Source organism: Betta splendens, chromosome 9 (assembly GCF_900634795.4).
Source record: "Betta splendens chromosome 9, fBetSpl5.4, whole genome shotgun sequence".
NCBI lineage: Eukaryota > Metazoa > Chordata > Actinopteri > Anabantiformes > Osphronemidae > Betta > Betta splendens.
In genome coordinates, this window is record NC_040889.2 from 25,955,554 (window position 1) to 26,077,449 (window position 121,896).

Below are 121,896 nucleotides of genomic sequence, written 5' to 3' on the forward strand. Positions count from 1 at the left end.
TCTCCTGCTGTCCAGAGTACGTTTATTAATAGGTCCTATCTGTTAGACTCAGTACATCTTTGTGGTTGCGGTGCTTTCCTTATAATGATGGCTCACGTGACCTCTCCAGCGTGTGGAGGACCTATGGACATTGTGATTGTGCTGGATGGCTCCAACAGCATTTACCCTTGGGCTCCAATGACGCTCTTCCTGCAGAAGCTAATATCCAAACTCGACATTGGGCCTGACAGCACACAGGTGATGCTGGGTCTCGTCAGCCGTAACAGGAAACCTGATCAAACATTAAACTCGCGCTTCACCTGTTAACGACACAGGTGAGCGTCATCCAGTACGGTATCGACCAGAGGGTGGAATTCCAGCTGAACACGTTTAAAACCCAAGCTCAGATGATCGCTGCTGCGTCCAGCATCACACAGATGTACGGGACACTGACCAACACCTTCCACGCCATCCAGGCGGCCAGGTACAGCGCGCCCCCAGCGTTATTAATGTCTTGTTGATGATGAGCATTACTGCCAGCTTAGCCGAACGCCTCGCGTCTGCTCTCTCCAGTCAGACAGCGTTCAGTAAAAAGAACGGTGGGCGTGCAGGCGCCGCCAAGGTGATGGTGGTGGTCACGGATGGGGAGTCCCATGACGACAGCATGAGGGATGCGGTGATTGCAGAGTGTGACAAACAAGGCATCACCCGCTTTGGTATCGCTGTGAGTACAGAGCAACCCGCCTCCTTCCTACCTCACTCACGCTTTTTGTCCTGATCTCGTTTGCATCGACCCAATCTCTGTTTTCCTCCCAGGTCTTGGGTTATTACATCAGAACCAACAAAGACACGAAAAATCTGATTGCTGAAATTAAATCCATCGCCAGTTTGCCCACGGACAAGTTCTTCTTCAACGTGTCTGAGGAGGCAGCTCTGTCCAACATCGCCGGGACGCTGGGAGACCGCATCTTCAGCATAGAAGGTGAGCTGTTCCTCCCCTCCCCCACTGTTAAGGCTGTCATTTACCCGATAGAGCATGTTACGTACACTGTGCTTTTAAATTTACTGTACACAACGCTGTGTTCCCAAAAGGCACCGGAAAAGGCGGTGACAGCTTCAAGATGGAGATGTCCCAGGTCGGGTTCAGCGCTCACTACTCCAGTCAACAGGTACCTTCACTTGTCCGCTGCTGTTGTGGTTTGATCTAATCCACGGTCAAGAATCATTCATCAAGTGTCTTGTGCGCTTGTTACACATATAAACATGCTGTACCAGTCAAACCACCAAAATATGGGCTGTGACAATGCACTCATGCAATCGTTTTTAATAGCAGCTGCTCTACAGTAGAACCACATGTGATGTCTCTCTGGTAACGTTATGCAGTATGAACCACATCCACTTTAGCCTTTGCACAGAACGGAAACAGGAAGTTTCATTTGTTTGACCTTGAATTTGCAGCGCCTTTTCCCATGGCTTACTTCACAGGGAAATGTGTTAGCGTCTGCCCATTGACCTTTGACCTGTGCTCTTCAAGGATGTGCTGATGCTGGGGGCGGTGGGAGCCTACGCATGGAGCGGCACTGTTGTCCATCAGACTGGGCCGAAGGTTGACATCTTCCCCTTTTCAGCTTTTGAGGGAACCCTGCAAGACAGAAACCACAGCTCGCTACTGGGTAGGCTGGTATTGTGTAGGCTGGAACTGGGCAGGCTTTGAACTGGGTAGGCTGGTATGATTTTATATCAATACAGCAATGTGTTGTGTGCGGAGAATATTAAAGGGCCAACACACCCATAATCCTAAAAGGCAGATGTTCAGGATGTTGCCTAATTAGACCTGTTCACTGTGTGGACATGTACTAACTGCTCTCCATAAACATTTCCCTCATCCTTTTTTTGATTTCCTTGCGCCTGCCGAGACACGACAGCTTACCCTGTTATCATTCTGGGTCTTTCCAGGTTACTCTGTCACCACAATGAGCGATGAGTCTACTCTGTACTTTGTGGCCGGTGCGCCTCGCTCCAACCACTCCGGTCAAGTCATCGTCTACACCCTGAATGCCCAGAAGCAACTAACCATCATAGATTCAGCAAGAGGCAAACAGGTAGCGACGTAAGATGATTTGCTGGCGTTGCCTAGGAACCAACTAGGAATTCCTTGTTGTTCCAGATTGGGTCGTATTTTGGAAGTGTCCTGTGCTCGCTGGACGTGGATAAAGACGGAGTGACGGACCTTCTCCTAGTCGGCGCCCCAATGTTCATGAATGAGCAGAGGAGGGAGGAGGGCAAGGTCTACCTGTTCTCTGTGACCAAGGTGAAAGTCAGCGCAGTCTCTAGGTCTCATCAAACACCCTGCTTTTACAAACTAAACGTTTCCCACTTCGCTCACCAAAGGGGATCCTGAACGAGCAGGGATTCCTCTCGGGTCCAGCCCAGAACGAGAACGCACGGTTCGGGATGGCCATTTCTGCCGTCCCGGACCTGGACCTGGACGGCTACGGGGATGTAGTCGTAGGAGCGCCACTCGAAGACCAGGAAGTGGGCGTCATTTACGTCTACAACGGCGAGAGGAAAACGTTAAGGAAGGATTTCTCCCAGGTATGTGGAAGGAACTCCTCCTGACCGGTGAACTAACAACGGGATGAGTAATGACTGTCCTGTTTTTCTAGAGAATCCTTGGCTCCAAGCTGGATCCCAAACTGCAGTATTTTGGACGATCCCTCGATGGCTACAAGGATCTGAATGACGACACGATCCCTGACATATCAGTGGGAGCCTACGGCAAAGTGGTGCAGCTCTGGTGGGTAAATGCGTCTCAGATCGTGACCCATGAAACGCAGCCTGTGTTGCTTCATCGTTCTCTGAACGTGCTGCTGTTTTCAGGTCCCGGGGTGTCGCGTCCGTCTCCACCAAAGTCTCCTTCACACCTGACAAGATCAACATTTTCAACAAAGACTGCGACGTCGCTGGACGCAAGCTGACGTGCTTCAGCACCCACCTCTGCTTCAGCGCTGCGTTCAGGCCCAAGAACCCCGTCGGACCCATCGGTAAATACGACACACGACGCTGTAAGAAAAGGAAAACATGAGCTCAGACTAAAACTGAATTCCTTGCAGACATTTCGTACACGCTGACTCTGGACGCTAACTTGAGGGATTCACGAGTCACATCAAGAGGAATGTTCACCAAAAACAACGAGCGCTCCCTCACGGAGAAGGCAAAAATCGCTTCCACTCTCCTGTGTCAGGACTACCAGGTCTACGTTCAGGTAAAGGGGGAGACGTGGGATCTTATATCACTGAGTGTTTCAACACATTCATCCCTGATTTGGTTTTTAACAGGAGACGCCGGACTTTGTGAATTCCCTGAGTCTGAAGGTAGAAATCGAGCAGCAGAATGCAGACGTGAATCCTGTCCTCGACGTGTTTTCTCCAAACGCCTCAGAGTTCTTTGTAAGTGGTTGACGTGGTGCGACAGTCTGTGCTGTTTTTAGACCTACAGGAAATAAGTGAGATGTGTTCAAACTGTTTGATGCAAACAGTGAAGCAGCCTCTGTCATTGTTGCAGATTCCGTTCACCAAAGACTGCGGCTCCGACGACGTCTGCCTCAGTGATCTAGTGTTGACTGTGGCGACAGCCTCGAAGGGATCCGGGTGAGAGTTACACGTACAGACAAAGATGGGATGGCGTTCACAGGACAAAGACCTTTATTTGTTTGTCACCGGCTCCTGTCTAAACTGTGGAGGTTGTATTTTATCGATGCGTTGCCAGATTGGACTGATGTTACAGTCCCGTCCCCTGAAGTCCTTCTAGAATGGACCTTTCCTAAGTCGACATTGCTCCTGGTGCCTTCATATAAATTAGTTTTCTATTTTCTGTAGTTTCTAGTTTTATGAGTCTGCCTGGGTTGTTAATAGCTGCACCAATTAAAGTTTGCCCGTTTATGCAGCAACTTCACAGCCAATAAAACAGTTGTGTCAGACTTCGGACAAACACTCGCTGAGATGAAGGGATGCAGAAGACTTGTATGGAAATAAACAGGCAGACATTAGGTACTGTCCCATGCTCATACAGAGTAGCTTGTGGTTTAGCAGCTACTGATTGAAATTTTTGTAGCATGTTTACATAGACTTTTATTTTGAACTTATTTTATTTTTTTATTAGGCCTCTGTTAAAAATAGTTTTAGATGATTTGTCTTTTTCATTTGAATCTGTGCTGCAGCTCCGCTCCCGTTCTGGTCAGCGCTAATAACCGGGAGCTGTCCTTCGACGTCGTTGTGAGGAACAAAAAGGAGAACGCGTACAACACTCGGGTGTTGGCCACCTACTCCAGCAACCTCTACTACTCCTCCATCTCTGTCTCTGTGAGTGAAAGCATTTCTGCGACTGCGTCTCTGTCTGGTGATGTGTTAATGTGTTACACCACGTGTGCAGACAGATGAGGTCAAATGCACATCAGCTCAAGCGCAGACCATCGCCTGCCAGGTGGGATACCCAGTTCTGAGGACGGATAAGGAGGTAAGCGCGGTCAAACGCTTTCAGGTCAAACCCTATCAGTCGCCGGTTGTCAAACATTGTGTCGTTTCATTGCAGATTAGGTTTCGGATGCATTTTGACTACAGTCTGAATCAGTTGCAAAACCGAGCTGAGGTGAAGTTTGAGGCCCAGAGGTACACGGAACACGGAATCCATCAGAAATTCCAAATTCTAGGTCCTTTAAAACGACCGACACGTCATATTTTCCTTGTGTTTTCCTTTGCAGCGATAGTGATGAAGAAAGTCTTGCAGACAACAAGGTGGACGTTTCCTTCCCTGTTCAGTACGATGCAGGGATTGTTTTATCCAGGTGATTGTACGGCATTTTGACTAATGCACAGTCTATTATTGCAGTATTAATATTTCTCTGTCTGCTCTCATTGCTGCAGACAGTCAAATATTGAGTTCTACGTGGCAGATGTCATCAGTCCAATAGTAACAACGGTGAAAACTCTGGACGACATCGGCCCAGAGTTTAACTTTACAGTGAAGGTACTGTACGATCAAACATCACATCATCATAAACATCATCGTGTTTATTTAAAAATGGATTTATTGGAAAACTTGTGTTTAAAGGTTTCGACAGGTATCTTCCCCGTCAGCCTCCTGTATCTGACCATCGCTCTGCCAGTGGCCACTAAAGGTGGGAACCAGATGCTGTACGTTACCAGCGTGGAAACAAATGCCGTGAGTAGCTCCACTACGCAGACGTGCTTTGAGCCCGAGCCATGAAATACAGGAAGTACAGTGAGGCCTGTTCCCTGCAGGGAGCTTCCGTCAGCTGTGACTCCGGCAGCATCGTCGACCCGCTGAAGATCGCTATGAAGGAGCGCAAGGTGTCGTTCTCCGAGGAGAGTCTCCGACGAATGGACAAGCTGGTCAGGATCTCTGTTTGTCGGCCTCTCTCTGCTGCTTTCATGTGTTTTCATTTGTATAATGGACAAATCTGCATAATGTGATCAACTTGTATGTATTTGTATTGCTTTTACATTTTGTGTAGTATTTTGTTTTTCTGTCACATCCTACAATTTTAAATCATGTTTTACAATTTTTTATGATTATTAGACATAGATGCAATAGAAGTTATGTTAAGTGTTCACTTCCTTTTGCTATTGTTTTTTACTTACAGGACTGCAGCAATGCAAAATGCGAGCACGTGAAATGCATCCTCAAAGATACGGATGTTAAGAGCGACTACTTTGTGAAAGTTAAATCGAGGATCTGGAGGGGCACGTTCGCTTTGGTACACAGATTCCATGATGAGCTTTGTTCTGTATTAGTGCTTGATAGATGCTCATAGCACGGCTGGTCTTCTTGTGTTCTGCCACCACAGGCTACGTATCAGAGCATCGAGCTGACCTCCAATGTGGAAGTGGAAACCTCCAACCCAGACCTGCTGGTTATTGGCCTCAAACGGCTTCCAGTAAGAAGCTCCAGCCTTGGATTCATTAGGCATTTTGAATTGTTCACTCTCTTCACACAGGCTTTGTATTGACCTGCCCTGTCTTTGCCGTCCAGGTGGTGGTGACCATCAGTAAACCTGGGGAGACGGCCGACGTTCCCATAGGTGTGATCGTTGGCAGCGTCTTCGCCGGGCTGCTGCTCTTGGCGCTGGCCGTCGGGCTGCTGTACAAGGTGGGAGTGTCTCCAGGCTTCTGTGGCTTGAATTCCTGTGTTGTGGTGGTTGCAATATCTCCATTCTAACGTGTAGCTTCACTGTTTACTTTGCAGTTTGGGTTTTTCAAAAGAAAGTACCACCAGCTTCAGATGGAGGCGGAGGAAGACGGACAGAGCCACGCACACAAGGATGAAGTGCTCTGAACCAGTAATAAACCAGAGCCACCCAGTGCGGATACTGGTGCTTCTCACTGGTACTTATCAAGTGCAAATGGAGCGAGTCACTGGCATCCAATGGGAGCAGGTGACTTTGGATGACTCACCTGTCGGAGGAAGCCGTCTGTCAGCCTTTCTCTTTGCCTCCACGCGGCGACTGCTGTTATGCAATGACTTTGAATGTTTGTCCCAGTCCCCCCACCATCCACCACACAACCGCCTTTGTTTTAAAGTTTTTTGGGCAACTTGATCAAATAATAACAGTTTTATATAGAATTTTGTACAGCAATTACTGTAGCTCGTTGTCAAGACGATGACATTGAGTCTGTAGCTACAGTAAAGCTGCCTTCAGATCCTTTGTCACCTCTGCTCTTCTTGCACTAAGACTGTTAATGTAAATTAGTTTAAAAGTGAAAAGGAAAAATTGTCCATGGACGAATGGAGGATATCACCTCTTTCACTGTATTTCTACTGTATATACTGTAAGATACAATTGTGGTTTTACATGTGACTGTAGAGGTCCATGAGGGGTCAGGTATGAATATCTCACTAACATGCTCTTTGCATGTTATTTAATGATTACAGTAAAAATGCGTGTTTTCTTTACTTACTTATTTTTATTTTTTACTTCTGTATTTGCGAGACTCTTCTTTAAAAATACCACAAACTGACTACTGTAATTGCTTAGTTGAATCTTTAATATATTCCCTGAGGCACAGTCCTCTACATCTTGTAAACAAAGCACATGCAAATACTGTTTCTGGCAAAGAGAAGTTCCGGATTTATTCATCATGAGATGTTCACTGGCCTTTTTTTCCTCTATATCTTTGTTGGTGACGCGTTTCACTAAACTTCAGATACAGGCATGTAGTTACCGAGCGTTGCCACAAGGTGGCAGCACAGGATGACATGTGACCTGGAGCTCAGTGCTCTGTTAATGACTTGAACCCATCTACACCATCATTACAGCTCATCGTAATCTCGGACTGGTTCTGGCGAGATCGCGGTTCAGAACCTTCGGACCTCCTGGCTCCTTCAGCATCAGCACCGCTGATGTTTCAACTAGATTCATTTCTGCCTGTCATGTTCTCGCTCACTTGCTGTGTCCCTCGACTGTTTTGCAATGTGTTTCTGAACGTTTCCCTTCTGATCGGGCCAACTCCAGCACCCAGCAGGGCCTTTAGCGCTCATTCCTTTGGAGCAGCGGAGGTGGAAGCCTTGGCTTGGCTGTATAGAATATGATGAATGTCTGAACTGCTTCATTTCCCAATTTACTCGCAGCGTTGTGAAACTGGCTTTGGATTCTACGTCGAGTTGTACTGGGAGCAATGTTGAAACAGTCGATGAAATAAGATACAGTGAAGATTGTTGAGCATCCCCTCAGGGGCTCCCTGCAGATGATTGGCAGCTACAGCCAAACAAGTGAGCCGTGCCACGGTGGGACGATCGCTCACAAATTGCTGCAATGTTCTTGTGAATCAAGGATGATGTCATTGCAAATGATTAAATGACTCGGGCTCTAGTTGTAGTTTTATAGCAACTACCTTTAAGACTTGCAGCGTTGCATCTATTCCTGACACTGATTTCATCCAGGGCTGGTGCTTCGTCACACGGGTGCGTTTGGATCGCTCACAGGCCACTGGACGCCCCAGTCTTATACTGATAGTGGCTTCAGGACAACCTCCAGCGCGTCACAGCTCAAAGCCTGCAGCCGGACACATCAGGAAGTCCCCTCAGAGCTTTTGACACTAAATGATCAGCTAAACACAACTGACCTGCTTCATACTGTAATAATCCCTGATAGTTTACACAGAGTGATTAAGGCTGATACATTTCAGATGGCTCGTGTGAGATTAGTCAGACTTCATTCATTGTGAAGGAGCATTAGTGCATTTTAACAGCTGAAAGGTTAAAAATAAGCCATGTGGTAATAAATTGATCTCAGACAGATGTTTTCATTTTATTAATTACACAGTGATGGGTGTCTGTTATCAACAGTAGCTGATACATAGTGCACACTGTTCGATTTTACCGACTGGAGGCTTGTGGGGCGACTTCTGTTGATGTAATTCGCTTGCCTGCTTTACTTTGAGTCTCCCAAGCTGTTTCTGTTTCTGATTATAATTTAAAGCATATAATATGTGACCTGTTAGTTTAGATTTCAAAAGCCAGTCTGGAGCATTGAGGAGCAACAGATCTCCTGTCTCTTCTTGTGTTTCGCTTTTTTGATGTATGCACTGTAGCATGAACTCGAATCAAAGGATCACAGAAAGGACACGCCATAAATAAGAGTGCGAGGACTGCAAACCTTCTCGACCACTTAATGTCTATGATCCATCTTCTGTGAGTAAAAGATGGTCTCAAAGAGAAACGTGTAACTGGAGAATATGATTGCAACTGTGGCTGCGTGATGACCTTGACGCACTGGATTCAATTTGTTCTGTTGTAAAATGTGTCACAGTGATAATTTGTTGGTAAATGATTAATAACATGACCTTAAAGTGATCGCTCCGTGTTTTAGCTGGACCTACAAACCCAAGCACCTAGAAAACGTGCGGAGCGACCTAAACGCGCCGCAGCCCGCGGCCGGATAATTAACTCTGTGGCGTCTGATTCACAGCTGACACTTTCTCTCTGCTCTGAAGAGCTGTAACCAGAGTTCCGCTGAAGAGGTCGCGCAAGGACTTCTGATGGAGTTCAGCCATCCTGTGCGCCAGTGTGTGTGTGTGTGTGTGTGTGTGTGTGTGTGTGTGTGTGTGTGTGTGTGTGTGTGTGTGTGTGCGCGCGCGCGCGTGTGTGTGTGCGTGCGTGTGTGCGTTTCATTCAATGAAACGCAACATCCCGCTTCTCTGTCTGAAGCCTCTTCGGAAACAGGTTTGATTATATTTAAAAGCTTGACCCGGGAGAGAAACCCAAACAACTGTCTGTCCTAATATTAGCATGCGGCTGCGGACTACTATGAATTCTATTATTGTCTGGACTCGGCTGTATTTCAGAACACAAGTCTCATCAAAAGATTTACACTTTTGTCTGCAGTTGGTGGAAAAAATATCAGTTACCAGCAAGTAGCACACTTAATTTGAAGAACTGTTGGTATGTCCGGATGGAAATGCTGGCTATGTAGTAGGGAACTTACATACAATATGCAGATATAATAATAATGATAATAATAATAATAATAATAATAATAATAATAATAATAATAATAATAATAATAATAATAATAATAATAATAATAATAATAATAATAATAATAATAATAATAATAATATCGTAATTCCCGCACAAGTCATGAGTAAAACCGAGATGTTCTCTTTGATGATAAAACTACATCAATTAATAGACTCAATCTATGTAATAGAATAGTATAATAGTATAATGAATTCATATCAAGTGCAACATATTGTTGAAGCTCTTCTGTTTGTTTAGTTTGACTCAAAGCTGCATCTCTCCGAACCTCGGCGTGTTCTAACAAACGCTGACATTTTTTCATATGCTTTAATTATTGTCGTTGGCGAAAGTTGCTCGTTACGATGTCACCTGATTGGGATTGAAAGAACTTGGGTAAGAAAAAAAATCTCCCCACCCCCACACAAGAGGAGACCGCCCACCAGAGACAGTCAACCCGAGACCCCTTATAGATTTAAAAAGAGAGGCTGCATTCTCAGGCTGACACTTATTCAACACTGCCACCTTAAGCAGATTACTTTTGCGCTGCCTGTGTCAAATACGTGCTTCACTTTGCTCCTCCATCATGTTTAGGATGCTGAAACACCACCTTCACCCGCGCATTTTTCTCATGTCCATATGGCTTTGTCACCTCATGGAACATCAAAAAGTTCAAGGTAAGCGCTCTTCATAAATGCCCTTTTATTCTTTGCGCTTTGTGAGAAACTTCTGCTGCTGTCAGCCGCGAAACGCGCGCGAGCGCTGGATACTTGCTGGGATCGGGAAACTTTTCAGAGTGCGCGTCATTCCATCCAGAGAGCGCTGCGTCCGTCGGACAATGAGTGCGCACGGCGCCCATAAAACAGGTGCCATATGGGACACTTCAGAGGGAGACTGGACGGCAAGTTTTGCAGCCCGCACCAGACGCGCACGTTTCGGCCGCCGCGCCGGCGCTGCCCGCTGCGCCATCTCTCCAAATTACCTGAGCGCATTCAAATACTTTTGTACGAACGTTGTCGACAAACCTGTGACAAACTTCTCAGTCTCCACCGTGGGCTTAAAACTGAGCTCTTAATTAAGTGGATTTCTCCGAGCAAGCGCGTTCAGCAATTGGTGCAAAAAAAAATCCCTGTTTTTTGGAAATTCACTAATTTATTGTTTATTAATGTGTATTTTTTTGTTCGCGAGCTTTGCATCCAAATTTATTTGTCTTCATCTCATTACACACGCCGGTTCATGAACACTTGATGTCATGTATCTGCATTCTGCCGTTATCTGGATCAAAGGATTTTGAAATTTGCTTACAATTGTTTTTTTAAATATTCTAAAGCGAACTTTCCTCTGGCTGTTGAATCCAAGTCATTGTCTGCTGCCGGCGTGTCTGGGACATTGTTCTGAGGCGTGTGCTGAGCCCTGTTACCTACAGACCGTGGTTTTCTAAAGGAGATTGGCCGCTATTTAACGCTGTCTAGACGCTCCACTTTCTGTCCAGTGATACCAGGCGCGTCTGGATATAAAGCACTGCCCCCTGCACAGAACCTTCCTAGTTTTTTGGTTTGTGGTTGCATTGTGAGCGCTGACAGTCACAGATGGTATAGGCAAGTGTTAACAGTCTCGCAAAAAAAAAAACAGACAAAATATTGCCGGGAGGGCTAAAAGGGGAGGGAGCGTCTGTGATAATACGGGCTGCGTGTGTGTCTAGTGCGTCCGGGTCAGCGCTTTCCGACGCTGAACATGCGACATTTTGATGTTTTCTGTGTGTTTACAGCTGGGAACTGCTGGTTGCAGCAGGGCAAGAACGGGAGGTGCCAGGTGCTCTACATGCCCGGGATGAGCAGAGAGGAGTGCTGTCGGAGCGGGAGACTGGGGACGTCCTGGACCGAGGAGGACGTCCCCAACAGCACGCTGTTTAGGTGGATGATCTTCAATGGTGGAGCCCCCAATTGCATACCTTGCAAAGGTGGAGGTGCACTCATTTCCCTTTGTTTTTCTCACACACCCTCATTTGCTTTAGACCCCATAGTAACGTGCGCACTGTTTGTGTACTTTTTGCGCCAGCGTAATTTTGCGCAAAAAGGCCAAAAGCCCCTGCAACGCCATGTAACGCAGACTCTCTAATTTTAGAAACCTGCGATAATGTCGACTGTGGTCCCGGAAAGAGGTGCAAGATGAACAGGAGGAGTAAGCCGCGCTGCGTGTGCGCGCCAGACTGCTCCAACATCACTTGGAAAGGACCCGTCTGCGGCTCAGATGGAAAGACCTACAAAGACGAATGCGCACTGCTGAAGGCTAAATGCAAAGGCCACCCAGACCTGGACGTGCAATACCAGGGAAAGTGCAAAAGTAAGTCAAGCTGCATTATTTAATTCTAAGAATTAATTTCTGAAGGTTTAGGTCCTCGTGGACATGCGCGTAAGGAAACCAGTGATCTCGTGTCATTTCCACGCAACTGTCTTTGTCTCGACAGAAACGTGCCGTGACGTCTTGTGCCCCGGAAGCTCCACGTGCGTCGTGGACCAGACAAATAACGCATATTGTGTGACGTGTAATCGGATTTGCCCCGAGGTGACGTCACCGGAGCAGTACCTGTGTGGAAACGACGGGATCATCTACGCCAGCGCGTGCCACCTGAGACGAGCGACCTGTCTCCTGGGCAGGTCCATCGGAGTGGCGTACGAGGGGAAATGCATAAGTAAGTGTGCAGCCAGACACGTGAGACCTTTCTGTGAGATCACCTCTGAATATTATTTGAGCGCATTTTCTTCCTGGCCAGCGCCACAATTATTCACTGTTCATTTTTGCCAACATTCCACCGAAGAGGGGGTCTAAGAGCGTGTGTGTTTGCTATTTGCTTGTGTTTGCTCAAGAAATGATAGACATCTTATTATTTCCTGATGTTGGCAGCGCTATCCCATTTGGGAGAGGAGGGGGGGGGGGGGGGGTGGGAGGGGGAACAGAGGAAAACTAGGCAGTGTTAGGGGCAGGCAAACATGCTTCAACTTAATAATGGAGTCAGATTTATTCTTAGCTAGAGAGCAGCCAATGCAAGTGGCGTAATCTTAATAATGTAAATGAAAACATGACTTTTTGTTCTATTTCACAAAATCTGATCCAGTAAAACTTCATCTAATACCGATTCTTGGCTTAGTTCTCCAGTTATTTGATCCCTCCTGAATCGAATCCATGATAATCCATAAAATCCGCGATTTCCCCCGGTGCTAATGTCTTCCTCTCTCCTTCCCCCCAGAGGCCAAGTCCTGCGAGGACATCCAGTGCAGCGCGGGGAAAAAGTGTCTGTGGGACGCTCGCATGAGCCGGGGCCGCTGCTCGCTGTGCGACGAGGCCTGTCCGGAGAGCAGGACGGACGAGGCGGTGTGCGCCAGCGACAACACCACGTATCCCAGCGAGTGCGCCATGAAGCAGGCCGCCTGTGCTCTGGGGGCGCTGCTGGAGGTCAAGCACTCGGGATCTTGCAACTGTAAGTAAATATCAGCAGCAAAACAGGGAAAAAGAAAAAAAAATCAAACAAAACACCCACTCCCTCTCCAAGCAAAAGACGATATTCCGTGTTGCTTTCCCGACAAAACCTCCCCTGAATGTGCCCCCCACCCCGGTGTCCCCCGAAGTCCCACCCCAGCCAGCCACCACCAAGCACAGCTTAGGCCGGCAGAGCGGACGTGGGAGCGGAAGAACTTGCATGACGTTGTCTTTGTTGCTGGCTCTTGTTCTTGTGAGTGTTTTTTTTTTTTGAATTTTTTTTTTCATTTTACTTTTTTTTTTAAAACGAAATTCTGCTGCAGAACAAAGCAACAGCAGATCTTATCAGCAGACCCGATCTGAGGGTCTAGTAAAAGCTAACTCCATCAAACTAACACAAACAAACGACAGAAGGCAGATTGTGTTTGCAGTGGAACAATCCTGATATTTAAGACTGACAGTCATGCTAGTGACCTGCAGGAGCACGTTTCTTAGATCCCATGTAGTTTTTAATCAGCAGTGGTTCATTTTTACGGTAGTGGTCATGTCTTTACAGCTTGTAAATTCCATGGTGATAATTTCATGATGATGGTGTATTTGTGTTTTTGTATTCTTTTCTTTTTGTTACTTTTGGCTGTAATCAATCATTTCTAAAAGCACTGCCTCTTGTGACACGCGCCGCAGAAATCCGAAATCGTCTCCTATGAGGTGCATAAGGTGATTGTAACATTGGTACCGTGTTACTGATGCTGATGATAGACTTTAACACAGATTTATATGTAGCCCTCTCCATCCATCGCTCACAAATCTAGACACGCGATAAATTGACCCATAGTTTCAAGGAAATCTCATATTTACATTCCAAGTTGCTAGAAGATGGTTTCTTTGCTAGTTTCTTTCTTCTGAGTACCTTAATGCAACACGCCTGAGGTATGAGGGACCAACTTTATAATCACCTCATGAGCTAAACATAAATGTGATACTTTACAGTGTGCAGGGTGGGAAAGAAGCCTGTAGAAGCGTAGTCTCGTGCGTCTCGTCTCGTCATTAGGTCCAACGGTCTCATTTACCAGCTCCCGGTGGATGTGCCGTCTCCCACACTATGTATCAGAACTCTCCCATCCATTTGGACTGACGAGGGAATGTCTGTTTGTTCATTTGTGCTGTCACTCCTGCTCTAAGCTTGTGTCCTTTCTTTTTTTTACGTGTTCGTTGTAAATCACTTCTGTAAAAAGAAAAGAAAATACCTCAGAACTGTGTTGCTGATCTCTCGCCTGCTTGCGAAGGCCAGGCTGCGACGCAGAGTCCTCCCTCTTGGTTTGAACCACAGACTCATTGTCCCAGAGAAGAACGTAGGCAGTCGGACGACGCAGGAACACCATTCTGTTGTTGCGTGTACCTGCGCCACTGGAACCATCAGTGCCCTCATACCCACCCCCCAGCAACCCCCCCCCAGCCCACCTTGTAACGCTGCCACCCCCCGACTCCCCCCCTCCCATCAATCCCTCTTTCTCATCATCCCACTTTTTCCTCGTGCTGCAGCCCTGACTTTCTAGATTATGTAAATGGAAGTTGCATAATTGGGGGATGTCAGAGTAATTGTTGATGCAAAGACAGACGACCCCCCCTCTCTCTCTTTCTATCTCTCTCACTTACATACACTCACACACACACACACACACACACACCAATAAATTCATGGACGGCTATGTGCCAGTGGCTTTGCTGTAAACCTTTTTTGGGAACATTCAGTGATATTCTGCGCTGTTGTGGTCCATATTCATACAACAGCTACCATATATTCTCCCATATAGCTATTACGGAAGACCAGGAGGAGGATGAGGAAGATGAGGACTCAGACTACATGGCCTATGTCCATTTATCTTCTGTACTGGATGGATAGGCTCCCATCACTAAGGGAACAGTCCTAGGGCGAGGAATCAAGCCCATACTGTACATTATGTGTATGCTTATTTATTTTTTAAAGAAAAGGAAGTATACATATAGTTCAGTCTGCTAGATGTTTATTTATACTTTTTGTGTTTTATAATTTATGCATTTACATTGTCAGGCTTACTATCTCCCATGATATATTGTGTTATCACTCATTTTCCCCTTTTTGTTGTTGTCCCTTTTGCTTTCTTTTTATCATGAAGAAATATATTTGTCCAAAGAGAAGCAGTGTTATTTATTTGTCATGTTACCATGTAAGTATAAGTCCTCAACAAGCTGTAAATTGCATTCCCCGAGCTGTACAAATCTGCTTGTTTCTGTCAAATCTCTATCACAGATGTTTATGTCACACATACGTAAATGCATGTTTAGGCTGTGTGTTTATTTATTGGAAATATATCAGTCATTTTATGTACAGAAAGTGTTTCTGGTTTGTTTACAGTTCATATTAATTGACCAAAGGGATTTTCTCAATGGTTTTGCAAAAGAGCATTCTGAAAGGTGCAACACAGCAGTTGAAATGGTAGAGGAAAAAAAAGAGCCATTTATTTTTCTTCTCTTTTTATTTGGTTATTCTTCAGTTTTAGTCTTTTATGGTTGTTTCCACATGGAGAGGGCAACTTTAGATATTATTCAGTAGTTTTTATTTTATCTCACCACATTAGAGCAGATGTACGTTTTGGACAATACTTGATTATTTTGGAAACAATGTGCCATTAACGTTTGTCTGCTGTCTTCTTGCCAATGTGCTCCATATTGCTCTTGCAGAGCTACAATAGGACTAACATACTGCAGTAACACAATATCAGACTTAATCACTTTGTTTCTTTTTGTTTCGTTTGGGTTTTTTTTTTTTCAAAATGCATTTTATTTTCAAACATCACAAGAGAAATACAAAATTCTGTTATGAATATATAGTTTTGTATTTTTTATGTAAATGTCATATGTACATACAAAGTTTGATGGTATTTGTACAGATATGAAGAGTGAAACAATAAAAGTTTTTTTCCTTATACTTGATCTGACTCCGCTGTATTAAATGATGTGTAAATAACACATACGTCTAGTTAAAATCAATCATCAACACGAGCATTAATAAAAATGCAGACAATGTGCCCACATATATTTTTTCATTATATAAACATATCAATATATTAATACTGCCATTATCTACCTTGCCCACGTCCGATAGTGTCATGCTTGGCTGCAGAGCTCTGCTCCTCTCTTCCAGTCCTCTCGTGCTTTACGGACCTTCCCGGTTGCCGTACGTGGATGTTAAACAACAAACATGGCGTCTTCAATGTCACTGCTCGGCTTGGGGCGTTTATCTTTGAGAAATGCGGCTTCTAAAATGCCAATTAATCCTATCAGGTAATTCAGTAATAATTGTTTATTACCTATATGTACTATTGTGTTACTGTGAGTCATTCTGTGCGAAATATTTTACTCCGAGCAAAATAGGACAAACCAAAGGCCAGATGCTAGGAATGTCACAGGCTAGTAAGCTAACCAGCAAATGCAGCTTTAATTAACCGATGTTAAAGGTGTTCGTGTTTATTTTAGAACAATATGCCGATGTACTAACCAGTCTAAGATTTGGGTTGCATTTTCATTTGAAGTGCCAAAGTTATTACCCACTTTACACGTTGTTCTAGGTTCTCACGGCTAGCTTGCTAATTAGCTAACTAATGTTTGGTCCAGCTAGTTTGTACAAATCAGTTTAAGAGCTAACGCAATAAAACGTTGCTCAGTGCTTCACAAAACATGTGCTGCATTCCGCTACTAATAGTCGGCGAGACTGAGAACTTTATTAAATAACGGAGTTCATTTCAAAGGCCAGTATATGTGTTTGATACATGATGTTGATGATGGGATGCTACGATGCTACGAGCGTGCATTGTTCCACCAAGTCATGCACTTATGCATCATGATAATTAGTTTTATAGGAAATGCTGTGCATTGTTTATTTTCGATGAAATTTCTGCTAGTCTTAAAGTTGTTAAACACGCCATCAATGAAATGTTCTTGTCCTTTTCAAGGGCAGCAGAAATTATTTTTACTTGATATTTTTGCCAGTGATTTCAATGTGAATCACTTGGCTGATGACATGTAAAACATAGCATTGTTCCTATACATAAATAATTACAAAACTTTTAATTACAACCAATTGACCAACCAAATATTAACACACAATGATATCTCATTTGATGTTTTAATTACCCAGTATTCTTTTAGATGCAGTTTTTATGTACTAAATGTATCTACAGGCATTCATACATTGATAACACTTTCTACATCAATATCTACAACAATTCACTTGTAGTAATTAGGGTGTGACTTGCTGAAGATATTTGCTTGGAGGAGGTCTGTGTATTGTCTGAGGGTTTGTGTAAATCTCAGTGTTCTCTTATGACATCCTATGAAAAGACAGTAGATACGGTCCATTGATAATAGCAGTGCTGTGTTTTCTAGTGACAATTAACTGACAACCTGAGGAAGATAATCAGTTATTACCTACTTATCCATCCATATACGATGTCATATAAGTATGTGAAGTCATTTTTTGGATTTTATAAAACAAGGTTTTTATGCAAAATGTATACATTTAACATCAATGTAAAACTGTGTGAATATGTGGAATGTCATCTTCCCTGACTAAACCCTGATGACACTTTGCTGTTTTATGACGACTGCACATTCACAAAGAGCTACACAGTCCTCGCCTGACAGTTGACCACAGCCAACATTAAGCACGTCCTGTCATTAGGGTGAGAGCAAGAGTCTGCCAGAAATTCACCAGACAGAACTAATTGGTGGTGGGGGTATTCCCTTCTTTCTTTCTTTTCACTGTAACTTCAAACCACCACTTATCCAGGATAATTAGTATTTTTACCTTTTCAAGCTATTTTGTTATTCAATTATTTGCTGCTTGTCTGCATTTCATAGTTTGAGGTGTTTGTGTAATGCCTGTCTGACACTTTACAGGTCTACAAGCACATCAGTATTGAGGTTGGCAGAGAAACCAGGACAAGACACGCAACTTATCACAGTTGATGAGAAGCTGGTAAGAATCCCGCCCTGTTCAATTTACGCACAGATTGGCGAGCCGTAATCAGTTTTATCAGACTGTTTGCAGTTTTAGAAAAGCTTATTACCCTACTGCTAGATCACATTTCTTATTCACTATAGTCAATAGGTGTGTGTAACACTTAAACGTTATATTCTGTCACCTTCACGTTTCCTTATTGACTATTTGCTGATAATTTAGCCTTGAACTCAAACACATTTTAGAAGATGGTGTTTAAACTTGTCTTTGATCTTGTTTTTGTTAATAAAATAATTTATCATGGTGGAACTGATTGAGGTTCCAACTCTACTGTGTGAGTGTGAGCAGACAACAAAGTGATGCTTACACAGAGGAAAATATTCTACTACCCTGATTACAGAAACCAGATTTCTCAGTTTTTTGTATACAGTGTTTAGGGAAGTACCAGCAGAACGTCAACCCTAACAAAACTGCTTTAGGGCATGTAGATGCACTGACTGATAAACAACATCTCTGGCTTTCTTTCGGGGTTGTGAACAAGCACTGCACTTGGTGTGGTTTAGGAACGCTGCATAGCTCCAAAAGTACAGTGCATGTTTCGGTTCACAATCGCAGTCAATTTCCAGGTTAGTGAGTGACTTCAAAGCCACTGTTTAGCTCTGAGTTTCCAGTGACATATGTGGTAGGGCTGAATGCAGCTTTATAGCAGAAATGGCCTTGGATGTTGGATGTGTTTTTTCATTAAGTGCTGAGGCACAGTCTAAACAGTGATAAACATGCTTTTCAAATGGCCAAGATTAGCAATGTACCCGCTGTAGAAAACAAAGAGGATCTTTGAAGTGAATGCTTTGTCAGTAGACGGGTGAGATGGAAGATAACGGGGTAAGAGGAGTTTTGGGAGAATGTGCGAGCCTGTTGTGAACTTGTTTTGTGTGTGTGTGTGTGTGTGTGTGTGTGTGCGGGGGGGGGGGTTGCTGTGTGTGGGCAGTGTCAGTGTGCTTTTGTCCCAGACCCAAGCTGACCATACTGGCAGACAAACCTTTGGCTGGGCGGAGTGTCTGTCTCTGTCCTCTCAGTAGGGGCCACTGAGAGGAACAGCAGAGGAGAGGAAAAAAGGGCCTCTAAAAACAGGGAGGGGGTGAAAGAAAAGAAGCTTGCATGGAAAAAAGTTTGTGAGACACCCTGAGACTCACGAAAAAGACAGTGGCCACTTCAGTGTTGTTGGCCACAGAGGTTTCTTTGTGACACGCTGTTGCTAGCGACGGCGGGAAGTTCTCTGATGCAGACAGGCCAAAGAGGGAGGCTCTCAGCTGTTTACAGTGCTCTCCATCTCACATGGATGAGGTCAATGTGAGCAATATCCCTTTTGGGCATTTAGCGTATGTCAGCACGCAAGTCATGCATCAGTCTGTCAATAACTGAATTGCTTTTTGGTTAGACCAATCAAATGAAGGTCTCGATCCGCTGAGAGGTCATGCTGGGTTCGCACGCTGCCTGTGTGGAGCAGGAGCACGTGGTGCTGGTTGTGTAGCAAATGTTTCTAAAAAATATTAACATAATATTTGGATGAGTTTGCACTTTAGTCACGGTGAATGGTCCGTTCAGTTCATTTCAAAAACTATTTGTGCGACTCATTACCTTGTCCTTTGGTCTCATCTGTCCAAAAAATGCACACGAGCATCTCTTCAGTTGTTTGGCTGTCTCTATTACAGACGAATTTAGGCAACGAAGGACAGAAATCTCCGGTAGGTCAAACCTGAACTAATCCATTTCATATTGATATCTGGGAACAATTTAGCTGCAGACTGCAGACAGAAAAATAAGACAATGGTCTTAATGAATGTTTGATTGTTAAAAACAGCAGATCAGATGACAGATGTCATTGTCAGGGCAAACCCACCTGACTCTGCATCCGTGTGCTTTGTAACATCTTTCAACTTATTGGTTTCTAACCTTAAACTTTACTGTTCTCACTGCTCTGATGACTGTTTTCTGTGGTGACAGGCAGCTGTTTAAAATCTTCTGTGTAACACCACACATTAAATTAGGGGATTTGGTGTAATGCATTTTCCATTCAGGCATAAAGGAGCAAAAAAGAACTATAACAGGAGTAAATAGAATAAATAAACTGATTAGTTGGACAGAAGCGTATGTGTTTGCAGTTCAAATCATTCAGCTATCTGTATAAATGATTTCTGCTTCTAAACTTTGTTATTACTAAATTAATTAAATGTTTATTGACCAATTTGTTAGTTATCAGCATTGTGCTCTGCACATTTATCACTATTTCTTTCTGCTTAACCGGCCTCAAAATTAAGATCCTGCATAAGTGGCACTAATTGAATTGTAGAAATGATGCCAAATCAAAAGACCTGCGTGATAGAGCTCCACTGTCCAAAGCTGTTCCCCAGAGCGCCCATGCTGAACTGCTTTTGTTTATAATTACTGTTTGATTAAGCATGCTGGGCAGCTCTCAGGGTCCGGCTGTCTGGCCACTGATACATAGCTTTACACATAATGTCTGCAACCTCGCTCGATTAGAGCCTGACCTTTGATTTACTCCCTGGCCCCTTGCAGAAACAACTGTGGTTATAACCTTAACAGCTGCCTGAATATGTGTTAATACAATATCTCCCATTTGTGCCTGAGCGTCTACTCCTGCTTCAGCCATGGCCAAGTGTGCTCCCTCTCTCCACATAAAGACAACTCCATAATCTTAAAGCGCTTGTGAAGCCTTGTTATAGAGTCCTCTAAAGGCACTAAGGTTTTACGAGGCTGCGAAGGACAGTTATTCGAATGTGGGGAGCTGAGCAGGAAGGAGGGAGGAAAACAGGAAAGAGGATTAAATTGGTAGGTCCATTTAACGTTTGCCCTCTTGACTGGGCCAATCTGAAATCTTTCGCTTGTGCAGATTTAGAACCAGCACTTGGCAAGTAACAAGGCATCTGGACAAAAGATGTGGAGTTTGATTGCGACAATGTAGTTGGGTCTAAAGGCAGTTTGCTGGTTGTTTTTATAAACCCCAAATTAAAATCACATTGGATGATCTTGAGTCTGTCAGTGAGGATTTATCATGCAAAGATAGAAGAAAATCCCCCGATGCAGAGGTCAGTGAGAGGAGGCCGTTTGGGACGAGATGATTTCAGTGCAGCATCAGGGCTGGTCACTTGGACACCATGTTGTCTCCTGTCACTGGAGAGCTCGCTTTCCTCACATTTAAACGAGTCGTGAGAGTATCATTTTGCAGCCACTGCAGCTTAATGTGCTTAAATGGAAATTACAAATATAACATGATGCAAATGTGTTTAGGTTAGTGCAGACATGGAATTAGAAGAGGCGGCGGCTGGAGTCTGCTGCAGGGCTGTATATTCATTAAGCCTGTGCAGCTCCCAGACGCAGAGTGACCTACGGTGGAGCAGGCCATTCACCACCCCGCCCTCCACCCTCCTCTCCCTCTCATCTTCCTCTCCCTCTCCCTTCCTCCCTCCTTTGCACATAGACAACTCAAGTGTCTGTTTTGTCTGGGTGCCCTCTCATACGGCGAGCTTACGCCAAAAAAAAAATCTCTTGGCTCAAGTTTGGAGTAGTGGGTCAGAGGATGTTGGTCTTTGAAGAGTGCCAGACAAGAGGCTTTATTATGTATCATCCACTAAATAGTATTTCATTCATTAACACTCTCTTCCATGGAGACTAAGCCTCTTAAGTGGACTCCTCAGCCCCGTCGCTGCTGCTGGGTAGTTTTAGGAAGTGTCTCGCTGCTAAGTGTTGTTTGCAGAGTGGATAAAAAGCGTTTGCCTCCACTTCATCGTTTGTTGTAAACTAGCTCCTCCTCCGCCTTAAAAGTGTATTGACCAGTTTTGGTGTTTTTCAGAAATCCTGTTGGCTTTAACCTTAGCTCATGTTTTCCAATTTGCTGATGTTAAATAAATAAATAATTGATAATATTAATACAATAATGATAATGTACAAATTGTGACGAATACCCGCCATGTTTTTAGAGTTTCTGTCTTAACAATCTAACACGTAAAGATATTCAAAATATGGCAAAAACCTGAGTCTGTTTGTTCACTAAATTATCATAGTTTGAATCACATACCTGTCAGAAGTCATTCACATTTGAGTGACGCACAAACAAACATCATATCAAACAACATATTCATCACCCATCCCTGTTGGTTCCGTCTTTTCCCCGTCCTCGCTGGTATGTGTAATGTGAGATTTGAGATGACCCTCACGCCAGCTGCTGCTCGCTCTCCACTGTTGAACCACTCCCACACCAGCGAGCAACATAATATTTGTTTCTATTAGAGACGTCCCCTATGTCCAATCAGTAATTGGAATGTTTTTTTCCACTTCAAAGACGTCTGAAGGTGGGAACCGGCCGAGGCCGATGAGTGAGGCTATTGGTCTGGGTGTGGGCTGGACAGTAGGGGGTTAAGGGTGATGTGTTTGGGCTTTCACCACATGCTGACTCAACATGATTCAGCTTTACTGACCCTGTGACCTCTCCTGGCTGTCGTGCAGCACTTTTGGCATATGGGTGTTTGTGCCATGATAAACTGGACCATACTAGTGTCACGGCTGTGTCCAGCATTACCAGTAACAGTGTGGTAGTGTTGCGTGAGGTCTTTTGTCCAAGTGAGTCATGCAAAAACATCTTTTGTTTATTTGTTTGTTCGGTTAATGCACTAACAGGAAAATACACCCTGGACCTCAGTTTAGATTCAAAACCCCAACAGGTTTGGATTGAAGGATTGTCAGTATCAACGTGCGTGTTTAGATAGTGTGATGTTGAATCTAGGCTCTATGTGAAGCAATGAAAATCATTAGTTACAATGTTTAGTACAGGTCTAATTATGGATGGTTAATGGCTAAACCGTTCATCTTCCTCATGTCTCATAATTGAGATGTGCTGCTCAATTGAAGGAACAGATGTGATATTTCATTTTTATGGTTTATTTTAGGTTTAAAATAAACCTCTTCCCTAAATAGGCACGAAGGGAATATCAAATGATTGAGTGAGAAAGACAGCGCCGTTCAATCCACTAAGTGAAGGAACAGTAATGTGTTCAGAAGACAAGGTCATTATACGCGCCACTTTTCAAGTCCTCGTCTGCATTTCTCCAAACTCTCTGACCCTCCAACTTTCTCAGAATAAACTGGGAATAAAGCTCTGCTTGTTTTTAGGGAATATTTCTTATTGTCAGAGCACATTTTAGAGCACATTACATCTAGTCTCTCGGCACAGATCCTGTAAGATCCTTTACAGAAATCCATGACATACTTACAAATCCGCAAACTTCTCTTCTTTTTCATTTGGACCCGATCTGTGAATGATCTTAAAAGAATGTGGAGACCATATTTTATAACACTGAGCAGGCAAAGATGGATTTAATATTACCGTGAATAAACTGTGGGAAATGAGGAGCAGGAAATGTGGATACTCACCTGCGAATCATCTGAGAATGACGAGATGTGCTGAACCGCATGGGGACATCCATGTCTGGAGGACAGAGTTAGTCCAGTACAGATGCTTGGTCTTAGCCTGCTTCACTTCAAATGGATCAAGTGTAGTTAAACTGATGGTTGTTACAGAAAAACAGAGTAGCCTAATCATCCAAAGAAGATAAGGACCAAACGTCCTGCGATAGAGACGTAAACCAGCGTGAACACAGGTGTGAGGACGTACGCAGCATCGCTCCCTACAGAACAAGGACGTTTTATTTGAATGTTAATCAGTGGTCGCAGTGTAAAGTCAATAATAGCTTTCAGTATAACTGAAATCCTGCCTTGTTGTTATCGGGTCTCTTGCTTTGAATGGACCAGAAGTGTATTTTATTGTCTACGTGACCTCACCAGTGTAGTCTCTTGGAATTTGTTGACACCGGGTTCATTTCAGTGTGAACTCTGACAAGTGCGAGCTATGCTGATCTTGCCCTCTGGCCTCTGTGGAGCAGCTGAAAATCACATTAGGCCAGTGTACAAATGATCTTTTATTGATTTAATGCTTTTGTAAATAAAAAAAGTTGCAGTCATTGATGGGAAAAGCTCTTTTTTTTTTTACACATGATTTTTCCATTTTCATTTTGAAAACGTGTTTTCTTCAGATTGTTCCCTACTTAAGCAGTGCAATTTTTTTCTTGTTTACACAGAAACCCTCCGTCCCAGGTCTCTGTTGGAGCATTAGGGGTACCAGCTTTCAGCATTCTGGTGCACCCAGTGGCTCCACAGCGACAAGCCCCAATGCTCTTTATTTGGCACGTAGCCTGGAGGTGTCAGAAATATCGACACGCTTTCACGTGACGGAGACTTTGCCAGCCTTTTCCCCTCGTTCATAATCCCAGCATTTGGGGGCCAGGTATTGTAGGGCCCCGTGAAGGCCCTGTGAATAGTGTCAAACTTGATAGTTCTCATTTTACTTCCTGTACGTGGCAGAAGAAAAAGTGCCCACCGTGTGGGTTTTCCTTTTGTGACGGCCCTCTCTAGTCTTCCTGGGAACACACCACATTCCAGCTACAGTCATTCCCTTTGTGAATCCGGGTATTGTGGGCGAGTCTGTTGTGCCGATAACCCTCCTAGCTTTCAGTGTAATGCATGCAAGCGTCATAGAAGTCTAGACTTGTATTTTTGCAGCCAATGTCAGATAATGAGCAGTATGTTTTGAGTTGTTTGGCAGAGCTTTTGTTTTGACACATCCTCGTTCATGGAGCGGCGTTTGTGCTACATCTGGACCAATTATGGCACCGGTTTACCATACATGTGCCTCATGTGTCAGTTATGCTTTATATAACGTACATACATGTAAGCACAGTCAGGCCCGCTAATCCCCAGGGTATAATTTCTAATGCGTCTCGGAGAAGGAATTTCATGCATCTATCCCCAGACCAGACCCCAGAACCGCTAAATGTTTCTGACTGCAAATTTGATTCACCTCAACTCAGAAGGTACTTTTTTGTACATGATTTTCCCCCAGTTCACGACTCTTAATGTGTTCTGGTTCACCGTCTAGAAAGTATTTTAATGGTTCTTGTTCTTTTTCCAAAACACTCAGGAAGTTTTTCTTACATCTTGCTCGAGTACAGATCTTTGAATGTCGTCCACTGAAAATAAAAACTAACATGCTGCAGAAAGTGGCGTTTTAAAAATGCTTTTATTACCTGTTTTGTCTTGTGAGTTATTGTGATGAACTGTCCACCATTTGCCTGCTTGCTTGAATAGACCACGTTTTCCTCCTCTCTGCGACTAGCAGGGATTGTTAAGGTTAAGTAGACAGGGCAGCCGGAAATAATTACTGGGCACTTGTGAAGTTTTTTTTTACTCTTTTGTTCATCTTTTTCTTCTATTTTAACAATATTTTCCAAGTGCAGATCTTGTTTATGATTAAACTTAGTCTGCTGCTGCCTCCTAACATCTCAGACCATGTTTCACTGAAACCAGCAGTAGTTCCGCAGTTGGGGCTGTAATTTACTGAGCTCAAATGCCATTGGAAGCTCCTTTTCCAAAGGGAAGGCGGGCTTTTGTGTGGAGTTCATGCAAAACGACCCCCTTTCTACAAATCAACTGGCAGATGACAGACAATGATGAAAATTTGATTCTTTGAAGTTGTAATGGCCATTGAAATGTGTAAAATTCTTGTATTGAAAGGAGAGCACCCTGGAAAGCCCCCAGTCTTGGGTGGCTGCTGCCTGCGTGCTGGGAGGTTCGTCTGTGTTTTGTCGCAGACTTCCCATTGCTTGTTTGCTAATTCCCTGAAGAATTGCACCAGATCCTTGATAGGAGCTTGAAGGGGCTCCAATTGCCCAGGAATATGCGTTTGTACACCCAAAAGCCGCCGCCGCCGCCGCCTCCTCCTCCTCCTCCTCCTCCTCGCCACGCTGGCCTACTTTCTGATGGTCTGGAATAAATCACCTTAAGTATTAGGCATTAATTTCATCAACCTCAATTCAAAGACATATATATAATGACATAAAGATGGCTATTATGCTGTTTTTGCTTTTTGTCCTTTAAGTTCTGTAGTTTTTTTTTTTGAACATGTGTAAGACATAAGTTCTCCACAAAAGTTGCGGCCGGTTAAAACGCAGGAAAGGTTTCATATGTAGCTGTGAGACGTATGCTGGCAGAGAAAATGCCCTGAGAGAGAACATGACACAAATGATAGAAGCACCATCCAAACTTTTAGTTTATTTTATAGCGCCTATAAAATGTCTTCACTGCTTTTATTTTTCATATTTTTTTGGTTTTCTGCCATGGAAGATGTATTTGAGCCTGTTTTGAACCTAATGTTTAAAAGTGGAAATAAACTTCTATAACTTGATGTGACGTACAGAAATAACCAATGTATCGTATGAAGCCGAGTGGGTTTTTCCGAACCTATTTTATTGTTTTAAGATTATGTAATCTGGATTTTTTTAAGTTTTTAACACCTGCAAACTGACATCCAGACAAACCTTTGGCGCGCTTGCATATATTTATATTTATATTTATATTTATATTTATATTTATATTTATATTTATATTTATATTTATATTTATATTTATATTTATATTTATATTTATATTTATATAACTCCTACGGTCCACAGTTCAATATACTGTAAATTAGTAGGTTTTGGTTGTAAAATGCAATTTATTTGTTTGTCCTTCAGGACATCACCACTGTGACGGGGGTCCCAGAGGAGCACATCAAAACCCGCAAGGTCCACATCTTTGTGCCCGCCAAAACAGCCATGCAGTCAGGCATCAACAGCACCAAGAAGTGGAAGATGGACTTTGACACTAGAGAACGCTGGGAGAACCCACTGATGGGCTGGGCCTCAACGTAAGAACCTCCTACGTCTACCTGACCTGTTCCTTAGCACATAAGCGTGATTTGATTTATTTTTTCACTTTTTACATGGCTCAAAACACAACTCTTTGTTAAGCACAACATGCAACATCATGTGTAATGAAGTGAGGCCGTCTCACTCTGCCTTTCAGGGCTGATCCTCTGTCCAACATGCTGCTCACCTTCTCCTCCAAGGAAGATGCCATTGCTTTTGCTGAGAAAAATGGTAAGAAGCACATTCTAAAACTTTAGATGAAAGATTAATCTGAACATTTTATATTTGAATATATTTGTTAAAATGTCACTTTTTGTTGGGGTCGGTTTCCCAAACCTAGAACCACATTTGAAATGGAAAGAATGATACACACAGAGAAAAATAACTTGGATTCTGCTTCACGGAACTGATGTGTAAAACTTCTAAATCTGTCTATCGGCCTCTGAGCTGGTGTGTCATAGACCATCAGTACAGACGTCTTCAGTGCAGGAACAGCTGCTACTGTGGCAGTAACGGTAAAGATGAGACCAGACTAAACTATGTACAGAGCTCCACAGCATGTTCGAGGCGCTGCATCCTCTCTCAGCTGTTGTTCTGGGAACATCAGGAAGGGTAGAAAAAAAAAAGGTGTTGCCAGTCTACTGCTGCGTTTAATGTCCACTTAAGTTAGAATAAGAAATAATCCTTTAAGTTGAGAAGGTTTTCTTTTTATAGTCGTCTTTTTTTTTTTTTAAATTGAAATCGATGCAATTTAAATGATACCCGACCCCACGCAGTGTTGTGATGCTCGCTGAAACATAGGAGCACATAGGATTTTAAATTTGATAGCATTTAAGTAAATGTTGACATATTTGTTAGTTGTAGTCCAGGATCAGGACGAGGGTTCGTGTGTTAGCAGGACTGTGGTGCTTCTATTGTAGATAATGTGATATATACAGATGAACCAAACACTTCATTATTAATGTTGTAGTTGGCAGCATGCACCTACACAGCCCCACACAGGCAGCAGCTGCGATGACTGTGTTCTGACATCTGCTGAGCATTAAATGTTTCCCATGCTGACCTCTGTCCAACACATCATCAAAATATGCCGGAGTGTGGTTGACAGCTTGCTGCACTGACTACAGAGAAACTAGTCTTAATCTGGAACAGCGTGCACTTTGACCCAGCATAAAATTGTTATTACCATTTTACAAAGTGGCGCATTTGTGATTTTGTAACTATTGATCTGTGGTATTGTTTCGATAGAAGATATGTTTGTGTTGTATGTTGCATAATGATGGACATATTGGAGGTTTGGACACATTTATGTAAAGCTGGATAACACGTTTCTCTACCATCTAAAATCACCTGACGACAACATGAAGAAAATACTTTTGATGGGTTTGGATCCCCTCTCTTGGTTCAGTTAAACGTGGCTCATGTGCTTTTCCATCTAGCACCACTCAACAGGACGCTCGCGTTGATTCAGAACTAAACCATCTGGGAAGGTTTGTTGAAACTAAGCAAAGGAAACCGGCTTACTGTGTTTATTGCAGCATGAAAGCGATTAGTGCGGTCCTGACTACACGCAGCCTGTTGATGTCTACACAACACCTCATTGTAGCTGGACTCCATCCAAAGTGAATATACGCAAGGATGGTGCTCCCATCACTTACTCTGATGTTGTTTTTCCTTCAGGTTGGAGCTATGACGTCACAGAGAAGAGGACCTCCAAGCCCCGGGTGAAATCCTACGGAGCCAACTTCTCCTGGGACAAAAGGACCAGGAGGTCTGCAAAGTAAACTGAAGACATACATCTGTTGGTTGGCTTGACCTCTGCCTGTCCCATCGCAGACCTGTATCATTCTTGTCAATAAATACATAATTATATATGTGAAAACCAAACATTTGGGTCATTATCGCTTTAATTCTTCAAACATTCACCTCATTACTGACTACCTAGCGCGGCGTATTGGATTAATGAAGTGTTTGTTGTTTGAGTCACAATGCGTACCGAGGAAAAACAAGAGAGGAACATATTATTACAATTAGAACTTGTTTAAACATGAGGGCAAATAAAATTTTTAGCCAAAACCAGCGACATTTTTTCCAATGAGTGTTTGTTTCCATCCGGTTACCTGAATAGTTTCAGCGTTTGGAACACGGAAAAGCCCTTTTATCACAGCATCTGCATTTGATGTGGTATTAGTTTAGATTTGAAACCATTCTGGGGAATTCTGTTAATATTTGTTTGGTTCATTATCAAAATAATGACATTTAGAATTCTTTTCCTTCCTTCGCTTTCTTTAACAAGCATGTGGCTCCGTCCTGCTCCGTGTCGGGAGGGAGGGACGTGGAGCAGCCATGAAAGGCCCAAGCATTCACACTTGGCCGTGCACTTGTTGCCAGTGCTTGTTTACGCTCTTTGTGTTCAGTAAACAGTGGTGTTACTCTGCGCCGAGGCCCAAACTGCGTGACTGCACTGATATTCACACACCAATCATGGGCGCCTAATTGGTATAGCCCTTCGTTAATTAACGCACTGCATTGCAAATCTTTCACAGCCTTGTGCTCGCTATTAATTTTTTTCTGTTGCTGGGGACATGAAAGGCGCCGACCTGATATGAGCGTAATGGTCCATCTGAACGGCAGGACATGAATGACAGCATGTGTTGCTCTCCCCTTTGAAATCCCCGTGGAGAGAGGCAGTGGGGCAGAACACTCTTGGCACAACTTTGGATCATAAAAGTTGAAAGCATTCTGCCCGTCTTGGCCTAGAAGCACAACAACCTATGTGAGATGGGAATGGCTGTGCACCGGCATTGTTCACGAGCATCATTACGTCAGTCAGCACGTAAACGTCGGGCTGAAGTAAAGAAGCATGTGCTGCAGTCACAGGTCATTGGTCAGTGACAAACGGCTTTTTTAATAAGGAGTTATGTCTCATCTGTATTATTTATTATTCATTTCACTACATATCTGGTGACATTTAACACCAGTTGTATCCTGTTCATGTCAGTAGAAAAATATTTCCTTAATAGTTCATATGGTTCTAATATAACAGATTAAACACATTAAGTTCAATTATTTGCAGGTTTAAGCCTTTTTTCACAGATCATCAGATAATGACTTCCTCCTACCTTCACGTGTCACTATGGCTCATCCTCCCAATTACAGGCCTGGCTCTCAGCAGCACTGAAGTCCCCCCTGCTACTTGAGTGTAAACAGGATTAAAGGAGACGATTAATTTGTGTAATTAATCTCTACTGTACACAACATGTCTGAGGTATTTACACAGCAAACGGGCTGAATATGTGTTGAGTGGATGGAGAGCGAGCAGGATTTGCTCTGAGTGATATGTGCAACACGCGGAGCAGCACCTGTGCATTATTACAGGCTTTATAGTGTTTTCAGTCACTAACACTGTCATAATGTTTTATTGTGTTACGGGTTAAGTAATAATTGGCCTCAACAGCTGGAAGATACAATAAAAAAACTGCAGCGGGTGAAGCTAAAACAAACCACAATCTGTCTTACACCCGAGTCAATCATCCATTCAAATTATATGGTGCTGACAGAGACGTGGCTCCCAGGCACATGGTGTTTGTAGTTTGGTGAACATTCTGCTGTGTGCCAGGATGAGACAAGAAACGCCTCTTTCAAATGGTCTTTCCACTGGGGAACAATTGGCTTTTATTTTGTGATATGAGGATTCTGCCTCCTGAAGCTGGGAATCGTCCTCCTCCACAGCAGCTGGACGCTCGGCCTAATGAAAGTTTGGATTTCAACACTTGCCGAGACGTTATTTGTTAATGGAGCTTCTCTAAATAATCCACACACACCTTCCCTCACGCTGGTGCCCCACAGCTCGTGATGACCTCGTCCGGTGAACTGACCAACCCTGCCATGTGGCACGCGGTCAGTTCAGTTCAACTAAATTATTCTATAGGAATATATTTGTATGTATGTGGTCGTGCCAGGAGGGAGCAAATAGAATTCTTCATTTTACAGCATCACAAAGGATACTATTATTAGCAATATTAGCTTCCTAAGAGGGAAGTAGGTGGTCCTACTGGAATTTCTAATAAAGTATGATGGGATTTATCCCAAAATCACCTATATTTGTATGAATATTACAAATATAGATGAAGCTTTCAGCAGTGTGCTCACCCCCGAAAGTATTTGAGGCATGCTGCTTGATTTCAGTGTTGCTCTCTTCAAAGGAGCGACATCCCCCTTCGCTTCTCAGGTCTCGGGCAGAAGAAAGGTTGGGGTTAGGAAGCCTCTCTCCTGGGACCGAAGGCATCCGCGGCATAACACACTCATGTTCCACTATTATCCGCTATTTATCCGCTGCTGTATTCATCTTTTTCTGTTTTACCATTCACACCGCTATCAGGTTGGACGTGGCACAACCCCCTGAGAAGGTCAGGACACACACACACACACACACACACACACACACACACACACACACACACACACACACACACACACACACACACACACACACACACACACACACACACACACACACACTCTGTCCTCTTGAAAGAGATCAAAGATGCTATTGGTGAGCGGAGAAGACAAAAGGGTTCGCTCAGTTAGCGTGCTGATCCCTCAATGTCTGTTTTAACAACCCTCTGACATTTAAGATAAATTCCACTGCTGGATGTTAACATCTTATTATTGGGTGGAACAGGCCAAAGCAAAAGAGCATCTGTCTGAGGAGATGTTACCGCGCCAGTGCGATGCTGTGTTCTCAGCCATAAATCACCTTAAAGAACATTTAGTCTAATGTTTAAAAGCAGGTTCATTACAAATTGAACTAATATCCCCACAAATCTCCTTGTTGCCAAATTAAAGGAGTATTTTTTTTTAATGTCTGGAAAAGTAATTAATTTTGCCTCTGTTTGAAGTTGTCTGGCACATGGCGGGTGACAATGAATTGTCCCCCAAAGAGTTAATTGATGGAGAGGAGAAAACCTTCGGGGAGGGAAAGTTCAGCTTTCTACCTCCGTGTCCCGTTTGAAGGAGATGTGAGTTGGCAGCGCAGGAGAGGCTTGAAGATTAATGTCGCAAAAGGGGGCTCTGACAGCCTTTCCGCTGGTTGTGGTTCTCCTGGGTGGCCCGATTGGTCTTGGATGTCACTTTTGCTACTTAATCTTGTGTATGTGAACCAGGCTGATACACATGGGCTGAGGGGTGGGGGGAGGGGGGGTCTGTCCGCAGAGCAGCACCAGGGGGGACAGACTGAGGAGAGCTCAGGAATATCAGTCCTCAATCAGCTCCTTTGCTGTTTACTTTGTCCAGGTGTTGTTCTGCTTGATGCACAGTGAAACATGGATCAGTCACTTTAAGAGGGGTTAAGATTCACGGCGCAATCAGATGAATAAGGTGCAAGAACCTGGTATCAATTAGTGATGGAGGTAATCGTCTTGCATCCATAATTAAGGGTAAAATCATCATCAGCATCTTCTTCTTGAAGGAGCACAAAACGGCCCAAAACCAAACAGTAGCTGATGAAAACAGAGGCGCAGCTTTTCCACAGGAGACGAAGAGTGAAAGCTGCACTTTGCTGCTCTGGGTTTGACGTTGCTCCCAGTGTGTTAATAGAAGAAGCTGCGTCCACTACAAATCAACTGATTCCCTCCTCCGCTGATTCAGTTACGGCTCCACAGCTGGTGACGCCTCCTGGCAGGTAGCGCTCGGCCGGGTTCTGGGGTTCTCGTACTGGTTAATCCCATAAGAGGATGTTTAGGCTAAACCCTGGGAACAACAGTAAACAAAGGGGAAGTGCTGCCATGCGATCCCTAAACACTGGGCGGAAGACAAACAGTCATTCTCAAAATTGCAGAAAAACAGCTGAGCGCCGGCTTCATGTGGTGCCTTTGAAACAGGTCCCTGGGTTTATTTAGTCACGTTGGTCCTAATTTACATCTGCACAAAGAAAACAGCGCTGTTTATAAGTAACACAGGGTTTTACAGGTCTGTGATTAACTAAGAGCTTCGCTATACGACTTCAAATAAGACGTCAGGTCCTACGTCTCTGTAGCTGCTACTGAAACAGCCTCACCACAGAAACATGTAGTTCTTGTGGACATCATGTTATTAAATGCTTCTGTTCCTCCATCGAGCTGAGCTCCGTCAGCACATCTCCACCCTTCGCTTGCTTGACCTTTGACATTTAACCCTAATCCCCACCACCTTAAACACTATTACTGGCCGCAGCTTATTCCCAGTGTCCGAGCGTTCGCGGCCGAATCCTGGCGGCGCCTTCTCCCGTCTCCTCCGTCCTCTCACGTCCTAGTTGTGACTGACTTTGCAGTTTCCTGCGTGCGTTGGATTCGCTCTGGACCAAATATGGTCCCGGCAGTGAGTAACGCACTCGCGCGCTGCCAGAGCTCTGGTAGAAACACAGGTGTTCTCCCTCTGCGCTGCGACCGTGTTTACTAGATTGTTCCCGTGAAACACTCACTTTTTTCTCCTCTCTGGCTCCGGCGCAGAACGTTTGTATTTTGAGAGCTGCAAGCTGCCCACATAGGTTCGTCACCGGAGCTGCTTTCCCCGTAAACTGTTTGGATTCAGTGAGCTAATCCACCTACAGGCTCTGGCCCGGTGCCACGCTGCACACCGACCAGGCCGTAATGTAGAAAAAGGATCATTTATGGGCAACAGCCACATATTGACTGGGAATCGATGACATATTCATCTGCGGCAGCTTCTGACCCAACATTCCCACTGATCTGCAGGGGAAGCAGCTCCAGCAGGAGGCACCTGCGCCGATGGGCCGGGAGCTGCTCGCTGCGAACTGATACCCAGCACACGGCCTCGTGTGTGAGCATCTAAACTGGGCCGCGAGGAGCAAGGCCTGCAACGTGACAGAGGTGTCGTCACCTGCTGTGGAAATGGATCTATAACCAGCTCGGAGATCTTGGAAACAGTCGCCGTGTTCCCACTCAAACATGCCACAGACCCTGAAGTGGCCACCACTAAAAGTGACCCCTCGGAGGAATGCGCCGCCCATTCCCTGACTGACATTTGCTTTTAGCGGCTCCTCCGGGACGGGACGGGACGGGACGGGCGGTGGGGCTGGTGCAAGGCGATAGCGGGGGAGATCCTCTGGAGATAAACCGCCGTGCCCCCTGTCCCTCACACAACAAAGAAAGTGAGTGATGTTTGTCTTAAAACCAAGAGCCACGATCCCCCCCCCCCCCTTGTTTTGATGTGTGGGCCACCTGGGATGCGGGTCTCCATCAGCACTCGGGCCGAGCAGAGAGGAAGGGAAACTGGACTCACACAGCTCCCGTCCCCAGGACAAACAATGTGAGTGACAAGCCGGTTGGAGTCCCGCAGAAGTCACCCAACAGACGAGGCATTCAAACGCACAGAGAAAACAAGGGGCGTTTAGGTGGCCACAAAGGGCCCGAGCACAAATGCACAGCATGGCTTCCTCCAGACCCAGAGGACAAAGGTTCGGAGTGTTTAAGGCCTGTAATGTACAAACATATGAACCGGGTGGATCATTACATCCACTCGTCTCCAACTCGCAAACACACCGAAGATGTCAAAGGTCAAAAATCAAATCAAAAATCCAGTTAGAGGGTACTTCAAAATCCAGCTAGCAGCTTGAGATGCTGACGGGTTCCACTAAAACAAGAGGAAGGAGGAAAGTGAAAGGAAATGGGAGGCTGAAGATTCACCCGCTGAGTCGGATGCAGAATCTCAGACCTGCACAATCAGCTCCATGAATCCATGGTCAATACTCTCAATTCACTTAAATAAATTTGAACTGAAGGAACTCAACATTCTTGACTATCATGATTTTTATGAAATAAAAGTTGTGCTCACTAAAAACTATTAAACCTTCTCTAATGTAGATGCCGTTCTTTGCTTTTACGGCAGGATTCCTCACACTCAGCTCTGGGATCTGAGAACACGCAGCAGATGAACGCATGTTAGCTACTGTATGTGAGGCCCAGGCTTCATGAGACAAACCTTGAGCTACGTCCTTTTGGCCGTGTTGTTTCCACTCTGCTTTACAGCTTCGTTTGTGTTTGTTTGTCAATCGTCTGTGTGTGAGACAAAGCTCTGACTCACACACACACACACACACAAGCGTAACAACACTAAAAGCAGCACCCAGGTTCGGTTCCTGCGCTGAGTCACTGAGTTCGGGTCCTGGGGCCGTTGCCGAACTCTCCGGCTCCGAGGTCCGGGAACGGGGGTATCCTCCGTGGAGCATCGGCAGTGGGAGACAGAGCAGGAGAACGGGGCCCAGATGGATGTCAAGGCAACATCTGTTGCACCTCCTGGCTCGGTCTTATCAACAGAACTGCTGCCACACACGCCGGACGGAGAAGACGGAGAGGAGAAGGCATTCTTTGCCGGGTTTAAGAAAACACGCCTGCTTTTGTTTGTCTTGTAAACAGAGGTTAGGTTCCCTGTCGGGTCACGCATTTGCATTTCACAAAGCTCATAGGGGTCATTTTGGTGTTTGATCACATTTGTTTTCACTTCTGGTGGGTTGTTATAGTGTATGTGCCACATGTTTGCTCATTTAATGAGATATTAAACTGTACAAGCAAAGTCAGGACAAATCCAATGAGATGTTTCCTTCAGATTCGCATGCAGGATCTGGAAGTATATTTATTTGAATACTATCGATACCTTTTGCTTCACTTTCGAGATTCTTCACTAGAGAGCGTCAGCAAATACTGCAGAAAATGTCTAATTAATCTGATTCCTAGTGTTAGTGTTTACTTAAATTACCTTAAAAAGGACAAAGTATAAATCTCCTCTTTTCTGTGTTAAAGTCAACGCGGTCCATATTTGAATCCGGCCCAGTTAGAGATGTGTGTAAAACAACAACACACAAACAAACACTGTAACCAAGTGCCCCTAACACGCGATGACGTGAATGAAGCACCGGTGACGTCAGAGAATTCAAGCCAAACCATTAAACGCGGCCGCGAGGCTGCAGGCTCCATAATGTGTGCTGCGACTCGGGTGATGTGCAGCGTCTTGCTCACTCATTTTCTGCAGCATTCTTGCAGGTTTTCCCCCTTTGTTTCAAATCACACCTACACCTAATGTCACTGCCAACAATTAGGCTGCGTGGATTTTTTTTCCATCCCTTCCAGGTGTCATTAATTATCTGTGATTTCAGAGCGTTGGGAAAAGCAACCTGCACAGACATGAAAGTTTCCATCGCACTAAACGTTCAGCGTGATGCTGTTCCTTTGGTGAATCAACGCTGAGCGCTGAAGAAGCCTGGACTGTGTAACTGCACAGCATAAATAACACAACTTTGCGGCTTCCTATCAGTAAGTCACACCGAGGGCCCGCCGCCAACAAGAACAAGTGGAAAAAGATTTTCTGAGGACTGCAGCCAGACACCGGCAATTAAACAGGTAGAGAAGGTAAAGGCTCAGTGTGGGAGGAGAGAACTGGCTGCTCCTTTGTCAGGAGAATAACACAACGGCACAGACGGAAGAGAGGAAGAGAAGTCGCCTGTCTCCTTGTCTCCTCGTCTCCTCGTCTCCTCGTCTCCTCCTAGGAGGGCTGCTTTGCTGAGGTCCCGGCCTCTTCCCTTCCCCTGGGCATCCTGGATGCCCATGCCGAGGGAGGGCTGCACTGGCGTGACCAAAGGGAAGCAGAGCGAGTAAGAGACAGGAAGATGGAGAGAACACCAGGAAAAAAAGAGAGAGAGAGACAGAGAGAACTCAAAAACAGAGAGAAAGTGAGAGCGACAGGAAGAAAAAAGGGGGAGTGAGACGAGCGCAGCGGCCCATGGTTTGTCTCAGGGCTGCAGCAGCTTCCAGAGCTGGTGTGCAGCAGACTGAAGAGAAGCACGTCTGCCCCAGAGGCAGAGACTGGAAAACAGGATCAAAGAGTCGCCAGGGCAACCTGCATGACACACATTGTATTAAAGCCACACGGTTAATTTTAAAGCGAGGGAAGAAGGGCAAAAGGAGAGGAAAGGGGGAGGAAGGTAGCACGGAGTAGCGCGCATTCATCAGCAGCCACTGTCTCACTCAGTTGACTTTGCACTCAAAGTTCTGCAGCTTCCCCACTTTGACTTTGAGCACTTCAAAACAGGGAAGCTGAGGAAGGAAGGCAGACAAAGACGCGCCGGCTCCGCGGCCGCGTTTCGCCGATTATCTGCAGCGTCTCCGATTTCTGCAGGTCATCTTAAATCACAAGTCCGACAACGTGAGGCAACGGTCACCAGACAGATCCAGCTCATCACGGTTCAAACAAACCAGTCTATGAGAACATGTACAGTAGACGGTGACGCTTCATCACCACAAACTATGACACCTTTCACCACAAACGAGAAGGTCCGTTTTTTCACTACATGCGTCAGAGTTCAGCTGTGACCCTTTTTACCTTCATGTGACACTAATCACATGTTTTGCCAGTTCATCCTCAGTGCTGGTACAATAGGTCAGTGATGCCACAGTCGCTCAGCACTGACCGATAAATACTAGAGTTAATGTGCTTGTCTGTCCCCCATCTCTACCTGATAAACACAAAACGAAGGTGTAGCTTTAATAATCAACACAAAGCTGAGACAGTGGTTTAATGTTTAAAATTTTAATAGGCATTTTAGACAAAATACATAATTGAAAAAACAAAAACAAACAGCACGAGTGTTTCAAAACCTGTGAGAAGATATGCAAAGTCCAACATTGTTATCATTTCTAGTCATTTCTATTGCATTAATGGGAATGAATGCACTGATCCATTCTAATAGTAAAAAAAAAAAAAAAAAACTACCTGGCAAATCTGGTGCCGGGTTAATCGATCTCTATAAACCCAGCAATGCTGAAGTAAGGACAAGCACAAACAGAGTTCGCAGGGACTTGTGTGAACATCATACGTGTCTGATCACAACACACCTGTGCTACAACGAACACGGCATTTCAGAGGTGAGGCGTCCACCGAGCGCAGCCAGGCTGAAATGTGGCATGTGCAGTAATGGGGACAGTGGGGGGGAGGGGGGCAGCAGACAGGGTGGGGTCTCAGACAGTTGGAAGGCATTAGGGTGTCGGACAGGGACTTGTCACATGCAGCTGTTGCTGTGGCTGATTGATAGTTTGTATTCCGCCCTGATGCGACTGGAGTCGCTAGACAGTTTTCAGAGGGTTCATGTCAAAAAACAAAAAAAAAGTACATGTGCAAAATGAAATGAAACTAAATGCGTCTCATTGCCACACTCGGCCCAGTTGATCACTGCTTCATTTTTTGGTCTCTGATTCAAAAGAAGACATGAGTGCAGGGCAATATATAAAAGAATCGGACAGGAGCTCTGAGGGTTACATACAGAGCTAGAAAATATATCCTAGGCTGCACATTTATAAAAGCATTCGTCCTGTTTCCAGCGTCTCGCGCCCATTTGACTAGTAGTACTTGTATGGCTGCACAGGAATGTACACAGCAATATACTCGTCTGCATGTACGTAATATTCCATGAGATACTCAGACTACACTATTCGAATAGCTACGCACACACTGATATGTAACTACCATACATAACGCGAAGCTTTGGATACCGCACGCCGGTGCTCGTTGGGGGGGTGGGGGGGGCTCCACTGGTGCTCGTGGGGGGGTGGTCATCGCGGTAGTACTCGTTGGGGGAGCTCCACCGGTGCTCGTGGGGGGGGGGGGGGGGCTCCACCCCCCCAAACATCCTGCGAAGCAGTGGCGGCGTGGAACGTGTCTACAAACAACCCGGGCTCCTTCCGTGTGCGGCAGCATGTGTGTGGGTGTGCGTTCGTGTCAGTGTCAGTGTCGGTAATGACCATACGTCCCAAATGCCACTGCTTTAATCACAGCGGCGCAGACAAAACAAGGCTCTACTCCCGTCAAAGTTCAGCGGGTTCTGCTGACGAACTGCTCTACATCACTAACGGCGCTCCCTGTCTAGTGTTGCTCGTGTGTTAGTGTGTGTGTGTGTGTGTGTGTGTGTGTGCGTGTGTGCAGGGCACTGGTGGGACTGTGGCTGCTAACGTCTCTTAGCATCATATCCTGGCAGGCTCCGTCTCCTTGTCCTCCAGCAGGTTAATGAACTGAGCGAAGCTCTCCTTCACAGCCTCCATGTTGTCGGTGGTGCTGCCCTCCAGGATCCAGCGTTTCCCTCGGGCCAGCGGCTCCAGCTCAAAGTACTTCTTGATCTGCGGAGGAGAGCAGGTTCAGGGTCAGTGTCCCTCCACAACCGTCACATTACGTTTGGCTGTAGGTAAAAGAACAAGAGCTTCTCTCGTCATTACTATTACACCTAACAAATCATTATCCCATCAACTACAAGTGGAGACGTTTGTAAATGCGAAGCCACAGCACGTCTCATGCACCAGCAGGTGATTTCAGCGACTGCGTCACCTGCACTAATGAGACCTTTTAGTAACAAGGACTAAAACCCAGTGTTTTCATCTCCTGCAGCTACATGTTGTTGATGGATGCTACGTCTTCAGCAACAGCGTTGTCTTCACGCGCACCGACATGAATTTGTCCAAGCGCAGCGTTGAACCAGAAAGCAACAGAATTAAAGGAATATCATAGAAGTAGATGAAAGCCTCCTCTTATTGGACAAATATGTGGCTCAGTGAATTGGCACTGTTCTTTGTAACAGTTGATTATGAAGTTCATATGCTGGGATTCTGGCAGCTCATGACAATGGGGGAGAGCGGGGGAGGTCGAGGGGAGAACCAGAACCAGCTGTTACGTAAAAACTAATCCCAGAGGGAAACGACGTCTTAGGCCTCTACTGAAGGCACCGCTGGTTGTTAGGGACCCTGACATCTTCAAGCTGAGAGTAATGGAAGCAATTTGGTTTGCCCCACGTGAACCAAGTTCAGCCATCTCCTCCCGTTTGTCTCATAGCCAGTGAAAAACGTACAAAGATAAATGTGTACTGTCAGCAGCTGTGAGACAGAAACCACGCTCCACATCACTGCGTTTCCCATCATGTGTGTGTGTTTGATGCTCAGCCCGACAGCTTGCTTTTAGCCAAGCTTTACGGCAAGTAATGATGAAAAGTATCAGATGAAGTACAGTATATGTCATAGCAGCTGCATCAGTAGTCATTCACTCCTTCATTCTAAAGAGGTGTTTCCTCACTTAACCCGAACAGCCCGACAATAAATTCCCCAAATAATTGCTTTCCTTCTTTTCGTTGTCCATATTTCTACAACTACAATATTAGACATGTTTTCAACACAAAGCAGATGACACAGTATTCACCACTGGTCTTTTCTAATATAGGAAGACCAATAGATTTGTGCACGCTGTAAACGCCATTTAATCCACACGGGCGCCCGTCACACAGTCAAATGACTTTTCAACTTCAAGTGAAATTGCTTTTGTCTAGACTGTGCTGTGCTGTCTAGCTGTGCCATGGTGTGTGGCATGAGGAGGGTGGGAGGGGGAGAGGGGGGCTTTCTTTGTGTCTGCTCAAATCCAGCCAGCCATGCCAGAGAGTGGGAGAGCGAGTGTTGTCTCCGTCCCCCTGAGCTGAGTCTGTGTCCGGGTGTAATGTGAGTTTAATGACAGATTAAGTCACCTCAGCCGCGTTTGGCTCAGAGGCCTGGCTAGAAAGCCGAGCGGACCCAAACAGTGTTAACAAATCTGTCTGGGTAACTTGAGCCGACCTAGTCCGGGCTGTAGCCCCAGACCTATGGAGCAGATGATGCGTCTGTCTGACTAGTTGTCTGTCTGTCTAGTTATCTGTCTGTCTGTCTAAATCTCTATCTGTCTGTTTGTCTAGTTGTCTGTCTGTAGTTATCTGTCTGTCTGTCTGTCTGTCTGTCTGTCTGTCTGTCTGTCTGTCTGTCTGTCTGTCTGGCTGTCTGGCTGTCTGTCTAGTTATCTATCTGTCTGTCTGTCTGGTTATCTGTCTAGGTATCCGTCTGATTGTCTAGTTGTCTGTCGGTAGTTATCTGTCTATCTGTCTAGTTATCTATCTATCTATCTATCTGTCTGTCTGTCTGTCTGTCTGTCTAGTTGTCTATGTGGTTATCTATCTGTCTGTCTGTCTAGTTATCTATCTGTCTGTCTAGTTGTGTATGTGGTTATTTATCTGTCTGTCTGTCTGTCTGTCTGGTTATCTATCTGTCTGTCTAGTTGTGTATGTGGTTATTTATCTGTCTGTCTGTCTGTCTGTCTGTCTGTCTGTCTGTCTGTCTGGTTATCTATCTGTCTAGTTGTCTAGTTATCTGTCTGTCTGTCTGTCTAGTTATCTGTCTGTCTGTCTGTCTAGTTATCTATCTATCTGTCTGTCTGTCTGTCTATCGAGTTAGCTATCTGTCTGCCTCTCTGTCTGTCTGTCCATTACCAGGGCCCTCTTCTGGAACACTGTGGCCCCTACACTGGCCAGCACTGACCTCTGTGCAAGTACAGACACGCTCAAGCTTCTCTCACTTCCCCTTCTTGCCTCTCAGGCCAAGTGAACACACCCAGAAGCATCTCACAGTGCAGCAAATGCCTTCGTCAGAACTATGCAACAGACAACTGATCTTACCGACCGCACCAGATGACTTATTAGGTTTTCAGTGTAGCTTTACAGTTGTGCGCTCACGATAACACGAGAAGTCTGAGATACTAAAGAATCCCCCATCTGCTTAGTATCTAGCTGGTACGGACACCTTCATACGGGCCACATTTCACTGACTGGGCACATCCAATGCAGAGATTTTAATCACACAACAGGCGGACAGGGTACGCCGCCAAAAAACTGTCTCAGTGTTACATGACCGAAAGAACCCCATGACCCAAAAGTCAGGAGCATCCACGCTGGCACTCAGCGCTGTGGCACAAACCAGTTTTTCTGAGATTAAGTCCTCCTAAGCGCACTTATGCTTGCTTAAGGAATTGCGTGAGGCACTGGGAAGGGTAAGCCACACAAGACGTGGATCGCCAGATGGCTCCTAGGATGACCACTGGGTCACCCAGTCTAGCTCCTTCTAGGTCATAAAGTCCAGGGTCCTGGTGCATGGGAGAAAACTGCCTGTAGCCTCAAGTGTAAGGGTGGTGAAAAAATCTCTAATCACCCGTGTCTGTGACAAGTCTGTTCCCAGGAACCAGCCGTGTCGGCCATGAGCGCAGACTTAGTTTGACCTGGGCCAACGTCTTTGGTTCTAGACTAGAATGTCTTGACTTGAAGAAAATTTGTTTTAAGGACACGCCTCGTGTGAAGACAGGATTTAAAAACAAAAAAAACATGAAATCAGATGGTGAATTTGCTGACCATGGAAGATTTTAAGATATTGCTTATATTTAAGTTGATTTAATGATGATGAATGAATGAATGATGAATGATATGACAAAGTAGACGGTCTGTTGGTAATACTGGATACAAAACGCTCAACAGTAAGTTTTTCTAGATATAATAAATAAAAATGTCACATATTGTTTAGACATTTTGAAGTAAACTTATACAAATGTAACTTGCTTGTATTTTAGGTCTGACAGTCTGTGACCCACTGTCTTCAGGGAGTGGCTGCACAATCAGCTAAGCATAAGCTGCAGCCTGGCAGGTCTGCCTCCGCTCTCTAAGACTGGATGGGCACGCATGGCACATGCACCCAGCTGCTCCTGACCTGCGCCTAATTACTACATGTGACAGTCACTGTTGGCGTCGCGTCAAGTCAAGAATACCCTGGTAATATAAAAAGAGCTGCGGCTTTGGGAGCTCTGGCCTCCTGACCAACTAAACGCACCAACGAGGAAGGCGGACAGAGAGACGGGCGCCTGAGGCAGAGTTGGAGCTGAGGAGGTGCATCATGTCGGCTGCTGCGAAAACCCGACAAACCTGCATCCTGTAAAAGTGTACATTCAGTGCTGCTCAGCTGAAAATAAACCAGACGAGGTGAAAATCAGATGTTTGCCTTTGTCAGACGTACTGTAAAAGACAATCTGCACACCGTGTTCCTCCCCTCTCTGCTTCCTCGGACTTGCTTACTTCCTTCTTTCTCACATCTGCAGCTTGCACTGTGCAGGTTGTCTCCAGTTTCATAGCGATAGCACACAGACAAACACTAAACAAGCTCACTCATGTCCACATTCACAGCGCCTGTATTTTTCAAATCAGATGACTTTACACATCTTTGCCAAGAAGCCCATGGTTCCTGCTTTACAATTATAATTGATTACAATCAAATGTAAATGAAGATTTCAATACTTGACTCTCACAACTCAGGGATCGAGAGGAAACCACAGCCTAAGAACCACATTTGTTGCAATGCCGACTTACTTGCTTCAAAGTCAAGCGATTATTTCCCAGCATTATCATTACATTATCTGTAAACTGAGGTCCCCTGTAATATTCTTGCAGTCGAGTCGACAGAATAATTCAGGTTAAGTGCCTTACTCGAGTGAGGGGCAACAAAGTAAACTCACTTAACATGTTACAATCGTGATCTTTCAGATAAGAAGACTTGCCGTGGTTCAGTGGTCTCTCGCTATGTACATGTTCTTGGCAGCTCTAGTCAGTTGTAGCGTTCTTGCAGAAAATAACAGCAAACCCAGATGCAGATTTGTTGGACGCAGATCTGTATCGTATAAGAAAGTGACCTGCGTTGTCAGCTCAGTTTTTTATCTAGGGCATGTTCTTTTTTGTTCTGTTGAGTTTGGCTCGTGTAGTTGCGTGAGGTTCAAAAGCTCAGAAAACAGTATCAAAATTAAACGCTTTTATATCAAATAAGGCTAATAATCGCTTCCTGTTTAAGAAACACAATCATAAAAGTAAAAACAGGAAATGTTCACTTGAGAAGATGTTGCCCTTAAGCCATATGTTTAAAAAATAAACTAATAATGAAACACAAATAAAGGCAATGTGAAAAAAAACAGTTTATCCTTTTGGCAACCAATTTCCCAACGTCCACTGTGGAGCCAGAAGAGCTTTAAAGCAAAAGTCTAATCAGTCACGGAGGAGCAGCAATTTCAGCAATGAGTGTTTTTATTTGGGTAAGTACAGTAAGTTCTCAACGTGATAGGTGGACTGAAGAGGCCGAGATCACATATGTCTGCAAGCATTTGATACTTTTTAATTGTTCCCCATAAAGCGGCCAGCGAGGCCTCCAACACTCTGCCCAAATACGTACTGTGACAACATGTCTATCATGCTCCACTGTCATAACCTCACCACACGGGTAAGCTATAAACCTGGAGAAGGAAGCATTAGGGGGTCTGTGAACTAGAGAAAGTGGCATACTCAAATATCCAAGACAATCAATTACACCATCCCTTGACATGTTGCCCCCTGTGAAGATATCAGTCACTTGGAAATGGGCCCACACTGGTGACCGCATTGAAATGGGAGCGTAATGTGAGATCCACTTACTATATGATAGATATGCCTTTGTTTGCTTTTCCGGCTTACCTAAAGAGCCTTAAAGACACAAGAGAGCCCAGAGGTCCCAGACAGAGGGACACTTGGGAAGCCTCTAAAAAAACAAACATTGCATCACAAACTGTGGGAAGTGTCAAATGAAACAACCCGCTGGCCACCAACTAAAGCCTAAAGCCTATTTAAGCATGGCTGTGACACCTTGAGCGATGGACCCAAGGTTTTGCACCTGAAGGGATTACTGTCGCCAAGCGTTACCCAAAGCAGGTAATGAGCTGCTCATCTGTTAAGTGAAAGTATCAGCTGTGGTTGAGGCACACGACACTCCCACCTTTGGTTCCAAATTGCATTCAGTGACGAGTTCAGCACCCCCTTCGTGTTATTCTGGGACAGCACACAAGGAAGGCTCCTCCTTCATTCATGTATAGGATCATAGTTGTGCATAAAGTGATGCTGTGGCTGTTGTGGGCACATCTACAGTCAGCACTGGAAGGTTGCTATCAAAGGCAAAAAAGATCTCAGCTACATGCGCTATAGGCAACAAGTACATCGTCTGCAAGACTAAAGAAGAAAACACATGCCGAACTATGTGGCAGGGCTTTAAGCTTCGACCAGAAGAAAAGTGCATCAGTAGAACATAAAAAAGTGACAAAAATGTATTTTATTGATTCTAAAACAATCCCAAAAAAGGAGAAAGACAAGGCCTTTGAGTTTGCTGTTGAAACATTCCAGGACAAGCTGAGCAGTACAAGGGCTGAGGCCACCTTGGAAGGAAGCCACGGTTGTAGAGGAGCTGGAGCGAGGGATTCAGCAGGCAACAGGCTCAGCCTCAAGTCCCCATGTCACAGTGCAAATGGAGCTGCTTTTAGATTTACTGTCCTGCTCCACTCAGGTGGGACCACGGGTCTCTCTCGGGCTCGGCGCAGTGCAGGTTCAAAGTGATTCACTTGCAGTACACTTCTCTTCAAAGCCAACTGACAGATCACAGTCGTCCTCAGAGGAGCTGTAAATCAGAGCAAGGCTGCACAGGAGACATTCTTGTCGACTCTGTCAATGTGCTCCTTGGAACAATGCTATTGCACTTAACAGTCAACACAGTGATAATGTGCTTTCCATATAGGCAGGCATTCTGAAAATTTATCTAAAAGATGTTCCCGGGAAGATTCCCATTTGGACGATGTGCAGGTTGCTCTCTTTTTGCTTTGTTTTTACAAGCACAGAGGTATTTATTTTTATTTTTCTTGCAGCAGATCAGATGACTTCCAAAAACACTGGCTGCTGTTACTTGAGTAAATGACCCATGTCTCAAGTCTGCTAGTGGCAACAGCAGATGCAGAGTGTGTTTGCAGAACAAATAGTCAAACATCCCTAAACACTGGGGATTAGGGCTGGGTGATAATTCAATAATGTTTATCCACTTTTAATAAATTCCAACCAGTTACTGTACTGGAAAAACAGCAAAGCATGCTTTAGTCGTTGAGAATATAGAAACGGAATTTTCTTTAATGTGAAGTACACTTTTTTCGGTGAGTTAAAGGTCAGAAACCTGGTGAGGTTACGGTCTGGACTATGTGTTGGGGGGGGGGTACATCCCTCATACATGTAGGGTTAAAAGATAATTGGCAGGTTCAGTAGCTGGGACACGGCCCCTTCACCAGCGACTGACCTGTGAGACACTATTCCCAGCGTCCTACCGGTCTGTAGGGGCAGAATATCCGGTGTGTGGGGCGCTAGTGTTTGCTTTGCTTATCACAGATTTACAGTAACTTAATTTAATAAAAGGCCAAGGGCTCCATGACAGGAACATCTGATCTATGCGCCTTGACGGGGTGAGCTGGCATCCTGCCCGTGCCCCCTGCTGCCAGCACCTTCCCTGGAGTCTGCCCTCCCTCTCTCCTGCGTGTGAAGGGGGCCCCCTTTTGCTGTAGGAGCCCACACAGAGGGCTCTCAAAAAACCAGGAGGTCCATCACAAGCCCTCCTCCTCCAGGACCCCCCTGGTGGGACCCTCCATCTCTTTCACTCGGAGGCTTTCACGCTTCAGTCCTGACAGTTGACCAGGCTGAAAGCAGCAGCACACTACCGCTTTAGCACACAGCACGCGGCATTACAATCAAAGTCTTCCCCTTCTGCAAAAGATTTAAACCATGCGTCAAGCTGCAGTCTATACACACACTGACCTTCCCTCACACAGAGGTAACGACTTAGACACACATATGCCATGGGACCTTTTTCTACCTTTTCTCCCCCCTCTACTTCCTTCTATTCATAATTATGACCACATGCGCACGTAAGTAATTCTATTATATTTATTAGCTTTTATTCACTCAAATGTATTTAAATAGTTCTCAAAACAAGCAAAAAAAAGCCTTTTTGCAGATATTCAGGTAAGATTTCCTCCCAGGCCTTCTACAGCAATCCCCAAAGATCTGCTGCGCTGGTCAGGCAGTGATCTCAGTTCTCGGTTCCAGTTCCCCCCACACCGTCTTGATGAGGTTCAGATCTGGTGATTGAGCTGGCCAAGCCTGCACCGTGAGGACTCCAGGAGCTACTTTCTTGTCCAAAAAATTCTTACACAACCAGGAAAAGTGCTTGGGGTTGTTGTCCTGTGGCAAAATGAAGTTATCCCTAATCAGTGGTTGCCCAGGGGGAACAGCATGCCTCCACAGTATGGAGTAGTATCCATGGTGACTGACGATGCCTTGCACAAAATGCACATTGGCCACAGTCTCATTGTCAAAGCATCCCCAGATCATTACGTTTCCATCGCCATGCCTCACTGATGGTGCTAAGCAGCCATCCATCATCTATCAAGAGCTCTGTGTGAAATCCATGGTGTATGTTATTTGCTTGGATCCGAACGCCTCAAACACTTGGACTCATCAGACCACAACATGGTTCCAGGACTCTGAAGAACACTGTCTGTGCATCTTGGCCCACTGCAACCCTTTGTTCTGATCTGCCAACTTTAGGGTTTTTTTCTTGGCAACTCTGCCCATGAGGCCACCTGACCCGAGTCTTCTGTGGACTCCGTCTATGCACATGAGTTTCTCCCTCGTTTTATCAAACCATGCTGTCAGTTCAGATAAGTCCTTCTCAGTTCTCCATGCCTCGATGGCTTCTTGGATAGCTCTGCACTACGTCTTCCACTGCACCTTCTGCACTGATTGGCTTCAGTTGCAGACTGTCTTCAGAGACAACGCCTTCAGAGTTTATGCCTTGTAACCAAATCCTCAATTTCTTGGCCACACCAATAGTCGATTGAAAACAAATACAGAATAATGGGTTTCCAAGAAATCCTTAGTTGCTGTTCTACGTTAAATTGGCCAAGCTACAAACAGGTCAAGGTTCCTAATGAGGAAGATCAAACTACATAATTATATACTAATACAAACTCAAAAGATTGGTTTACTGCTACCAAGTTATTTTCAGGCACCACTAACATCTGAAGGACACAACTATCAAATGTCATATTAATCACTGACAGTAAATTAGCACGAGGTAATGCATTACAATGTTATGGTGTTAAGATCTCACATGTTTTATGTATTTAGATAACAATAATTACAATAATTCTTGCCCATCTGAATATCTACAGCTTCTGGTAAAGATTTTAGGCCAGAAGTCAGAAATGTACAACCAGAGCTGCACTTAAGGGAGATAAAGGCAGTCAGGGACAAACATTTAGCCCCACAACGGATGAAGGATGAAAGCATTGCCATGTGCTTTTTAATTTAATTATGCATAAACTCAATGATGACCATCAACAAGTATTCAAGAAGTGAAGAAGGATAAGTTTCAATGGGTGAAAAAACTCCATGAAAGAAACCCCCCGGAGATTCCCAGTGTTTGATCCCTGTGACTCAGCAATGCAACCTGGGGGTCAAATCACACAAATAATAGGAATAAGAATAGACTAAGAATAGGCTTTTCGGAAGTCTTGTCCTAGCTAGTGGCGGCCGGTCGTCCGACCCTGCTTGACCAGCAGACAAAGGGAGGGCACTGATTATAATTGGGATGGGGGTGATTCTTTTCTCCTCCAATGGAAGGTTCGCTCCTGAATAAGGTCTGGCTGTCTGAATTGTGTTCCACACCAATCTTGAGAGTGAGGACCCACTGGGGTCAAGGTTCAGCAGCATTTGACGTGGGCTGTGGGAAAACGCAGGCATGGTGCTCGCACAACCTGCCGACTGCCCTCTTCCCCGTGGTGCCCCTTAACCTCCCAAAGGGACAGACCACCAGCCCAGGGATAACAGGGACAGAAAGGCTGTATGGGTGGGAAACGGAAAGAAAGTAGCGCTGAAGGTGGGCGGGAGAGCAGGACTTGTGGGTTAGACAAAGATGTAAGAGAGATAAACCATCAAAGAAAAGAGTTTGCAAGTAGCTTCAGCTTCATATTGTGCTTTGAAGGTCCACCACACATTCTCTAGAGGGTAGTCAATGTGCACTGCTTGGCTGATTTTTCAACTCACTTTTGAGGTGAAATTGAAGAAGAACTAGGTACAGATCGTCACAGGTATGTGGCGATATGTGTCCAGTGTGGGCTCAAAAGGTGTACTTCAAATCCACCAAGGAAGTCTGTCCTACATGTTGCCCACACACTCAAAATGTAATAAATGCTCACTGATAGCTGCAAGCACTTCATGGTCGCAATCAGCAGAAGTGACAACCGTCCTGCCATTTCCTCTGCTTTCACAGAATCTAAGTGGATATTGTAACCAGACACGAGTCAGGCACTTTGTTCCACATGCAAAATGCAAAGGTGTTCTTCACTTTCCAGCCATTACCGAGACAATTTTCTGCTGTCCTGTTCTGTGATCTGTGCTCACAGCCTTTGTGGGATGAGAGAACGATTATGTGAGGTTCGTTTCGACAATCCCTTTTTATTAACTTCACACCAACAAAAATTACTCTTGATATCTGTGGCATCACTCGAGTTCCCCCGGGGGAGAGAAGTAACCAAGAACTGCAAACCTGACTGGATTTGTTGTGGTGAACTTAAGTGACATTATCGAAGACAACTTAATTGTAACAATTCTACTGGAAAATCAAGCTGTCAATGCTGTGTTTTTACAGCAGCGATGGAGTCATTGCTGAGGAAAGCGCATCAAGCTGCACATGGCAGGACCACCAGCAGAAAGGAGACGTCTTAAATAAGTGTGTTGATTTACATGGAATGTCACACTTTGGGCAAAGGCACCTCATGACACAACAAAGAATAAAAACACCACAATATAAAGGGGTTTCTGCATATTGTGTGTATGATAACGCACTTAATAAACAATAGCCTGGCAGGAAGAAGAAGCTGGGAGGTTTTTTTTCAAGAATGTGCAATGCCACAAACTGTGCTTTTAGGATCAGCTAATTCATATTTTAGGTTTCCCCAACCGAAATAATTCTTGCACTATATAATAACACAAACCACAACAATAACAAGCACGTGTAAAGTCAATCAAACAGTTGCTGCAGGCATTTACAAAAAATAAAAAAGGGAAACATAAAATTTAATTATTAGAGAAAGGCAAATTAGATTTTATTGGAGTAATAAACCTTTATGTCCCAGACAGTTGTGGTTAGAGAATGTGTCCTTCATATATAATCACATCTTACCGTTTACAGTTTATTATTATATAATGTGGCTGTAAAGCTGTTTAAGAACTTGACTAGAATAAAGTGGCACAGCTCAGCAAGGTCACCTACTGCACGCCGTTTTTTTCCACTGTAGCCAGCAACTTGCAATTCAGGGACTGCTGGTGGTGGGGGGTGTTGGGGGAGGGGAGGGCTGGCTGCTGACCGGCTTCGGTCTAGACGGCTCAATATGCAGTTGACTTTTTAAACCCGCTTGTCTGGAAAAAGAGCAGACGTGAGGTAAGATGGGGGTGAGCTGCAGCGTGGAGGAGAGGTGGTGCTGCGTTTTGGCAGCGCCGCGAACAGTGACAGGGGGACGAGAGAAAAGGGGAGAGACAGGAAGCGTGAGAAAGAGAGGCAAGCGAGAAAGTGAAGCAGGCGGCGAGGAAGGAAGGTGCTGCTGGGGAGTTGCTGGCTATGGCTCATTTGTCAAGGTCACTGAGCTGCAGAGTACAAAGTCACGTCACCTGACCCCCGCCCGTCTGCTTTCCCCCTGCTCAGCGCCACCCCCCCCTCTCCTCTCTGTACCTTCAGTCTCGTCCGCTCGCTCAGCAAACAGACACAGGATATGATCTGACCGCACCAATGTTTGGTTGTATCGTGGCGGTTTTATAACTGCTCCCTCCTTGTAACTTGATGGAGAGGGAGATCACAGCATAGAGGAGCATCTGACAAAACCACCCAGCGGCGCTTGACATTTCCTACATCTTAATGCTCTCCTGTCTCTTATGAAATACATCTTTCCCCAAATCTTAGGAAACTCTATCTGATGATGTGCCTAACCTCTGCATCGCACACACTTATGCAGCAGCTGGACCTTTAAAGTTTGGAGCACATTCATCTTCATTTGGCATCCACACGAAAGGTTTCAACTGCAAGCAAGAAGAATTTCAAAAGAGCGACAGTATGAAACGCTGACTGCTCTCACTTTGCCGTTTTCATTAGTCCCGATCTTTGGCAGTCGAGTTGATAAAAATTATTTGACGTTGCACAATGATCTCATCTTTACAAGACTGGCAACGAGCCCTTTTGGAAGTTCTCTTAATTATTATTCTGTGGACGGAAGAAGAAAAATTAAATTGGCTCACTTCTACGTTTGCAACATTACTTAACTCTCTTAAGGCAAAAGCAACCCAACATCTGCTGAATCATTTGACTGGGCTGCAGCGATTCCTGTCTGATTGTCTGGTGGGTCTGAATGCTTACGCATAATGATTTAACCTAAATGACAACACTAAGAGGTTATACAGGCTCCAATCACCCTCCTGGTGATTAAGCACTAAGCAGAACTTATTCTGACCAGGAGGCAAGTGAAACTACAACTCAGCCCTTAGCAAAGCATGGCATTGCCATGAGCATCCTTGTAGGTGAGCAAACATGGCCTTTTGCTTTTAATATCACAACCCCTTTGTTGTATGCAAAACCACAATGTTGGTCAAATGAAGAAACAATTAGAGTCTGTTATAAAAATGCATCACACCATTGCTTGTATTTTAACACATATTGTTAAAAGCAATGAAAACAAAGGGGGGCTGCACAAATAATTAAAAAAACATGAAAGAGAAAAAGTAACATTCTTATTTGCAACAGATGACAACCTTTCATCCTGTTTATAATTCTAAATGAGCTGGCAATAGTTAGACATTTCCACTCAGTAATGACGCAAGTGAAAGGTATTGTCGGGGTGATCTTTACAAGTTAGTTAGAGCCATTTGGTAACGCAGTTGCTCACACTGTGTTGTTTCCTTCTTAAAGTTCATTCATTGGCCCTTACCTGCGCCTCATTTCCTACTCGACCAATCAGGAGCCACTGGGGAGTTTAGAGCTACCAGCGTCACAGGCCACAATGACACACACACCATGTGCCAGACGTTTGACGAAAGTTTCAGACACTGGGCGCCTCATGAGTCACTGAGCACAGCCACCACCCAACGTGTGCCAAGACCTGCAAGTTCACCATGTGCAAAATGTGACAGAGGACAGTGGTTGACTAGCCGCTTCCGTCCTGGACTATTCCCAACATAGTTCCATCAAAAGTCACTATTGCACTTTCTGCAAAGTCAACTAACTGTTATGAAGACAGAAAAAAAAAAAAAAGATTTAATGTCCCAGCAACATGAAAAATTCAAGACTCTTGAGAATTATGTTGGCGAGCAGGGGTCTCCAACTGCTGGACATTGAAGCATCAGCAGTATTTCAGATCAGGACAAACAAATGGTGCAAAGCGGCCGGCACACAAACTGCTTTAAAGCGTGATCTCGCCAATAGATGTGACATCAACTTATTGATAAGAGTCGAGTCTATTTAGCCAATGGTCAATTACAGTGTATTTCTCTATAGACCTAAATTGCAATTCACTGTAGCTGTATGGCAACTACTATAAAGAAGACAAGACTGATAAGACGGTGGTTGAAAGGTGACTCCTCGAGGAGTCTGAAATGGTTTTACAGGTAACAAAAACCACAAACGAAAATGAACTCTTCCTAAGGATTTCACAAGAATCCTAACGAGCTTATAGTCATACCATGGTTACCAAAACACATCTATACCAATTGTTATTGTGTAAGACTCGTTTATCATCTACAAAGCTCCAATTTTAACAAATTACTTCTTTTGATCAGAAATGCCAGATCGTGTGCCAACAGTTATTAGGAACCTCCTCACATTTGGATCACACTGAAGCTCTATATGCCGAGGGTACAAGAAGGGCAGGACGGCTCAGCCTGCGCAGGATCGGACATGCAGCCACACATGAATTACTTGGCAGCGCATCTACCTACGTGATGCACACTCAGAGAACTTCTGAACTAATTAATGGCCAAGAGGAAGTGGTCTATTGGACGCAACATTCAAGTAGCCATCTGGATGTCTACCACCTGTCGAGGGTGAGTAAGAACAGTGAGTGGCTATGAAAGAAATGCGTCATATTTCAAACAAAAGTCACAGTTGAATTAGCAAACTTTGTTCATTATTGCAGTCGCTACAGAACATTTGTGAATAATCACCAAATCCATCCACCATCCGATCAAGATTCCAGTATGTAAAAAATCGACGGCAACTATGACCTCACACCCCAGTGATCATCTGTGACTAATATATGTAATTATGAGCGTATGGGATACATTTTGATGCATCTAAATGTTTAAGCAGCTTAGTGCAACTTGCACTGTGAATAAATTCCTATCAACCTTCTGGTTGACACAGAGACAGGTCTATATTTTATTCACGCGAGGGGGTCGAAGGGGCACATTTGACGCGTGCAAGAGGTCTCGCTTGCAGGCAGACAGAGAGAAACAGTGGGATCCTTTAGAATGAAACACAGTAGAGAGAGAGAGAAAGTGTGGTTATTTTTAAGTGTTAGAATCTCTGGTAAATAACACCGAAGCCCAATACAAGCTGTTGGACCTGATGTTACTTTAGGTTCATGAATCATCTCACTGCTAATCTTCCATAGAGGCAGCTCTGTTTTTCTCAGTCTCGACTGTAAAGAGACGATGGGGTTTTCCTGACCTAGTGCTCAAGCACAGATCTAAAACATGAGCTAAGCTGAATAAATAAAACATAATACAATTAAGACACAGCTTAGAACATGACTAAGTGTAGGTTAGGAAAAAAGGAGGCATGTGCAGAAAAAGTCTTGCTCAGGATCAATAGAATAGATAGATAAATAAACTTGGAGAATTTGCTCTCCAGCTTATAACTTTTTTTTTATAACTTTTTAAAAGGCCCTGAAGTTTAATGTCACTTTGTTTCATGTGTGTAGAAAGTAACGCTTTAACTGTTACTTTAACCCACGTTGACCAATGTACAGGCTAAACACTGACAGGTGGAGTGAACGCTGTCTCTGGCACCTGTTGGTGGGAGGGATGTACTGCACAGCAGGGGAACATTAACAAGGTAACGTGCTGGAAACAGGAAAGAGGAGGACAGAGATGTGAGTCACTTGGTCAGAGCATCTGAAGCTCTTTTGGGGTGGTCAGTATCTAGCAAAGGAGGTCAAAGAGAAGAACAGGGGTCACAGGGTCGCTGACTCACTTGGGGAGGCAGGATGCATTGTGGGTAAACGACAAGAACACAAAGCAGGTTTGACGCTTCGTAAAATGTTCTGCTGACACCTTGAGCCTTTTTTGTTTCATTGTGAAAATAAATTAGATATATTCTGGAGTGGTGGTTAGCGCCGGCTTCTCAGCCAGAAGGACTAAGGTTCGAATCCACAGGTCAACCAGGTGCCTTTGTGAGAGGAGCACGTTCTTCCTGGGCCCGTGTTTGTAATTTGGCTTCTAGGACATGCAGTTACATGTGGGTTAATTAGAGACTCTCAATTGCCCATAGGTGTGAATGTGAGCTTGCACGGTTGTCTGTCTCCCTTATTTTGGCCGTGTAATAGCGCTGCCTCTCTCAGCAGCTGGGATTGACTCCAGCACTTCTAAAACTCTAAGATAGATGGATGGATCGTGTACATGCCGTTTGTAAAAGACCAAATCTCACTTCATCTTAATAGTACATACTGCTGTATAAATACCCGATACCTTAACAGCATCAAAGCCCACAGTTTTAAAAAAGGTGCAGTCTCTCTATAGGAAATTAGCCTTGAGTGATTATGCAAAGCCTTCACCCTGGGGAGTAAAATAGCACATTTTGGATAAGTGTCAAATAACATAAATTACAATATCAAAGTCGAACCAAGGCAGATAAAGCTGAATAAGCATTGTTGTGGTGGCTGGACCAGTTCCAGAACTTGACATTGGCCTGTTCTGTTGTGCTTGGAGCTGTTCATTTTCATTGTCTGTCTGCTTTCCAAAGCTTTTATGTCACTTTATTGAGACCTTTCTGTCTGTCTGTCTGTGTTCAAACTAGTTGAACGGTGGTGAAGTACTAAAGAGATATCAATGTGTATTTCTTAATCGTGTTGAAACGTATATGGCTCAATATGATGCTTTGTGGTAAAGCGACTCCAGTGGAGGTGTGAACATAGCTGCATGGTGTGCATGACAGGAAAACAATGATGGCTATCAACACCCAGGCATTACTTCAAAAGGCCTCAATTACAAGAGATTATTACACATAAACGTTTCCGTTAAACGTGCCACAGTCCGGACCTTTTCAGCGGTAATTGTGAGCGCTGGAACGCCATCCTCTCTATTGTCAGTGACTGGCAGCTCTTCCCCACAGGTGAAAAACAGACTCTGGCTTTATACAGGCCAGGATTACTAAACAAAAGAGGAAACAATATCATACATTTTTAACAGTGGAAAGCCCCTTTTGCACAATAGAAAAGAAGGATAATTTAAAAAGGACAGGAAGAAGGAAAAAAGCTTTTTGTCTTGAACTCTATTAGAAATTAAAAAAATTGTGCTGTTTTCCCAGAGTTAAAACATAAACATATCCTGTTTGTGCATCTGTATCCCCAGCCTTTAAAATCCTGTCATCTGGAGGCGATACTGCTGCTGCTGCTTCTCAAATACCACAGATCATTTAAGACACTTCTAAACCATAATTGCCTGACACTAATCAGAAGCAACACTGTGTTCTGGGAGGATGCCATTGCCAAGGACTGCATCCTGGGTCGTTTTGCGTTTAGCACATGAGATCATAAAGCTGTTGTCTTGTTGATGATGCTGCAGCTTCACTGCGTACAATTCTAGACACTGTTACATGTCCTGCATCTGACTTACTTTGTCAGCCTCCATGGGTCACATCTTCATTATGAATGAAAATAACCAGCAAACCGCCGTTTGACTCATCTCAGCTTACTATATAATTACTCAGACTCACTGTGGTTGGATTAATCTTGCAGCACTAATTTATTCCAATACACAGGTTTCACATTTTATGTGACATTTTCCAAACTGTCCTTTACTCCACTCTCAGCCGACAGACACCAAGAACACGCTGTACAACCAGCCCACAGCTCCTTCATGGTTTAATCAAATATGGCACACTGGAGTAAATGCTTGAAATTGGTGATCACGTATCCACAACCATAAAAACACTGGATGAATAGGTGGTTTTGCAGATCTGGTACAGAGACAATTATGTGCTATGCCCACAGTATAGGAGGCAAAGTGACAACGGTTACCACCACCCACTTAGGGACTGGAAAAAATAATGTTCTGTGTGGGGACAGGACACAGGTTTTCCTGTATATTTGCACTTAGCAACTGAACGAAAAACATATTGGGCATGACAGAACAGGTACTACTGAAAACAAACACATCCAGGACCTTAACTCTGAAGTGTTTTACGGTGCTTTGGCCACATCTATGGTGAGTCAGATGATTTATAAAGCACAAAGTTCACCTTAAAGTCGGAGATGATGCAACAACAAAAAATGGCAAACATGTCAGAGCAAAAAACTATAATTAATATAATTGTTGTTAATTACAAAATATAAAAATTGTGTTTTCATGTAGTATGTAGAATATTGCAGTTTCATATTACTTTTTTTGATGACGCTCAAGTGAGTTCCAGTTTAATAGTGAAAAGACTTAAAACAGACCTGAAACTCCACTTAACCCGTTGTCATGGGGATGATGACTACGGTGTTTTTATTACATGGCAACCAGGCAGGTTTCTGGACAATAATTATTCTTTGAAGTTATAACTCTGTTCTTTTAACTTGAAAGCAACTATCACATCAACAGTGTAGATCACAGCAGTCGGTGTGTGCGGGTAAACAAGTGGATCAACCACGCTGTCAGAGCTGTGATTTCTCTGCAGGCTGTTTAAGTCAGAAGAAGAGTGGGACTTAATTTCAGGTGTAGACCCCCAGGGTCGATAATCCTACTTGAAGTGCCCGTCTCATTAGAGCGTGTAATCAGGAATGTGCTGCAAAGCAGGTGTGATAATAATGCTTATTAAACAAAAGCCCGTTTACTGCTGTTTGCTGTAGATACCTGATGTTAGTGATGTCATGACAGACATCAGATGGGAGGGAGAGAGGAGGAGGTAAGGTTAGTGAGGAGTATTTTCACAGACTGGCGAGTCCAGACAGAGAGGCAGAGCGAAAATAGCTCAAGGGGCAAACAAGGTAACCTTTTTCAAAAGACGCTTCAGGGGGTGTCTGCCAAGTCCCACACAATACTGTCTGCACCGAATGTCTGTGTTGCAGTTGCACTGAACCTCAGAACAAAATATCTTAAAACGACTGGGTGCATCAAACCTACAAACGCACTGTAGTGCTGCTTATCTGAATGTCTGATGTGGAACTTGATATCTTCCATGAAAAAAAAAAAAAAAACCTTAAATTGTGCCCGGATATTGTGATGTAGTTAGGAGCCTGTAATCTGATTACACCTGAAACCGGATCCGCCAAAATATGAACGCGAGCTGAGTTTTCTGTTGTGCGGTCCACGACGCTGGCGCAACTGTTTGCCGGCTGTAGGGTCACATCTGGTAGAAAACATTTAATGACACTACTCGTGTAAAGATGATCACCACACGTGGCATGAAGCCTTCTTTCTTGGCTTATTACAGAAATATTACAGTGTTGTTCTCCTAATTAGCTACTCCAGATCATCAAGGACTATGCCATTACCCATCTGTTAACAACTGCTTGTCTTCAAATTGAATATGTACGAAAGCATTTAGTGGATTCTTATTTAAACTCCTGCAGCCTCTCCATCTTTAAAGTCATATTTCACCACTAACATTGTCACACAGTGACTTAGGCCATTTTAAGTTGGTTGGGGCGGCGTCAGTCCAAGCCTACATGTGATGAAACCATAATTCACGTATGAGGAATGCAGACCCTGCTGGAGCCCTGGATTAGGACAAGCACATAAACATGTTGCAGTGAGGTCATGGCCGACTCTTCTGTTTGTGATATCATAACCGCGGAAAAAGACACGAACACCTAATATGAGGCTATAATCAGCTCTGTTACATGGTAACTGTTGTCAAGAATAAAGTGGAGTGAATAACACTGCCCGGTTTACTTGAAAGATGAGCATATCCCTTCTAAGACATCTCCATGATTCACAGGGGGGCCCTGTTGTTGAGGTGGGAGGGGGCGGGGGGCAAAGGCCGTACAAGTCTGGACACATCCATGCCAGCCGGGACATCCCCATTAAGGGGCCACTTGGTTCTAAAAGTGGAAAGAGGGGCACTAAGGTCAAATGACCAGTTGTTTACAAGGTGTTTGCCCACTAACATAGATAAGAGCTCGGTGGACAGCATAAAAAGACACCAGAATAAAGTCCTAACGTCTGCAACATGCACGTCATTTAATTAGCTATAGTATAACAGGTCCTTCTTAAGATCCAGGTCCACAAATGTTCAAATTAAGAAACTGTTATGGTCACAAGCAGAGAAGCTAAAACTTAACACTGCAATATATTAAAGAAAAAAAATGCAGCAAACATATTATGAAGACAACAAGAACATAAACAAAGAAGCCCAGAAATGAGAAAAGTGAATGACGTGTGGAAGCTGAAGCGATGGATTTAAGTGCTACAAAGTGACTGGCCATGCCCTGTCTTTGTGTCCTAAGGCCAGAGTGCATCCTCTATGAGTCCCCTGACGAGCTCAGGCCTCATTCATGGGTAATGTACCAGACAGAGCAGATTACTCGCCTTTCTTCATTCTCTCCACTCAGCCAAGAAAAGCCCTCCATGCCCATGCCTTTTCGCCCACTTTCCCTCTTGTCAGGTTGACTGAGATGCTGCTAGTGAGGAAGAAGTTAAAAGCCGATTCCAATAGAACCTATTAGCGGAAATCCTGGTCCGTACATATACTAGTGCTCAGAGCTTGTGGTTTCTAATAACCATAGCATTCAGCCTACGGTTAAACTTAATCAACTTAATTGAATTGAACTAACAACAATGTTTGTTTGTTCCTTTTCACGGCTTCTGCCAAGTCTTTGGCTCAGTGAACAATTCGGCATGAGGGACTTTTTTTTTTAACTGACGAGTACAACTGAAGCTCTGACAGAGTGACTGCTATCAGAGACTTTTGTTTTCTTAAGTCCTTCAGGAGCAATCTGAAGGGTTCCAGTGCCTCTTCACCCTCAGCAGCTCTGGGACCCCATAAGGTGTTTACATACATTCACTCATCCATCCTACACACAATGGGGGTGGAGTGATGTTGGGCAATGAGGTGTTCGAAGCTTGTCCATGGCTTATTTGTCTCCAATGAGCAGTAGCTGCTCATGCTTTGTGCTTCTCTCTTACTTTAAATATGAAAAGCAGTTTTGAACCAGCTCCTGTTAAAATCCACTCCACATCAACTCCTGCACTAAATAAATAATAAATACAAATACTGTAAAAGCAGAATTAATGGCAGAGTTGCCGTATTGGATAGAATTGGATAGAAGAGGGAAAAACTAGGCAAACTAAAGAAGGCAATCAGAAGCAGCGCTAAAAGCTAACAGGCACAGTGCATGACTTTATTAATCCAAATGTGTGACTGACCTTGCTGGAAATAAGCCGACATGGCAAACATAGCAAACAAGGCTGAGCACTGCTGGCACCAAGCACAACTTACATCCACTGAAATGCGTGACTAACAGGGCTAAAAAATAAAATATGAACAGCAAAACAACACAAAACAAAACAAAACGTGAACATGATGGGTTCCAAAGCCATGAGAGAATGTCCATGATGGCCGTTGGAGTTAGAGCCCCTCAGTCGGGGCCGGGTCACAGGTCAGGCACAGGTGTGTACAACTGACATCACTGCGTTCATAGAATTCATGAACATCTGAAGGAACATTCATTTTGGTAGCAACCACTGATCTGAAACCTGTAGGAACATAACACAAACATGTGATGACATTTCAAAAGGTACAGACACAAAAAAAAGATCAAACTTGGCAACAACAACAACTGTTGCAAGTAATTAAGACGCACAACAAAACACTTACAGTAAATGTTAGCAGTGTATTCTATTGGTGGGAAGCTGACAATGGAATGGAATCTTGCATTTACAGATCGTGGCGAACGCACTTCACTATCACAGCCACACAACTGGTCCCTTCTCAGAACCATGGCACTACTAACATAGACACTGGCACAGACTCACACAGCCACACACAGAGAAAGCCAAAGACAGAGAGGAGCTGGCATATCAGTAAGGTCCACAGGTTTGGCATCCAGTGGGTCTGGCAGCAACACAACTAAAGATGGCTGAGTGCATTCCCAACCCTGGCAGAACAAATGGAACTGTTGTTTGGGTTCATAGGAGCTGGCCCTCAGAAAGGACACCGCGGGAGGGAGGCGGGGGGGCGGGCAGGCCAGACAGGGACAGACGAGGACACTGGAGCAGGGTGGCTGGGTTGCACGGCTCACACCACTCACTGCAGCTCCGACAGACAGCGCTGAAGTGTTCCCAGAGGGGGACGTCCGCGGAGAGGCCACAGCACAGTACAGTACTTACAGTATATACAAACGATGTTGTCCTGTATGAGGCGTGTCATTTGCATAGAAACTTGGAATGTATTACCGAATAAAGCAGGAACAAATGGGAGCAGAGGACGTGCTCTAACAGGTTGCGGTCTCCAGGCGTTTTAACTGTATAGCTGCTGCTTTGCAATCAAAAGCTTTTCTGTAAATGTTTTCTGATTAAAAGTGCCGGGGAAGAGAACGAACCGAGTAAAGATGTAAAGAAGTTAAGACGTCAGTCAGTCTTGGGTGATCTGTTGGGATCATACTGTCATTTCTGTCTTTTCTTGAATCAAGCACTTTGGGAGTGTAACGCAGATCACAGGAAGCTGAGGAGAAGCGTCTCATGTGGCTCAGACAGCCCAGGGGACCCGTCCGTCATCTGCTTCAACCGGCTGGATCCTCGAATAATAGACCGTTTTCCAAAAAACGTCAGGGGGACGAGAAGTTATACAGAATAATACAAAAGTTGAGGTTTCTGCTTAAATGCAACTAAAAATCAGATCTAACATTTTTGTTATCGAAATAGTTTATGATGACGTTAAGAGTCATAGAACAACTCAGGTTCTGTAAGCAGCACTTACACTGCAGCAGTTACAGTAGCAGCCAATGTCTTTTCCTACTGTGGCCGAGAATCAAAATGAGTGTGTAATAAAAGTTGAAAGCCAGCTCCGTGCTGATGTTGTGTGAAAACCAAACATGACCACAGTGCAGACAACACAACATACAGTAGGAATAATGTTTGTAAACATGTGCTGAGGCTGGAATAATGTTCATATGAACAGCACTTCGAACCGCAGGTCACAGCTGAGTCCCAACAGTACGTCAGGTCAGACGAGAAGAAAAAACAATGGAGTGGACTTCAGCAAAGTCCTTTCAAAATATAAAAAAACATTTCAAATTATTTGTGATTTAATCCCCTTTTCAACCTAGTAACTGATTAAACCTGGTCAGATGTGCGCGCAAACACACACACACACACACACACACACACACACACACACACACACACACACACACACACACACACACACACACACACACACACACACACACACACACACACACACACACAGAGCTGCAGTAAGCCGCTCATTAGCCCCTTTGCTGCGATACGTTATCTCACTTGAAGAATGCCTAAGATAATGCTGTGGCTTTAATCATATCCTGTCAGACTTGGCTTTCACAACCTGTTGGTAACGTGTCCATTTCTCATCATCAGTGTGGAACGAGTGGCCACAGCTTTTTATAATAAAGGCTGAAAACCTTCTCAAGGAAACGCAATGATGAAAAGTGATCAATTGCAATAAGATATGCTTGTCTTTGGTTGATTATTAAGTCAACAGGTGTTAATTATGATCCTTCACTACTTAATCCAACATATTCTTCAGACAGAGAATGTTACTTATTGCTACTTGATTAGACTTCTCCTTTGACAGGCCCGAAGAAGCAGAAACCCCTCAAGGTACAGAAACATGCAAACTGAACCACTTGGACTGAACGAGGCGGGTCTGAATCGCACCAGACAGTGAGCGTACACTACGAGAGCTCTTTTAAGGCCACACAAAGAACAGATTGGGTTTCTATTATTGGAAAGTCTCCAGCCAGTGCCGTGTTTAAACATCATTTATCAGACATTTTCAAATGCAGGCTTCCAGTTTCAGGTTACACCATGTAAGGGTACAGCTCCTGCCTTGGCCACACAGGGCTCAAACTCTAATAATGGCAGCGAAAGCAGCAGAGTAACGAAAAGGTGCCAAACTCTCTGCTGTGCGCATGAGCGCAGTAGTGCACACACATCTGTGAATCCCAAAACTCTACAGGTGTGCAAAGCCAAACACACATTCACACAAGCCCTAACATCTGTTCGCTTCCACGCCCAGCATCACAAACCACCTCTTCTCCCTGACAGCTATAACAGGTAAAGTCATATACTGTTTACATGAAAGACAATCCTTGCCGATGCAGATGAGCACCTCCCACGAACCTCCCTCCTGGCAGAGCATACCAATTTCCACCTGGATGGTCTTCAACTATGTGCCAGGAGGATATCACGGCAGCTCCATATCCTCTTTGTGACAGTGTAATTCCCTCTGCCCTGCAGCGATGTCTGTAAAACTCAGACAGTTTACATGTTCATGTAGCTACATTGCACTGGGGAAGACTGACTTGCCAAGTATTCCGTGCATTCATTTCATTTCTGGCACACACCGTTTAACCCCTCCAAAATGAACAGTCAAAATCAAAGGGGGAGGTGTGCTGCTTCTTTCTTCCAGTTTAGCTTACGGCAATCAAAAAATGATTCCGACATTTGAGCTAAATTAAAATGGTTCATTTAATTCTGAGTAGAAAAGTAACGGGTGAAGAGCATGAGCACTGCAATGTACCGCATTAACTTCCAGACATTATTCAACCTAGGTATGCTTAAAGAAAACATGTATAAATAAAAATGAGTCGTAATTAGGCAACATTGTATTTTATTCAAGTACAAAGGGTCGCTCTCAAAATGCATTTAAGTCACTTAGTTTGAGCATTTAATTAAAGATTCTACAACACAAACCAAAAACCTCAGCTCACTGGCAGTTTGAAATCTGTGATCAAGGGTAACATGTTCAAAATTAAATAAAATAAAGTTCAGTGAGTCACACAATTATCATTACAGGCTGCATTAGCCTCTGGCTAAACATCAGCATGTTAATGTAACAAAGAAAGAAAAAACAGCTGCAGTTCAAGATGCTACATTTTTCATTCAATGGAAAGAGGTCGGACCTTAAAGAGGATGTTATAACACCAACGACACCAAGACACGTCTATATGAATCATCCCAACTGAGTGAAATAACTTCCTACGGTGTGTGGGTTCTGGGCTGCCCCCTAACGGGAAACTCGAGGCTAATCTGTCACTAAATATTTGTGGGGCTGAAGAGAACTGATGAGGCAAACAGAAAGTGTATGTGTACGTTTGCGGTTGAGGTTGTATGTACGTGCAGTGTTTTTGTAAGAATAGAACTATCCATTACATCTCATCACACACCATAAAACCTTCACTTTAGTTTGAAGATAAACATGATATATTAATATAGCTTGAACAAAGGCGGGCCGGTGTGGATGCACGCTAAGTACAGTATGTGAATCTCAAATCACATAATAGTCAAGTTATTTGACAGACTTTAATTTAAAAATGCAGTCTCTCTCACACCTACACAGCTGTCAGACATTTAGTGTGTCTCTGAGTGTCTGGCTGTCGGACAGCAATTTCATTATGATGTCTAAATTGCTTTAACAACTGCATGTCTTCAGTCAGGCTCAGACAGTCCTGCAAGTGCTATGTGAAAACAATTACCAGGGAATTAGGGGAAGGATTTTTGGACATAGGATGTTATATCAGAATGAGCTTAATACAACTACTGTCACGAACAACGCATCCAAAGGAACTAGAAGAAGCATATGTTCAATGTTGTTTTAAACCGATTCGCCATTCAGGCTAAGACCAAACACCCCCTCCCTCCGCACCAGGCTAAGGCTATCAGACAACTAAAGCTGCAAAACTAAAATGACCTGGTCACTGGTAAACCCTTTGTGAGAGTTCCGTCTGGTTGTTCACCGACTGCACTTACACAACTCAGGGAGTAATTGATTTTATTTTAAGGTAGAAGCAGATTTGTTGTCGCTTGGTTACACGTGTGTTCAGTTCACCATTTTCCAAAGAAAAGCTGAAATTATGAAACAGCTGCAAAAAAAAAAAAAAAAGGAAAGATAAAGTTTTTATGGTCAGAGCTTCAAGTTGTATTTATCAACTTCAAGAAGAAGCTCCAATCATCTCCAGATACTGATTTTCTAAATGACCCAGACTCCCATCAGTTCTGTTCCACTATCTCTTCCCTCTCCATGACCAGATCGGTCCCAGCACTGTGGTCCTGCCCTTCTGGCCCGCAGGTCATCGGACGTGCCGATTACCCACAAGTCCTTGACACAGGACAAATCTGAGCGCTTTCATCTGTGTCGGTGGGTCACCCCTCAAAGCCTTGTTACAGGATTGGCGCTCACCAATTAGCACAATTACCTTTTGGCAAGCCGCCGGGCGTGTCACATGGCACAAGCTTTGCACTGATGGTACCTGACAAGCCCGTAGGTCGGACGTGTCTGCCATCGCAGGGGGTAGGTTGGTTGCAGGGTGACACGGAGCTGACACAGGAACCTTGTCAAATATTTAGCAATGGCTCAAGAACGTTTCAGGATGTGAAAGAGGAAACACAGAAAAATAGGATTCAAATGAAATGTGAACCCGAAGGTCTAGTAAGCTCAATAAAAGATAGGGGAGTCATTACAGTAAGGCAGAGTCAGTCATGGAATGGACTTGTGAAGTTCTTACATCAGTTTTAATAAATCTACACCGTCATATATTCTAAGCTGCCGTTTGTCTTCTTAAGACTTGGTTTGAGAGTCTCGGTTTGCTTAATGTTTTATCCAGAATGCTCCGCTGAGGGGCTCTCTTGTCAGAGTCTTTGAAGAGATGAAAAACATTTGCAAATAAAGTGGCTTTATGGAGGGAAATCCAACCCAAGCAAAGGTTCCCTGACTTAAAAAAATGTAAAGTACAGGAGGATAACATCTGGAGGTGGTTGTGCCATGAAGGAATGCAGACGCTGAAGCACGGAGAGCAGAGCATCATTATATCAAGGTGAGTGTCTACTGTATATGTAAGAATACGTAGGGAATCGGCTTGGAAAACATAACATATGAGGCCAAAACACATAACCTGTAATGCAGTAAGTGCTGAAATCTCTGACAGACCTGTCAGCGCTCAGATGTTGATTTATGATCGGGTCTCAGGTCCCGGCTGAAGACAAGCCTGGTAACTTAACAAATCAGCAGTGACGGATCAGAGTGGGGTTAAAAAAAGCTGTATAAAAGCTCTATAAACGGGGGAACCCAAGCACCCGGACCCTCAGTGGATACATGAACCAGAGGCAGACGGATCAATGGAAATGCTCCGATCAACAGTTCAAAGACACACGATCACGTGACACACGTTGGGTGAGCCCAGCTTTTAGGTAACAAAAAACCAACTAATGGAACGGTTTCTCTAAAGACAAGCACGCAAATATATCAACTGCTCATTAATACAAAGGTTTGATAAGACTGTTATAACGAGCTAAAAATATAAAGATATAAACAGCACATGCAAAACTTATGGCCTGAATACAATTCATGTGCTGGAAAAAAAAAAAAAAGAGGTGCAGACGATGGCCAGGAAGATTGCTCCTGTTCTCATTTGCACCTTTGTGCTTCCTCCGTCCTCTCGCTTTTCCTCAGCCTCGTCACTGACTCCGCGTCTGCCTACGGTGCTTGAGATCACTATCTCCGCTAAGACAAGAAGCCAGGAAGTGTTTCGTCTGTCATTATCACAATTCACCCAGCGTTGTGGTTTTCCTCTTCCCATTAAATGCCTTCTTTATGGTTTCCTTCTCAGGGATTCTGAGCACGTTAGTGTATTTAAATCCTTCCACCTGAGGACAGTAAAGCAGAGGGAGAACGTGGTGTCTGTGTTTGGAGTGCAGCTGCATTCCTGGGGGTGAGCCGTGAACTGACCACACAACATCACTGTGAGTGGGAGTGGGACACAACAATGAAGAGAGATTATAGCGCAAACGTTTGCGCATGCAAAACACAACAGGCTGATTTCTATTGAAGCACACGTGTGTAAAAGTGAGCACATTCACACAGCTGCTCATGGAAGGGCGTGTTGGAGCGTCACACCTTGTCTGACAACACTCTGCTGCATCTGGATGTTTTAAAGACAAGACGAGTTAAAAGAGCAACCTAATTATCTGGCCTGAATACCAAAGAGTCCCAAATGAAAACAATCCCCCGTCTCCTCTTCATTCTTCCTGTCATCTCACAAAACAGGTAGATTTTTGCAAACCACATGAAACCTGCAGAGAAAAGCCTGCCTCAGTGTAGCATATTAATTGTAGATAAAAATGTACACCTAATGACCTCAATAAACAGTATTGCAAAACTGTGATTTATATCAGTGAAATAAAAAAAGACAGGATGCAAAATCCATCCTTTCCCAGAAGTCATTATGCACAGAACTGATTTCAAAACAGCTGTGAGTTACTTCCTGTAATCAAATCAGATGGACCACCTGAATCTGTCAGTTGCTTCAACCCGTGGGTGTTTTATATGATAATCTATTAAAATTAATTTAAACCATTTGGAAAAAATACAAGCCGTGAATAAAGCAGCAACCTCATGCAGCGTCTGATAGAGAAAAAGACTTCAAACACATTACACCACAGTACAACACAGCTGCACCTGATGGTTTTAAGATGGTTTATGTTCTGATGTTAAACAATATTTCCTAACAACAGGAGAACTTTGCAAAGGGCCTCTAAAACCTGACTGAGGAGCCTAAAGACTCTGCCTCCCATTCTCTCCTAAGAACCATTAGTAGCCGTGCACTGAGACCATTAAATTGGTTAATCGTGTACTTGAAAGTCTTTAAAACCTGATGGCACTTAATCATTTAATGCTCTGTTAACTTGTCTTTTTATGCTGCTACTAAGACATCAGGACTATTTACATTTTAGCATCACTTTAAAAAAATATGTTTATGACTTTGCAATATTCTGCAACTGGAGAGACTAGTTTAATCAGCAACTTCATGTTAGGGACGAATCCTGGTCAAAAACCTTCATCCAGCTTGTAACTGGACTGACCACTGTGTTAATGCTAGCTGAAGCTAAAGGGCTGACCAAACTGCTAAAGTGCTTACGTTTTTTTTTCTCCTCCTAGTGTTTGCGCGAGTTATCAAACAGCTTGAAGCTTCACCTCTTTCTGAACTGGAGGAGGGATGACATTGATGTGTGTGTGGCCTGGGAAAACGAGGATGGATTGCAACTAAATTTGTGTCTGGCCAACAGAGATGCATGTGGCCAAGTGTAAATGAAAGTGTCTTAAATCCCATAAATCTATCAGACACTTCATATGACTGGTGTAAATGGAGTCATGGTCTCACAAAAAATATTTCAGTCCAAAAAACAAGTGCAACTCTCAAAACATAACGCTCACTGTTAGTTCATATGGATTTCAGTCAAGCTGTGTTATATCATTGATGAGGTTACATAAATTAGAGCACAATCACCCCAACATTTCTGAAACGTATACACAACACGTACAAATAGAGAATATGCCAGAAAAATGATTGTGGTTAAGTTAAACACAGCTTTGAAGAATATGGTGAAAGTCCGGTGCATGTGGCCGCTCGACTGTGGGGCAGATGTATGTGAAAGGGTGCAGTCTGGTTGTCTTGTCACAACATTGAGTTTGAGCCCTGAAGACAGAGACAGCGTTATCCGCTTATTGTCATGGCGTGTAGTGCTGCGAGGACTTGAAGCACCGAGACCCGGACCAGAGTTGGCCGTAAATCTTCAAGGATTGAGTTGGACACTTGCACGATGATAGAACTTTGTCACTGCATCGTGTTCACTGCACAGCGAGGTTAGGAAAGAAAAGCACTTTCACGCCAAGTTTGTGACTTCAGTGGAACATAGTTTTGTGACGTGTTTTTACTACTATTAAACACAATAACAATCATTTTACAGATAAAATGATGTGGTTCCCAAACTGTAAATACGTCTGGTTAAACAGTCAGAAATCAACGTCAGCTTGTATTAAGTTCATATTTCTCATTTGCATACACTTGTGCCTGTGCACACATATTCACACACCTTCTTGGCTGAATACATCCCTGAATCTCCACTCAAGTGGAAAAAGACCCCCATTACTTTCTCTAAAGCTTTCTCACTCTCTAGTAGATTCCCGGTCAACATCCACCCCGTCACCCTCCCTCAAAATATCCTTGAGGAGGGCAACTGAGAGATTAAGACCCTTCAAACAGGGTCATGGAGATCAATGATCAAACAGACAGCCAGGCACAGCCCCCACGCCCCCACTCCACCCACTTTATTTCAGGAAGCCTGATAATAGAGACAAAAAGTTTGGCTAACAATTACTTCCCTACACCATGACCCAATCACCCTTTAATCTCTGGTGGTGGCCTCACCTATTGCTGTCACTGACAGTTCCACCAATCACCCCTCAGAATATCCACAATAATTAATGTCAAAAATAGAAAAGTGTCAATCACACGATCACACCTGCCTTTCTGTTTCACTTTCTGCCTTCAACAGGGGCACACAGTCATTGGTCAAATGAGACCACTTTCATGGAAGTAACAATTCGTTGGTTGTGGGTTTTCCATCATTGTGCGAGTCACATTCCTATGGACCACAGGAGAACTGAAGCTGGCTGCAGAGAAACGCACTCAGCTGTGGGGCTGGTGAGGTTGTTCCCTCCAGAAAACATGCTTTCCGATGAGTTATAGGTTTTCGTATGCTGGATTAGCTTCAACATTTTCAGAGGTAAAAACTTGAATATTTTTACGGGGGGTTTGCTGTACAAGTGGGGGATGAGAAAAGGAGGACATGGAAAGAAATCAAAGAATGAATCACACAGTCTGCCAGACCATAAAGGTATTACCCAGTGGGTGCATCTATTACATAAAGCATACGCTAAGAAAAGAAGGTATGGAATTGTACCATTTGTCACTAGAGCTACACATTTTTGACAGAAAGCTCTCAGAGTCAAGCAACTGGTGCAGTTTATAGTATATGGCCTCAATGTTCTGAAAGGAGTTGTGTGTCAAGTTCAGGGTAACCACGGCTGCTCAGATGAATGAATGCTAAAAAAAGAGCAAGAAGGGGGACCTTACACCACACAACAAAACATTAACCTAAGGATGGAGACGCACGGGTGACGCCACGGCAACAGGCCAACTCATTAGATCTATGCAGTGCAGATGCAAAGTCTCACCTCACCACTCATCAGATGGCATTTCAGGGTATGTGTAATGCTTTTGTTCACTGTCTATCACCCCCTCTCAGCATGTGCAAGTGTGTCTCTGTGACACATTGATACACAGTGTGTAAGTGTTACAACGTAGAACTTAGATGAGGACGTCTTTAAGTGGATGGAAAAGGCCACAGCACCTTAACAGCTGCCCACAGAACAGAACAGAACAGAACAGAACAGAACTCGTCCTCCATGCTCTGTTGTAGACTGGTTCCTGTGAGGGTATGTGAGGGTCTGCTGTCCCTAAAGACACTCATTCTAAAGACCAGTCTGGGTGCAGGTGCTTTTACAGTAAAGAAATTTAATACATAATAATTGACAGGAACAGTTAGAACCTGAACTAAGGACACCGTGAGGTAAACACAGTGATATATGGTTGAAGCCTGCAGCCTGGAAGCATTTCCCTTCACTCACTTATGCAGGTCTTTGCAACAAATGATATGTTCTTGGCTTGTGACTGTGTCCGCAGCGACCAAGAACAAAATTATTTTTGTGAGAGAAATGATGCTCTCCAGGATCAGCTGAAGGCACATATGAAACAAACAATGCCTGCGTCAAAGCGCTCAAATGTGTGTGTGTGTGTGTGTGTGTGTGTGTGTGTGTGTCTGCCTGTCTGTTTTTGTCAAAACAAGGCAAATTGATGATTAATGATTGTTTCCATGCTGGTTGGTGAGGAGGTGAAAATCTGTCAGTGTCTCCATCCTGCTTCTCAGCACTGTCGTCTAGATTTTCCGGAAATTGGGAGAACAAGAGCTGGGACAAAGTTAAAAACACAAAATAACAATTAACGTCAAGCCCCTGTAATTCACTGGTAGGGTACAGAGCACATCCCACTAGTGCGTGACGCATTCAAGTGGCTGCCGCTCTGTCCGGTGTAACTTTGTCACAATGCGAACGCAACATGAGATTTCGATTTGGTACACTGGAAACAGATGTTCTCCAATTCATACCAGGCGTTGCTTCCTCGCTGTAGACTCAGGCATGAAGGGACTGCTCAGGAACGGACTGACTCGAGAGTTCGAGTGTTTGTGTGAGTGAGCAACGGGGGACTGGGAGTGTGAAAGAGAAAGAAAGAGAGAAATGGGGTGCTTTTCCCAGTCAGCCATCTGGGACTTGACCACAGCGCTCCAGTGCTTCTGTACTCTGTTTCGACGGAGAGCCATCATCGTGGTTCTCAAGGTCAGATCTTGTGGCTTTGTTGTTTTTCCTCCTTGCTTCTTCCCCACTTCAACATAGAACAACTCCACTTCTATTAAACCTCTCATCTTTCTGCCTCCCTCCGTGGGCTCCATTATTGTTTCCACTCTTCATACAGTATCATCGGTTTCGGTCTGTCCCAGACAACAAGCACCAATCCAACCAGGAGACCTTCACCTCTGTCCACACATTGACAGCATTTTCTAAAACAAGAGCCCCTCGTGGATGCAGTCCATTAGGCCCAGCCATCCAAACAGACCTGCTTTGTTGAGGTGTTATATCAACAGGGTGACCTCCCCTCCACTCCTTCCCAGCTTCCTTGGGCCCCCCAAAGGCAGGAGATTGATGTCAACAAGGAATTTTGTCCCACGTTTCCATCTACCTTCTCCAGACCCACCCTGCCCCTGAAAAACACTTCACCAGCACAGAGGCCTTTAACAGGTCCGCCGAGCTGAATTACCCCATCGCCACCTTCACCTCACCCCTTGCTCTAGCAGCGCCAGAAACACCCTAAGTCACTAATGTGACACAGTAAACAAGGAGCGCCCCAGAAAACTGCACAGGCAAATGGAAGTTGGTGTGTGTGCTAAGGAAATGAGCCACCTTGTTCTGTCAACACAGAGGTTGCTGTGAGAAGAAGGCCAACAAGGAGACGTCATTTGTGTATAGTGTCCTCGCCAGAATAGCTGCCAGTAGACCTTAGACCAACTAAATTTGGGCTTGTTTCATGGGTGGTGCCTGTCAAACATTCACAAGATGCAAGGACCTGCAGCTGCTGTCTATGGAGATTTACAGAGTTCAGATGGAAACTGGTTACAGGAGGCAGGGGTCTGCAGTGGGACGTTTGCAAAATCCAACACATGTTCCAATAAAACTCCATAACAATACATAATTTAGTTCTTCTGGGGCTCTAATCCGATTTTGTAATCTAGATTGTGTACAGGCGTTCGGTGACAGATCCACTACATTGTTTCCATAACAAACCTCCATCAGTAGACATCATGCAGTGACAGGCCAAAGCAAAGTTCATGATTACATGTAGGAAAACGTAGCAATTTTATGTGTGTATTATATAAAAAAAAATGGTTGATAAGAACATCTCCTTTCTAAATGACAAAGCCTCATGTTGCATGTCATTATTTCTTGTAATTACCATTGTCCCGAAACACCTCTTCAATTATTACTGTGAACCTGAAGCTGCTATGATTGATGTCAGTTTATAAATGTAGCGTGTGTTGCTCACGTGTGTGTACACACTCTTTCTTCTCGGAAGATCTGAAAAAATACAATTTCATCCCAATACTTCTGAAAAGCAATGGTCATAAAGACAGCGGTGTCACATGGTCCTCATGAAACCACAGTCCCCTGTGAGAGGGACTGGAGACAGGGGATTGAAAAAGAAAACTGTGGACAGACCTGCAGAATTAAATCCATGCATCACGTTCTGTATACACAGAAACCTTATGCGTGACGTCTTGTTTTAGTTTTGAGTGACATGCCTAATAAACATTTAGACATGCCTAAATCGTTTAAACATTTTAAGGGGATTACTAAGGATGTAACCAGACTGATTCTTCTGAGAATGGATCAAGGGTTGTCATCAATGTGTTACAGTATATCACAGAAAACACGGTTTAAAAATTTTGAATCACATCACAAAGTGTTATTTCTCAAAACCAAAAGACCAAAAGATACAGTGGAAATGTTGTAAATGGCTTGTAGGTGAAAATGGCTGAAAAGTGGCCATAATATGTTAAACTGAAGGTTCATCATTTATCATGGTTGATTTAGGTGAATAAGCTGTTAATACACATAATTTTTCCATGCAATGATCCCTTTTGCCCCTTATATATTCTCTGTCAAGTGTAGCTTTGATTGTGAGAAAAAGTAGGCAGGACAATTTACTGTAAATTGTGGGTGTTGCCCCAAAACCTAGGACCAATTATGACGTCTCATTACAAATTGAAAAGAATTGTAAAAACTGAGCAACTAACCGTTGAGATGGGCAGAGGGAGGGAAACAGACTCACCTCTCCAAGCTTTAGATGAGGTGCTCAAATGGGTAGTTCTGGCAGCTCAGGCTATGACTTTTATTTACAGTAGACAAAGACTGAGGTTTTTACTTGCGGTCACACACAAGAACAAACATACTCTCGACAAGACCAGAGAAAAAAAAAAAACACTGTACAGGTACATGTAGGTACAGACCATACAATTCTTCCTATATACACGTAAAAATAATATTTAATAAGATATATTTGTGGGACCTTCTGTCATTACTTTGAATCAAAAATAATTATTTACATCACTGTAAAAAGAAGAAAGTGTAAAACATATATCAGATTAGTAAATTAAAGGTTTTATGATAAAGTGGAAAACCGATATAAACTAGAATATAAGAAGGGATTGTTGAATTATAAGCTTCTATTTCATTTTATTATAGTTGATGGCAATACTGTAGGCATCTTATACTGTACAAGGCATTGAACCCCAGCACCTCTACAGGGGTTACACCCAGTACACACACACACACACACTCCTAATAAAATAGTAATATGCTATGTTTGCACCAGTATAGATGGACGCAGTGACATTAGGACATTAGCCATCGCTCCCCGGGTTCATGCTGAGGCCGTGCTTCAAACAACCAAGACTGACACTTTAAGACACAGGAAGTGGCACATCTTTATCTGTTAAATTTTATCTTCCGCTGAAGAGAAACACTACTGTGTGTTGGGAGTAATTCGCCACCTGTGACTGACATACACCTTAGTACTTTTAGTGTAACAGGGCTCTTCAAAAGAGCACTTTGACAGCCATCATCAATGAGTAATGCTTTATTATTCCAAAGTTTCATAGGTCATAATAAAAATGTTAAGGTCTGATTGCATGCTGTACAGTATAGTGACCAAAAAATAAATGAACCTCCACCTCACATGTGTGACAGACCAGGGGTTAAGCTTTTGAGATGATAAAAATAACATAAAGAGCCGATTCATGTGCGTTTAAGCCTCATACCTGTTCTTGATTTGCGGTAACATGTTATGTAAATAAAGTTTTAGTACAGGACGTGGAGCCTATTTTATTATTATGTTCAAAGCTCAATGAGTGAGGTGAAAATTCCCCCAAAGTAATCTGAAAGCAATAGGACGTGAACCTGGTGAGAACTGAAAAGAAACTTAAAAAGTTTCACTTCACAGTGGTTAGTTTACACATGAGGGGTTTGCACTTTTGCACTTTCCAGCAGTTGGGTGGACTATAATGTGTCTCTATTTCCACTATTTTACCTCAACAAGACCAAATAATTTATTAATTCATTCATGTACGCTACATATACGTATTATAAATGCAAAGGAACACAGTGAACCAGAAGAGGGGAAGTCAATAATTTATCTCATAGTGGGTCTAAAATTCATCTTTCGTCTTTGCAAAGATTACTCATGAGTCATTGAACACTAAGTGCCTTCAGTGACACAGCCATGAGTCAGATGCTAATATGCACAAGCAGGCATGATAACACTCACAATGACCACACATCACACAAGGTATTACAAAGAACATGACTTTGTTTCAGCTAAGTCCTGTATAACATACTGTATATAACAAATAACTAGCCTAAAGTGGGTTTTTGGAATCAAGATGACTCTGATATCAGCTCTATAACTACAATGTAACAGATAGAAGTGCTACAGTGCAAGTGCAGTCAAAACCAGCTTCCATGTCTATTCTGATTAACTTGCTGAATGCAAGTCATTCATTATGAACTGAGCCTGCCCCTAGGAAACATCCATGTCAACACCCAGTCACATTAGCCGGTCTCACGTGTCATCAGTGTTTGCAAACAGTTCAAAAGCTCAATACTTCCAGAAACCGATGCAATGACAGATCAAATATGGCAGAGGACACATCACGCGAAGACCGTTAGGAAAGTGTGGGCAGCTTCCAGACCCGATTAATTAGGTACAATATGAGGGCCAACAACGAGACCAGTGCTGGTTTAAAGCAAGCAGAAGCCATTTAAAACATCTATAACATCACTGTGTAGCTTGTGTCGAGTACACCCAACCCACAGTAATTACATGGACTGATTTAAGTGGTGTCATAGGGTGTACTCAAAATCCTCTATAACATTCCAGTTTAGTTCACAGTAACACTCATGTCTATGTTACAGGAAGTGCAGATGACTCTGTTCAAGATGATTCAGAAGCATTAAATGTGCTCTTCTGGGTGATGCATATGTATCTGTATTTACAGTATGTGTATTTATCTTGTGAATGTGCAAGAAAGTGATGCTCCAGATTTTTGAAACATGAGTAAACCAGCATCATACTCCACGAGGAAGTACAGCAGCAGAAGTAAAGAGGGGGAGAGGAAGCCAAAGTACAAACTAGGCAAGACAAGACCGAGGCAGAGAAAACAATGGTGCAACAAGCATTCTAGTGGAGTTGCATTTGACTCCTGCCTCTAAAAGCAGTGATTAACTCTGTCCTGACGGGAGGTGATGATATGACCGACTGCTCCGTGACTGCAAAATGACATTTGTACTATCTTCCAATCATTACAGCATCGCCGTTGCTGCTGCTGCTGCTGCTGGAGTGATGTTCAGCCAAACAAAAGTTAAAGAAATAACAGAAAGCATTTGTACTTATGACGTTCTTTAACAGCATGTGGTGGAGACGCTCAGAAGCTTGATGATTCCTACGCAACGCAACAAACACGGAGCCAAAACATCCTACAAGACAAATGCATTTGTCACCTACCATTAGTGAACCAGAAAAAGCTGGTTCGCTGTTCCAAGATCAGTGTGGAACAAACAAGACAATGACAAACAAGACACTCAGCCTTTTGTTTTACTACAAACCCTGCTCCTCTTATCACCACAAACTATTGCAACAACCAAAGCTGCAGTAATTCTGGGCGTACGACTGAAGGTCAAGGAACAAGGTGTTCATCAGTCCACTGGGTTATTAATGAACACACCTGGCTCAGGGTCTGGCAGCAGTAGGCGACCTTGGATTCATATTCATGCAATCTCACACCAGCACCATATGCACATGGTACATTATCCACAGCCCGCTCCTTTATTTGTGTGCTAATGACACAAGCCCTCCATACAACTAAAGTAGGAGCTGTAATGTTTCTAAGGTGTACGGATTGCAGTTACTTGGTTTGGCGTCCTAGCGGCAGGCTTGTCCTGGTGGTTGGCGAGGATGAGGAAAGGCAGTGTGCAGAGCTGTGGGTGCTGCAGGGCGGAGTGGAGCTCGTTACGAGCCGCCTCCAGGTCCTCGTCCGACGAGGCGCTGTCCAGCACGAAGACTACGCCCTGTGACCCCTGGTAGTAACGGCTCCAGTATTTCTTGATATTGTCAGCTCCTGCATACAGATGGATGAGGTCATTAAAGATTTCTGGGAGGAATCACCATCATAACTGGTGCTACTATTTGTAGTAACAGAATGTGATTTTCAGCTTTTTTTAGTACAGACTGATCGACAGAAACACATAAAATACAGTCTTTTCCCCCGTTCGTGCTCAGATGACTAAATGTCTGCACTATTAAACAAGTACCTCCTGTCTGTGAGATGGACAGTCATAGTTCGCAACAACCACTAAACATTTACAACACATTTTTATTATATTACTTTTCAGTTCATGAAAAAAAAAAAACCCTGTTCCTCTTAAGGTCAGGAATGACTGATGACAGCTGCTGGTGTCGCTCTGTCTTCATTGATGGTGACAAACTCCACACCACAAACCATGATGTGCGAGTCATATCCTCCACGTTACTCATGCTCCTGGAGCTTTGCAACATCTTGCTCTTTCCTTCAACCGAAATGAAACTGAAATCCGTTCATCCATTCACTGACCGCACTTCCTGATCCCTGTTATTAGGCCAAGTGGACGAGGCCATTGCGCAGGTGGAATGTATGTATGTATGTATGTATGTAAAATAACCATTATAAAATTATTAAATAATATTATATTATATATATTATATTATATAATATTTAACAGTTTCTTTGTTAAAATGCACAATTACAGCACAAGAATTCCTCATAGAACATCTTTATCAAGCCACAGCACCTCCCATTCAAATTTCAAATACACCAGAGATTCCGTTTCTATTCTTTCATTACACTTTATTGACTTAATTGAATGATGTCTTTTTCACAATGTGTTTTTCATTATATCTTTGTGTGTTTGCAATTCCAGCAAATTTGTTGACCATATAAAAGAATTATGGAGAGTCCTATCACGTTTCCATGAGCAAGTACGTGCACTGGGTTTTGGAGCCTGTACTTTCTCTGGTTAAAATTATCCTCCTCCGTCTGGTGAGGTTACTTCCTTTGCAATCTTGTGAACCGTTGTTTTGTTATTGTTGCTCATAGTAAGGCAACTGCCAAGGAGTGACGAACTGTGAGGCTGGCAAATGTTTAAACATCACGAAGTGCTTTCAGTGACATTTACCTCCCTTCCTGCACGCTCTCCCTCCCTTCGTGCTTTCCTCCCCCACTCTTTCTACTCACACCTCTCACTGGAGTGGAAGGCTATCAGACAAAGTGCCACTTGAGAGATTGACTAGGAAGTTTCTCTCATCTTTGCCGGGAAATGGTGGAATGTCTGTCATGTCTCATCGGATCTCGCTGGCAGCTTCTGCCACCTATTGGTCTGACCGGAGGATTTCCAAACATGACGTCATGATTCTTGAGGGATGCTGGAGCCTGTCAAAATATCATTAATCAAATAGGTCCTTGTCGATTCTCTTTCTACTGTGGATATGTCCAAAGGAAGACGCCACCACTGCATTATAGTGATTGATATAGCATTGATATCTATCAGTAACCAAGTTATTCTAGGACATGCAAGTTGGAATTTCTACTTTTAATCATTCCCTAATAATGAATTAGCCAATGGCTGTAAGAGAAACTAAAACGATGGTATCAAACCGCAGAGAAAAGCAGATTTATGGTGCTGAAATAAACATGTTGACCACAGTAGGAGTGAGGAGAACGGCCGACGTGACATGTACACAAACACAAGTGGCAACAATATTTTGATGATCAGGTTACTACAATTTTTTTAAACAAAAGTGTGACTAATGTAGAAGTAAATGCCAGTAAAACACAAGCAAGCAATTATACAACAAAATCAATAACAGGTCCGTTTCTCAGAGCGTCTGATAACTGGTGTTTCTGAACCCATCTGGAAATATGACACCGTGTGATGCTCTACATTTCTAAAATGAGTCGGCATCGATAATCCCAGTTCCCGAAATTTCCAGTTGATCTCATTCAGGCTGCTGTTGGGGCCCTGGTGGCTCGATCGTTCCTTCGTTGCTGGACATGTTTCAGGTAGAGTTTTCAGCTTTGCACTGAGTTTGAGGAGCGCACAGATTTCTGCATCCTATGATTCACACTTTTGCAAGCAAACGCTGTTGCTAATCAGATCGTTTTTTACTCTTGAAAGTCGAAACACTGAAGGCAACTTTCTTTGAAGTCTCCCTAACGAAAAGCAGACAGTGTTTTTCCCCTGAACAAAACAGCTACAATGCAGCGATGGAAGCAGCGCTGCAACAGTGTGTGCGCTGCTAATAAACTTTGCTTACTTCATTGAGGAATGAGCTCGAGCAGAAGCTGGAGGGAGATGGAAAACACTTCAGCTGTTGATACACCCATTGACCTGCGGTCTCTGCAGTGTCTGTTTTTGAGTAAACAGTTCCTGCATGAGGCATAGTCCAAAACACAAATCAACTACTCATTTATGCAAATCATACAGAGAGCTAGTTTACAGAAGTGCCTATGAATTTTTGAATTTTGAAATATTTATGTGCTGCCACTCCAGGCCCCTCCACTGGCACAGCTGTTTATGGTTATAGACAAGTGATGTGACTGTTTGGAGGATCAGTGATTAATCACCATAACCTCGCTATTTATATTATACAGTACTTAAGCATCCAAGCATCTTGAAGACAAAACCTGATGTGCTCACATGAACAAAATATCAGGTTTACATGGAAACGAGGTCTGAAACATAGATGAGTTAATGATATTGGCTGTAACCCAGAAGAGAAAGGAGAAATTATTTCACTTTTAGAGTCTTTTCCTATATGAGAAAACACTCCCCTGCCGGGCAATGTAACGCTCACACACTGTGCTGCTATTTGACAGTAATGAGAACCACATTGCATCTGCGATGACTACAGTTTAGTGGTTTTGCTAGATGTGCTCACATAGTTTCGCCTGATGGTGGTCATGGACAATGGGCAAATGTTCTGTGATATTACTGCATCTCAACATGTTACGACGGACCACTAATAAGCGATGTACACAAATTTTCAGGGATAAATTAGCACATTTCTTTCTTTCAGCAGATGCGCCACGTGCATGCTTGACATTCAACAACGGCGCACACACATCTGCGGGAAAATCATCTTTAAAACGCATTCACTGCATGTGCAAATCATAGCCACTTCACCCTGAAAGGTTCAACTCTGACCCACAGCCCCATCATTAAAGAACAACACCGAGTGGTGATTATTAGAAGCACTTTTTCATCAGCTGTCATGGTGTGGCATGAATGCACACTGTGAAATAGACCGTCTAGACCTGACGTCATGTCACTGTCCAGACAGACATACACACTTAATAGATGCCTCCCCGTGTCCCTTGAGGTGCCCTTCTCACCTAATCCCCAAACAGTACCTGGCACCAGCTGGGTAGCAAATGTTCACCAGGACTCGCAGCTAAACAAAAAGAATGAATGCCAATAAGACAAAGCAATATTTTAGAAAGTTGCAGTTTTGATGCAGCGGTATTTCCCAACAAATAATTAAGTGATTTCTTTTCATTCTGGCAAACTTATAATCAAAATGCTCCATTCTCTGCGTATTTATTTAATTCTGATATAATTTTCGAGTGAGACCACACAGTTTGTCTTTTAGTGTGCACAGCTGTTTGAATTGCACAAATAGTCTGTTGCTCAGCTGTAGAAATGGCCACATTTAGGTTTATTTCAGTCAGACTTTGGATTTAATTATGTCGCAGCTGTCTCAGCGATACTTTCCCTGTTTGAAATCGAAATAGTGACTGCGAGGCATTGTGCTTTATCAAGGCCAGACATTGTGATCGAATCAATAGGGAAGCGAGGCTTGACAAAATATTGAAAGACAGGCACAAGAGAGACACAGATAGCATGACCAGCTCAACCCACGAGCAAGAAGAGAGGAAGGAACGGCAGACAGAAAGGAAAGGAAGAAAGCAGAGACAGAAACCAGAGCCCTTGATGAGAAAGACAAATGGAAACAAGATGGCGGGGACCTCACTGACAAACGCATCCGTCAGACAAACGTAGGTCCTCATCATACATCAGGTTACCTGCCTCTGGTTAGAAAGTGAAGACAACACGCCAATCTGCCCCGTGCACACGATGAAGGAGCAGGTAAAAGACATTATCTGGTTCAGTGACAACCAGTGTCACAGTTGTTACTCAACTTTATTTACATGGGTTCATTTTACAAGAGGAGAAGCGGCCGCTGAGCCGACTCCAAGTGCCATGTAGGGGCGACTCCTAACAAGTGCATTTTAGGTAGGAGGGGAAGGAAATACACGTCAGTGGGGCACGTTTTCATGTTCTTCAACAAGTGCTTCCTCTCTTGACAAAAAACAAGTTTTGTTTAAAGCAGCTTTGCTGGGTCAGGAATACTCACGTCCATGAGTCACACCTTGTAGCATTTCTCTGCATCACTGATGCAGTGCAAGATCACATCCAACTAGAGCAGGCGTGTTTACTTGTTTAGTAAAGGAACACAGGAAGCGTTAGGCTCAGAAACAGCACACAGGGGGCTTAATCAGAAAAAACCTCAAAGGCGATGAAGAAACTGACTAATGACCTGTTAGGCAAGCACTCACGTTTGCCTCATTTCCATTTGGACCAAGAAGTGCACAGGGTCACTCAGCCAAACCTAAGCAGATGAGGTGCAAACAGTAACTTAATCTTACTGAACCAGTCACTAGAAGCATCAAAACATCATGTGCTTGTTTTCACCCGCCATAAATCGCTCAATTTCCTATGCTCTCTGTATCCCCCCCTCAAAAAAATAAAGGCGCAGGGCAGTTAGGGTCCAGGCAGGGGGGCAGAGGGAAAGAGAGAACAGATTTCATCATCCTTTGCTGTGGTGGCAGCCAGCACTAACTCCTCTAAATCAAACGTGTCATCCGTGGGACCAGTGTTTTTCCAACCACAATAATGTCCCACCAGACGAGCTTTGACCCAATCCAGAAAAACCTCTTTTGAAAACCCCCTAAGGCGTCTGTCCAAATTTGGTAGCACCCTCGTTGGTGGTCTTAAAGAGCCTCTGTGCATGTGTGTCTGTATGTTTTTCATCTTCTCAAAAGGGAAGGTTGCGTGAGGCTTCTAAATATGCTCTGCACCTGTCATGTGCCCATAGCACAGAAAACATAAATTATTTGAACTTTCAACAAAACAATACATTTTCCGGTGTCACTAAGTTGCATGTAGCACTGATGGATCCCTCTCTCGGGGCTCCCTTTAAGGTCTGGAGCCCTTCTTCTGCCTCTGCTCTGTTTACGTACCTCCACCTCAAGATCTCTCATCTGTGCTTATTAAACAGCTTCTTAGAGTGCGGTTCGTTTCCAGGAAGGACAGGGTGCAGAAACACTAACAGGTATGACGTCTGTACACAAACGTCAGTCTGTGAAAGAAAGGTGTGATGCTACTCGAGGTAAAATAAACATGCTTGTGCATCCGTGGTATACATAGTGACTCACGTCAGCAATTCATTATGTGATGGATCACAATCATCAGTTTTATTAGCGAGATTACCTCAAACATTTATATCTTTTAGACATGACTAAAGACATTAGTTTAGCAATTGAGAGTTAAAAAATGTACACTTTCTATGAAGTTTTGCAACTTGACTTTATATTTATTGTTAATATAAATTGATTAAATTAGACACTTAGACCAAACATGAGTCTTAACGTACAATAAATCTGTCAATAAAAGCAGTTCAGTATTCACACTTGCTTCCCTCACAGTGGATTTTAAAAAGGTAGCAGTTTCTTACAGTGTGTTTTAAATATGTTTTTTCAAACCAAAACCACAGTGAAGTTAGTGTAGGGCCACAGCCAAGTGTGGTTTTCACATGGCAAAGGAGGAAACTGTCAGGATGAATTGTGAAAGCTTTGCAGGCAGGAGAAGGGCACACATTTCTTACCTCCAAGTTCTTTTACATTCAAGATGGCATTCGGGAATGGCACTGCTTTGATGCTGAAACCTGAGAGGAGAAAAATGAAAATTGACTGTAATAACATGTAGAGATTGTCTGCATGGACACAAGTGTGGACAGCACATGTTAGGAGTGATGACAGGGGGCTTTTAGGAATGTTGGCTGGGCTGCACTTCAATAGTGAGAAGATGCTTTAAACCCACTTTATCATGTTGTCTCCCTTTAGTATACCTTTGTCCAAACCTCCAGCTGGTGAACACAAAAGGACTGTCAACTTATCGGTACTGTAAAAATTAAAGAAAATAACAGTGTGGCCCTGGTGACTCAAAACATGTGAAAAAGGAAAATATTTAGTAGTGTGTAGGACTTGGTAAGTTGATGTGATACCATGTGGTTTGCACTGTATGCCTTAAATGCCTTGTAGTCACAATATTTGGTAACAACTGGATTGACTTAATGAAGACATTACAAGAGTACAAAATCATGAAGCAAGAAGCAGAGGAGGCCTTGGGAGGCCATGGGAGGCCATGGGAGGCCATGGGACCCCCCCCCCCTCATTGAGCTTCATTATCCTGTGTAGATGTTGGCTAATGTGGTGATGATAGCTGAAGCTTATTACAAAGAATGTCACAAAATACCTTTGAGGTAATGAATGAAATCAACATATTTTATTCTATGAAGCCTTTGTGACAGACGCAGACAGGTGTTCACTCCCATGGTCCACCCTTTACACACACACACGCATGCACACGCACACGCAGCCAGACATTTGGAAACTGCATTATATTAAGCTTCTGATGATGAAAGTGCACAATGACCAAGTTTAAAGTGGGATTTCTGCAACAGCTCAAAACTGACAAAACCAGGGGAGGATAGAGGAATGTCGGTGTCCTTGAGGAATTGCATTGTGTATATGGAAAGCAGAGTCTTCACTACCAGGAGAATGATGTTCTAACCCTAAAGCCTCCTCTTCTTGACGTACTTAACACCAGCCTCCCACTTGACTAGCAGAAAAAAGCTCGGTACTGGCCGGCAAGTGTTTCTAGCGTGAGCTCTGGGACACTGAAAGGCACGGTGAAGACATGCTTCCCCCTGTTGGAAGATGTAATATCTGGACAGTGTTATCTGAATGATGCTAATTCAGTGGACATGTTCTAGAAAAGGGATGTGAGAACAGAAGGTCTGTACAGTAGACAAGGTTTGTGTGGATGGTACGTGCTTCTGCCCAATCACTGTCACGCGTTTGTCTACCTGTTGTTGGAACGATGCCATCGCTGCCCTCACTACAGAGGCGGGACAGCAGACTGGTCTTTCCGGCACCTGTCAGGCCGATGCACACCACATCGTACTCTGGTCTTGGAGGTGGCGGTCCTTTACAGCACAATGCCCGGAAACACTGCAAGAAAACAATGAACACAATGAATAGCTTTTTCAAATTAAATACTTTTTTACTCTTATACTCTTGGAATTATGTATTGTGCGTCTGCAGAAAGACTCCCATGGGCATTACAGGTGTGATGAGACGGGATCTCAGTACAAGTCAAAATGGGTCTGGATCTTTAAAGCGCTTCCAGATTGTCAGCTGATTTAAGAGGAACAAAATGTTTCACCAAACTCCTCCACAAAGTAAGAGAGGAATGACTAATGGCAAAAATTAAGCCAATGTTTTCCTGGTGTGATTTAATGCAATCGTGTCACATAAGGAACATTTATTAATCCATTGGAGCAACAACGATTTTGGAATCAAAATGAAATATGGTCATAAAACAATAAAAATCTGATGTAATCTTCATCAGACGTAAACAACATTCCCCAAAAAAAGACTTGTAATGAATTTACTCAATATATATTATGAAACATGAACAAAGCAAGTGGAAAAAGTGAAACCATTCATTTAATAATTGCTCAAACTATTTTGGCAGCCATAACCTTGGACCAGCCTCCCAGTAGCTGTGGACCAGATCTGCACAATGTTGTGAAGGAACTCCTCCTCTCAGACCTGCTTCAGCTCAAGCGTATTCTTTTCTGTCAGCAGCTCTAGCTAGATATTATTAACTTCAAGTCATTGTGTTGTAGATTTGTTTGATGTTTAGTGCCATCACTTTCATGCATCAGTATCCACCATGTCTCAGCTGGCAGAAAGCCACACAATGCTTTCTTGAAAGACGTCTTAATAAACATGGGAATTCATTTTCCCCGTCGTGATAAAGTCATCCCAGACAAAAAGCAAATAAGCAGCCCGAGCCACACGGCTCCTTCACCATGCTCCACTGCTAGATGTCTCATTTTAGAATACAGTGCAATGTTTGGTTCATATACTGTACATGTACTGTACTGTACATATACTTTGAACTCCAAATCTCTTCTAAGTGAGAAAAGAAAGTGCTCATTGGAAATTCCATTTACACACAGCTTGTCTAAGTGGGGGCTGTGGATGTCTACACAGTTTGAGAAATTAAATATTTTAAAAAAAAATCATTGACCATTGCTTGTGTTTATCTTGGGCAATTAAATGTATAGTTCAAATAGATTTATAGTAGGTTTATAACTGTAACACAGAAGCAAATCTAAACACAAGTGAATACAAACGTCAGGCTTCTTGCCGTTGTACAGTGAAGGTCTACATGAAAAAAAGAGCAGTGCTGCAACATGTTTCTGTCTGCAGCATCTGTGTGTGTGGACCCTGTCTGATTGGGCCCTTATGGTGGCCAGAGGCAGACCTGTCACTCCATGAATCACGACCTGGGACCGAGAGCCTGCTGTGAAAGTTTAAGGGGCAAATGCAGTGTGAACCGTGAATAAGATCTTTAAACGTCTGTGGAAAGATCAGTATCCAAAACTAAAAAGGGATCTCTTTTATTAGCAAGACAGGAACCAGTCTGGACAAGGGAGCGTTGGCACACACCCTCTCATCTATCTACTATATCACATTTCAGGTGGAGGAACATCAACCCATTGCTTACTGCTCATGTCAAGCGATGACCCTGCTCAACAGATTGCTCCCCTGCTCAATCAAAGACTCTGACAGGAGGGAAAACACACACAGACACACACAAGTGTGAATGAACTGCTGCACCTCTGAGTGCATATTCCTGGGGGGCTTGGATAAGCCATTAAGATGCATATGTCAGTGAGGGAAGCACATGATAAGATACAAGAAATCGTACAGATGCATGAAGAACAAGGGAGAAAACCTTGACGACTGCTTCAGACTGGAAAAGGAACAGGGGAGCAGCAAAGAGTGTTTCTGCCTCAGTTCTTCCACAGACCCCCAGAGATAAGTGACCACCAGGGTCAGTTTTCAGAGCCGTGCCACAACAGTGCTGCCGTTTGATGGAGATGTGGGGAATCTGCTTCAACAGAACCAGACGTCGGCTGAGCAACCCGACCCCCCGACTCCTCGGTGAACCCGCCAGTCTGCTCAAACAGGAAACATTCTCCTCTTCCAGAAAAACGGTAAGATCAGAAACACACGCGTGTCAAGATGGGGGAACATATGTAAAAACTTGGTTTGATGAGGTCATTCTATTCTCTGTCTTGCACTCTTCTCCCCTTGCCATCTTCACCCCTAAACCAACTTTCCCTCAGGCCACATGTAAGGATTTCTGCAGAATATGAAACCTGTCCTTCAGCTGTCTGTCCTCTGAGCTGACAGAGGAAGGAAGGAAGGGGTTAAGATAAGGCAAACCATAGGAGCTTGGGTGGCTTTGAAGTTGGGTGAGTCTTATTCATTCACCCGCTTATGAAAATGATTCCTATACGCAGTGTACTGGACATTAAAATAAGAATCAGAAACACAATGATTCCCATCTTCCTGGTGACGTAGGAGCAGACAGACAGAACAGCTCTCAGCACCTCTCCCGCCATGTACAGTGCAGGTTTCACAACAGTTACCGAAGGAGCATCCGGGGCCTGACCCTGGGGTCCTCATATACACAGTGGCTTCTGTGGGAGAGAGACAGGAGCTCCCACCTCTGGCCCTGTTTGACAGCACAAGATTGACGAGAAGGGCTTGGTCAAAAGGCTCACGGGAGGAAAATAAATATGTCCAAAGGCCTTCGCTTGCCCCAAGACACACCCCTCCCCTTGTCCACCACACACTCGGTGATCTGAGAGCCAGGGTGCTGTGTCACTGAGCCTGAGCTGAAGAGAGTGTCCTATAATCCCTTGCATCATAAATCTCCACAGCATCCAGACGAACAGCTGAGATTAGAATGGAACTGAATTTAACATACACACAGTTCCCAAAATGCTGTTAGAACAATTTACAGTCAACATAGAAGTGAGGTATTCTCAGGTACTGTTGCATCATAAAATATAATTATTATTATATTATTATTATTATTGAGGCTGATTGCGTTTCTTCATTAAAACTAGCTGTATATTTGGAGAATGGAGAAATATAAATAAAATCTAGCAACTCTTTTCTAAAACATTCCATTAAATGCCTGCCATTCCTAGACTCTATCGATCGACTGCCTCTTATAGGATTGGACATGTTTTAATTGTGCTTCCCCGAGAGACCTGTCGAGACATTACCTCACTGTTGTTGTGAAAGCTGATTAGCTAGGCTTTATGTAAATGAGAAATGTCGTCGCCTATAAATATAACTAAAAGACACACACTGCATTTTTTCAGATTAAACGCCTTTAAAGATCTAGGACAGCGAGAAGGGGAAAATAACATCCCCTGAGCCCCCATTGGAAAAAGACATTCAACGTGTGACATAATATGCATCGTAGCAGCAGAACAGAGCTCAAGTAGACAGAAGCAGAAGCTACAGATACGAGGTGAACCAGTAGTAACGACACCATGGGGTAATTCCAACTTCAATTAATAGCCATCAACCTGGTGTAAATGATAGAGTAGATGGTATTTAGGCTTTAAAAGGGTACCAGAGGTGTGGAAGGAAATAATGACTATATTTCCCCTAGTCTTTACCTTCGAATCCCCATCAGTCATACCTGCTGTAGGAGCCTGTTGAACGTGTTAACAGGTTGACTGAGGGGCACCTCTTCATTTGCCTGCTATTGGCACATGACATGCTTAGATTTCTGCATATTAAATATATGGAAAAAGATCAAGGCACGTGGTTCAGCCAGAACAAACTTAAGAGTTCAGAGTTGAAAAATGTGCACAACATGGAATTTCAATAAGTCACAACCAATTGTGTTGCAGATTCACTTGATTTAGTTGGACAGAACAGGAGCCAGGCTTATTTTAGAAAACCACTTTGTATTTTTAGAGGTAATAAATATAGCTTAGGGGGAAACGGCTACTAACACAGTGACTGGTTCGTATTACACTCTCATATTTTCGTGGTCCCTTCAAGGCACCACAGGATGGGAAAATGGGCAGAAGCCTGACAACGTGTTTCAAATTGAAGCACCCCAACGAGCTCCCCTCTTCTCCAGACTAGTTCTCTTAACGTCTGTCAGAAGATACGTGTGGCCTACACTACTCCTCCACGTCGCATGCATTCTTGCTCAGATGTCAAAATATGAAGGTGCATTTTGATTTTCTGCTTAAAAACATCCATAAATTCTTAGACAATACTAGTTCTATTACACAATAGAACAACGGTGGACTATAAAGAGCTAAAGTATTTCAACATGTGTGCAGCATCACCTAACAGACATAATGATAGTATTTTTAAATAATTGATCACCTGTTCAGTTGAACAGGGCTCATACTTTGCACTTTCATTCTTTAAATAAGGATGTGGACTTGTGTGTACACTGTGCTTACTACAGCCCTCCCACCAAACCAACACAGTGGGTCATGTCCTTGCTCGATACGCCTGTGGCCCAGCGCACTTCCTCTTCAAAGGTAGGTTACACATCAACTGATATGCTTGAACTGTTTGCACTCAGTCCAGTCATGGTGCTAATGAGTGTAATAATGCCTGTTAAAATCGGTGGTATCACATGTTCCTCTGGGCATTTCCTATTGCTGGGCGCACAAAAAAGCAAAGCACAACTTCCTCATTGGCTGCTAATTCACACAAGGTGTCTATCGTAATATCCTGACAGTGGAGCAAGCGAAAAAATAGACAAGAGGAGGAGGAAGAAAGGGAAAGGACATCTGAGATACGAGTCAAAGCCACCATAGGCAGAAACGGAACACGGACGGGGAGGCAGGCCACTTTATTTTTTCCAGACCAAGTGTCGGGACAACACTTGTGTGCAGGGCTCACTCCTGACCTTTGGAAATGACAGTCCTTTAAATGGGCATCCCGACAGAGGAGGGGCGCTAACAGATATGTAGGTAACACACACTGGCCACGTTCACAACACAGGCCTGCAGAGGTAAGCGGTGTGCAGGCAGACTGTCAGGGATGGAAGGAAGGCTGGAGGGGAGCAGGGAGCGGGGGTGGTTTGGGGGCAAAGGAAGGGGCACATTCATTCATCCTCATTCATCTTCTCCCCCTTCAGTTGTTGTTATTTGCAGCTTTGAAGCTGGATGGGGGGTGCACGGTGGGACACAGTGCGGTTCAGTACAGTGAGGAAAGGGGGTGTTCGGGGAGCACTGCATGCCATTCTCGTTAAGGGGTGAGAGAGACATGCTAGACACACAAGCCTGCTTATTGGACTCTTCCCCTGCTCAGACATTACCGCGCTAACCACAGGCTGCTTCCTGGATTCTCGCCACACCTCACAAAACCACCCGTAACCCTTTATTCTGCTCCATAACACACTCTGTATTTCAGACCACATCATTCTGCTCAAATCCTTCTTGTGTTTTGACTAAACAAACCTTCACTAACCCTCTAAATGCCACCACCGGTCCTTTCGTGATAGCAGACTTTCCTCCCTGAGGATACAGGCGAGATCATACCCGAGGGCACAGCGCTTGTCTCTACAGGTTTGACATGCTGCAGCAGTCATGCTGTTTGGAAGCAATAATTGCAAGTAAAAACAAACAAAATGCGGATTAGGCACTCTGACATGCTTTCAAATGTAGTGGCGGGTGATGAAATCTAAGAATTACGACAATTCAAAAGTGATGGCGAAGTAAGGACAGTAAACAGGTGCCATTCATTACCACCACATCAGAAATAGATCCCTGAACAAACACAGACACCTACATACAGCACACACACAGTAACATTTGGAGGACATCACTCCCAAACCACGGCTCAACAACGGACATCTAGTTGTTAGGAATGTTTTTGATGTAGTAAATGTTGGCAATGTCTGCTGTTGACTTCAACAGCTTAAAACACGATATCACTCAGACATACTGGAATGAAGTGACAGACATGCAGCAATAATAAGATGACCCTGTCTGCACCAGCTCAACATCCCGCCTGGTGAAGTAGACCGTGTCTTACTTAAGTCGACAAAACAGCCCACAACCCATTATGCCTGCGTGTCTGTGTGTGTAGGGGAGGCCCTGTTTAAAAGCTGATATGCTTGTCACTGTTTTGCAGGCACATCATCCCCTTATTCTGACACAACATCCACTCTCTCTCTCTCTTTCTCTGTCCCATCAGCCCCTCTACCCAATTCATTCATCCCACTTCTGTCTGTCTGGCCCTCGTTTCAGCGCTCGAACACTATTGCCCTGACGCTAAGGTGTCTGGACAAGGAGACAATCTGGAACACACATACATGCACACACACAAAAAGTCAGAGAGTGAAGTCAGAGCGCCCCCTAGCTTTCTGCTGGAAGACGCTGCTTATGCTGAACTGCAAAGAAAGACGTAATGCATTTCTGTAGCACAGTTACCGTTACAGTTATAAACTAGCAAACAAATCAAAAGGCAACAAATTGCATTTTGGGTCACAGTTTAAAAATTATACAACCAACTAACCCTGTGAGGCATAGTTCACTTCTCAGGACGACCATTGCAGGTCTAGACTATGGGGCAAGATTTCTGACAGACTGGAGTGACCCCATTGTTGTTCCCCCTTTCAGGCTTTAGCTGCAGCCAGTTCTGGCTTTCTACGATGTGGCCTGACATTGTAGCTTGTGACCCTCAGTGGCTGAGGAGGCCAGATCAAAGGCAGAGGAGCAGCCTTGAAAAAACATTTGGGCTGAGAATGGACGGGATATCTGTCCGGAAGCCTTTCCCACTGGGCTCACTAGTGCTAGGGCCCAGGGATCAGGTTACCACCCTAAAACGCCAACATGAAAGAGGGGGTGACGCTAATCCACATACGTGGGGCTCTTTCTCAGTCTGGCCTCCACTCGCAGTCACTTATAATATAGCTCTTCTTCACCTATGCGCCTCATCCTCTAAACTCTCACACACTCTGTATATACACCACCAAACTACAGCAATCTAACGTGCCCCTATGTTCCCAAGCCGTTACACCAGCACCTCCCCAACCCTTTGCCCCGAAACTCAAGCTCCATCACAGAGGATTAACAGGAAACCCTGACACAAGCTATTGTGATATGAGGCAGAGGGGGCTTGGGTGGTTTTGCCACCCCGTTTTTTTTTAAGGGGGGGTTCTTTCAGAGAATGAGACTGGTGCACTTCTTACCAACCTCCCTAATGTACTCAACTGCTGCTACAACTTCTCCTTCCACTCGCATAGATAAAACCCTGTGGCGGGCAAGAGTTGTTCAATAGCAACGAGCAGGGGCTAAGAAAAGAAGGACGGAGCGAGAAAGAGAGCGGGCCAGGGGAAGGAGTGAGTGGAATAAAGGGAATGATCGGGACGAGGATGGAGTATGTGTGTATGTGTATGTGTGTGGCTGGGGGTGGGGGGTGTCAGTGCTGTAAATCTTGGTGTCAGTGACAGGAAGACTGTTGCGAAACCATTACCATAAATCTGACAAACGCTAATTTGATGGGAGGCTGTATCTGTCTGGTCAGGGACCAGTCTAGACGGTCCTATTGAGGGGTCCTACAGCGTGGCCCTGTTTGTTTCCAGCACCATCTGGATGTGGCAGTAAGTGCCCGCTGCTATGGTTTACATACTGAAACACAGTGACACAAAGTGCACCATTTACCAGAGCTTTTTAAAGCTCTGCCCATTCACTATGAGTAAATAGCATTAATTGATTTAAAATACAGCAGGCCTATTCACTTTATTTAAGTGAACAGGCGTTTCAACTGTATTGTAAGAGTTCATCAAATTAATATTATATCTAAAATGAACTGTTATTACATTAATGTGGTTCGTTACATAAAAATACATTTAGAGTTACTACAACAAGACTATGTTAACCCTCAACAAGCAGAATAAGAGTTCACCTGAGGAAAACCTGGGACTGATCCAAGAGCTTTAGCACGTTTAGCCAACACTTCACGGGCTCCACGTTAGGTACATTCAGAGGGACCAGGATTGGCCCATAATGCAGACTGGGGTTGAAATTGTTTCTTGCAAATCTACAAATTTGTCACTTCAAGTTAATAACCTATGTATCCCACCAAAACCACTGACCTTGACATCTTTATAGAGAGAAAGAAGAAAAGGGAGCTAGAGAAGGCTGAAATAAAGTAATTCAGGTTTGATGGGGAAAATATTAGTAAGAGTAATACTAGACTAATATAAACCCAGCAGCAGGTTTACTAGATATGCTGAGGGGAGCAGACACATTTATCTGTCTGGAGCCTACCTTGGAGCTACTGTGTGTTGCGAGACATTTACTGGAAAAGTACATTAAGCAGGGAATGAGAGGGACCGCGTTAAGGGGCCCACCCACAGGACTGTTTTCATGTTATCCTCTTTATGTGAAAGAAAGCAAGAGACTGAGGTGGTGGCAAGGCAGCTGCACTCACAGACAGAAGACACCTTTGCTCCATGGGACATCCAGAGGGTAGATAAGGGGGCCACAGAATTGAGGGGTTGAAGGGGTACCACCGGGCGCCATTACGCCATATAAATCTTCTAATTGGAAAGGGTGATTAGCTTTGCTGCATTAGCATACGGTGGCGGCGAAAACGGTGGTTTCCTGGGCACAGTGTAGGGCAAAAAGATGTTTTCCGCACCCATTGAGGATCAAAGCTTGAGGGGCCCCCTTTTGAAGGCCCTGAAAACAGTGTGCAAGAACCAAGGGGGGTGGAGGGGCGCCCCAGCTCACAGACATAAAAAGGGTGGGTGTGTGGGGAGGGTACTTGTCCCAGTTATAGAACATATTCATATAGCGTCTATCGACAACAAGCTCAATTTCTGATATATAAAAAAAAAAAAACAAATTTTAGGGCCCCTTTCGTCTGAAACAAGTGTGGGAACACTTCATAAAATGTGAAAGACACCTCCTGATCAACAACTTCTGGCCCCTATGAGATAATAAAAAAGGAGCAAGAAGCAACTGAACAATAAATCTGTTTTTATATATTGTTCAGTAGCAGAGTTTAGGCGAGAACTAGATAGAGAATAAAAACAGACCTTCTCGAGATATGGAAAATGATCCTGCAGTGATCATTCTTACCATGACCTTGTTAAACACATCAGGGTGTGCGGATAAAGATGGGGGATTAGAGAATGGCTTTCCTTGGCAGTCGATCACAAACTACAGCCAGAGAGAGAGGACCCCTCTGTTCTAAACACCCCAAACGAGGATGGCAGATAGGCCTCTGGAGGCTTTTAAGACCAAGAAAATGGAAAAGCCATTAATAGATCCACTGGCAGAGGTGCCAAGAGGAGAACAGAAGGATGTTTTCGGGAAGACATGTGTCACGACCCTTGAGTATCATTAGACATAAAGCAGCACGGAGTGATTTTAGCAGCGTAAGATGGAATAAGTCATAATGCGTCACATTAATTAAAGTACTTTGATGCTTGATACCATTTAAGACAGATGTTTGTTTGCACTTACAGTAACCTATTAAATGCCAGTATTTTAACTTTTGGAGTTGGCTTTTGCTAGTTTTCCTTCTTTCAATTATATATTACAGGTGCTTTAGTGACCTCTAAGGCTGTTTGACTAAACCATGCAATCTCCGGTTGAAGACATCTTAGTAGAGGGCTTTTGTCCAGATGGAGATGTTCAGTTGAGAGAGATTCTAGTTCTGATGCAAGTACAAAACATTCTTATCTATGTACATTATAAGATTATAATGACGATAGTAGGAGGTGAGTAGGTGCATAAGTGCATTATAAGAGGAAGTCAGTAGCAGGTCACACGTTTGACAAGATGTTACCCAGGTGTTTTGGGTCAGACACACAAGACACACACACACAAGGCACACAAGAAGAGTGCAGGAGGCACGTTTAAAGCTTGGTGAGCTTGTAACGGTTTAGGGCGACACAGTGGTGTAGTGCTTAGCACTGTCACCTCACAGCCAGAAGGACCTGGGTTCACTGTCACCTCACAGCAAGAAGGAGCTGGGTTCAAGTCCCAGGGTCAGCCGCATGCATTTGCGTGAGGAGTCTGCACGTTCTCCCCGTGTCTGTGTGGCTCCTCACTGCGCACTGCAGCTTCCACAGTCTAAAGATGTGCAGTCAGGTTAACTGCAGACTCCCATCTGCCCGTAGGAGTAAATGCGTGGCCCAGTGATGGCAACCTATCCGGGATGTGTGCCCTGCCTCCACCAAGATGTAACTGTTAGAAACTTATACAAAAGCAAACATGCACATCTGAGTACATGTTTGTGCAAAATAGCTAATTTCTATTAATTTTTAAGTTTTAAATTGCAACAAATTTGGATTTTTTTTAATTAAAGAAGACTGCAGTAGAAGAGTTCATATCACAGAACACCACTATCAGATTTAACGTGCTGCTCAGCCATCAGGACTGTTGTGACTTGAAATCTATTAAATTAGGATCTGTGCCAACTCTTGAACTAACACTTTGACACTTTAGTAAGTAATGTTAACTTTTCCACCTCTAATTCAACATAAAGAGAGGAGAAGCCATCTGATAGTTGTTGCAACAGGACTGGACCGCTTGTAAATTTTATTAATACCTTAAACTACAACAAGATTGCTAAATGCCACAAATTCTCTTGAAACTCTTTGTACAACTGGTTCTTGCATCAGGCCCATTGTTTTAACCTATGCCAGAGGAGCCTCTGTCTCATTCCCAGGGGCTGGCTGTGTAAAGGGGGTCAATGACTTCAATAGGCCTTCATTAAGCGCAGTTAGTGTCAACAGTTAATTATGCAAATTAGAAGACCCCTCATGTGGTTTGTGGGTCTGTGGCCTCTCCCTTTCACAGTAGGCCCGCTCACACACATAAATGCCATCCTATAGGCACACATACACATTCCATATAGCACATACATTCGCATATACACTCTGTATGCCTTACATAAATTACTTTCTCTTCTCACTCATTTCTTGTCAGGAATCAAAATTAGAGTACTATGGTGTCGATACATAAATGGAGGCCAATGAGGCCCCTGAGATCTCCAGTGGCTTTTCTTGCCATCAAAGAACCTCCGGAAGGTTCTTGCTGAGTGAAGCTGAAAGCCCACCAAGTTCTCCTCATCAACGCTGCGTAAGGAGGGGGCATAAGTGCCCCCACAAAAACAAAATGAAGGAAAAAAAACAGCATCAAAACAGTCAATTAGGCAAAAATGCATGACAGCCAAATGCAAGCATTGTTTCTGTGATGGTAATGACAGGCCTTTCGCTCCTCTGCTTCTTCCACACATCTGATGTCTACGGCCTCCTGATTTTCAAAGACTGGGAAGCCAGTAGTCAGTAATTAATAATCACACGCTTTGGGCCCCTCAGCTGTGACTGGCAGATTTATTTGTAGAGTTCAAATATACTTTCACCTAGCACCACATTACCCCATTGTTGCAAGATTGTGTCCATGTCCTTGGTAGATGTAGATGCTGTTGTCACTTCCTGCAGATTAGTTACATACATACATATATACAATATCCTTCATATATGTAGGTCCTCTCTAGTGTAGGAGGTATGATAACCAGCACCCCCTCAACTATTTATGTAAACCTACTCACCTCGCACTAACTGTAAAGCAAGGTGTCCAAGAGACGACAAGATAAAACAGCCTCTGTGAGTGAAAACTTATCAAGCACCACCGGAGAACTGTTTACACACAACATTTGCTTTGATGTTGATCATTTTATTTTCCTTTACAAACCAAAGTTCTCAAAAACAACAGGCTCAAAGTGCTTATGTAACAGTAAATTAGAACCAGATTGTGGCCTCCACTGGTCCAACCCACCCAAGTGGTCTGGAAGCAGGACTCTGTTCCTTCACTGCGTCATACAGGTGTAAAGGGCAAGAACATCCATCAGTGACTAGAAACACTCACAGCAGTATATTCATGACTCATAGAAGGAAAGATGCTTTATTGTACAATTAAACAATGACACAGTTAGTTGGATTTCCTTTAAATCATTCTGTAACATGCTTAACTCTGCCAATTCAAAAGTAAATACTGACCATGCGTCGTCTAATGTTTGGCTACTGTAGAATGAACGTATGCAACTCAGCCGCTGAGAACAGGGCACTGATAAAGACACAGTGTGTGGGTAATGCAGCCATAAAGTATTAAGTCATGGTTGACGAGTGCTGAACTAATAGTCCACCAAATGCAGGCCAATACAAGACAGCACGCACAGCAACTTTTATATCAGTTCACATCCAAAGTATGTTCTTTCCTCTGAGCTCATTAACACCCTGAAGCTAGTTTTAATTTGAGGGTGGCCTCACAGTTGTGGTTTCATTTCATATCCAGTGTGTAACCGAGCCGTTCGCACAAACCATCCAGATGTAAAGTTCCCTAATGTCTTCTGACAGCAGTGTACATGTGTGTGAAAGATGGTGAAGATAGCACAGGCGATAGACTGAAACAGGGGAGCGTGTGTAAGCTACCACTCAACAAACTGTACAACTAAATCCCACACAGGGAGGATTTAACTAAAGCCAATGGACTCCACATGTCTTTCCTACTTCAAAGAGGTCAAAAACGTATCACATCATGCAGTGAGAGACACAGAACTCGACTGGGGGAACTATTCTACAGTTAAACACAGCTTAAAATTTCTCATCTTCAAAATCAGAAATCCAGGGTGTAAAGACGTAAAGTATCATAAAGTTGATAGATAGAGAAACCCCAAATCACCCAGGGGGTTGTGTGTGTAGATTTCATTGGGTTCATCTGAATGCTTGCTCTGCTTTAGCATGACACCTAGTGGAAGTTTCCCAACAGCTCCCTGGAATATGCTTTAAAACACTGCCATCAAACAGCACAGTAACTAAGTTCTTTTAACAACAATTAACTAATAAGCAGTTCTAATAAGATACAACACCAGTGGCAGTTGAGCAACATGCCATAGTTCATAAACGTGAACCTTTATAACATAATATGCAAACAGTAATTATAGAGTTGCCCCTAGTAAATGACAAAATAAATAATTGCATAAGAGACAGCACAAATTAACACCATGTGTGACTGTGCAACTGCCTGTTGTGATCCAAAGAACACAAGACAAGGACACCGCATTACTAACAAAATCAGACTTTACCGGAAGAAGAGATGGATGACGGACAAACAGGAGTGGCGTGCACACACACACAAAGGCACGAGCGAGAGCCAAGACCGATGGACAGATGTTGCGCGTATGGCAGTGTTGCGCAAAAGAGCTTTCATAAACGGCTGAGCACAGAGGGAAACATTTACTTAGTCAAAGACAGGAAAGAACAGACAGAGGCCAACCGTGCCATGATCCACCGCAGGCCTACCTGTGACACTGCACAGTGCAACCTGACTGAGCGGTAGCCTGAGCCCTTCCTGAGGCCGGCCGTCCACAGAGAGGGAGCGCATCCAAGCTACCAACTGCGGATGGGATCCGAACGCCAGGATACGGTACAGAGATGAGAAGCACCTGAAGTGAACCGACCGCGGAAACGTGGGCAGATCCAAAGTGTTAGTAATGTGGAAAAATCCCACATCTTGAAGTGGTGTTAATTGGAAAACAAAAGTAACCCTCATGGTCTGGTTTTGAGTGTCTTGAAGCAACTCGCTGTGTCAAATCCCTGTGTAAAATAAATGGGGCTAAAGCAGCTGACTTTATGAAAAGGTATCCGTATAAAAAGAAGAAAAAAATAATGGGTTAATAGCTTTAATAGTGTCTAGGGAAAATAATTCCAACCCGTAATCATCAATGACGCAAAGGCTTTTGAAACATTTGCGATTTTGGCCTCTTTTCACTTTTGCTTCAGTGAGTGAAACTGACTGCACATAATAAACAACCGAAAACAAAAGCCAGTAAACTTTCATCAGACAAACCCGTTTAAATGTGCATTTCTGTGATGTGGGATTTGCACGCTATTATACATTTCCTCCTGATACCACAAAAGAAAATCACCATTTTCAATTTTCCCCTAACTACCCAGAGGATTTCCAAACATTCTCTTATGACCGTGCTTGTTAATGCCTCTTAAAACAAACCACATAAGCGTGTGATATAAAAAACATTTATCAAAAGGCCAGAGGAATTTCCTTTACTGGGGTTAAGTAACCCTTGCTGATCCCTCGACTACAACAGCGTTTGATTTGCTTTGGATGGTAGTTATTATGCATACCGTCCACTGGTTCAAGTCCATACTCATAAAGCTTCAGTCATGGATGTGTGCTGTTAGTTATTACACTGAAATCCAGGGTATTAAAGCCATATCAGCAAAAACACAGTTGATTTCAGGAGACAAACTTTTGCAGCAACTGCAAACTGAGCGGACGAGATAATCAGTGACTGGATGGCTCCACCCAGAGGATGCATGAGTGAATTTAATAGACCCAATGCTCTACTACGGACCAGACTACACTATGTGAAAAATGTACTTTTTATCTGCTTGTAGGTGAAATTATCTTTCTTTAAAACACTGATGTTTAAGTGTTGACTTTTGCATAACTTTGCAAATCACTTGCAATCATCTTTGCACAAGACACGTTTATATTAGAAAGAAGTTTGAGCTTCTAAAAGCATTTTCTGCTTTTATTCAGGCAAACTTGACAAATTATTCAATAAACCCAACCAGATGTGGCTTCAAGACAGTTTAATTAAAATTAATTAGATCCACGTACTAAAGATGCATCTATGCAAACATTTTCTTCAAGAAGCAAAATCTCTAGCTTTTAGACAAATAAGAGGGATTTAGGATCCTACAATACACAAAGCGCTAAACAAAATCTCGGGCGGTCATGGATGACTCAAAATAGAATCCTAAATTAGTTGATTCATGTCCAAAAGGGATAATGATCTTACTATAAATAAGAAATATTTAGTGAGGGTATTGTGACCTTGTGAAGTGTAAGTCAGTGTTTAAGAGCCTTTAATTTTAAATGTGCATCAAAACAAGCCTTGAATAAATGGATGGTTTGGTTACTGAACATTTCCTCAATTACAAACTAGATTTTGGTTTTCGAAAATCCCACACAAATGTTATTGTTGCTGGCAAAATAATACTCTTGTGTATTTAATATGTTTTGCCTGCATTACTATTTGCCTATTTTTCATGGCTTGTGCACTGATTTGATATAAGCTGTCAGTAAATCAAGTTAAGTTTCAAATAAATGCTACTTTGAGTAGATCTCATCTCCGTAAACTGCGATCTTGTCTTTTCAGTAACAACAGAGGGCGCCATCACACCTTCTTCAAATCAGAGCCCACAGCATACCAAGCTTGTTCAGACACAACCTTCACCTCACGAATGCTGTTGGTAGGACAGTTAAACCCCTGTATGTTAGAAAAGGTCCTGATCCTGGATTCAACCACGTTTAAAGACTCCAAATGTTATTGCCTGTGCACATGGGACAAGCCTACTGGGAAAAGCAGGTTGGTTATTGTAAACATCAAAATGATCAAAAGCCCACTTGCAAAAAGAAAAAGAAATGTTCTTCATTTTAAGCAAGCTTCCACATTTGAAAATGTTTAAACAAGATGGAAAAACTGTAACATTTTCATAATAAAAACAAACCTAATAAACATCTGTATAAAGTAAACAACTATACAAATGTGACTTTTTGATATTTAGTACTAACTAACAAGGATCCAGCCTTAGTCAAGCCGATACAAAATATTCAACTAGCAGTGAGGCTACAGGATATCCATATAGACCAGTGAGTGGAAAAATCAAACTGACAGTGCAGGGTTTATTTTTAACTCTGAATTACATATTCAGTAATAAAGGAGGCAGCAGTTCATAAGTTATTAAGAGAGCGGGTATGTGCGTGTCCGTATGGACAGCAACAACACAGCTGCCTACATCACGTCCTCCACATGAGGCCAAAAATATCTACAGTCATTGAAAAATGACGAGAGGAACCCTGATTCATACGGAGTTCTCTGATCATATCAAAGAGGATTTAGTGTGGAGGTGGAGGAGGTCTCCGTTGACACAGCATTGCTGGCCTCTGTCTGTTATTTCATCTTCTTAACTCAGACACTTGAATTCAGAAATATAAAATTATTTTAGAATGTTCCTTTTTTTATCCTACTGCAAAATAGAGCTGTTAGAAATAGTAAGTGGAGCATGATATGCACTAACTAATTAGGAGTCCCTCGACATCGACTGTGCTGCCTACACACACTGAGAAACGTTAGGTGGAGAAATGTGCCTGGAAACTCCGGAATCTGACTCGAAGCAGTTATTGTCATAGTCCTCTGTGAAGAACATCTGCATACACAAGAGCTGCGCTGATGTCATCATCTGTGGTTGACAATACGAGCGTTTCTCTGCTTTACTGCTGCTGTTTTGTTGAAAAACCCAAATGTTTTTCTTATTTTTAAGATGTGTGCATTGAATGGAACTATCCATCATAGATTTCACATAATGCATTACAACATCATAGAAATAACTGCATAATGTGTACAAGAGGATGCAATTCTGGAAAAACGTTCCTTGTGTACATGGTAAACAGAGGCCAAAGGGGCAGCGCCCTGTTCTGTCAGCCAATACATCTGCAACAGGAAGTTATTCTTTGTTGTTTCCCAAACAACCGGAGCTAAATTCCTTCCCAAAATGTCCTTGATACAACAAAACAAGCCAATAAAGACTGGCAGTTAGAGTTTTAGGAAACAGTACTCAGGACTGGGTGGGTGACCTTTAGCGATCTCTAAATCATTGTCCCACCATGCTAGTTATTTTGAAATGCGCGATATTAATGGCCCAGGATGGGGCAACGACTGCTCCCATCCTGCTTTTCACAATGACGGAAGCAGGTTGGAAATTTACACTGCCCACATGCTGTGAAAAGGGTTTATTTAGTGCATAGAATTTTCTATGACGTAATAGGCTTAACCCTTGTTTCACTGAATGGCATTTATCAACTCAAAGAATGCATGAGTCTTTATTTAACAATAAGAGTAAAATAATATTACATATTTATTGCCGCATTATTGTTAAATTGTACACACTAACCAGTAAACATTCTACAGGATTAACACAACTGTGAAAAAAAAAATCTAAGTCTGTGTCAAACATTGAAATTATAAATCCTGGAGTTTAGATAGGAGCTAAAAATACCTCTTCCTCAAAACAGGACGACTGCTTTTGTCTAACAATAAAGATATTTTCAGAGGTAGGTGTCAGGATTTCCTCTAAAACTGGCAACTGGGATTTCTTCATAAATGTGACTTGAAGTCTTTCTTTTTCATAAAACAAACTGTGACAATAACAAGCGTTTGTTGCCATTTCTGGCACTGGTGGACTAAACTACAAACCTTGGTCTTCTGATCCAGCGGATTTTTGTTTGTTGGAAAGTGCATAGCAGCTCTAATCAACTAAATGACATTATTGCTTATTATTTAATTTAGCCTATTATTTCTGTGCATAGTTATTACATGCTAAATTGCCCAAACCATAGATTTCTAAAACCCAGTTTGGGTAAATGCTTAGTTTGACAGGATGCAGATGTCACCACAGTGGTAGCAGCTGCACAGTACAGCTGTCAGGTTAGACCACTTTGGTTTTAGCTAGGTGCTCTAATACACTGTTGCTTAAGCAGGTGGTTTGAATGTGTGATGAATTCACTCACCAAATGCTTCAACAACAACAAAAATCTACAGCACTTCAGTAAGCCTGACATCCCTGTTAGTTCAGGTTAAAAGTGATGCAGCACCTTGTGTGTGCATTCTCATCATGTACACTCCACTGGGTTTCTTTCCAGATTAGGCACAAAACTCCCTCAGACTGTGGGTCTGAATGATCTAACCTGGGGGTCGGAGCCGGCAAATCGCTGCAACAGTCGTTTTCCACTCCATTAGTAACATAATGAGATGACCACGAAAGGGCTAATAAGATCACTTAGTCCCCTAATGGTTAAGGCACCCTTGGAAATAGCAGTAGCTATGGTACCCACAGCAAAATGGTCACTTGTGCTAATGTTCCACCACACCTGCTGTCACCGAGAGCATAAAGCTACGATCAATCAAAAAGAACACCTTTGGATTTCTTTCAAACACTCCTCCTCACCGCACCTTTTCTACGTCATCATGTATCATCATCATCAATATCTTACAGCATCAACTACCTTTAAACTTCTGACCAGAAGTGTAATACATTACATTTGATTGGCAGATGTGAGTGAAAATTGCAATAGTGCCTCATCTGTCGCCCACTGAGGCTGAGTTAGGTCCCAGCATCCCTCATAACTGTACAAACAGTTCATCATAAAAACGTTTATTCAGTTTCAGCTTCCATATCAAGCACATTTAGACATCAACAAAACCAAATTTCTCTTTGGTTCTAGTCAGACTAAAATCAAGACAAAGATGCTTTGTGTTGTGAAGGTCTGTGTCAGTCTGCTCTGTCTCAGTGCTGTCAGTCAGCTGAAAGAAAGGCAGTGAATGAGTGTGGATCACTGGTTCCTGGCTAAGGAGTGGGGATCACTGTTGATTACATCATGCCCTTAATATCACATGATTATTCATCCCGCTTGTTTTGGTGCTTAGTCTGAGCGAGGGAAGCCTCAACTAGAAAACCCTGATGGGTCAACACACACAAAAAATATGGGGGCAAGTGCAAACAAGTTGGTTGCAAGAAAAAATGCAGCATTTTAGGGTTTGTTCCAAACGTTACTGTAGAGCTGGCAAATACATACTAACATGTACTGCAGTTATACTATTTTGTCAATCTAGTTGTGTGATTTTATCGCCTGTTAACATTAGAATGAATTGATGTTGACTTCTGACATGGTGTGTAAAAGGAATGACCACTTAAAACTAAAGCCTGTAATAGCACGACTGGCTCGTTACCTGTAATAGCTGGTATTACCACCTTTCAAATTTGAAACACCTCCCGTGTGTGTATGTACCTGGTTACGTGACCTAGAACAGAAGCACAGCGAAGCCACTGACAGAGGAACCAGCCTCTGTTGCTGTATTCACCCTAATATTCATGATCAACTAAAAAGATGAGTCACGGACACGATACAGTATGAAATGTGTGTCCATTCACATCGAGCCAAAGCTTGCTGCTAAACCATCTTGTTTAAAACAAGCCTTTATGTTGCTTTTCATTGAAATAATAAAAAAGCTTTGCCGGCATAAAAACGGGGTCCTGACAATACGCAACATGAGTCATCAGCCATCGTTAGAATAGACCAGATGGAAACATTTTATAAAAAGCCTGCAGTATAACTACATTCACAACAGGACATTCTTACAAATAATTACACCACCACAAATACAACTTCACTTAACATATAATATTTAAGGATCCATTTATCTGTGAACTATTGCATGAACTACAAGTGAGCTATGGACCAAAGCGATTGATGAGTTACAGAAAAAAAGAGGCTCCACAATCTATGTTTCTATTCAGAGAAAAATAATTATTTAGATTGCATGAAAGCAGGAGTGAGGCAGCAGCCACCACTGCAGACTCAGAATGTATTTCAAAACCCAACCAAGGATGAACCAGTTAAACTGAGTCAATATGCATTCACTCTGCACAAACACAACATAGTACACTTCCCACCAACAGACAGCAGCACGGACATGTTTTCTTACCGTGTAGAGCCCAATCCTGCACAAGGCAAGGGAGAGCTGCAAGTGCTCCGACATTGTGCTCAGCAACAAGTGTAACCCCCGGCAACAAACAAGCCAAGCCTCTAGAGTAAGTGAATGGATGGAGGAGGATCAGGAGCAGCCGAGCAACAGTTTCATGTCAACAACCCGACTGCAGCAGCTCAGCGTCTCGCCGGCAATAGCCGGTATCCACAGGTGATGTGGTTCTCAGTCTGAGCTGGGGGGATGGAGTCATGCAGACAGGTAGGACTGAAGGACGTCTGCTGTTTACTCTTTGTGTTCATTCACAGAAAGATAAACCTGCAGAAGACTAGATTGCCACGAGGCTCAGTGAGCAGAAACAAGCTTGAGATTAGTTTGTGACCATCTCTCTCCCCACAGAGATTAAGGGCTCAGTGACAAGCAGGGATCCAGAATAAGACTGCAAATTGGATTAGTCACCATTACACACCCACACAGTGTGTCCATACTGTACAGCAGGCTTCACGACTCTGAAAACCATTTCTGTCTGTGCACGGAGGAGCCTCGAGGGACCGACCACTCGAGCTTACCAGGCTCGAGGTGGATTTTAATGACGGTCATGGGAGTCTTTGTCGGAAGTCTGTCTGTTCACTTAGAACCGTGAGTCACGTTTAATTGTTTGTCTCAGACAGGTCCGATGTGTTGTAGTCTGCCACCCGCTGAGATACTGCAGACAGACTACTGTAATGCAGTCAGCGTACTGTATGTGGCACAGTCCAAATAGTCAGGAAGCCTAAAAGTGAAACTGGAATTTTCGTACAGCAGAGTGAAGATATTTTAATTTTAACCACATATTTGAGCAAACAGATTCAAAATCAGTAATATTTATGAGCGAAAAACAAGAATAGCGTGTCATAAGTATGTCAATGCTTCAGGTCCATGTCACTTTCCTCAGTGCCGTGACACAGTCCAAACTTTTTACAATTCCAAAGTCAGCTGAACAAACGCACAGACACAAACTGGAGCAGGTCTGTTGTCTTATCTAATCTAGTTCCACAGGCTGCTAAAGAATTGGTTTTGATAGGATACTGATAGAAATCAATAAATTAATAAAGCACTACTGTAATCCAGGGATTTATTACACTGGTACATACTGCACCATGACCGTCTTAGTAAGAGTTAAGCCTGCAACGTGAAAATGACTATCAAACAATTGTATCTCACATGATTAAAAGCTTTGCCCTGTGAATGTGGCTTCTAGGTTATAGGCCACAAATTAAATGAAACAGAGCAACATTAAGATTCTCTCTCAGCTTAAGTACTGCACATATTCTGCTGGAACGCCTCTTCTTGTGTAACATGGAAGTAGTTAATTCCTCTGTAGAGGTCTAAGTGTTGATGTCAGAAATATGTACTTTCCTCTAAAAGCCACTAATCACTGATAAAGCTCTGATTATCAGACCATATAGGTTTATGACTTTTATTGACCTGTCAACTACACTTAAAGCCAAATACATCAATGACACTGTATCCAACCAATTGTCCTTCATAGTTGTTTTGTTATTTCTAGTGGACAGAACGCAACACAACTAGATTGGGTATACTCCCAGAGACAGTGGAAGACATTAAATAGCATTACACAACAGCATGCTCCACCAACACAGGGCCATTATTATGAGCTAACCACCAGGCTGCTTGTTGACGGCGAGCTGGCGGGTTAAATTTTAGGGTCAGGAGAAGGCGCTGCCCTGCTCTCCCAACAACTGAAGGATACATGCATTCAAATATGAGACACTTTTAAGAACGCATGCCCTGCATCGCTAGGTGTTAGATAAGAAAAGCCTAACAACATAATGGATTCAATCGGCTTCAGTTGGTACCCGTCCATTAGCAAAAACCAAACATAATGTTGAATATTCTACCACTGCTGGAGCTCTAGTCCGCACACAAGACAGCATTTTGGAGCAGAGCTTCGCGGAGCCCCCCACCAGCACAGGCAAGGTGTGTAACATGGTCATCTAGAGGACGAAGGTAACGCAACCCTGCATCCCATAGGTTTGCAAGCTGTATTCATATGCTGCCAAGAAGTTCCCATTAGCTCCCTTTCCCCTGCGTTACGGTGGCGAGGTGTCCGTCTGCTACAGCCTGCTGAGTGTCCTTGAACCGCTCTGCTCTGAAATACAGTTCAGCTAAGAACACAAGCGGGTGTCTCATTGGTAAGTTTAGCTAAAGTATCTGGTGTGTGGCTAAGAAATTAAATTGTAAGACTGCTTGTGATGCAGTAGTCTAAGCATTAGATGGCAAAACTTTCTACCCAAGAAAAAGAAGAAGAAACTTTAAATATCTAGAAATATGTTCAGTACAACTGCTGAATTGAATTTGGGACAATTCCATCATTACATAAACAGCCTTTCTTACACAACACATTCTCTTTTAAAAATTAACCTCTTAGCTCCTTTTCCTTTAACTTCCCTCCTGTTGAGGCTTCTATGAGCCAGATGAATGGCTTTATGGGTCAACTTACAGTCATGTGCAACAGTTAGCAGCCCCTCTTCTAATTCCATGTTTTATTGTAGAAAAACATCATAAACCCCATCTGATAGGAGCAGCTTTAGTACTGGGCAAATACAGACTCAGACTATCACACACTCGGAGTCGAATTAAAATACCTAATACACCAAATAACTATTACACATAGCTGTGTTGTTATCCATCACATCCAATATGACTTGAAGTTTACTTTAGCATCTGACCACTTTTAAAACACCCTGTCTGCTGTTCAAAATTCAAGCATCAAAGCTTTTACAGTCTTTTTGGAGCATTAGTCGCTGGAATGGTAAAATAAATAAATGCTATGAATTCTGATTCAACTGCAAAAGAAAATAAGGCCAAATAAGCAGAACACTGCGCGTTCCTTCTATAAACACTAAGCCTCTGCTACAGTAAAACCTCGGCCTGCTCGTCTATGAGTAATAAAGCAGTAACAGCACAGCTATGCTCAGATCTTCTCTCATAAAGCGCTCTGTCACTCAGTGAGGCCTGTCTAGCAAAGTTTGCAACAAGTTAGGGTCCAGGGGTTGGCCACACACTGCACTTGTAACTTGGTAAGGCTGTGTCATGGCAACAGCCAGCACCAAATTCCTCCGTTGCTGCCGTTTCGTGTGGTCTTTTTTAACACTATGCTGACCATGCAGGAACACCAGCCCAAACTCAAACTCACAGTCTGGACACACTTTGTTAGACCTCAGCAAGCTCCTCATCATGTGATGCATAATGTGCGTGTGAAATGATTGGGTGAATGCGATCCAAATCCTGGATTTGACACTAGCAGCATCTACCCGAGTTTTAGCAACATGTTCCCGGGTTTCGTGCCAGGTCTCTAGTGTTGCACAGCAGGAAAGGAGGCCCTGTGAGCATCGAGTGCCTGACCTCTGCAGACAGGCGAGCGCTCTGCTGCAAGACTCACAGCTGTGCCTTCAAAACGCGCCTTTAACTGCTTCAAGTCTGTAAAGTCGTCCCAGTAAAACCTGTCGATGTGTAGCTCAGCAGGTTATGGCTTTATGTCCAAACCGAGGCGCATTAAAAGGGATTGTGGTGAAACTTGACGCATTCATTTCGCGCGGCTGTGTTCCTTTTGACAACCATGGCTTCATTAACATCCAACCACATTTACAGAGTAACTCACGTAAACTCTGGATGATCCACTTTCTCCATCAAAGGTGTCACTCTGAGGCCAGAAGCCACAGACCAGCTCCACATTAATCAGTGTGTATTAACAGCACAACTGCTCTGGTGCCGGATGCCGGACTTTGTCATCTTGACTCAAGAGCCTCCAGTGTCCCAGTCAAGCAGCAGTACAAAGTTCCCTTCAGGTCCCGCATCTTGGGAGGCCCATTATAAACAAGCTGATAACACTGGGTGGGTTTCACCCGTGGCTCCGTCACCTCCAGATGACAGCGCCCTGTCTGTGCAGTGGTTCAGAAACTCCCAGGGAAAGCCTCCAGCCACGGCTTCCTCCCCATTGTTGGCTTTCAACAGCACCCATCCCACCCTACAATGTGGGCAAAGGCCCAACAACAATAATCTCCCAGGCCAAAGCTGGTACAGTGCTTTGGACCGTAATCATTCTTAAAACACGCAGGCGACTAATACCTCGAACCGACGGGCCAACCGTGAGCTGCCTCGCCGCGGTGACACCGTGACTCCTGAGCTCTATTCAGCCCGGTTCTGACGGGGTTCGGGGCCAAACCGCCAGCTTCGTGTCACATTTCAGCGCTAGCAGTACGTGAAGGGTGTAGCTTCTTGGCTAGTTATCGCGTTTCACGTGTAAACAGATCGGGGTGCGGGTCGAACCCAGTTTGCGCCGCGCGCGGAGGCGACCCGTTAACGAGCAGCAACCGGTGCTACACCTTGTTGATAGTCGCACACCTGAGCGCCGCCCGCGTCGGAACCAGCGCCGCCGCCGCCGCGTCTCCGGCCGCGTACTCACCAGATAATCCATGTACTATCGCTGGCCCGCCGCCGCGGCACGGAGCGGTTCTGTGGTAATCCCGTTTTTGCCCGGGCCGGTCCAGACGGTGATGGCTTTGGAGCTCGCGTCGCTTCGTATTCCCCGCCGTTCGACTGCCACAGCAAAATAAAAAGCAACCGTCGGAGGGAAACGAGTGGATTCTACCGCCTCCGTCGCTCGCGAGACAAGTTTCACCGAAGCGACCGCTGGGCTCGTTGAGGACGACGACGGCCGCGGGGGTTGGGTGTCTTTTGTTCTGACTAAAAAGCCCCGGTCCACCGGCACACTTCCAGTTTTATCACAGTATCAGTTGAGTGTTTGGTTGAGGAAACTGGCGAAGCCTACACCGCTACGTCACGCACGTCGTCGTGAGCACGTAACGTGGTCACGTGACCGAACACATGGTGGCTATTTTCATTCAGGGAATGACTCGCTGTTAAAACGCTCTTATGTTGACTTCGTTTATATAGTTGACGAATGCTTTTCTTCATTTTAAAGACTGAAGAAGTTTGTATTGATTAACTTAAGTCAATGCAATGACCTGCTTCACTCATTGTTTATACAGTAGCCTAGCGCACAATCTATCTCACGCTGCCCTGTAGATGATTTTATCACGTACTGAACTGTGATGTAACACAAAAACTGTCCACTGCAACGCAACGGAAATCTGTACCATCTGCAGCAAAATGCTGTTTCCTGAAGTATTTTTGCATTGGCCTGAATATCATTCAAAAAGAATATTTAAAAAAATTAAAACCCAAATGTCAGCATTATGGTATCTTGTTAATCCAAACACCAAGGTTATCAAGAGTCAGAACACCTTGTGGGTCACTCTAGATTTGAGTTAACTCAATATATCCAGTTCAGATTGTGTAGTCAGATATTCTTTAGCCTAGTGTGATGAACCAGTCAAAAATTTAAAAATTAAAAACATGTTGCCTCACCTGAAATTCATTCTTCACATCTTTCACAACAATCTGCCCCCAAGCCATTTTCAGGTGCTCGGAAAACTACAGTCCCAAATGAGGTGACATTAACATGAAAAAAGGAATTTTTGGGAGTGAGCAAAACATCAAGCCCAGACAAAGCATTTAGCTGATATCCCGATTAAAGTAGAGTATTAATCACGTGTCTGCTAATGTGCTGCAAGCTGCATACTGAAGGAATTCCTGTTCCCTCGGGATCTCACTCCTCTTCAATATTTCATGTGCAGCGCTATGAAGGAATCCTCCTTGATCACACACAAGTGGAGGGTGAACTGGATGTCCTCTGCACAGGTCTGATAGTCACAGTGAGCACCCAAAAGACTAAAAAGGCAAAGGCAGAATTCCATTTTATTTGATTGTATGTTGAGACTATTAATAGGTGTGCAATGCATATTGTATTGTTGTCTTCTCCATCATATACATATATATGTTAGTTATATGTCAGAGGGGAGACCTCTGGTGGTTTGTAGGAATATGATATTTGTGTATTAATGACAGTGAACTTTGTTTAAGGCACCACACACAAGAGGAAAGGTTTGGGGATCGGTGTCTTAGTCAAGGACACAGCACATTAACAAGTGAAGCCCGGGTCTACCGGCCCTGTGCCCAACCAGTTCTGCCCTCTGAGCTAGACCCTCCTTCACCACTGACATAACAGGCACCATATTCTAGCATACTACAGGGCACATATTTAATGCTTCAATACAAAAATTATATTCTTTTTTTAATTAATCTTTTAACGTTAGTTTTCTCATTGACATGATTTCTATGTCAAAATGTAAGATAATGTAGAGAATAAACCGCATCTCGCCAGAAGGGGGCAGCATCCAACAGGCAGTAGATAATTGTTAAAGACAAAGTAACAGTAAATTGTCCAAGATTTTCCCCCACAAATACACTGAAAATAAATTTACAGTTTTTCTTTAATATAATGATTATTCGTTTCATTTTTCACATCTGATTGTAAACTAAATATTTGGGTTTGGTCCAAGTAGTAGCAGGTATTTTTGTTATGGATTAGGAATCAATGAACTACTTCAATAAATAATCTGCAGATGAATCATTAATGCATTTCAAATTGTTCAGTCAGTGTATTTGTGTATTTCTGAATCAGTGGTTCATAAATGATTGATTCAAAGGCTTTGAATTTACACACATGCAGTTAATGATTCTGCTGCTCATACTTGAACTTGAACTGTTTGTAAACCAGTCAAATTGATATCAGTGTTTTCTTTAACATGAAACTTCGTTCAGATCAGGAAGGATGATAGAACTTTGGCTTTCTGACAGGTTAACATCCAGTAATCGTTGAGATCAGTTGCATAAGCTCCAGCTTCTGGCTACATGCAATGTTTCACTGCCTTCCCTATTTTTATAATCATATGAAAGAAACAAATCATTATCATACATGTACTGTTCAGACTATACTAAACAAAAAAATGGAATAAAAGCTTAACATTCATAAAGCTACTTGCTGCGTTTGTTTACAAACATCACATTTCACATTTAATGAATAAATGTGGTCACAGATCAGTAGTTCCTGGTTCCTGGTTGCACTTTGCTCTACATTGATTGTTTAAGCAGATGTTTGCATTGCGGCATTTAATTTTAGGGCAGTAACAAATCATACATTGTGAAATGTGGGCAAGGCAGAATGGTGTCAAATCCTGTGTTTTACGATTAAAAAAGAGAACAAGATAACAGGAACCTCTGAAACTAGGCAAAGCGTTGTGCGCAACGTAAATTTTCCAAACCCTGGTTTCAACAGCTTGTGTTCAACGTTTTCATTGAGAACCTGCGTCTTCGTGGCTGGAAGCTGCACGTCTCTGACTCATGCGGGACAGCCCGGTCCTGACGGGCTGCAGACGCTGGTGTGGTGTGTGACATCACTCAGCCACCGTGGGAGCGCGTCGTCGTAGCGCGCAGGCGTTTGATTGCTGCTGTCTGGGCAGATTGCAGCAGATTGTAGCTCCGCCCTCGATTACTCAGCCTGCTTGACTCGGGGTCGCGGAGCCGCGCTGCGCAGCGCGTGAGAAGACGGGAGAAGCGTCCGAGGCGGAGCGGAGGGAGCGCGGATGGGCTCGAGTTGCCGGAGCGGAGAATAGTTTGGCTCCAGATTCCCACGCGACGAGTTCGGGGTTTGACGCGCGCGCGGCTTTGCTCCCAGCTCTGGTGGATCGCGCTGGACGGGACGCGCGCAGGGCTTTTTTCCCACGCCGCGAGAAGTTTGTGCGCCGACTTCGTGGAGTAGTTGCGGGTGTGTAGACGGAGCCGGCCCCGCCGCCCGCCGCTCGTCACGCCTGCGTGGGCCACGGAGCCGCGAGTTCGCCCGCTGCCCTGCGCTTCGGCCCCGTCTCGGCGAATCATGGCGCTCAAAGCGAGGGCGCTGTACGACTTCAACTCGGAAAACGCCGGCGAGGTGTCGGTGAAGGAGAACGAGATTGTCACACTGTACAGCGAGCAGGACATCGAGGGCTGGTTCGAGGGGGTGAACAGCAAAGGGGAGAGGGGGCTGTTCCCCGCGTCCTACGTGGAGATCCTGAGGAGCGACGCCGCGTCCACGCTCAACAACAACAGCTGCGGCACATCTGGGGACTCCCGCTACACCAACATCCCCGCTGGAGGCTTCGACGGCTCCTACAAACCCCAGAATAAGGTCGAGAACTTTCCCAAACCGCCTCCTCCTTCATTCCCCTCCTTCTCTGGCCCTCCACTAAAACAACAGCCTCCGCAGCAGCAGCAGCAGCATGTTTACCAGGGCAGCGATGATGACTGGGATGATGACTGGGACGACAGCTCCACTGTGGCAGACGAGCCCGGCACCGTAGGCGGACGGTACCACGACGTCGAAGGCAACGGGCCGTCCACCTACAGGGTCTCAACCTCCTCGATGTCGAGAGGGAACGCGCAGCAGGCGAAGAGCTCGGCCACGGTCAGCAGGAACCTCAACAGGTTCTCCACGTTCGTGAAGTCGGGGGGGGAGGCGTTTGTGCTGGGGGAGGCGGCGGGCTTCGTGAAGGACGGCGATAAGATCTGCGTGGTGATGGGTCAGTACGGCCCGGAGTGGCAGGAGAACCCGTATCCCTTCACCTGTGCCATCGACGACCCGACCAAGCAGACCAAGTTCAAGGGCATGAAAAGCTACATCTCCTACAAACTGACGCCCACCCACACCCAGAACCCGGTGAACCGGCGCTACAAGCACTTCGACTGGCTGTACGCCCGCCTGGTGGAGAAGTTCCCCGTCATCTCGGTGCCGCACATCCCCGAGAAGCAGGCGACCGGCCGCTTCGAGGAGGACTTCATCTCCAAGAGGAGGAAGGGCCTGATCTGGTGGATGAACCACATGACGAGCCACCCGGTGCTGGCGCGCTGCGACGTCTTCCAGCACTTCCTCGCCTGCAGCAGCACCGACGAGAAGGCCTGGAAGCAGGGCAAGAGGAAGGCGGAGAAGGACGAGATGGTGGGGGCCAACTTCTTCCTCACCATCAGCCCCCCGCCCAGTCCGCTCGACTTCCAGGAGGTGGAGAGCAAAATAGACGGCTTTAAGGCGTTCACCAAGCGCATGGACGACGGCGCCCTGCAGCTCAACGCCACCGCCAACGACTTCGCCCGCAAGCAGATCAGCGGCTTCAAGAAGGAGTACCAGAAGGTGGGCTTGTCCTTCAAGGTCCTGGGCCAAGCCTTCGAAATGGACCAGCAGCCGTATTCCGCCGGACTCAACCAGGCGCTCGCCTTCACCGGGGACGCGTACGAGGCCATTGGGGAGTACTTCGCCGAGCAGCCCAGCAAGGATCTGGACCCGGTCATGGATTTGTTAGCTCTTTACCAGGGACACCTGGCAAACTACCCAGACATCATTCACGTCCAGAAAGGTAAACAACAACAACAACATCAACCCTGTTGTGCACATTCGTCATTTGCGAATTTATCATTTAGTTTGGTTGAGTTCCCTGTTGTCAACCTTTCATTCGGTTTCATTGACACGTTAATTGGAAAAAATGAATATATTTAGTCGTGTGGTTGAGGCCGAGCCGCCCCGTTGCCTTTATTAGCTAGAACTTAGCAAAACAAATAACTCTGGCGCTGCCTTTGTTGGTCCAACGCACTGGATCAACTGCACACGCTGGATTTTCCATTAGCGGTGAACTGCTACATGTCAGTCGTCCTGCTCTGGATGTAAACAGCATCCAGTCTTTAATCACTGTCCGGTTCTGGTCCGTTCTCCTGCATAGATAGATGCCAGTTTCGTGGGAGGCAACCTGTTACACAAAAGCAACAAGCAGTTGTATTTACACCAGAAGTGGCTTGTGGCTGTAAAGTCCAGGCTGAGCCGCTCAACGACCCTTTCACCAGGCAGGTTTTACTGCTCTGGCTTTTTAAACCTTTTCACATCGCTGGGGTTTGTAATCCAGCATAAAACAATGTCACGTAGGACACAGTGTAACCGGTGTACCGGTACCTTCAGTCCTAGTGTTTCCTTTCTAAGATCACACACCTCTGTGACCTGTATGGGTCAATGCACCAGCTGGAGTCCCTGCTGAGCTCCACGGTTTGTGTCACGTCTCCAAATCGGGCCTTTAAAGTTGCTTAGGAGCAACGACCACTTGGTTTCTGAGTTGGGCCGGAGCTTCCTCCTGGTTTATCATTTGGGCTCCAAGTCCCAGACTCATTGAGCCCACGGCGCCCGGCGCTGGGGAAGCGGGTCAGACGTCGAGGCTGCAGCGGGACACTTCCCGTCGGCCGGCAGCATCTTGCCACGTAGGCAGCGCGCTGCCCCAATAAGGCGCCGCCGGCGCTGAGCCAGCGGAGCGTGATAAGACCGGCCCCGTTCTGCAGATAAGAGGCCCAGATTTGATTCCACGCAGGGGAGACCTCGCTCCAGGCGGCGTTCCGCAGGGACAGAGAGCGAGTGCTCTCACACTGGGAGGCTGGAAGCAACGCTAATGAGACATCCAGAGCGTCGCGACCACCAAAGCAGAGAACGCAGCTCGTTGAATTCAAAATGACTTTGATCTGATCTTTTTTTAATGGACTCAGACTCTTTATTTCCTGTTTATTTTGAGGAAAGTCGCTTGTGCGTTTCTTTTTTACTGCTGAAGTCATCAAGCAGGCACCAAGTTATTTTTACAAAGTGGGAAGTCAAACACAAAGTCACCCTTGATATTTCAGGGTTATAACAGTGTGTGCAGACAAACAAACCCCTGAGGCCTCCAGCTTCATGACGCCAGTGTCTGCTTCAGGCTGTGAACATTTATTATACACTTAATGTACCTGATTTACATCAAACCCCTTAAAACCTTCTGTTTAGCACAGCGTGTCTGCCGGTTGCCTTCATATTTCCAGGAAGCATAAAATGCAAATATGCACAGAGCAGGTGCTTGATGCCACGTGCACCTGTGCCTGTGTCTGCCCACCTCAGGCCTTTTACAATAAGCCGGCACTCGACAGCCGCCAATAACGCTGCCAGACGACGGCACCTGAAGCGAGAGCTGTCTTTCAACGGAGCCATTAAGACTGAGCGCGACTGAGCTTCAGTCTGTGTTATTCACACCTAATCTGCCTGTGTGCGTCTCACCCGCCCGTCGACCCGCATCGATGCGCGTTCTGTGGTAAACGTGTGAAGTCAAATGCTGTTGTTCTAATCTGCTCTCTGCTCCACACATGAAGCGGGGCCAAGCCACTTCCTGTTGTGCTACAGTAGTGGTCAGTAGGACAAGTAGGTCAGCGACGGCCACGTGCTGCTTGGCTGCATCTTGGTGGAGTGGGATTTGAATTTAAGGCAACGGAAGTGAGCGCAGCTTTGAAAGCACAGGGTCGGCGCTGCTCAGTCATATCAGGACCAACCCACCCCAGCTGTTCATCAGCCTCATCAGCATCTGAAGGTGTTTCTTGCTCATTGTAAGTGTCTCATGAGGACGTGAGGCTCCAGACGGATCTTTCTGTGTCCCCATGGAAGTGAGCAGTGAAGCATCACTGGATTGATCTCCGCCTCTACAGGGATTCCATTAGCCAGCTTATGCTACCGGCATCAGTAGTGTTTATAAAAAATACAGGGTGAATGTTTCCAAGACTGGTTATAGGAGACGAAGTTAAACAGGCAAGAAAGTAGCAAAGTGTAAGTAGTGCAGGAGTCAAAACACATAGACTTTATTTGTCAAATGTGCATATTGTCAAATATGGAAATGCAACAAGTAAAATTGCTCGAAGTGTTTGTTCAAACACAGTGGGATCGTCTGCAGTGTTGATTTTAGACCGGGGCTCTTCCACCTCCAGGGAGATTTACGAACGGCTTTTATTCCATAAACAGAGAAACAAATGTTTTCTCAGACGAAAGCAAAGATGAATGAGTTTGTTACTGATCACTGTTGTGACTCGTCTCCACTATCTTTCTAGATAGTGTTTGCTTTGTCTCTGCTACATGATGGATCCTGCTTAGTGGACGAAATGCCCCCTGCTGATCTCTATTACGGTGGATCACATGAATGGACCAAACAATGGCAGGGGTCTCATGCATGCGGGGTCTTCCTGCTGCGTCAGCCGGTGCAGTGACGAGACGGGATGGCGGCCGGTCGTCCGGGTCAGCGGCTCGCGGTCGCTCGGCGTTGCGTAAGCGGGGATTACGTAAGAGCGGGAGCAGCTGTTGTGCAGGAGGGGCTGCTGCACAACCAGAGGACTGCCTCACAGCGTCCAGGAGCTTTCCTGCTCTCTGGGCATCAGCCTCATGCACGTTGAGGCTCGCGTTGGTGGCTCTGTTTGTAGGCGTTTACTATGAGGATCCGTGTTTTTGTTTTTATAGGTAGTACGGAACATTTCTGTTCTACATTTAATTTTAGTGTAAAGGGAACTTCACGTCCTATCAGTCGCTTTATTTACTAAACTTTGCATCTATAAATATACTGTTTGGTGCTGGTGCAGGTGCTGTAGCTAAATAAACTTAACCTAAGGTTCAAGGACTAAGTGAAATAAAGTGAGGTGAATTAACCAACAACAGATTTGTCACTTTTCTTTGTAATGAAACACAGTTTGGTCACCTGTTAATGCACCTGATACTTGGCCAAACATGTCGGGAGACGTCGGACCTGATAAGCCACTTCTGAGAATGTTCAGTATTCAGTATCGTGACTGATTAAGTTCCTATTTGACTGGCTTCACTTCATCTGCCTTTGTGGTGGAAATTTCCCGTAAAGAGGCAGGTGAGAGAGTTGTCTTTTGTGAGATTTATTATAAAAATCAAGGAAAATAAAAATAATGGGGAAATCAAAGGGCACAAGAGATTCGTTGTTTGTGTAAGAATGTTCAGTGTTGCACCTAATCAGCACATGACGACTGTGCTGGATAACTCACGGGTTAAGTCGTTGGGCCGCTGCGTCGGTTCCGTCTGTATTTCCACCGGCCCGTCTCAGCTCGGCTCGTATTATTTCCTCCCTGGCTCTCGTGCTCTTTCTGTTGTGCGTTAGAGGAATTTCAAAAATCTGGGTTAAACTGCAGCCGAGGGAGCTTGAGGCGGAAGGCACACGGAGCAGACTTTTAGGGGGAAGGGTTGAGAGGCGTCTTTTTGGTGGACGTTTGTGCGGTTGTGTTATAAGTCGCGTTGCCTGTGAAGCGTTTATGTCCCGTTGACTTTACCTGTAGTCAGGAGGCGTGTGTCAGTGACGCACAGCAGCTGAGTGACGACTAAAGAAATTCCATGACCGATATTACAGGACGTTCCAGGACATCGAGCCCTGAAGCCAAACACTAACTCCCTCCCAATCACTGATGATTTCTTCATGTGTGCATCTTGTCTTACTGCATTTTTAATGACCACAATATGTCAAAGTCCGTTGTTTGGTAACGTTTTTCTCTGTTTGTGGGTCACTCAGCTCAGGTCATTACACCTTTGGAGCTAAAAAGGAAGTGTGGTATTAACACCTGCATGTGCTTTAAATAATAATAAGGTTATTTAAAACGCGGCTACAGTTCAGGCTTCCTCTTTTTGCTCATTAACAGTCACGCAGAAACCAGAAGCAGCACAGATACGTCGGGGTCAAATCCGTCTCTCCAGCTTCCAGCTGTGACGTGTAAACACCTGAAAAGCCTTTCCACTTAACCCTTGGGCTGAGTGGCTTTGGATGCAGCCTCTGCGCCTCCTGCTATTATGGTGTCATCAGCCTGGAAGGTTATAGCTTGTTCTTATAAAGGAAGCGGCGGCGGCGGTCGACCTGCATGAAAACGGGACGTTGTAAAGCGTCACGTCTGTGCTCTTATGCCACAAGACTCCACCACAGCCATGACAGCAAGTAGCTGTTGCTTGCAGCATGGAAACCTTGAGGTGACTGGAGACATGACTCACTATGTGCATGGGTTGTGTTCCGTGCAGATAAACCAGATGTGGTTTACTGATGAGCTCAGGATTCTAGTAACTGCTACCTGCTATTAAATGTAATTTGCTGATGAGGAAACAATGTTTGCACTCAGGTGAGCGGGTCACGCTTGAGTTCAGGTGTGTTCAGGTTCAGCATTTGGTACCAGAGAGCTGAGGGAGTGAAAATCCCCTTAAAAGGCTGCTGTGGGGACTTTGAAGTGACGTGATGTCAGAGATGTTTCTAAATTCAGGCCCTCTCACATTCTCTAACTGTGGGTCTGGTTCTCAGGGAGTTTGGAACAAACAGTTCATGAGTCGCAAATCTATATTTAGTCTGTTCCCTGACGTTAGAGCTGCGCTGTCAAGTTGTGCTCTTAAGTATTAGAGTCAAAGTGTCACCATTATTGACTAGCTTTTCAGAGTTTGTTTAAAAATGTGAAAGAAGGTGAAATTTGGATGATTGTTTTGTTGATTTTGATCAGTCTTTCCGTGTTTCGCCTGCAAACAGGAGCTCTAACAAAGGTGAAGGAGAGCCAGAAGCACGTGGAGGAGGGCAAGATGGACAGGACGCAGGCAGAGGGCATCAACGAACGCTGCAACATCATCTCCTGCGCCACGCTGGCCGAGATCCAGCACTTCCACCACATCCGCGTGCGCGACTTCAAGGCGCAGATGCAGCACTACCTGCAGCAGCAGATCGGCTTCTTCCAGAAGATCACGGGGAAGCTGGAGGAGGCGCTGCAGAAGTACGACAACGCGTAGCGCGCCCCCCGCGGCAGCTCGTCGGTTCAGACCCTGGTCCAAAAGGCCACGCGCGCCCCCGCCAGCCGGCAGTGGCCCGAGGAGGAGGGGGGAGGAGGAGGAGGAGGGTGAAGGAGACGAAGCGTCCGTCAATAAAGAGACGTCGCTGGCCACAGTTGTTTATGATGGCCACGTGGTCCGGTGTGCGGGTGCAACATGTCCAATCAATGTTGGCGTATCTGCCAGATTCCATTAGCCTCACGTCACAGCTCCTGGATGTGACTGCTGCCACACTGCCTCCTGGAAACACTCGAGCCCTCCTGGTTTCCCTCTGCTCGGAAAAACAGGACTAATGTTTAGAATGACGCTTTCTGTGCCTTCTCAATACACCTCTCTGGTCCTTTTGTTACTGGCTACTAAACGGCTTTATATTCTGTGTATGTTAAAATATATATATATATTACAATTGTTTTTACAAAGCTGCGCATTTTGACAATTATTCCGGTGCGCTGTTCCCTCGAGAGGACGGTTTTATCTTTAACGGTGTGTAACAAAGTGAGAATCTGCATCCAGAGAGGAAAGCCTTCTGGAAGCTCTGCCTTACACACACACACACACACACACACACACACAAACACACACACACACACACACACACACACACACACACACACACACACAGCACCGGTGCTGAAGATCCCAATTGGAGCAGCTCGACTCGGGGGACAGACATTAAAGCCCATCAGTGCTTTTGGGGCTCAGCTTTGCTGTAGGCAGAATCGAGACCTGATATGTTTTAATAATGCATCTTTTTAATAACACACCTCTAGACAGTTCACGTGTTCTGTATGACTATTTTTAACCTATCATGTTGACTGCATCACAGACTAACAGAGATGCTAAATAAATTCATCTTTTCACACGAAGCTGTTGATTGGTCCCATGTGTTTTGTAAAGAGGCTTTTATCTTTGCTGTATAGATTTTTTTTAATTCAATGTGACTATACTCAGAATTCATACGAGCGCAGACGCTGCACCACTTAACACTCGGCATCAGGACAACGCGAGGTTTCCCCGGCGCCTCCCTGAAGGGCCGCTGTGCCGTGTCAGGCCTTGATGCTAGGCCTCGGCTCGGATCTGCTGACATGGCAGGGCCCGGCGCAGCATCTGGGACATCTGCGCGCTGTTATGAGAGCTGGAGAGGATGACAGAGAATATGCAGTAAACAGGAAAAGGCCAAAAGCAGCGGGGACAGGTTATTAGCTCTCATCACAACCGGCGGCTTCTGCCACGGATGGTCGGGTTTGTCCGTTGTTCAGGAGACATCAGGAGGTGAATATGCTGTAAAGCAAACGGTCTATTAATGAAACCAGTTTAATAGATCCATGACTTCCATCGCATTTGAAGCAAACGTGGGAACCGATTATTTGTATTTTCACATTAAATTCACAGGCCCAAACCAACAACAGGTTAAAGGTGAGAGTCATGAGTGAGGCGTTATGTGGACACGTCATGTAGTAATGTGTAATGAGTGATGTTTCCTGTGAGCTCGGCTGACGTCCTGTGGGAAGCGCTGCCTGTTTGTGCTGCGTTATCTGCTTGGTTTTCTCAATAAACTTGAGCCTCTGCCTTTAGCGATATCTCGTCCCGCGGCCTGGTGTCACGGCTGCCAACGCCCGGGAAATGGCTGCTCCTCTGTTTAAAGCCCTCACACATACGCTCCTGACGTGGGTTCTGTAAAAGTTAAACTAACATTGGACTCATCGGTGAAGAACCTAAAAACCTGCAGACGGCAGCGATTCTAGGAGACGCGTGGGCTTCTTCTCACCGCAGTCGGGTGGTGAAAGGGCTCTTGATTCACGCTGGGAGCTGCTGACCACATTTCACAGACACGAGCGTCAGCTGCAGGAAACGCTCGGCCGCGGGAGCAGCTCTGGAGTCTCCCGACGCCACAGAGCGGCTGAGGCTTTAACGGCTGTGGCAGATGAGACGCCGTGCGGCTCCTCGAGGTGGGACAACTCGTCTCAGTGACAAACCCACACACGGGCGGCGTTCGTGGGCCTGAGCCCGTTCCAGGAGCTGGACTTCCTGCCACTTTCTGTTTTCACAAGGCTTGTTTTCACTCGTACACCCATGGTTTTGGAAAGGGTGTTTTCCTTTGCAGTCAATAGTTGGCACTGTGTAGGTGGGCAAGTTTCCCCTTTCTACTGATTTGGCTCTGACGCCACGTTGGCCGCGCTGCTTTCATTGGATCTGTGCAGGTTACATGCACTGAGGAAACAGGGCCCAGCGCTGAGCCTTCAGGCTTTCCTCTATGTTCCTGTCTGATGTCATCCCCGTCATCGAGCCCATGGGTTCATGAACTTGTACCCCCTCAACTCAACACGTCGCTCTTTACAGGACTTGCTCTCCTGTGACATGATTTCACACTCATTGCCCCTGTGGGTTTGACCCTGACTTCCTCTAAGTCTGGAGTTATAATGTCAGGAAGTGCCCTGAGGAAAACCATAGACATTCAATTCTTCACATTTCTACTTGCAAAACGATTGCACTGAAAAGTGAAGTGCAAAACCAAACTTGAAGAAGTACGCACCAACCTCAGAGAGGAAGAAATGCTTAGTCTACTTAACGCTGTCCTTGTCTCAGTCCAAATTCAACCCATCAGCGCTGATATTCTCCCCCTGTTTTCTCCACAGGTGTGTAAAATCACAGCTTGACTGGTTTAATCTGCTGAGCAGCGTGAGGTCACGTTTGTTCTTTGCGTCAATGTTCTCTCTTCTTCATACCCAAAATATTTACTCAGTGACATAATGTGGTTTCCCTGGTTATGGTTATGAAAATGCTTTGAGAGGTTCATAATGTCTGTAACAACATAAACCTGCTTAAAGAATAATTGGCTCAACCTTATTTCTGCTGAATATATACATAAAATGACCTTCTGTGAATCTACAGTCTGACTGTAGACTGAGTAGTGTAGTAGTGAAAGACTATATTTTCTTTTTTCAAGCACTCACTATTTTGCAGGAAGTGTGATTAGACAAACATGTGAGACTGGTCGGCCGCTCCCATGAGATCATCTGCTGACCAAGGCCAAAATCATTTGCTGTGATGTGTCCAGAATTACCATTAGGACATCAAATAGAAGCAGGAACAGGTTATTTTTAGTTTTGTGATGAAATCAACATCCGGCCACTGCTACACCCCAGTGTTCCTGGGGAATAAATTAGATGTCTAAGATTTGCTAGTTTCTTGTTTTTTTCATTCTACTCAGCTTTAGCTTCTTTTTTTTCAACTGTTAAAAGCTTTTATTGTGAAAGTAACAGCTACTGATGCATTGATGTTTGAATAACGGGCTGTTTCTGACATTTGTGGCATTATCCTCACAGCATGAACCCTAAAATTGCTGATGACCTCATATTCGTGCTCTCCAGATGATGAACCCTTTCTATTTGTTATCCAGAGGTGTTCAAGAGGATACACTTTTCTAACACAAATCCAATTCAGTAAAAAACTAAACGTTTGAAACAATCTGTTCAGTGGATTTGGTTGTTACTGTGATATCCTCTGAGCACCACAGACCGCGTGCACAACCAGCTGGGCTCCAATGGATCGGATCTTTACCAGAGCAGCTCTGGCCTTTACGAACCTTTCACCGCCAAGCACCATGGGAATGGTTGTATTTTTCTATTTGTTTAAGGAAAGTGAGAGGACGCGCTGTGTGTCCTGTACTTGGCAGAATGTTCAGGAGCTCCACATTCTTTAGGCCTTTTTGTTTTTATAGTCCCTCATACAGGAAGCTCACCCAGTGGGGCCTCATTCATGTTGTCTGAAAACGCTGACTGATGCCCACCCCCACCTCTCTGGCTGCTCTCTGAGATATAGACAGACAGACACACACACACACACACACACACACACACACACACACACACATGCATTTTTCTGTCTCTGTGGACCCGTTGCTTTAGCCCATCCCCCACAACGTTCTCCTTCATAGTTCTGTTCACAATAAACAAGCAAGAACAACATGGGAAAAGGCTGTAGTCACTCTGAAGCAAAAGAAAACATGGGGTTCCCACTGTGCTGACCAGCCAACCACCCTTTTGTCCACTGCCGCCCACAGACCACAGTGGACCACAGTCACCAAATACATCAGCTGACATGAATTCTGCTGGTCTGTACAGTCTGTACAGTTTGTATTAGATTGTTAAATTCGTCATTAACACACAGTTACTGCCGTTTGGCTCTATTTCTGCTACAGGTCGCTACAGGCCACCGATGCAACCGGACGGAGCTGCAGGTATGAGGACACAAGCAAATCCATATCCAGAAAACAAAAGGCTGGAGAAAAAGGAAACTTTAAAGGAACAATCTGTAGAATATATAAGATTGCAGTGAAGCTTCTTGTTTGCTGAGCTCCTCTAACTGACCCGCTGTGGCATCAACACCAGCCTGTTAGATTCTGAAGCAATGTGTAGTATTTTACAAGCCTTGATTAGCTTTCATGAAGAACCCAGCCGGTCTAACAGAACTTCATGTGATTGGGAAACGCTTTTGAGATCCAAATCGTTGTCTGTGCATTCATTCGACCATCTGTGTCTGTCTGCGTGGAACCTTATTAAAGCTAATGAGCCAGGACTGCTTTGTTTCTCTCAGCCTTGTCTTGCAGGCGACTATTGTTCTTTGACTCTTTGCCCCACAATTAGCAGCCCTAAAATTATGATCATCACTGAGCTCTAATATCAAGACTTCATCTTGACTAAGTACCTGTCCTGGCCTTTCTCTGTTTTGTCTCACGTACAGTACACTCAATGGGACACTCCTGTATTTTGGCTCACGTATTAAATGCTGTGTTGTCACCTGAAGGCTGGGCTGGAAACGCAGCCCCCTCTTGGACTGCGTAACAATGAGGACAGTGTGCGTGATGATCAAGCTCTGGCTG

General features: G+C 44.3%; 5 protein-coding genes across 8 annotated transcripts in view; 4 read left to right on the forward strand and 1 right to left on the reverse strand.

Annotated features, from left to right (window-relative positions):
• Window positions 1–7,135, forward strand: part of itga2.2 (integrin, alpha 2 (CD49B, alpha 2 subunit of VLA-2 receptor), tandem duplicate 2) — a 10,190-nt gene extending 3,055 nt beyond the window's left edge. The window contains exons 5-30 of the mRNA XM_029163684.3: window positions 1–16; window positions 110–237; window positions 315–463; window positions 553–703; window positions 796–961; window positions 1,072–1,148; window positions 1,514–1,652; window positions 1,936–2,081; window positions 2,147–2,290; window positions 2,371–2,574; window positions 2,646–2,776; window positions 2,860–3,023; window positions 3,093–3,244; window positions 3,318–3,428; window positions 3,544–3,629; window positions 4,199–4,340; window positions 4,411–4,494; window positions 4,570–4,646; window positions 4,739–4,822; window positions 4,902–5,004; window positions 5,089–5,199; window positions 5,280–5,390; window positions 5,642–5,755; window positions 5,846–5,935; window positions 6,031–6,147; window positions 6,244–7,135. The exon at window positions 1–16 is cut by the window's left edge and continues 99 nt beyond it. Of these exons, the coding sequence (XP_029019517.1) occupies window positions 1–16; window positions 110–237; window positions 315–463; window positions 553–703; window positions 796–961; window positions 1,072–1,148; window positions 1,514–1,652; window positions 1,936–2,081; window positions 2,147–2,290; window positions 2,371–2,574; window positions 2,646–2,776; window positions 2,860–3,023; window positions 3,093–3,244; window positions 3,318–3,428; window positions 3,544–3,629; window positions 4,199–4,340; window positions 4,411–4,494; window positions 4,570–4,646; window positions 4,739–4,822; window positions 4,902–5,004; window positions 5,089–5,199; window positions 5,280–5,390; window positions 5,642–5,755; window positions 5,846–5,935; window positions 6,031–6,147; window positions 6,244–6,333 (3,087 nt within the window). The 3' untranslated portion in view covers window positions 6,334–7,135. The remainder of the gene's footprint in view (window positions 17–109; window positions 238–314; window positions 464–552; window positions 704–795; window positions 962–1,071; window positions 1,149–1,513; window positions 1,653–1,935; window positions 2,082–2,146; window positions 2,291–2,370; window positions 2,575–2,645; window positions 2,777–2,859; window positions 3,024–3,092; window positions 3,245–3,317; window positions 3,429–3,543; window positions 3,630–4,198; window positions 4,341–4,410; window positions 4,495–4,569; window positions 4,647–4,738; window positions 4,823–4,901; window positions 5,005–5,088; window positions 5,200–5,279; window positions 5,391–5,641; window positions 5,756–5,845; window positions 5,936–6,030; window positions 6,148–6,243) is intronic.
• A 2,848-nt stretch (window positions 7,136–9,983) lies between these two features.
• fsta (follistatin a) lies at window positions 9,984–15,958 on the forward strand. 2 transcript variants are annotated; one of them, XM_029162808.3, is made up of 6 exons: window positions 9,984–10,190; window positions 11,282–11,479; window positions 11,638–11,856; window positions 11,981–12,205; window positions 12,761–12,991; window positions 14,805–15,958. In XM_029162808.3, exons 1-6 carry the CDS (start codon window positions 10,100–10,102, stop codon window positions 14,891–14,893), a joined length of 1,053 nt encoding a protein of 350 aa, XP_029018641.1. In that variant the 5' UTR covers window positions 9,984–10,099; the 3' UTR covers window positions 14,894–15,958. The 2 variants fall into 2 exon arrangements, with proteins under 2 accessions (XP_029018641.1, XP_029018642.1); XM_029162809.3 differs by having other exon boundaries at window positions 9,985–10,190; window positions 11,282–11,473.
• Window positions 15,959–16,155: 197 nt separating this feature from the next.
• On the forward strand, window positions 16,156–28,695 carry ndufs4 (NADH:ubiquinone oxidoreductase subunit S4). The gene is made up of 5 exons (XM_029162812.3): window positions 16,156–16,314; window positions 17,929–18,007; window positions 26,635–26,807; window positions 26,966–27,039; window positions 28,489–28,695. Exons 1-5 carry the CDS (start codon window positions 16,232–16,234, stop codon window positions 28,590–28,592), a joined length of 513 nt encoding a protein of 170 aa, XP_029018645.1. The 5' UTR covers window positions 16,156–16,231; the 3' UTR covers window positions 28,593–28,695.
• An 8,678-nt stretch (window positions 28,696–37,373) lies between these two features.
• Window positions 37,374–107,254, reverse strand: arl15a (ADP-ribosylation factor-like 15a). 3 transcript variants are annotated; one of them, XM_029161582.3, is made up of 5 exons: window positions 106,860–107,254; window positions 82,753–82,897; window positions 81,490–81,549; window positions 75,420–75,628; window positions 37,374–38,969 (listed from the first exon to the last, which is right to left on the reverse strand). In XM_029161582.3, exons 1-5 carry the CDS (start codon window positions 106,869–106,871, stop codon window positions 38,817–38,819), a joined length of 579 nt encoding a protein of 192 aa, XP_029017415.1. In that variant the 5' UTR covers window positions 106,872–107,254; the 3' UTR covers window positions 37,374–38,816. The 3 variants fall into 3 exon arrangements, with proteins under 3 accessions (XP_029017415.1, XP_040928142.1, XP_040928143.1); XM_041072208.2 differs by lacking the exon at window positions 106,860–107,254 and adding an exon at window positions 102,392–102,621; XM_041072209.2 differs by lacking the exons at window positions 37,374–38,969; window positions 106,860–107,254 and adding exons at window positions 53,118–59,503; window positions 102,392–102,718.
• A 2,080-nt stretch (window positions 107,255–109,334) lies between these two features.
• On the forward strand, window positions 109,335–117,880 carry snx18a (sorting nexin 18a). Its single transcript, XM_029161580.3, has 2 exons — window positions 109,335–111,741; window positions 116,722–117,880. The coding sequence occupies exons 1-2, from the start codon at window positions 110,232–110,234 to the stop codon at window positions 116,973–116,975; spliced, it is 1,764 nt and encodes a 587-aa protein (XP_029017413.1). The 5' UTR covers window positions 109,335–110,231; the 3' UTR covers window positions 116,976–117,880.
• Window positions 117,881–121,896: the final 4,016 nt, after the last annotated feature.

Excerpts from the sequence above, each read along its gene's own strand:
- arl15a (XM_041072208.2), bottom strand. The coding sequence starts at position 102,445 with ATGTCGGAGCACTTGCAGCTCTCCCTTGCCTTGTGCAGGATTGGGCTC. Across the intron at positions 81,550-82,752 it reads TGGCATCGTTCCAACAACAG|GTTTCAGCATCAAAGCAGTG; the intron begins GTAGACAAACGC and ends TTCTCCTCTCAG. Across the intron at positions 75,629-81,489 it reads GAATGTAAAAGAACTTGGAG|GAGCTGACAATATCAAGAAA; the intron begins GTAAGAAATGTG and ends ATCTGTATGCAG.
- fsta (XM_029162808.3), top strand. The coding sequence starts at position 10,100 with ATGTTTAGGATGCTGAAACACCACCTTCACCCGCGCATTTTTCTCATG. Across the intron at positions 10,191-11,281 it reads GGAACATCAAAAAGTTCAAG|CTGGGAACTGCTGGTTGCAG; the intron begins GTAAGCGCTCTT and ends GTGTGTTTACAG. Across the intron at positions 11,857-11,980 it reads ATACCAGGGAAAGTGCAAAA|AAACGTGCCGTGACGTCTTG; the intron begins GTAAGTCAAGCT and ends TTGTCTCGACAG.
- snx18a (XM_029161580.3), top strand. The coding sequence starts at position 110,232 with ATGGCGCTCAAAGCGAGGGCGCTGTACGACTTCAACTCGGAAAACGCC. Across the intron at positions 111,742-116,721 it reads CATCATTCACGTCCAGAAAG|GAGCTCTAACAAAGGTGAAG; the intron begins GTAAACAACAAC and ends GCCTGCAAACAG.
- ndufs4 (XM_029162812.3), top strand. The coding sequence starts at position 16,232 with ATGGCGTCTTCAATGTCACTGCTCGGCTTGGGGCGTTTATCTTTGAGA. Across the intron at positions 26,808-26,965 it reads CTGATGGGCTGGGCCTCAAC|GGCTGATCCTCTGTCCAACA; the intron begins GTAAGAACCTCC and ends TCTGCCTTTCAG. Across the intron at positions 27,040-28,488 it reads TGCTTTTGCTGAGAAAAATG|GTTGGAGCTATGACGTCACA; the intron begins GTAAGAAGCACA and ends TTTTTCCTTCAG.